The sequence below is a fragment of the Carettochelys insculpta genome, chromosome 6 (genome assembly GCF_033958435.1).
Source record: "Carettochelys insculpta isolate YL-2023 chromosome 6, ASM3395843v1, whole genome shotgun sequence".
In the NCBI taxonomy this organism is placed as follows: domain Eukaryota; kingdom Metazoa; phylum Chordata; order Testudines; family Carettochelyidae; genus Carettochelys; species Carettochelys insculpta.
Window position 1 is genome coordinate 11,388,608 of NC_134142.1, and position 144,179 is coordinate 11,532,786.

At 45.4% G+C, this 144,179-nt stretch overlaps 1 protein-coding gene and 1 long non-coding RNA gene across 8 annotated transcripts; both read left to right on the forward strand.

Annotated features, from left to right (window-relative positions):
- Positions 1–16,113: 16,113 nt before the first annotated feature.
- TMEM260 (transmembrane protein 260) lies at positions 16,114–70,135 on the forward strand. Of its 6 annotated transcripts, none has more exons than XM_074996244.1 (16): positions 16,114–16,274; positions 27,247–27,278; positions 28,032–28,183; positions 43,659–43,836; positions 46,894–47,007; positions 49,593–49,772; positions 54,171–54,211; positions 55,446–55,529; positions 55,927–56,044; positions 56,428–56,600; positions 58,222–58,393; positions 61,089–61,237; positions 63,641–63,817; positions 66,148–66,201; positions 66,651–66,741; positions 69,205–70,135. In XM_074996244.1, the coding sequence occupies exons 1-16, from the start codon at positions 16,157–16,159 to the stop codon at positions 69,457–69,459; spliced, it is 2,088 nt and encodes a 695-aa protein (XP_074852345.1). In that variant the 5' UTR covers positions 16,114–16,156; the 3' UTR covers positions 69,460–70,135. The 6 variants fall into 6 exon arrangements, with proteins under 6 accessions (XP_074852345.1, XP_074852348.1, XP_074852346.1 ...); XM_074996247.1 differs by having other exon boundaries at positions 69,362–70,135; XM_074996245.1 differs by lacking the exon at positions 55,446–55,529.
- Positions 70,136–79,085: 8,950 nt separating this feature from the next.
- Positions 79,086–97,207, forward strand: LOC142015233 (uncharacterized). 2 transcript variants are annotated; one of them, XR_012646106.1, is made up of 4 exons: positions 79,086–79,203; positions 93,829–93,914; positions 95,778–95,927; positions 96,378–97,207. It is a non-coding gene; the product is annotated as an uncharacterized LOC142015233 (long non-coding RNA). The 2 variants fall into 2 exon arrangements; XR_012646105.1 differs by lacking the exon at positions 79,086–79,203 and having other exon boundaries at positions 93,630–93,914.
- The last annotated feature ends 46,972 nt before the right edge of the window (positions 97,208–144,179 follow it).

Consider the following 144,179-nt stretch of genomic DNA (forward strand, 5'->3'; position numbering starts at 1 on the left):
CGGGAGCCCAGGTGGCATCCCATACCCAATAGAGACTCTTCCTTATCTCCTCTGGGACCAGTTTGCATTTCAGAAGAAGGAGGGGTTCTATTCCCACTCTCATGGTGGAGTTACAAACTGCATAATGCACAGTATAGTGACAACCAGGAAGCCCTATGTGGTTGTTGATCTGTTACTGTAAATACAGCTAATTTTAAATAAAACCACCAAATCCTTTAATAGGCCTCCCATCTGTATTCTATGACACTTTTTTCTCTTTCCCAGGTATATTCAGAAACCACAAAAAAGTGAAATTCACTGTATAAGACTGCCTTGAGCAGTTCTTTAAGTTAATTATCACTTCTTTTGGTAGTATGAATGGCTGTTCAATGACACTGTCAGCAAGTGGAATGAACCAAATTACTTTAATTATGGAGTAATTGCACAGAGTGATGGTAATTAAATCTTGATCAGTTTAAGTGAGTGAATTAATTGCTCCAACTTGGAATGCACACCACAGCAAGAAGAGCTGGTTTGTAGTTTAATTAACACTAGCTACTAAATTCTTATCATATTTAAAATGCAGACAATTAATGAGTTTGAGTCCGCTCTCACCTTAATAGGAACTAGGCCAGAATGCATGCTGAGAAAGGTAGCCAAGCTGGGAAAATGATAGAAAACTTAATATTCTTGTCAGTTGTGAAGCTACATTAGACGCATTCTCTGCTTTGCTTCCAGAGAAATGTGCAAATAGACATATTTCCATATAATTAGCTTCTGGCCCCATTTCATTTCAATATTCACTGATCTGCTAAACAGTATACATTTCCAAATTGGTTAATGTTTTAAACTTAACTGCTTGTGCTTTTCATGTGATTTGTATCATTCTTTTTCCCCTGGTCTTTTCTGCTCTTCCCATTTCTGGTAGCACTTCTCTTTGGGCTAAATGAGCATGGGATTGGCTCCACCAGCAAGCATTACATAAATATATTGATACTGATTAGCTTTGCAGTTGTGGTTCCTGGCCCACTCCATCTCTAACCTATGCCATGTATCCATCCATACAGTGCTTATCACCATGACAGCTTAGTGCCTTACCTTAAAAACACCTGAGATAACATATACTTTGCTCACCATCCCTCTGTGGACTTATCTACCCTACCGCAGAAGATCAACCCACACAGGGTCAATCTTCTGGGGTTCAGTTTCACGTGTCTAGTCTGGACATGTGAAATTGAGCTCTTATGGGTCACAGTCGAGCCCTGTACTCCTCGTGAGATGCGAGGAATAAGGGAGGTCAATGATAGAAACTCTCCCATCGACCTTCCCATGTAGACAGCCAAGTTAGCTGAGGGCAAATATGTTGATTTTAGCTATGCAATTGGTGTAGCTAAAATTGCATATTTGTGGTTGACTTTCTTGGGCTAGTAGCCTGTATTTGGTTCTCTCCTCTCGCCTTACCTGTGCAGGGCAAACAGATGGGAATATGCCATTGGCAAAGCTATCCAGGGAGGTGAGGGCTGAAAGCAGCGGGTGTTGTGCTGCCTGTGGAAGGTGAGCTATGGAGTGAGCTCAGAGCCCTGTCCCAGAAGAGAGGGCCTGTGCGAGGTCATGGAACGTGATGACTGGAGAGGTAGCCAAGCTTCATCCCACCAGGCACTCTGAAGCATGGGGCCAGAATTTTGTAGCAGCTCAGGTGTTCCATAGGTACCCAGTGCCATGAGTGGAGCTCTGTGGAGAGGTGCAGGTGAGCATCCTATGCTGTTTAGCAGGTGGGCTACTGTACTGCCCACCGATGGAGGTTTTGAAGCACTGGTGTACCCACACACCTCCTGGATGTAGTGTGCTGTCCCAGCGAGTGGCACTGAGACTGCTCAGACAGCAAGCAATGTGTGTGTCCTACAGCCGAAGCAAAGGAGCTGGTGGCTTTTGGCTCATGCTTTTAGCTCCAGAGGTCTGTGGTTCAGCCCCCATATTTGAACGTTCAAAGAAGAGGACACCCCTGAGAGGGTGTGTATCTGGGTCAGTATTTCCATCTAACATTGCAGTGATGTACTATATATGCGTTAATATTGTATTACATTATGTCTACACACAATGTGATGAGTTGTAGATACTGATCCAGATACACTCCCTCTCAGGGGTATCTTCTCTTTTGAAAGTTCAAATATGGTAACCCTAGCCTTGAACAAGCATGCTACAAAGGTGGTTGTGCGTTGTGCCTGCATCCAACTCTGGCTGACCGGTTGGTGGTCGATTTCAAGAGGAGTGCCCCAAGGGTCCATTCTGGGGCCAGTTTTGTTCAACTTCTTTATTAATTGCCTGGATGAGGGGATGGATTAAACCCTCAGCAAGCTCACAGATGACACTAACATGGGTGGAGAAGGTAGGTGGACTGGAGAGTAGGGATAGGGTCCAAAGTGACCTACACAAATTGGAGGATGAGGCTCAAAGAAATCTGATGAGGTTCATCAAGGGTCGGTGCAGAGTCCTGCACTTGGGACAGAAGAATCCCAAGCATTGTTAAAGACTGGGGACCAACTGGTTAAGCGGCAGTTCTGCAGAAAAGGACCTGGGGATTACAGTGGATGAGAAGCTGGATATGAGCCAACAGTGTGTCCTTGTAGCCAAGAAGGCTAATGATATATTGGGCTGCATTAAGAGGATCATTGCCACCAGGTCTAGTGAAATGATTATTCCCCTTTATTTGGTACTGGTCAGGCTGTATCTGGAGTACTGCATCCAATTCTTGTCTCCCTGGTACAGAGAAGATGTGAAGAGAGTCCAGGAGAGGGCGACAAAAATGAATGAGGGGCTGAAGCACATGGCTGATAAGGAGAGGCTGTGGGATTTGGGCTTATTTACTCAGCAGAAAAGAAGAGTGAGGGAGAATTTGAGAGCATCCTTCATCTTCCTGAAAGGTGGTTCCACAAAGGATGGAGAAAGATTGTTCTTCTTGGTGAGAGGTATGAGGACAAGGAGCCATAGTCTCAAATTGTGGTGGGGAAAGTCTAGGTTGGATATTAGGAAAAAACTTTTTCATTAGGGGGGTAAGGAAGCACTGGAATGGGTTACCTAGGAAGGTGATCCTTAGCGGTTTTTAAGATCAGGCTTGGCAAAGCCCTGGTTGGGATGTTTTAGTTGGGGTTAGTCCTGCTTTTAGTAGGAGGTATTGGACTCAATGTCCTCCTAAGGTCTCTTCCAACCCTAATCTTCTACAAGTCTATGTCCCACTGGCTCCATAGGTGGCTAGCCTGAGCTGCCCTCCCTGCCACATTGTCCACACCCCTGTTTCTAGCACTCTTTCTCGCAGGTAGCCAGCACAAGTCTGTCTTCCTGGGCTGGGAGGCTCGCTCGCAGCTGCAGTGCAGACAAACTTGAGGAGAAAATGAGGCACCAAAAGCAAAAATGACTGTGTGCCAAAGGTTCAGGGGGAGCCTGTGGAGGAGGCAGGACTAGAACCCACTTGTCCTGAGTCCTAGTCCAACGCTTAACAACAGGCACTCCTTTATAGCGATAAAGGCCTTGTCTTTCTTTATAAAGCATCATTTTAGCTTAAATAGCAAATGACCCCTCAGTAAGACGATCTCCATAAATCTACTTATAAGATCTTAGTGCCTTGCACTTTTAACGTCACATAGATTAGACTTCATGTGCAGGCAGGAAACTGAGGCACCGAGAGACTAAGTGACTTGACAGGATCACAAAGGAAGTCAGTGGCAGAGCCAGGGACTTGACTGCTGGCCTCCTAATTGCTAAGACAGTGCTTAACCACTGGACAATTCTGCTTCACTGTCAGTATGAGCCTTAACATAGAAAAGGCCCATGCAGAAAAGCTGATGATAAAAATGATCTCTGATGCATCTAAGCTAAAAAGCGCCTTTATAATGAGAAACATTCCAAGTGTAAGTACGGGGATGGTCTAGTTTTTCCCCTACTGTCCTGCATCTTTCAATCTGAACTCAAATTGTAATGAGCATAGGTGCATTATGCTGATCCTGTGCAGCTGTAGAGCTTCTGCGCGCCCCCTCCACCCTGAATGCGCAAAATCTACCTGCCGTAAATCTTGTTTTGATTGCAGATGCCTCTCTGTGAAGCTTAAAGCACTGGCAGGGGTTGGAAATGGCAGGGCCAATTCCTGCTGGGCACGAACGTGAGCAATTACATCTCCCTTGGCTCACATTGGCCACCGGGTGTCCCTTCTTGTTAGTGATTGCACAGCTATTGAGTCCCCCTGGTGGAGAAGAGAATGGACATAGGTGCTAGAGACACTTCCTCCCTTAGTTAGAAGCAAGTGCTCTAAGCAGAGAGCTCTGCTTTCATGATCCAGGGACTCAGCTTCAGAACCCCCTGCCAGCCTCTGAAGCCCTAGTGAAGCAATTCAGTGACCTGCAAGTGGGGCAGCCAGCTGGCCTGAGCGGACTTCTGATAGCTGTCTGACTTGTCTGTCTCAAGTTTCAGCCAACTTGTAGGACCTGTACAAACTCAGTCCTCTCTGGGTAGCCTGCTAGCTTCAGCGACCTGTTCCCATTTTCCAAAGCACTCTCGCATTTTGGTCTGAAGGACGCGGAAGCAATGAGCTAGTTTTTGGAGACAGCCCAGCCCAGGACGTCTGCATGGGGAATTAGGAGAACGACCAGCTCTGAGAGCATGTTCAGGTTGCCAGGTGCTAGGCTGGCGGAAGCCGAGCAGAGTGGAGAGGGGCAAGTAAGCTCGTCAATCCACTGCCCCAAGGCTGCCTCTACCAGATTGTCCAGGAGAAGAGGCATTTGCTTGGGCAGAAACAAATGCATGGGGTAGGCCCTGTGCAGAGGGAGAATCTCAGCCAAAACCGAAGTGGTAGAAGAGAATTAAAAAAGTTAACTAAGAGGAGAAACAACTCCCATTCAGGAGGGAGGCAAGCATCTGGGGTCTGAGCCCTTCTCCTTTCATCCGTGCATCTTTGAGCGATTTAGGTAGCTTATTTTCTTTTAGTCTTTCCCAACACATTTACCTAAAGCTGCTTTCGGCTGAGTGCTTCTTAGTGTTGGTCTCTGGTCTGTTTAAACATAAATGTTTTAAAGATCCCGGGATAAGTTTTTAAAAGCAAAAATTTATAGAAATTACAGTTCTTTCTGGTTTACTTTGCTGCAGCACACCACATATTAGTCCATTTGACAGATTAACTTCCCCTATTTATGTATAGTAAAAAATGCCCCTCACTTGAAGTACAGCTTCTATTAGTTCACGACCTTATGCTTTAACAGGAAGAAAGTGGCTTCACTCTCCATGAAATGTGTTAATGCATGGATAGAAACCCTCTTATCCTCCTGCTTACATGAGGTCCAATCAGTAGAACGGATTATTTTTTTAATAATCTGACATTAGTATTAAAAGTAATATTTAAAGCATTTAGTCTCTGTAACTGGTACAGAGCATCGGAGGTGGGCTTTCTCTTTTAGTATGTGCATTAGAACATATGTTTATGAAACAATGCATTAGCAGAGACTGTCCAAATATATGGAGATAAACAGGGGCAGGAGATTATAGCTGACATCACTTTTTCAATTAGTGGCAAAGGACAGATTTGATGGCCATTTTAAGTCTGATTATACAAGGAGGGATTAAAGAGGCTGCTTGCGGCTAGTGACATGTGGGTCTTATTTTCCTCCTGCATCGCTGCAACCTTTTGTGCCTGTGTAACTTCAGCGGCATCGCTGCTGAGGTGCAATGGTTCATGAGAAGAAACGCTGCACTTTATGGCACTTTTTCTTTGCTCAAAGGCACAACTGAGGCCGTATTGCTGGGGCGGTGCTTTGCTCCAGCTAATAAGAAATAGAGCCGGTAACTGAGGAGTTACTCTGGGATGCACTGCTCCAAATGTAAATAGGGAAATAGTAAAGTTGTTGCTCTAATTGTTTCAAAACTTATTTCCAAGGAGAATCAGGAGTTTCCCTTCCCTCTGTTGATGTGTCCAGTTTTATCTGTAGATCATGTCACCATGAGTTTGGTCTGCAAGATGAGCTCACCTGGAGCAAATTAAAGTCAGTAACTGCCTGCCTGAAGTCAGTGCAGCCTAGTGAAGCAAGAACTTGTCAGGGATTCAGTATCAGAGGGGTGGCCGAGTTAGTCTGTATCTTCAAAAACAACAAGAAGTCCTGTGGTGTTAGTCCGTAAGGTACCACAGGACTTCTTGTTGTTTCTGGGATTCAGGCTACCTGGGCTGTGTTCAGCTCTGCCGCTGGCTTGGGAAAAGTCTTTGTACCTCTATTTTCTCATCTGAGAAAGGGGATAATGATAGTTCTCATCTTTAGAAAGGCTGACAGGCTAATGCTTCCAAGCTATGTGTGCACTGTTGTTAAATACATATTTAAAAGATTCCTGTTGCACTTTTTCTGATATCGTTGTCAGCTGATGAGCTGTAGTGGAGAGAACCTGCTTGATAACTATGTGAATACGTTCCTGAAAGGATCCTGTAGATTTTAGATGGATGTCCATGGGCGACAGGTGCCTGCCCCCCATCCTGCCCTTCTGCCTGAGGTCCTTGCCCCCTGCTCTCACCATCCAGCCCACTGGCACAGTGTTAAGGCCCAGTCAGCCTGTTGTCACCCGGAGCAGACCCAAACCCCAGCCTGACACGAGAGCTTGGAGCAGTTCAGAGGCGTCCTATGCCTTGGCTAGCCATCAAGGCTAAGCCTTGAGCCTAGGCTGCCACAGAAGCTCTGATCTCCACCGCGGCCTGGCCTCAGGGCTTTTGGCCAGAAGCATTAGCGGAGGTTTGAGGTTGGGGTCAGGGGCTTAGACTCCCCCAGCCTTCGTTACCCACCACTCCTGTGGACAGCCACGTGTGCTTGCTTGGGAAGGTCATGGTATGGGCCTCTCTCTCCACACAAGTTTCGTGAAGCTGATGGATTGGAATGCTGTCAAACGTCATCCCTCCTGGCTGGAGTAGCTCCTGGGTTGTTCTCAGTTACATGGCTGGTGCTTAACTTGATGAATAACGCACAACACCACCATCCTGGGCAGCATCACAGGGATTGCCAGTGTAACAAAGCCACAGAGATCCTGGTGAAAAACCAGGTTGGGGGTTGGGGCTCCCTTCCTCCAGCCTGCTCCTCCTCCGCACCAAGGGCTGGGAATCAGCTCCCCATCTGCCCCCCACAAACCCTTCCCCTGGAACTGCTCAGCTAAACCACAGCTGAACCTGGGCACCCCAGCTCCCAGCCCATCCCCCACAACGCCCGCCTGGTCCTCAGCAAACCTCCACTTACCTAGTCTTCTCATTCCATGGTTCTGGATGAGTTCCTTGCTGTTGAAGTGACAGCTGTGGTGTGAGTCCACAGGGTGGCAGCAGGGCCCACGGATGGGTAGACAGGAGCAGTCTCCAGCTGTTGAGTACCTGCCCTGCAGTAGCCAAGAGTTTGGGGCAGAGAGTCAACCCCTCCCAGCAGTGGGCCACTTCCAGGTTCTCTGCTGGTTGGGCATCTCCTGCAAAGGCCTTGGTTCCTGACTCTCTATTAAAGGTTCTTTTAGCAGCATACTAGTTAACACCTATTTGATGATGGAGATGAGGCATTGTATTGTTATCGTACATAAAAAACACGTGACGAGAATGTTAAGGTCACAACGTCATATACTAAAAGTTAGGAAATGCCAGGATTAAAGTTGCCTGAAATGGTTTTTCATTACATGATCACATACAACTTATTTTTCACAGAGCCCCAGGTTCATTCAACACACAAAGGGATGGTTCTCACTCTCTGGGTAGCGACTCAATATTTAGTTTTGTGTATTTTGTGCTTTAGACACAACAAATCCTATACTGTGGCAGGGGGTTAGAATGGATGACTCATGTGCATGGACGGCGGGCAACAGAGGCAAGGGAGGGCATTGCCTTCCCCAAAAAGACCTGGGTGGCCCCGACCGTCATACTCAGGCTGGCTGGGAATGCTGGCTGTGGTGTGGCTGCCCTGCCAACCTGTGTGCCAGCTACCTTGGAAGGCTGGGGCTGCAGAGCAGCTGTCTGCCTGCTCCCAGGGCCGGGGTCCTGTGGCTGTCCAGCTGCTCCTGGGGCTGGGACTGTGGGCCAGGGCTGTGGGATGCTAGGGCTGCCCTGTGGGAGGCTGGGGCTGTGCGGCTGCCTGGCACTGGGGTGGGAGGAGAATGCAATAGCTTGGGGGAGGGCAGGACCAGCAGCCAGTGGCCTCAATGGGGACTGGTGGGCATGGAAAGAACCCCAAGCACGGCCTTCATCCATTGTCCTTGCCCAGGCAGCTCCTTCAGACTCTGTGATTCTGTGGGAGACTCATGGTTCTTGAAGGCTATTGTCGCTGGATGAAACTCACTCCCTGTGCAGAGTATCAGCACAAGGTTAACATACCACTTAAATCCAACTTCATCCTGTTTTGGCAGCTGAATTTCACCCATAAGGAGCAGACCAACCAACAAAATTGAGGATCTTTTGAAAACAAATGTGTTTATCTGCCCAACATAATATTAAATTTGGTGAGCCAGATCCTCAGCTGGCATTGCTCCACTGAATCTGGCAAGAAAAAGTAGCTCATTATATTGTGATAAATTCTTACTCGGGTGGGTTGTTCCAGCAGCTTCAGTGGATCTACTCATGTGAGTAAAACAAGCAGGATTTGGCTCCTTGATGATTATGGGGATTTTTGGTGTCTGTTTCCAATAATCTTGCTTTGTATGTGATATCAGTGGCTCTCAACCTTTCTAGACAATTGTACCTCTTTCAAGGGTTTTATTCATCTTGCGTAGCCCCAAATTTCACTTCACTTAATTCACTACTTGCTGACAAAATCAGACATAAAAACAAACGTGTGTTACAGTACACTGCTACGAAAAATTGCTGACTTTCTCGTTATTACCATACCCTACAGTAAGGCCCAGTCTTCACTAGGGAACAAAGTCGATCCTGGATACCCAATTCTTCTATGCCATTAGCGTAGCTAGAATCAACGTAACAGAACCGACTTTCTTCCCTAGTGTAGATCAGGGTTGTTCAGGCTCACACTGATGTCCCTTACCCCACTTGATAGTGTGGAGTACCAGGGTCAATGGCTGAGCCCAGAGAGATCAATTTTGCTGTGTCTTCACACACGTGCCAAAATCTAACTCCGGAAGATCGATCATGGTGCATTGAACGCCCGGTAAGTATAGACACACGCTTAATCAATTGAAACATTAACACTGCACTTACATTTCAGTGTATAGGACAGGGGTCCACAACCTTTCTGAGGCGGAATGCTGAAATGTGACCTTTTGACCTCTATGCATGTTCCAAGTGCTGTTGATACTTTTAAAGTCACTAGTAGTCCTACTTGCAACAGCTTCAGTAATAAATAAATGAAGATGCATAACTTTACTGTTTAGGTGGTGGCTGGAAGCATTAGCTGGTCTTTTGTTAACCCACAGATGGTGTGGCTTTGAGCGAGCTCCCAGATGCACAGGGGAGGAGAGGTGGAGCTGAGCTCCCGCCTTGTGTGCTGATGAAAATCGGCTCGTGTGCCACTCTTGGCACCTGTGCTGGAGGTTGCTGACCCAGGTCTAGTATATGAAGCTGTACAAGTAATTCACTACCTGTATGAAATTTTAGTTTGTACTGGCATTATTAACAGTTTTATGTAGCCTGTTGTAAAATCAGACAAATATCCCAAAGTGTTGATATGCTCCCCTGGAAGACCTCTGCATAGCCCTAGTTGAGAACCATTAGATCTCACCTACTGCAGCTGGAAATGATGAGTTCTTTTGCCATCAAAGACCATGATCCTGCATCCTGCTCGTTATGGGCACATCCTTTTGCTCATATGGGCCGTGTCTACATGAGCCCCAAATTTTGACATGGCCATGCAAATGGCCATTTCGAAGTTTACTAATGAAGCGCTGAAATGCATATTCAGCGCTTCATTAGCATGCGGGCGGCCGCGGCGCTTCGAAATTGACGCGGCTCACCGCCGCACGTCTCATCCCAACGGGGCTCCTTTTCGAAAGGACCCTGCCTACCTCGAAGTCCCCTTATTCCCATCAGCTGATGGGACCTCGAAGTAGGGGGGGTACTTTAAAGGAGCCCCGTCGGGACGAGATGCGCAGCGGCGAGCCGCGTCAATTTCGAAGCGCCGCGGCCGCCCGCATGCTAATGAAGCACTGAATATGCATTTCAGCGCTTCATTAGTAAACTTCGAAATGGCCATTTGCGTGGCCATTTCGAAGTTTGGGGCTCGTGTAGACGTGGCCATGGAGTGTCAATTAAATCAATGGGGCTGTCTGGATCAGGACCTACTTTATTTAATGAAGGCATGCAGAAAACAAAATTACACAGGACTACAGGAATCAGGTGTGAAAATTTATGTCCTAATTTTCTGAAATTTTGAGCTTTTAAAATTCTAGCTGACCCAATAAGAAATGTGACTGCTCAACACCTTTGAAACTCAGGCCCATAACTGAGGTACATGTAAAGAGCTGCACACAAGAAGTCATATCTAGTGTACAACAAAAAGATTATGAAACAGATTTTATGAGGTTACAAAATTATGGAAAAAGTCTTTCATGTTTTATAGCAAAAAGTTTAAAATTGTTATTGAAATAGCACAAAAGATATAGAACAAAGTAGGCCCCAACCCTGCAACCACTGTTTTGTATTTGGAGTTTTATATATGCAAGGTTAATGAAGCAGCACACATACGTAAAGAGAAGAAAAAACAGCCCCTTGCAGAGGAGAGGGGGATCAGAGTAAGGCTTGTTGAGATATTTCAACCACACGCACTTGTTCAGTCAATCTGTTGCTTTTGGGTCAGATGCAATTTTCAGCATGTCAAAATAGTTCAGCCAGTCACATGCATTATTTGATCTGCAGAACTGATGCTTATTGAAACAAATTAAACTCAAAGATAATAATCCCTTCAGCTCTTCTGCAAAAGTCCAGTATTTTCAGTATCAGTATCACAGAATGTCAAATGTCTTGTTTAAACAAGCAATGCTTATTTATATTGTTACAATTTTTCACTAGCAGGATGCATTTATTTTATAGGGATGGTGTTAAAAATTAAGAATAGCCTGGCTAGGTAAATTTTGCTACCTAAGGTATCACTCCAATGATGATAGTAATACTGAAGCTTTGTTGAACATGTACGTATGTAAGGTCATTAAATGGATGCTGATTATTACACAAGTACAGCAGTCGAGTGCTTTCCATATTGACACTATCACCTGATAGGCAAAAGAAAAGGTTTAACTAAAGCTTTGGACTAATTGAATAGCATTTCAGCATTTTCTTATGTAAAACTGGTTCTGGTCCATTGTTTTTGTTTATTTCCAATAATTGTGCTCATTCAACTTTGTAATGACACTGCCATGGCTGAACAGAATTTGCGTTAAGTATTACACTCCCCTTTCTATCTCCTGCCTCTTCTAAACTGTTTCTTTCAGAGTAAATCTGCAATAGACCCTGGTAAAAAGAACTAAGTACCTTGCCATTTTTGAGCAATGTTCTCAAGCTGGGCTTTGAATTATTTTTACAAATTTCTTCTTTTCTTTTGCCTTGGGTATTTCCTAATATGCTGAGAGAAAAGTATGAAGGTGCTTTATTTTAAGAGAAGAAATAAAAGGAATATCCTCCTGTTAAACACAGAACACATTCTATTATCAACATAGCATTCAAATTATACGCACGAGACGTATTTACTTTGCTTACCTACCACTAGAGTATGCTCTAGGGCCACATCCAGAATTTTTACTCATGTGTACAGCATAAGGACATATCTGCAAATGTTTTCAGTTGTCTCTGTGCTTTTTATTTCATATTCTTTTTAGCAGAAATGGGTTCATGTTCCAAAGTTTGAATCTAAACGTCCCTAAAATCCAGGGGTTTGGTTTTTGTTGTTCTGGGACACTGACAATGAATTCAAAGGTGTTCAGATGAAATATTTTGGTTCAGGCACATTGTTCTCTGCATGAACAGAATGCATTGGTAAAAACTGCCTAGCTTGTAGCATTGGTAAAAATGAGGAGGGTTCAGTCCTGCGTATCTTGCTCTGGGAAAACTTCTATTGACTGTAGCAGGAGTGATGGCTAAGACTGCACTGACATATTAATGTTCTGCAATTTTCTGGCTCAGGGGTGTGAAGAAGCACTCCCCCCAAGCACTGCAGGTTACAGAGCTGTAAGGTGCCAATGTAAAGCAGGCGACCGTGCTGGGAGTTAGATACTCCCTTCATGGAGACGGTTGACCTAGATTACTGGGAGACCTCTTCTCCCAGTGCTCCTGCCATGGCCACACTGCTACATTAAAGCGCTGCCAAGGCTGTGCTTTTAACTTTCTAGTGCACCCGAAGATATGAAAGGTCAGGCCCAGAGTCAAACCTCATTTCGGTTTTCTGAATCAAACTGCAAGCCTGCTCTTCAAACTGCATGCACCACCGGTGAAGATATGTTTGTGATCTTGGCCTTGAAAATAGAGCATTCATTAAGATAAAGGCTTCGCTGTAGCTTTTGCATGCCAAAGACATAACTTACAGGAAAATTCAAGAACAGTTTGTCCTTACCATGGCCTACCAGTCCCTACTGCACTCTTAGGGCACATCTATACTTATGTGAAGATCAACGCGCCAGAGGTTGATCTTCCAGGGTTCGATTTTGTGTGCCTAGTATGATGTGCTAAATTGAACGTTGAGGGCACTCCTGTCAACTTGGTTACTCCTTGCAGTTGTGAGGAGTAAGGGAAGTTGTTGAGATAGTTTCTTCCATTGACCTCCCGCAGTGGGGCAGTGCCAGAAATTCGACTTAAGTTACTTCGACTCCAACTATGCAATTCTCGGAGCTAGAATTGCCTATCTTAAGTTGAATTTCTTCTGCAGTGTAGTTCTGGTCTAGGACATTAATCGTATGGAGTAATGCAATTGCTCATGATAAACATTGTCTGTTAGTGCCTTTTCCAGGTTAAATACAAAGAAACAAAAATGCTGCAATGAACAATAAACACGTCAGTGAAAGAGCTTCACCACCCGCAGTAGATGTAAGCAGACTGACCATTCACTTTGCTACTAATAGTACATTTTAGCAGCCACAATGTGTGCAAGAACAATGATCCCTCTTATTAGCACAGTGACAATGGTTGGCTGATGACTGCAACTTATGTTTTTCATCTCTCCAATGAGTCTCATCCACTAACATCTGAAACAGGCCAAGGAGTTCAATATGTTGAGGTTCATTTGGTGACCGCAGATCCAAACAGTATTAACACTCGCAGAGGGAAGGCAGCTCTTTGGTCCCATCACCTACTCAGCCAGTGCTTATATCCTGAAAAACTGGTTCATAATAAAATTCTAACTAATTTCTGTTTGAATACTATAAAGCTGCAGCATCTTTTGCAGTCTCTGCATACCAGCTTTGCCGTGTAAAGAAATAGCTTCAAAATTCCCTTAATACCTTTCTTCATTTCAATTCATATCCTGCTTGTTTTTCAGCTGGCTGTGCTCTAAAATGGTCTTGGAGTATCTGTCTTCTTTGGGCCCCTCAGAATTTGATACACAGTATTTCAATCATGTCATTCCTTAATCTCTTTCTTTAATGAATGCAAACCTAATTTTCCCAACGTCTCCACTTAGATTTAATCCATAAGACTGTTTATCATGCTCGTTACCCTCTTCCATACCTTTTTTCATTTGTATTCAAAAGCCTTTCTTTAATCTGCTTCAGTACTCCAGGTATGGCCTCACTCGCCTTTTGTACAATCCCATAATGATTTCTGCAGATATTTTATTCTTCTATCGATACCTCTCAGTATTCTATTTACTTTCCCTAACAACTACCACACCATAAGCTGGTGTTTCTAATATTCTGTACACTGTAACTGAAAATCCTCTCCTTAATCAGCACTTTACAACATATGCCCATATGCCCATCCTTGTTATTTGTTGGGTAAGATGCTCTAAACAAAAAGCATGTGACGGAAGCCTTGCTTAAAGGCCTTGATTCTCTGCCTCCATAGTGCGGTGTGACTATATTGATTTTACTCCTGATTTACACTGGTGTATGTCAGATAAGAGGAGCCTAACTTGTCTGCTTAAATTCATGAACTATACGTATGACAATTGGAGTGGCAGGGGCATTAAGAGATGTAAACATTATGGAGCAGGTGTTTCCAAAAGAGTTTGGAAAGAAAAAGTAATGAGCATGTCCACAGAGTATATTATTTGGGAGTATGTTGTCATAAAAAAGGCATCATAAAAAGTTTGAAACCAGGCTGGAGAAAGAAGACAGAAGTAGGCAGAAAAGGTGGTGGGGACAGGCTGGGGAATGGAAGGGAACTGAGATGTCGAGTAAGCAGAGAGTGCTGAAGCACTTCAGAAATTCAAGAAGAATTTGTAAGATACGCAGAAAACCACAGCAAAGCTGTGCAAAACACTCAGGAGCTGGTTTGGCTGCAGCTGGGCCAGAGACTCCTGCCCCACCAGGGCCATGGTACCTGTGTCACACAGACACCTCTACAATGGGGTAATCCATTGCTTGGAAGCCTAGGTGCTACTGCCATACAAACAACGTTTATGATGTCACTCAAACAGAATTTAGAGGTTTGATACAGCAATTACGAGGTGCAGTTTCACAGGCCATGCGATGCAGGAACTCAGACCAAATGACCTTAATGGCTCCTTCAGCCTTTCTTTTTTCCTGTCCATCAGCTTAACAGCAAAGGAGCAAATAATCTGTTCCTTTCTTTTTTGGGTTTCTATTGTCTAATGTTTGATCACAATTCCTGGGCATGCTCTTGGAAAACCCGGGGTGCCCTTCCTTTGTGCTGCTACCATTAGTTACCTTTGCTAGACTTAACATGCCAACTAAGGCAAGTTGTTGACACTACGGTATGCATGGAGCTGGCCGAAGCCTCAAGTGAGCACTGAGTGAGGCACCAGGACCAACTGCAAACAAACCACTCCCAGACCTCCTGACAGGATAGGGTGGTGCAACTGCTCCAGGACCTCTTGGCCACCACTGCCACAGTGGATGGCCAGAATACTGGGCCCTTTAAATTGTCACCAGAGCCTCATGTGGTGTGCTTCTGGCAGTGCTTCGGGCTGCCTAGGGTAGGCACAGCATGCTCCAGGCAGTGCTGAAAGCTAACCCGTCCTGCCTTGCCCAGGGGCCTGATGAGTGTGTCGGCCCCACTGTCTGTCCCATACGGATGCAACTGTCTACTGTACTGTTCACCTCTCCCTATACATCCCTTCTCCTGCCATGAACAACAATACGTGGGGAAGGAGAGGGAGATGTGGTCAGAGTGGTAGAGGAGGGGGGTGCTCGTGGCAGCAGTGTTTCAGTCTGACTGAAGATGGGAGGAGTGGTCCAGAGGCTTGTGCCAGCAGCAGGGAGAGGGAGCAGTGGGCTCTAACAGCTGCAGGAGTGGGGCTCCTGATGACCCTGCCGCTGTGGATGAGGCCGGTGGCAGGGTCAGCTGGGCACACGGGGGTAGGGTAGTAAAAGCAAAGCCCAGCCCAGCTCAGCTGCTGTGAGAGGCCACATGCATCTCACAGAGCTGGAAAGGACCTCAGGGGGTCATTGAATCCGGTCCCCTGCCCTTCCAACAGGACCAAGCACCCTCCCTTGATTGCTCCCCCTTCTAGTTGCCCCGGATGCCTAATGTCCCCCTCAAGGGTTGAGCTCACAACCCTGGATTTAGCAGGCCAACGCTCAAGCCCCTGAGCTCCAGCTGAAGCCCTATTTGGCACTGGACCACAGCACCCGCCCACGCATCCCTACCCTGCACCATGGCCAGCCCTGAACTCCCCCTCCCCCCCGTGCCCCACCCCTGATCACTCTGTGCCCCTCCCTCACCTCCTTCCCAGTCAGTCCCTTCCCCCACCCACAACCACCTTCTCCCAGCTGCAGCCTCAACCCTCCCCCTCCAGGGTGGTTTCTCCAGGTCCCCCCACTCCCCGCAGTGGTTCCGCCCGTCCGCAGTGCCCCTCGCTGCCAGAGGGGGCGGAAGGCACAGGGAGACAGCCGCCGCTCCCTCCTCCCGGCCCCCTTCCGAACGTACCAACACCGAGGGGGCAGCAGGCGGAGCCAAGGTCGCACTACGGCGCCTGCCCTTGGACGCTCTACGGCTTCCCCCCCCCGCCGTGGTACTGCCCGCCCCGCCCCGCGGCTCTCCCGGAAGGAGCTGCGGCTGCCGACCTGCTGGCAGCACATGGGTCGCCAGCCCGGCAGCCGCCCCGGAGCCGCTGGTTTCGCCGGGGCGCTGGGCGCCGCCGTGGCTGCCGCGTACGCGGCTACGCTGCCGCCGTCCGTGCCCGGGGGAGACTCGGGTAAAGTACCCAGGCCGCCCCGCGACCCCGGCGCAGGCAGCGCCGGCCAGTCCGCAGCGCCTGGGCCGGGAGGCGCTTCGCCCTGCGCGGGAGGCGGGGCGGGGACCCCCGTTCCCCTCCTCCGCTGTGCTGGGGCTGGGCCAGAGACCTCCTGCCCCGCACGGGCCATGGTCCCCGCCTCACCCAGCCGTACCACTGTGGGCGCTCCCGTCGCAGCCGGGCTTCCGCAGTCGGATCCCCACACTCACTGTGCTGCAGTGGCTGTGCACAGCTTTCCCCTTCCCTCCCACGTCTGTTTGGGTTCCGGGACGGGCCAGCGGGAGGCTCGGAAAAACGATGGTGTAGTGGGGGCACCACTGCAGAAACAGGAGAGGGCGCGAAATGGAAGGGTCACAATGAGAATTCTGGAGGGGGTCACCAAAGAGACGACCTCAGGTGCCCTGTTTGGTCCCTGTGTTGTAGGTAGGTGTGCTTTGAAAACTGCCCAGAGAGCAGTTTATTGCTGGTTCGCAATCAAGCTGGAAAGGCATATTGGCTGGGGCCTTGCATGACACAGATCTGGGTCTGATTCTGTTCAGTATTTGTATCAGAGAGGTAGGTAATGGCACAGGGGGTACACTTACGAAGTTTGTGGATGCTGCCACGTGGAATGAGTGCAAGTGTTTGGAGGATAGGATTAATATTCAAAATGATCAGGACCAACTGGAGAAATGGACCAAAGTAAGTGGGGTAAGATTCAACAAGGACAAACACAAGGTACTCTACTCCGGAGGGAACTGTTAGTTGTACATAATGGGAATTGACTACCTAGGTAGGAGTATTGTGGACAGGGACCTGTGGATCCTAATTGATTACAACCTAAATATGAGTCAGCACTGTAAAACTTTTAAAAAAAAAAAAAAAAAAAAAAAGCAAACATCAGTCTGGGATGTATTAGCAAGAGTGTTGTAAGGAGAAGTAATTCTTCTACTCTGCCCTATGCTGATATGGCTTCAACTGGAGTATTGTGCCCAGTTCTGGAAGATGTGGGGAAAAGTCAAGTGCAACAAAAATCATTAACGGTCTAGAGAACATGACCTATGAGGGAAGATTGAAACAATTAAGTTTATTCAATGGGGGAGGAGAGGCAACTGAGGAGTATAACAGTTTTCAAGTACATAAAAAGTTGGTAGTAAGGATGAGGGGGAAGAATTGTCCTCCTTAACCTCTGAGGATACAATGAGAAGGCAGTGGGCTTGTATTGCAGCAAAGGAGGTTTAGGTTGGACATTAGGACAGATTTCCTGTCGTGCAGTTAAGCAGTGAGGTAATTTGCTTAGGGAGCTTGTGGAATCTCCATCATGGTAGATTTTTAAGATCAGTTTAGACAAACACCTGTCAAGGATGTTCTGAAGATTGTGCTTGGTTTTGCCATAAATTTAGGGGACTGCACTTGATGACCTCTTGAGGTCCCTTCCAGTCCTGCCAGTCCATTTATCATCATTTGGGGGTCTAGCTATCAAATTGGAAGGGCCAAAGGAGCAGATGATCAGCCAATTCAAAAGAGAAAACAGACAAAGGGTGCAGGTCCGTGGTTCAAAAATCAGAGTTCTACAGGAAGCCTGAGCAGCTCTTACTACCCGTTTCTTCCAGGAGGGGAGGAACTTGAGGTAGGAATGAATTACCATTAGCTCACTGCAGCAGATGAGAACTGAGGAGCATATATGCCAGTTGTTGCCTTAAGAGGCCCAGGATCCTTCCCATGCCTGTCCCCTATTCTATAGCCAGACAGTAATAAGTACACTCATCCCTCCTTTAACGAGTACTTGACTTATGAGTACTCACTAAAACGAGGGACATAAATATGTATTCTTGTTCACTAAAAGAGTGAACTTCCCCCACTTAAACGAGACAGCTGTGGGGTCACTGGTCAGGGCCCAGGAAAACCTGCAGCCCTGCCCGGCCTGCTTCCATCACCGCTGGCTGGCAACTCCCCACTCATCCCCCAGCCCTGCCTGCTCTCAACACCCAGCCAGGCGTGGAACCCCCCAGCCCACCACATCCCCTATAGGTACTGCACCTTTTCCAACACCCCCCCCCCCCCCCCCCAAAAGATTCACTTGTCTTTCAAGCTGCATGCTGCCACTCCTTCCGCCAATTAGGAGCACTAGGAACCAATCGGAGACTTTTACATGTATTTTAATGGTAATTTAATGTCCCTCTTAGGGGTTTTTGCCTAAGAGCAGAAAGTTGGGAACCAATTGAGCTCATATAGTGACGGGTGAGTCTAGTAACAGAAGTCTAAGGAAAACAGCTGTCCAGGCTCTCTGCTGTCTGCTTCTCTGGCCTCTCTTCCCCTCTACTCCAAGGATGGTACCCCACCGTGGGTGCTATTCACTTCTGCAGTGCTCTGTTGCAGTGGAGGTGGGTCCTGAAACTTGTGGAGATGCTACCTTACTCTCTGAGATTTAATTAGAACCATACCATAAACCATGCTGATTTCATATGGTCTGCATCTGCATCCTGCCTTTCAGTAAGGGACATAGGAGGGAACAGTTTGTATCCAAAGCCAGCTAATGTCACAAGCAAGTTTGGACTGCTTGGATTCTTAATTTTATTAGCATGTGTTTGGCTGCAGTTGACATGGCAGTATATTGCCTTGCAGTAGTATAACTAGTGGAAAATGGGCAACAAACTCTCACTCTCCTTCTGCCAATAGGAAGGGAAAACATTCTTTCCTCCTCCTTCCTTAGAGAATTTGCAAATTTTAAGGCTGGTCTTGCTTAAAATCTGGTTTGCATGATGCTGTTGAGCTGCAGTTTGTCTCTGTGTGTTTAACGGTATGCTAAGTACGGTAGTTACAGACTGAGCTGATTTCTCTTCCCCAGCCCACGACAGAGCTGTGCAGTTTGTTCAGGTCTTTGACTCTTATCTTCTGAATCTAAGATGTTTCTTGTCCTGGTTTAAACTGACATTGCCCCTTGTTGGAAATTGAGATTTAATTAGGGAAAGTAATTTTAGAAGTGAAAACCAATTAGAACTATATTTTAATTTTAAATTATATTTTTCATTTTTTTCTAGATTTGTGGTCAGTCATCTTTGTGCTTGTGTGTGGGGGGGGTTTGATTTTTTTTAAAGGAATAGGTTGATAGTTTCACAGAGTACAATATTTCCTGCTTAATATGCTGATGTTTTATATTGGCAATATGGTGCAAACACATTTAAGGTAATATATACTTAGCACAACTATGTGAACAGTCCTTCAGATTCTGAGTGTGAACAATCCACTTCAGATTCTGCCTTTCCCACAAAAGCTCATTACCTTAGTATATAAAAGTGTTAGTCTTTAAGGTGCTACAGGACTGCATGCTTTGCTGTTTGAAGATACAGACTAACACAGCTATCTCTCTGAGACTGTTTAGCATAAGTATGTACACTAAGAAAGGTACATAGTGTTTCAAGTGATAGGTACTTAATTTAAGGACAGCATGAAAAATTCTGTTTCATTTCTTAAAAAAATCTTCCTAATAAAGTGCACATTTGGTCCCTTGATACATTACATGCCTTGTAAGCAATCTTGTTGCAGGCCTGAATTTATTATTATACCAATATTTAGAGACTGATTAGGACTGGGCCCCTGTAGTGCAGAATGCTGTATAATCGTAAAGTAAAAGATAACGCCCTACCCCAAAAAGTTTAAAAATCGCATTTACATCAAGGTGCAAAAAGTCAAGTCAGCAAACAATGGCATGGTGAAGGGAGAGACAGAACAGGGTAGCAGTGTCATTTCATTGGTTAGCCAGGGTACAACCTGATAACTTATTCTTCAGCTCAACATTTTTATTTGAATTTTAAGCATCTTCGTTTGTCTCTTTCCATTTTAAAACATATTAATTTGGGATGAACAATATATTTACAAGAATTATCTTTTCTGAGCTATTCCTTGCTGGGATACATTCTTGTCTTACTTTAGGGCTTGTTTATACTTACCAGAGGGTTGATGCTCTTGAGGTTGATCTTGCAGGGTTTGTTTTAGCAGCTCTAGTATGGACCCACTAAATCAAATGTTGAGGGCACCCCCATTGATCCTGGTGTACTCCTCAGAGTCACGTGAAGGAGGGGAAGTCCACGGGAGGAAAACTCTCCTATAGACCTTCTGTGGAAATGGGGCAGAAAATTGTTGTAAGATAGGTTGACTCCAGCTATGCAATTCGTGTAGCTGAAGTTGGTTATCTTGCATTGATTTTCTTCTGCAGGGTAGGCCTGGCTTCAGGCAGTGCCTATGGATCGTAGCTATAATGCATTTTTATAATTTGTGGTATTTATGCTATTTTGATAGTGAGCTTGCTCAGTTCTTGTAGCCAGGATTCAAATAGATATAACAAATGTGATATGTGTCTCTCCGTGTCTGCTGAAGCTACAAGAAGCAATGAGCTTAATCTGTGGCGAGGAATATGTAGGTTGAAAATTAGGAAGATCTTTATAAAGATAGTTAACTAGTGGAATAGATTATCTAGGGAAGTTGTGGAATCACTATAATGGGAAGTTTTTAAAAATCAAACACCTGTACTGCGTTGTCTGGTTTTAATTGGTCCAGCCTTTGTGCAAGGGACTCTATGATTCTACAATACTGCCTCTTGATTAGACTACAAATTAAAATGTGCTTAGTCTTTGGGCATTGAATACATCTGATGGGATCGTATATGTCAAAAGCAACAATAGCAGAAACCAAAAAAACAGACGTACTTGCTATTCATCCCCTAGACCTCTTTGGTTGTATGTTGTATTCATTTAATCCACCCCATGTCTTTTTATGTTGGTTATATCTTCATACTGTGAGGTTCTCACAACAGGGCATTGTGGTTTTGTTTAGTGCTTGTCTGGTGCCTGGTAGATGGTCTGCGAAAGGGATCTGTAGGTACTGACACAATTTTGCTAAGAAGAACATAATGTGTTCTCTGCTATATGTCGCCACCGCACTGACCAGTTTAGCATGATCATCTGACTCTGATCACAAGAGGCTCGGAACGTTAAGAAGAAAGATGTTGCTGCCACGGTAGGAAATGTCTGCTTTCAGGTCAGAGGATTGCCTTTGTTACACTACAAGAGAGGTTCCGAATAGGGATGTTAAAGAGCGACTAGTCTGGTCACGAGCAGTCGCCAACATTTCTGTTGATTACTCGGTTAACTGCCTTCCTCACCCCCTGCCGCTCTGCATTGAAAAGGTTGAGCTGGCACACAGGCTGGCTCAGCTTCTGTCCCTCCCATGGGCATCAGGCTCTTCTCCTCTCCCCTGCTCCTCTGCAGTTAGAGGAAATTTGAGTGGAATGGTGAACAGACCATGGGAACCAGGGGAAGTATCTCAAGTGAATAGCTTGCGGAGGATCTGTGTGCATTTGCAGGGTGGCAGGGAAGTAGAGGGTGGGAAGAGCCCAATCCCCACGGTGTGGACAGAAGCTGAGCCTGCCTCTGTGTCAGCTCAGCCTTTTAAATGAAGGCCAATGGGGGTGGGAAGGGAGGGATAGAAACTGAGCCAGCCTGTGTGTGGTTCAGCCTTTTAAATGTAGAGTGGCAGCGGGGAAGAAACTGTCTGATCCTGGTGCAACCAAGGATATGATCTGAGACAGCCACTCCCTATTTACTTGCTGGGGGGAAGCTGTGACTAGCGAAAGCACTAACCTATATGCTTATTGGTTAATCATACAACTGGATACCCTGTTACATCCCTCGTTCCTCCAGGGTGGACTGGAGTAGATTCCACTTAAGGTTGTAAGACAAAGACATAAGTGATGGTCCTTGCGGGCATTGTGGGATTTGAGCAGTTGCAGAGACTCTGAAGCACCCTGTCAGGGACTCTAGATGAGGGGTCGGCAATCTTTCCGAGGCAGGGTGCCGAAATTTGACCTTTTGACCTCTATGTAAAGTGTGAACGCCAGTGACTTTTTAAAGTCACTAATAGTCCCACTTACAAGAGCATCATTAATAAATAAATTAAGCTGCAGAGCTTTAGCATGTGGGTGATGGCTGGTAGCATTAGCTGGTCTTCTGTTAATCCACAGCTGGCCTGGCTTTGAGCAAGCTCCCAGATGTGTGAGGGAGGAGGGACGGGGCTGAGCTCCCACCTCACATGTCAATGAAAATCAGCTCACGTGCCACACTCGGCACCTGTGCCAGGGTTTGCTGACCCCCGATCTAGACTATCGCATAGATATGACAGTCAATGAGGTGCGCCTTTGTATTGTGCCCATCTCATAATCCACCTGACCACTTTTCTTCTTCCATTGTGCTTTCTATTTCATTCAGAGTCATCTACCCATTATATTGCCCATTCCTGTTGGGGCTTTGCTAGTAGATCTTGCAGGGGTCTGGTTCATTTCCAGCAGCTCTCTTTTGTGAGATCAAATTAGAGAGCCAAAAATGTACATGAATGACAATTTTTTTTGGGGGGAGGGGAACCTCTTAATATTATATTCAGGACCTACCATGCTGTCATCTCTTTTTAAAGTCAAGCTCATCTTTATGTCCTACTTATGTATTAGTGTATGTGACACTGATATAAAATAATATTTTATGCTTCGTAAACGCTAATGAATGGCCAGAGCATGGCTGTGGGGTAGGTAATTATTTTAATTTTACAGATAGAGAAACTGAGGAAGAGAGATTAAGTAGATGATGATTTACTCAAGATCACAGAATTAGGCAGGGGGCAGGTTAGCATCCAGGTCTTCCTGGATCATTTTCATGCATGCAGACCTGCAAACCTCATGCCCTGAATGGCTTATCAAACTTATGGCAGCACTTCCTTTGTCTCTTTTGGGAAGGTTGGCGCACAAAAGGTCTTAGAGGTTCTGGTCGGTATTCTGATTAACACTTTTTTTTTATGAGTATCAGAAACAAAGAGAAGTCCTGTGGCACCTTATAGACAGATGCATCTGAGGAAGTGGGTCTTTGCCCATGGAAACGTACGCTCCAAAAAATCTGTTAGTGTCTCAGGGCTTCTCAGACTTTTTTAAGAGGTGTTTTGTAATGCTTGAAAATTAACAATGCCCGAAAGCCTACAACTTTTATCACAGCTTTTCTTGGTAGTTCACATACATATTGTCTTGATGTTGTTGTCCACAGTGTGGATCAATACCATAATGTATCAGCTTAACAGCCCATCTCCTTCTTGTCAGTAATAGTCATTTAAAATAAATATGTTTAACCAACATCCTAGAAAGATTTAGTTGCGTCCCTAGTCATCTCTTAGATAAAGCTCATGATACTGTTTCAGATGCTGCCTTATTTCTGCCTCAGTCCTGTGAGTTGTTGCCTTTAGCTACAACAGGTTCTGCAACCTGCCACTCTGGAGCTGCATATGGCTCTTTAAGGACTTCTCTGTGGCTCCCACCACTACAACTGCAAAGTAAAAAAAAAAAAAAAAAAAAAGAGAGAGAGAGAGAAAAAAACTCTTGATTATTTTCGGCAAATGACAAATGTCTAAAGGCCCAAACATGAATAATTCGTATCTAAATAACAAACGATGTGCAATCTCAGAAGTTGGATAAAGCCCCCTTTAATATGTGCATCTGTCTTTTGATCATGTTGCTAATAAAGTCTAGATTTTGAAAAGGGAAAGGAAGCTTGCGGCATTCCAGCTGTGAAGGGCAACACCTGTTTTAAGAAAAAACTGGAATTAAACGTGAAGTAAAATTGGCATAATTAAAGTGGGGTTGGAATGGCTTGAAAAAAGAGGAAAAACAAAGATGAAAACAGAATTTCTAACGGAATGGACCCAATCCTTCACATTTATATCGCGTTTGTCTGGGCTCCCTTTGTGTCTCGTTTGCAATGAGAAATTCCCCAGGCACAAAAAACTGTCACCTTGAGAGAATATGTTAAAAGTCTGTGAACGTCCTGCAGTAAACATGAATCACATGACAAATCACTGTGCGCACTGTTCTTAACATAGGGGGTCACAAAAAGTGTGGCTTTACATTATTTACAGGAAACTCTGTTTTATCTGGTATTTTTATAACCTGAACTCTCAAATGACCGGCACAAACATGGGAGTGCTCGAGCAATGTTGCCCCTCCGCGGCCAGCCAGCTCACTGTTCTTCCTGCCTCCTTCTGAGCTACCAGATGGGCTTCCAGGGCTGCCGGGGTTCCCCTGTCTGGGTCCCCAGAGCTAGAGCTGCCATCAGAGTTCCACTCCCAGCTGGCTCCTCGTCCTGGGGCTGCTGGCATTCCCCCAGCTCCGGAGCTGGAGCTGCCAGTGGGGCTCTGTGCCCTGCTGGCTCCTGGCTCCAAGGTTTTGCCAGCCCTGGAACTGCCAGGCTTTCTTTGGCTGGGCCCCATGGCGAGAGCTGCTGGCGGAGCTCTGTGCCCTGTCCAGCTCCCAGCACCATGGCTGCTGGAGTTCCCTTAGCCCCAGCAGGCTCCCTGGGGTGGGAGCTATCAGCAGGGCTCCATGCTCCAGCCTGCTCCCAGCCACAGGACTGGCGAGGTTCCCCACTCCCTGCACGGGATCCTGCAGCTGCTCTTGATTATCCGGAATATATGAACCTTCGGTAACCTCCTGGTCCCGGGGTTGCTGGATGTGAAAGAGTGTACCGTATTAAGGATCGTCTTGTATTCACAGGCATTGCAGCTCTTGAGTTACTGATTTTACTGAACTGGATAAAGATGGCTCTTCTTGCTATTTTGTTTGCTGACCTCTGAGCTAGAGGTTAGTGCAAAACTCGGCAACGGCCATCTCTGTTGAGCCTGGTTTTACCTCGTGTTAACCCAACAAGTTGCAGTATGGATAATTTAGCTTCCTTAGCGACTGCGCAGGTATGCAGTTATCACAGCACCTTTAAAGGGTCGGGAAGCCTAATTTAAGGGTTCTGTTATTGGTGTGACCTTTTGCCACATTCACAGCAATTGCTCATTGTGATCCTGGTGACCCTTGCAGGATGCAGTGAGCTCCAGGTGTTCAGGTCTTCCTTTCTGCAAAGGAAAACAAGGAGCATCATAAACGATGGTCTTAATCAAACCCGCGGAACTCTTAGAAAAAATGAGAGGTTTGTTTTGCTGAGGTGCCTTAGGCTGTAGTTACGAAAGCTTATGGCGGATGCAATCTAGACTGTCTGCACTGGGGTTTGTGCTGTGCTTTCTGGAACTCCTGAGTCTTGTTGCTGAGCGTGCACCTAGGAGTAGTTCCTGCCTGGTGGAATCTCTAATTACTTTTATGGAACAATAAAGCCAGTGAACCTAAATGTATGGGCTCACACTTCAGAGCAAGGGGCAGAATCCTGTTGCCATGCAAGTCAATGGAAAAATCCTTTTACATCAGAATTCCACTCTGGATCTCTTTACCCGCTCCAAGTTCCACCTACTAATTTTCTGCAGAAGCAGAGACAATCCTGGGTTAACAAGTTGCAAGTAGAGGTGCATGCTACCGAGTATTCTACAATGCTCAGATCCTTTGAGTTGCTCGTTTTCATGCAGAATCAAGCCCTGCCCGCTTCTTGGGATTTACAGTATCTCAGAAATGCCATAGCTTCTCTGGATTAAATTAAATTTAGGGATGAGCAAATCAAGCTGCATGTTTGTAAATTTTACATTAGGTGGAAACTTCCCTAAAACAGAGTAGTAATAAAATGAACACTTCCTTCATAGCACAACAAAACTAAGGGCTCAGAGGTTTTTATGCTAGGCTATCCAGGGTTTTTTTCAGATGCTGTAAATGAGAGCTGTGATTTTTAAGCGGCATCTAACAGGAAGCATAGCTTCTCTAATAGCTTCTCTAACTTCTTTTTCTCTAATTGTGTGCTGTAACTGTGTTGGTTTTTTTAAACCTCTTGTATAATTTTTGATCTCCGTTATAAAATTATTTGCACCCCAAAAATGCTATTATAAAGTAAATTTAGCTGTTTATAGGGCAAGCAGCAACAGAAATAATAATGACCAGTAATATTCAGTAAAACATTGCAACTCTCTGTGTAAAAAAAGGGAATAAAAGTTCAAGGAAAGGATCACATTTAAGTGCTACACGACTGCTTGTTTTATTTCTACATCGTTAAAGACTAACAAAATAATTTATTATGTGATGAGCTTTAGAGGGACAGACCCACTTCTTCAGATCTGGAGATAGAAATGTCAGATAACAAATTGTCCAAGGAAGCTTAAATCCTTGATGATCCTTTTAGCGACAGGATATTGGCATTAACTTTGAGTTTTGTGACTTCTTGTGTTGGAGCCTTCACATTGTTTCAATGTTTTTTTTGTACATGGAAGGTATTTAATGACTTCATAATGTTTGTAAAGTCCTTTGATAATACAAAGCACTGTAGAAATGTTAAATAGTAGTATGTTAATTCCTTTCCTGACTTGTTTTAAAAAAATCACAGGAAAAACAAACAAAATTTAAAATCTAAGTTATATTATATGATGAAGATGTCAGCTGTCTAATATATTTTAGGAGAAACAAGGGTTACTTTTTAAATACTTAATGTTGAAATTTCAACTTGCATCATCTTACAACTGCTCTCCTGAATAAAGTGACACCGGTATATATGCACAAGGATTATTTTTGCCCTATTTAAAAATAAAAAGCTGTACTTTTTCATGAGAAATAACCAGGTTATGAAGAAACAATGCAGTATGAGTTATCCACGTGCTAATGTTATTTTCCTTGAAAGGTACTGAACTAGCAATCCTGGTTTGTTTGTTTATTTTAAATAATGCCTGTAACTTGGATGTATCAGGCTATTCTTTAACAAAGCCTACCTATACCTCCCTTCATCTGTCCATAAGAGTCTTGTGAAAAACATACTAAAGATATTTTGTGCAATGGCATCAGAGGGAGAAAATATTCTTAGAAAATTTCATGCTGTTAAATCTCTACAGATTTACAGTTTTATCCAGTCAAATTAATGCAAAACCCCAATGCAAGCATTTGGATTTTGAAAACTTTAGAGGAGTGTCATTTCCTAATAGTAATTATTGGTTTTACATTATTTTTTCACAGGGGAGCTGATCACAGCCGCATATGAGCTTGGAGTAAGTATTAGTTTTATTGTTTAATCAATGCTCTCATTAACAGTTTTAGGAATTAAGGAAGTTTAATTAAGCATAGAGTAAAGTAGATTAATTTATTTTCAAACCACAGTTTTTACTAACTTATAAGTACAGCACGCGACAATTTACTTCAAGTTTTAAATCCAATTAAACTAAATTATAAAGCAAAGGCTTTACTGTATATACAGTAGCTGGCTTATTATCAACCCAAATTTTGTATAAGCTGGGGAGAATAAAATAAATCGGGTTAAAAATTTTAATAAATTTTATTATTTAATAAACTTTATTATGGTGCATGATCCCTTTAGGCAAGACCTTAGGACTGTCAGCATGGTGGTAATCCGATAGCAGTGTGGTCTTTCAACCTGCTAACCAATAAAATAGTTCAGAATTTGCTTTTTAAAAACAGCCTATTGAATGACCCTAATGTACTGTGACCCCATACAACAAGAAGTTTAAGAAATCATAATGAAATATGTCACCTCTTCTTTAAGTGAGTCATTATTATGGGTGATGTGTGTAGCCAAATCTATTAGAGAAAATGTTTGCCAAGTTAAAATTGGCACAAAAGGATTGTTACAAAGAAGCTTCTGTTCAAAGAGCGTAGTTATTGGTGATAGACCCAGAAGTACCATACCAGGCTAATAAAGAAGATACTTCTCAACTAGCACGTCATTGCAATTTTCACTTCAGCTGCATGGAAACTTTGTGAACCTGTTATTGGTTTGTTTACAGGTTGCCCATCCTCCTGGTTACCCTTTGTTTACTCTGCTGGCCAGACTGGTAATTGGCCTATTGCCTTTTGGTTCCATTGCCTACCGAGTAAATCTTCTCTGCAGCTTGTTGGGAGCAGCTGCAGCATCGTTGCTTTATTACACGGTTTTCAGGTAAAGTAGTTACAAGTATTCATCTTTTTTTAACCCTCCCAGCTCTCTAACGTCTCGGAACACAGGCTTGATTAACCAGCAATACCTCCTGGTCTTTTTAATCATAATTTTCTCCATTAAGTTTTGAACTGTAATAGTCATCTGAGTAAACGAACAATAATGTAATCTAAATTTGACCTAGGTCCCTTCACAAAAGTTCCTTTGGAAAAAGCCCACCTCTCTTCTTAAAAGGGGTTGACAAGTTTTTCAGTCTCATTGTTACAAATCACTGATCAGTTTAACTAACCAGAACTAATGAAGTTTGTCATTATAGATAAAGATGCAGATGGTCTGTTTAAATTAACGTGCTTCACCTATTGGCAAACTGTAAATTTCATTTAATGGCATGTGTTAGAGGCTATGGGCAGATGCCTGTCTCTGCTACCTGATTTGTCTTCATACCTGTGCTGCTTTCTATTTAAGCCAGTGCAATGGATATTTATTCTAATTCAGACTACTTGCAGGAAGGATAATGTGAACAGCAAAGATCATTATTGGCTGTTTCACCTAGTGCAGTGGTTTACTGCTTTCGCTCACTGTACATGTTGCAGTCTGCAGGAGAATTAGAACCTTCTAACCTCTCCCTTTTCTCTAGACCTCTAACCTTGTAACAAGAATACAACTGGAATTGCATGGGGTTTGGGATTTTGTTAACCCTGGTTGTCTTTGATGTGGTAGTTCCCTGTACTCTTAACCTTAGCCTGACCCATATCAGAGAGGATTATGGCAAAAGATATTTTAAACAAAAATTTAATTCTCTTTTTACAGAGAGAAATAGGGCATATTTCATGACTTGAAAATGTTACCGAAGCATAGCTGAATTTTTAATACATTCTTTAAATGGAAGCACACACTGTAACGTCTATAGAGTGAAACAAATAATGGATTTGAGCCTAAGGGAGCTGGAGTAGCCTGAACTCTGACAAACTTCTGTAGGTGTTGAGAGATCTCAGTGCCACATAGGAATGGACCCCATCATTAAACACACTTTTATTAAAGAAAAATTGATATTTTAAACTAATGTATGTACCTTTAAAACCAAACACAGTCCTTCATACATGATCTCATACTTTATCCAAAGTGCACATTTGTAGATTGAAATGTCTTTAGCTATATTATTTGCTAGATAGTTCTCTATAATAACATAAATAAAATTAAGCTGCAACATTTTTATCCTTAACTAATAATAAATAGTTACTGTCTAATTAAAAGACTCTCAGTTTTTTATAGTCTATTAAAGCTCTCAAGGCAGGAATTGTCATTGTCTCTTTTATGTACAGGCACCAAGCACAGTGTGAGGACAAACAACATCATAAGGCTTGAATTAACGAGCAAGAAAAACACTTTCTTCAACGCTCTAAATTTTTCTGTTTGGTCATTATTGTAGTTGTTAGTATTACTGCTATAATTAGGAGTTGGCGCTGGTTCTTAATTTATAATTCAGACATAATCTAGTATGTATAGAAGCTTGGCCTGTGAAGCCTCGTAATTCCAGCTCCCCCATCCTTTTGCCCTCCCCCCAAAAATGACACTTTAAAAAGTTTTTTCCTGCTGTGGAAGGCAATATTAACATGGCAAACTAGCTTTAGGTGCTTCTTCTCTTAAAGGAAAACTAGGAATTCTAAAATTAATTTTGTTACTTTAGCCATATTTAAAACTTATTTAAAAGAGCAGCAAGAGCCCCTTGAAAAGGCCAAGTCAACAGTCAGTCATAATCTATTAACGTCTTTGAAGCAACTTTTCATAACTCTTAGTATATTGCCGCTATTGGCACTGCCGAGCTTGCATGGTAACTGATAAAGTACATTTTGAGCTCTTGTGCATCAAATGTATTCCTAAAGTATGGTTTGGTATTATTTTATTAAATCAGTTCTTAATGCTTAGACATTATAAAAAAAAGCTGTTGCCAACTGGGTCTGTTCTACAGTGATACGTTTTTTTCTGAAAATGTACTGGCACAATCTCTGTTTTAAAGTCTTCAAAATGTTATGGCTTGTTTCAGTTTTTACCAAATTTTTAGACACCCCAAGCTCTCTGAGGCAGTGAAACACTTTACGCATCTTTGTGCTTTAATTATAATTTAGCTGATCGTTAAATGGCTTCAGAATACCTGTCAGGGTCAAGAGAAAAACAGCCAAGTGTTCGTGCTTTCTGTGGGCGTGCTGCAGGTGTTAATATGAAAATATGTAGATGTTAAGAATACAAATAATTGATGAAGTATGCATCCTTTGGGAACAACGCCGTTCAAGTGGCAAATCTCTCTCCTCAAACAATAGGCACCCTTCAGAAAGGAGCAAGCCATCTCTATGGAAATAGGACTAACAGTGCCCTATTGATTGAGTGGAAGAAGACATTATACAATGTCAGTTGGGTTGTTACAATTTCATTTGTCGTGTGACCTGAACTTAACCTCTAAAAACCTTTCTTCTGTGAACGTAAAACCTCCAGCAGGGCACGTTTGCTTACACACCCACTACTGTGAAGCATTGTTTTTTAAATTTTTGTTGCGTTTTGTTATTTGCCAGCATATGTACTGGAAACGTATTCCTTTAGCAGGGTTATTCCTTTGTCAGGCATTTGTTTGAGATATTTCACGAGTTTATTCATTCACAGGTCAGAACAATTTATTTTCATGTTTAATGAGCGGCTTTTGAGCCACTGAATAGTGGCATTCTTTCTTATTTAAGAGGACATTACAGTACATACAGGATTAGTGTTGAATGGCGTTCAGTACATTTATTCTTTAAACAGATTTATACTTCGACCAGGTAATTGTTCACATGGTGTTCTCCCTACTTACTGCTGGGATAGATGTAAAGAACTCCTGTTCCTTTTTTATCAAAGATTTTGTTTCTTAAAACAAAGGCCACTTGAAATGTGTTGATGTAAAAAGCTGTTTTCAGTAAGCAAGACTTTTACTGAATGAGCAGCTTACTTGTTAGAACTACAATTACAAAATATCGTTTTTCTCTTTAGATTTCTTCACACTTTTTTTAAGGTCCATAAGTTGGCATTTAGAAAGAATTCTCTTAGTTAGACTTGATAGTAGAAGTCAATAATTCATTAATGTTTTTCTTTGTGGTACCGAGAAACTATATTGTAATTTCAACATGAGGAAAATATGAATGATTTCTTTAAATTAATATTTATCCACTTTTCAGAAGACTTCTTTGTGTTCGTCTGATATGATTTCCAAAGTGTAACTTTTTTTGCGTGGAAGATGCATTTTCTGTTGTAGAGAGAAGTTCATTATTATACATTTCATTGCTTTACGTGTATATTTTCTCAGTATTCATTTCATAGTTGGGTATTTTTTACCGATACTGAGTAGCATATTTAGTGTGTGGTAGATTTTAGAGAAGATGATATGCTTGCAGTCACAGAACTGGAATAGGTGTAATTTTTTTTCAAATGTACCTCAATTTTTGGAGCTGCATTCGCAAGTTACATCGCACAACGCAAAGTTCAATTGAGCTATTGACAAGAGAATATCTGCATTAACTCACATGGCAAACTGAACTGTTGTGTTTTTTTTTTTTTTAATTTAAACTAATGCTTTAAAATATATGTCACATGTTAAACTAGTGTGGAATTTTTCCCAAATAGTTCATGTTGTAAGAAACTCTGGCCCTAAATAAAAATCTGAGACTAACACCCCTCCCTAAAAAAGTAACATTTTATTGCTAAATCAGTTCTGTATTATGTTGATGGAGCCCCATATATTAAACACGGAGGTGAGTTGCATCATATTTTAGCTTCTGGAGCTGTGACCTGCAATTGGTAGAATCTTGCAAGTCCTGTATGTTGGAAAGTTAGCAAGATTTGTGATCTTAGTTGTACTCTTTAAAGTGCTTCATCGCAGGAAACAAGCAAAAGTTATCTTGCAGTTTTGTTATTGGAGAGTGTTGTTTCTTTAAAACAAAAATAGTCGTAAGGCCGTCAGCTGCAGGGGAACTCCTGTCTCCCCACCTCCCTCTACGCTGTGGGTGCTTCATGTATCAATTGGCTTCAGCAGAAGTAATCGCTGAGCAGCTGAACCTTTTCGATGGAGCGGAAAAGAGACCTAAGCATAAGAGAAAAGTGTGCCCTTATTGCATGTCAAAGTTAACCCAAAAGCATAGAAACTAAGCAGTCCTATGCAGTAGGGTGGTTTATTTAATACATTAATGCTACAATACAGTGAAATTATATTGTCTTATCAGAGTTCCCCTTACAGGTAGTATAGGGATCTCAGGCGATTTCAAATATTCCACAGCTATAAAGCAGAAATTTAGTTTATTAATCTGGAGTAAACAGGGAGTCCTTTACTGGAATCAGAGAGCTTGTTCTTTTCAATGGTTACACCCTTGACCATCAGCCTACTTAGCAAAGGACAGAATATTAAAATACAGTACCTTAGAGAATGAGGACTCTTCTGACTAAGGTATATTTTGGATTTCCAGATTAGAGATTATATTAGATTTATTACTATTATAGCATAATATGAAGATCTTCACAATTTCAAAAGCAGCTCTGCATAAGTAACAAGTAATTACCAAGTTTTAATAAGGGTAGAAGAATGGAAAGTACTCGAGTATTAATTTCCTTTTAAAAGACTATCTGCCACGACCCTTGGCTAATTGATCGTACATTTTTTTCTCATACTCGATAGAAAATTGTGTTGATTTCAGGCAGTTTAAAGATATTAACAGATCTGTTAATCTGTATTTTATTAGAAAGTAGGCACATTAGGCTCAAATAACTGTGCTTCATTCGGAAGAAAAAAGCAGGGCAAAACTCTCTCCCGCCCCAAAAGACTGAAGTGTCTTTCCTGACAGCTAGTCGGAGTTAGAATTAGTTCAAGGAAATGTTAATAATGCACTGCCTAGCTTAATCCCTTTGATATCACCAGGTATCCTCCTGTTCATGGGTTAATTGCTTTAAAAGCGAAGGCAATATTCTGAGCGGTGGGCCGCTTCACCTTTTCACAGCTGTTACCATTGAGTGACAACTAAATCCCATGTGTAAGATGAGGAAGAGCTCAATCTCCAATTGGGAGAAAATTTATGTAAACCGCAATCCCTTCAGAATGTGCGGAAGTCATAGACTTTCTTGATTTACTCTGCTTTTTCCCAGAAAACTCTATTGTTCACTTTCCTAAGTCCCATCAACCCTTTGTAGCAGAATATCACAGCGGCAGCAGATAGCTTGAAATATATAAATGCTATCATAGCTCTGATTAATAGCAGTGCTTATGAGTCAAGTCTGATAACAGTGCAGCTCTCCAGTCAATTTCAGATACTGCTAATGGAATCTGTCTTCTCCAATTGTAATATGAGAAGGCCTAATTTGCTATGGAGCTTGGAGCTGTCACCAGTAGGGGATTGTGGGGTCAGATGGGAGCTGCCAGGTTTTTGCCCTGCAGCTTGTATCTCTCACTTTGAATAGAGCAGCCCCCTGCCTGCCAGTTAGCTGATAGGCCGCCGTGGGGTTTATGCCACTTCATACAATAGGAAAGGGCTGCATAGGCTGACTTTATAATTGTGAAGCGAGCTCATATTTCCACAGCTACTGTGCTGCATAATTTCTAATAAGTGGTTTTAACAAATGTCAGATTATGAAAAGTTTCTTCAATTACAAAAACTTATAAAACATTTAAATTGCTAAATCTGTTTCCTGCAGAGTTTCTGCCACTGGAACTAGACACCACTTATTATGGCTTCAGTGATAAACGTACATATTTCCTAAAGATTTTTTTAAAAATTATTAATCAAATAGATCAAAACTAATATGCCCTGGCTGTTTACAAAGACACAAAGAGAGCAATTGCCTTCTGAATTTTAGCGACTTGAAATACAGTTGTTATAACTTGTATAATGGAAAGCTCTTAATGGTGACATGTTTTTCTTTATGAAGTCCAGCGTATGTTCAGTTGATTGTACTGTTTAATGCTACTCATTAAGTTGCTCAAGTCTAGTTTGTTTCAAACCATGCATTTTAAGCATTCATCTGTCTTCTTGGAAAGTTTATTGTTGCAATAAGCGGGGTAATTTTGGTATTAATCATTATATACTTCAAAGTCTATAATGTGAAATTAATTCCTTGGGCTGTGAAAAGTTTAATGCAAACTACTCCTTATCTTGTCTCATGCATCTGACGAAGTGGGTCTTTGTCCATGAAAACTTATGCTCCAAAATATCTGCAAGTCTTTAAGGTGCCACAGGACTTCTTGTTGTACTCCTTACTTGTAGGTCTGATCTGCAACCAACTGCAGGATCAGGGCCTATGGTAGTAGGAGTTTGTCTCATCCTCTATGATAGTACTTTGAAGGCCATTGACAAAACTGAAACTAATTCTCTCAAGTTTTCCGTAACAAAGACTTGTCTCCCATGGTATGTCGACCTGTGTGGGTTAAAAACATTGATTACAAAGTGAAAGCACTTCCCGTTGATTATTTATGTTGCAGTATTGACTCAGAGATACTTTCCACCTATCTAGTTCATGCGTATTGTACCAGAACAACCCTGTCAAACATTGTTTGCTAGGGATGAGGATTTGTTTAAGAGGGTCTGTTATGGAAAGTTTGCTAAACCCCTAATCTGCGCATTTATATTGCTCCATCACTTCAGTACGCAAGTGCCTTGCCCATGATACCTGATCCCCATTGTACAATATACCTCCAAAGACTGGCTCTCAGCACTCAAGACTTTAGATTCTAAGAGAGTGGAATAAAATGCCCCAGTCCCAGGGTGTCTGTCAATTTTTTTTAATGAATGTTGAGATTGGTCTGTCTATTTCTAAGTGGAGGTGGGACCAAATATTGAGTTTTTACCCAGGTCGTCTCCATTATTTTAATTCAAAACTATTAGCTGTGTATTTTACAGCAGCATTTTACAGGGGTTAGCCCATTAGGCTAACTAATCAGGTGGCTGAGGAGAGGACAAATTAACTGGCTTGATGCACCAGTTACATGGACACAAGGAGGTTGACTACTTTCTTATCACTCTCAGGCTTGGTGTATATTAGACCTTGAAGTCGATTGCAGGTGCGCAGTTCTAGGTACGGCTATTGCACCGGGAGGGGTTGTGTGGAGAGTTTCTGCTGACCGCAGGCAGATCCATGTCACATGTCTCTGCCAAACAGGTGAAATTGAACTCTGGAAGATTGACCCTGACCAGGTTGATCTTCCTGGAAGTGTGGACATGGCCGTAAAGTCATAAGACAGAGGTGATCGTTTCTGGTGGGGCAATGCCTTTGGGGCGTACGTGTCCATGAGGCTTTGTGGTTGCTTTATAAATAGCTGTGCTTTTCCTTTTGGTGGCCTATAATGGAAATAATCTGAGCTGAATGTTGTTTTTAGGAACCGGATTTCCCTTGGTTCGTGCACAGAAGGTGAAATCTTGACCTTGTTGAAGTCAGTGACAAAAATCACATTGGTTCCTGTGGCTGTTGGTGGCCATCTCCTGTGCATATGGAAGACACTAATCTGCCCCTAAGCTCCTATGTTGTGATTTACCCTCTGAGGCAATGGCTGAAGCTAATGTGTCTCAGGCTGAACACCATCATCATGGTATTTCTATTGCCTGTGTCAGTAGAGGCTAAGGTTTTAGTATGTGTCAGGATTAAACTACTTGTCCATCTGTAGGGATGAGATGGGTCAGGGCAATGCTGAGAAACTTAGAGCATCACTGCCCTTATTTTACCTCTTCTGAATAGAGGTGTTCATTGGCCAGTCCCCTTCCCGCTGTCTATCACTGTTGTACCTTCAGTGAAAATATCAAGAATTGTTCCTGATCTGTGTTTCTGAACTGAATACGGAGGAGTCCTTTCTCTCCCTCTGATAGGCAGCTTTATAAAAATTAAAAAGTAGAAGACAATATAGGTTGCCACCTTCCTCATCCAGTACGCTGGGGACCTGACTGGTCCCAGATGAGGGAATTTGCTGGATGAAGGGAGGTCCCCTGCCTCCAGCCACCCAGTCTGCTGCTCTTCCCTGCTGCCCATTCCACTTTTGCCCTCCCCATCTCGTCTCCAGCCTCCTTACCTCTTGCCCAGACCTCGAGCTGGTACCAGCCAGCCATACTCGGGCTGCTAGCTGTGGAGGCTGGCTCAAGCCCCAGCCAAGCTGCTGGACCTGCCCCCAGAGGGACTGCTTGCCAGCTCCAGCCCTGACCCAACCAGTGCTGGACACAGCCACAGCCCCGCAGGCTCTGACCCTGGCCCCGGCCCCGGCCCCATGGATGCTGGATGCAGCCAGGCTCTGGTCCCGACTGGGCTGCTGACGCAGCCCTAGGCCCGTAGCCGCTGCTGGTGTAGCCCCAGCCCTGCAGAAGCCGACTCCGGCCCTAACCAGGGCACTGGTTTTAGCCCTATCCCAGTCACCGGGACTGGCACTGACCCCAGTCGTGCTGCTGGCACAGCCCTGACCCTGTGGAGGCCAGCTCCAGCAGGGGTCACAAGCCTTGCCAGGCTCTCCTTCCCTGTGGGTGCTGGCTCTGGACCCAGCTGGGCTGTGGGTGTGGGTGCTGGCTAGAGCCCAGCAGGCACCGCCTTGAGCCCCAGCCCTGGCAGTGTGGAGGCCGGCTCCAGTTCAGCTGCAACCCTGCCTGGGCTGCTGGTATGGCCTCAGTCCAGCAGGCACTAGGTTCAGCCCTGGCCAGGCTGCCCATGTGGCCCCAGCCCTGCGGAGACTTGCTCCGGCTGGAAATGCAAACCTTGCCGGGATCCTCTGCCCAGGGTGGCTGGACACCTCTGGCACTGGGCTTTGGCTGACCCTCCCTCTAACAGCTGCCCAACGGTGTCTTTGGTCCAGTAACATCTGTGGTCATGCTGGATCAGAGAATGTCAGTTTTGGGGCTTTGAACCTGTACTGGTATGTGGAGGGCAGCTTGGAAACTGTAGGAAATTGGTTGATCTGATTTGCGGTGTTGATGCGCAGTGCCAGCATTAACTGGTTCTTCTTTCCCCCTTGCTGAATCAAGCATCCTGCCAGGGAGGGAGAAAAGAATTCAGTCCTGTAGAGTGTCTACCACCCATTTTGGTGATGCTCTGTTTTTGACCTGGCTGAAAAACAGTTCTGTGGATTGGACAAGTTTAAGGGTATATTATTTGGACAGTCAAGAAAACAAAAATTATAAGCCACCATCACCCTGCTCCTCCCCTCCACTCATCCACCTCCCCCCGCCCCTCACGGCACTGAATAACTCATAACAGATTCAGCTGGAATTCCTATGATCAGTTGCTCGGAGTAAATTTTAATTTCTGATTTCTCTTAATTTATGGTCATTTTGATTTTTTTTTTTCCAGTGCTAAATTGTATGATGGAAAACCTTTCATTTTAAAACGCGATTATTGTGAAAGTGACGACAAAAGTGCCATTGTGGTTCTCTTTCATTTGGTTTCTATATCAAAAGGCCTTTTTCTTCTGGGTGTCAGGCCTGAAGATTCAACCTGGGATCTGAAACTCAAGCTGTGTTCTTTCTGCCTTTTACTTCTTCCTGAGCAATAGATTCTGCAGTCAAAGACCTGAAGGGGCAATTCAACTAAAGATACTTGAGGAAGAATGCAATCTAATTTAGTATTCCCTATAGTATCTGTTCAGGCTATTCACTGATAAGAACTGTAGAAACTTGCTTTTTTTTTTTTTCCCCAGAAAGTGTGAGTAGAAATGCCACATAGCAGACCCTCAAACAAGAAGGAGCTGGTTTTGTATAAATCACTGTTGTAATTATAAGGAAAGAATTTCTAAACTTGTATTTTACTTTAATTTGCTTTTAAAGTGCTTTTAAAGTACAATTGGAATACATAATATAGTTAATAAGTGTGAGCACTTTTGAGATGTTTCTATTTTTATTAATGATTGGAAAAAGAACACACTTTGTTAAAAGAAGCACTAAAGAGAAAGGTGATGCTTGAAAGAATGATGCTCTATATATTTTAATAGAGAAGAGAAACTGGTTATCTTCTGTTAATATATTCAGGCTGTCAGCTTGCATCTGTTAGAATGAGGGAATCTACCAAAGATAATGTGCTGGGACAGACACCGCCGTGGCATCTCCTGCTGGTCACTCGGAGGATTAGCTCTGTTCAGCTAAGTATGTTGCTTTCTGCGTTGTGTGTCATCTGCTGTCATGCTGCTACTTCCAATAGTTCAGACCCTCATTGCCCCTGGACTGCAGTGTCCTCTTCAAGGCATAGCCCTCCAGCTGTGGTGCGGCTCATTACCTTCCTCCGTCTGTGGGATTGGCAATTCTTCGTCCCGCCACTTGACTTAGTGGCCAACTGCAGCCTCTTTTCTAGCTCCTCAGAGCAACCTGCTATCTGGTTACTGGCCAGTCTCCTCATGCACCAGTGGATTGCAGCCAACTGCCTATTTATCTGGGCCACCTCTCCTGTAACACTAGCACCTTCTCAGTCTTTCCAGCACGTGCTCAGCCGAGATCTCTTGCCATCCTGCCCAGCATTGCTCTATATAAGGTGCTTCTCTAGGCAGCCAGTCTTCCTTTCTTACAGGTCACAGAAAGACTCATCTCTGGGCTGCTCCAGCAAGCCCTTTCCTGATTGGCTCCCAGTAAGCCCTCTTCTCATTGATCAGGGTCTCGCACAGTCTCCCAGACTGTCTTCACCCCTTTTATTCCTTGTGTGGTGCAGCCTCCTCACTATAGGTACATTTATCTGGACATCTTGGGTTATTAGCTACCATGCCAGACAGGAAGATGCCTCAACTATGTGGTGGCAAAAGTTTTGACTTTGAAGACTTCAGGTTCTACTCGATCACCTTATTTTCTCTTTATGCTTTATCGAGCTGCATTGCAGGTGCATGCCTGTGCCCCTTGGTGGCTAAAAGGGAAAATAAAATAACACATTTAGGCCGTGTCTGCACTTACAAAAAACTTTGAAATGGCCACGCTAATGGCCAAATTGGCAAATACTAATGAGGCACTGAAATGACTATTCGGCGCCTCATTAGCATGCCACCAGCCACGGCACTTTGAAAATGCCATGATCCGCTTGCCTGCGGCTTGTCTACACAGGGGTCCTTTTTGAAAGGACCCTGCCAACATCGAAATCTCCTTGTTCCTAACAGCTGAATACGAATAAGGGGATTTCGATATTGGTAGGGTCCTTTCAAAAAAGACCCTTGTGTAGACAAGCCACAGGTGAGTGGACCACGGCCCTTTTGAAGTGACGTAAGTAAGGAACATTTCTTACAGAGAACAACTCAAACACACATCTCCTGCATCTTTCTGTCCTGTCTGTGCTGCTCATTTGAGTCGTAGAATTTAAGGCCAGAAGAAACCACCAGTTCATCTAATTTGGCCTCTTATATATCACCAAACACCTGCCAGTACCCAGCCCACCAACCAGAATTAAACCAAAGTATCAGAGCCGTCAGGAGACTAAACTGTTGTGTGCCACAGAGGGAGAGCAGGCGGGACTAAGGGACATTATCAACCACAGGGAATTTGTCGAATATGATAGTCTAAACGTCTACCTCCAGCAGTCTTGAGCCCATGTCTGTATCTGGCTGCTTGGCTGGGGAGCTGTGAGGAGTACATCTCTTTGGAAAATCAAGCCTTCATCGTCTCCCTTAAAACCCCTGAGGGGATTGCTTTGGTGTCACTCATTTCCCGGTATTGCTGATACATTAGACACTAATGCTTAGCAGCAAGGATGTGAGTCTGTACCTGGGGCTCTGTCATCCAGTGTTTCTAGCCATGTATGTACTCATTTATGTTCTGAACTAAGAACCGTACCCATCTAAGTCTCTGCCAAGCATTTTAAAGCTTGTTTCAGCTTTTTGAAAAAACATATTTACTCCAGATGGGGAATTGTGAACTTCAGAATAGAAGGAAAATAACTGTTATTTTTATTGTAGGAATAGCTAGGGACTCCAGTCAAGGGTCCAGGCCCTATTGTGCTGGGGGCTGTTCAGACAAGTGGTAAAAAGGACAATATTCTGCTCCATACTTTGCAGTCTAGGATAAATCTCTAACATTGGAGTTTAGCAGCCACTGCCTAAGTCTTATTCCATAGGCTAGAATAAGGTTTTCACATTTTTTTTATCAGTCTGGAAACGGAGAGCTGTTTTAATGTGGGTTTTAACATAGCAGTGACATTTCTTTCAAGGAAGGAACTAGTGCTGGTAGGATGGAAACATACCAGTAAATATCTGTGATGCGAAATGTGTTTCAATCTTTGTTTTACATTCAGAACTGTTATCTTATTGTTTGAATTTCCAGAAAAGATTCCATAGTGTGTTGGTTCTTCGGAGCCAGAAGTTAGTAGTTGAACTGAGAATTTCTCGAAGATCCAGCCAATTGTATGCAGAGACACTGGTTAGCAATGTTGCTGGATGACCATCTCCTGCTCTTACAACTTTTTCAACACCATTAAGTTGCGGAGAAGTTGGTTGAGGGGCAAATGCTACCATTGCTTTGTTTCATTTCTGTAATGTGTCCGTCTCCCTACGCCCCTCTTCATCGTTCCTCTTTTGCTCTGGTTGACCTACGTATTTGGGGAGAGAAGCAAAATCATCGAGTCCTCATGGTGGAAACCTTTGCCAGGTCATTCAGCTTATTTGTTGTCCACGTGGTAACAGCCAGTGACCGACCCACTGTTTCCAGACAGGTCTTTCAGAATAGAAAGGTCAAAGTTCATAAAGAAAAGTTCAGCTTTACTTAGTATCATTTCCCTGTCTCTGTCAAATGACTCCTGCAGCTGCATTGTGTTATTGGTGGTAGACTGCCTTTGTTATGAACTAGCAGGCAGACCTGGCGTTGCCTGGCCCTTCAACAGAAGTAATGCTTTGAAAATAAATGAAAAATGCACATGCAGTTTTCAGTGACAGTATTTTTCAAAATGCAAGAAAAATGCAGGCTGGGGTGAGGGTTCAGGGGAGAGCAGGGTGAGCTGCTGTGGGGAGAGCTTATAGTTTAAGAATGGTGAAACTTGTGCATATGCACAACAAATCGGCCACCTGAAAGGTATACAGTAGGCTGGGGAGGTTTAGAACTGCAGTTTCAGAATATCCCATGAAGCTTGCTGCCCTGATCTCTGGTGCTGGGGTTGTAAACTTGGTCAGTGACTGGGACTCCATGGTGCAGCTGTGATACCTGCAGTACAGAAAAGATTTTGACGCATTAGACAGGATCCAGTGGAGGGCAACCAAAATGATTAGGAGGCTGCAGCACATGGCCTATGAGGAGAGGTTGAAGGATTTGGGCTTATTTAGTTTGCAGAAGAGAAGAGTGAGAGGTGATTTGATAGCAGCCTTCAGCTTCCTGAAGGCAGTTTCTGAAGAAGATGGAGAGAGACTGTTCTCCGTAGTGACAGATGACAGAACAAGAATTAATGGTCTCAAGTTAGTGGGGGAGGTCTAGGTTGGGTATTAGGAAAAACTACTTCACCAGGAGGGTGGTGAAGCACTGGAATGCGTTGCCTCTAGCGAGGTGGTGGAATCTCCATCCTGAGAGTTTTTTAAATCCTGGCTTGACAGAGTCCTAGCTGGGATGACATAGTTGGGGTTGATCCTGCTTTGGGCAGGGAGCTGGACTCAATGACTTCCTGAGGTCCCGTCCGCCTCTAGGAGTCTATGATTAGCAGTTTTAACCTGGTTAGCCTGTAAACGATTTTGTTCGTGAAAGGAAGAAAATGCTGAATGTGGCACTTCTTTGTATTGATTAGGCCCCAGGTAAAATCTTTCAGAATGCAAATATGGTAAGGGAAGGTTGATCAAGTCGTTGGGAGCTCAGCGCCATGCCAGCTGGGATGATGCAAGCTTCAGTCTGTTGTGCCACTGTCTCGCCCCTGTACTGCAAAACCTGCTGCTGTTCCCGTGTGCTGTCCAGCCCTGCCAGATTGCACGGCGATGTTGCGGTGGGGCTGTTGGGTCAGATCACATTCACATTCCCCTGCCAGCAACTCCAGGATCTGTATTCAGTGCCCAAAGGGGAGGGGAAGGCATTGTTCCATTGAGGCACCTCTCTCCACTTCCCACCAAATGACAACAGTTGTTCTGATTGCAGACACTTCAGGCGGGAGCCACTGAAAGCAATGGCAAAGCTCCCATCGATTGCAGTGATTCAGCCCCCAGGCCTCGTTGTGCTATCCCTGGAAATCCAAATTAAGTACTTGATTTTATTCGTCGGCCAATTTCAGGAACCATTTACTTGACACGTTCATGGAAGTATCTTCTCCGGGGGAAAAATGCCCCGCCTTGAGCAGGAATTTTGGGACAAAATTTGGATTTTCAAGTTTGACTATGGAGGCCTGTGGTCTGGTAGAAGAGGAGGCAATTGTTAAACTAAACTAAAACAGATCTGGACCTTTCTGTGCTTAGATTGCAGTTTCCACACTGAAGAAAGGAGCTGTGAGGGCCCTTGTTTGTGTGATATTTTTACTGCATGTTAAATAATGAGTCTAAGCAACAGCTTTACTTCTCATTCTACCTCTTGCAATCAATGAGCAGCCAGTAAATGATGATAATGAGCTCTACTAGCACTTTTTATCCAGGGGTTTCAAAGCACTTTGTGAAGGATACAGCTATCATTATCCCCATTTCACAGATTGGGAAACTGAGGCATGGAGCGTCCTATTATGAATTAGCCAGCGTTTGTTGCCTTTCAGCTTGTGGTTCATGCCCATCTCGTTGCCCAGGACTCTGTCCATGAGGGTGGCTGTTGCAGGTTGAACCCCTCTAATCTGGATGTGGGTGCCACAACTCGATCTGGAAGTCATGAAGGCAGTGGTTACTGGAGTTGAGTGTGGGTTTGACAGACAGGGTCGCCAACATCCAAATGCTGAGTGTTTCGTGCATTGCTTGACTTTGCTTCCTCATTGCACATTGACACTTGTTTCCTCACTTCCCTGGCTGTTTTCTCCTAGCTCCAAAGTACACTTCTCATTCCTACTGCCCTGCGTGTTCCTTGTCTCACCCCCACCCGACCAAATTAAAGTTCCCCCCTAGGAAAGTGTATAATGCCAACCCTCATGAATACCTATAAGCCCCTTTTTATCCAATGTCTTGATGAATTTAAAGCTGCACCATTGCTCAGAAGTCTGTCCGCTAAGGATATCTGGTTTGAAAGCACAACTCTTTGGCTTGGTGTGCCTTGATCCACTATGTCCTCTCTCTCAGCAAAGTTTCAAAACTAACTCAAATACTGGATGTCACCCTCTGCGCTTGGAAGAAATAGCGTGTGACGCTCACTAGCCATTTGCCACTGAGGAGGTGCACTCACCACCTTGTATAGCATGCAGCATGGTTAGTAACTGGCCTTCCTAAGTGAACTCTTTTATGCGAAGGAGTTAATAGAAATGACTTATTAACTGTATAATGTTTTGGAAGGGTGCTGAGTGGGAGTCGTAATTTCTGCTGTTACAGTATGTTAAAAAAGGACAATAAAGTAGGCTCTTTTTGTTGGAAAAGAAGATTTCATGTTATCTGTGTTTGCAGGCTTTCTGGCTCCTATGCTGGAGGAATCCTTGCTGCAGGGGTGTTTTCCTTTTCTCGTCTAACATGGCAGTGGTCCATTGCAGCCGAGGTTTTTAGCTTAAACAATCTGTTTGTGGGGCTGCTGATGTTGCTTGCGGTACGTTTTGAGGAGGCAACTACTGCAAAGGAGAGATCAGAGGTAACCTGTAAAGTAAATGATATTTGTTTTAAAATTTATCCTGTTGGTCTGGCTTAAAATTAAGGGTCACGTCTTCGAAAGTGCTTATCCTGAATGGGAGCTGCTGTATGTGGAGTACGTCTGAAATTCTGGCCACGCTACGTATATGCCAAGCTCCTAAAAATACAGCCACTTATTAAGGATCTTAGTCAGAGACATAGGGTGCTGTACAGAAGACAGAGTGGAAAATGATGAAGAAAACAAGCAAAGATGGCTTTCATCAGAAATTTCTGCAGAAAAGTGCACCTTTTTTGAGCTTTCCCGTTCTTATTTTTCTGTTAAATGTCTATATTTTCTATGGAAACCTGGCACTGTACACACAAATATTTGTTTAGCTGAAACCCAGTGGTCTGTCAGAAGTCGGGATGGAAAATTTTGATCAGCTCTAGAGCTTTGAAAATGTGGCCCTTAAATTTCACATTACACTCTCCACTTCCTGCAATGGCGCAGCCAAATAGTGTTTAAAAACTGATAGTGTTTTATCTCCACTCTCCCTAAACTTGGGGATGTCACATCTGTTCTTTTAGAAACTGTTTTTTTATGACCACTGTAAAGTCTTGGAATAAATTTAGTTCAATAAAAATAACAGAATTTTAGAATATCAGCCTAATTCTGTGTTGTTGGAATGGGTTCTTCAAATCATACTTGTTTCCCTGAATGTCTGCAGGTGAGGGTTTTTTTTTTAATTTGGCATTAAACCTCACAAAGAACAATTATAGTATTGGTTACCACCATTTCTGGACTGCTGACTGCTAAATGATGTGGGTGGCATTTTCAGAGATATCTCCAGGTTTCATATACCCAATTTCCAGTGGAAATTATGACTAAGATTTTCCAAAGAGACTAAATATTTTGATTGCCTCAACTTTTGGGGTATCCAGCTATGTTCACCTGAAAGGGGATTAGTGTGTGAGGTCAGGTTTTCAGCAATTTCTGAGAGTAAGGCCCACCCGTTTGTCACATCAGGCTCATCACCCAGAATTACTAGTTCCTTTTGAAAAATGTGGTTTGGGTGCCTGGATCTGTTGAGAGGATTTGACAGTCTCAGATGTACAGGTGGTATCTCTCAAAACCAGGATTCTCTGGTCTGGCAAAATCTATGGTCCAGTAGAACCAGGAGTATTCCTGGACCAGAGAACCCCAGGCTGGATCCCCATGGGAGTGGGCCAGCATCCAGCAGCCTAATTGGGTCTGAAGCCGGTGGCAGTGGTGCTGGGGACAGCATCTGGCCCTGGGGCCAGGGCTGGAGTGTCAGGGCCAGAGCCCTGGTTAGCAGGGCTGGAGCTGCAGCTGGCGGCAGTGGGACCGTGGCGGGTGCTGGAGCTCCTGGCTGCAGGACTGGGGCCAGAGCCAGTGGCAGGGGCTATAGCTGGCAGCATTGAGGCCAGTGCTGGTGGTAGGAGTCTGCCTGGGGCTGGAACCAAGGCAGAGGCAGGGGACCTCCCGTGGTCCAGCAAACCCCACGTTCAGGACAAGTCAAGTCCTGAGGATGCTGGACTAGGGTGGTCCAACTTGTATTAGTATCGCGGTGATGCAAAAAACCCTTTGCTAATGGTGAAATCGTCTTCAAAGGAAAAGGTCAGACTCTTCATAGAAACTCACCTCAGTAGAACCCCACAAATCCATGGGTCTCTGCTGTATAGCCGCACATATCCACATCTGCTAATAGTTTTTGCGGATTGGGTGGGGGTACAAATTTTGTACGCATGCAGGGTGCTCTGCGCATCAGTGTTGATATTATTTCATCACCTAGTGAATTCAAATGTGGATATTACACAGCTCTGTCTTTTTAACTGACTACCAAAGAAACCAGTGCCATGAAGACATTTCCACTGTTAAATGTCTGAGTAGCAAGAGACAACAGAAGAGCATTGTATGGCAGATGATGTAAGACAGATCCTCCACCAGTGAACTGTTGTTGTAGTTCCATTAACTTCAATGAATCGCTGATAGTTTTCACCAGCTGAGGACCTGTTCCAGTGAATAGTCGTAAGCTGATGGCCGGCACGTATTGCAAACAAAATAAGACTGATGAAGAGAGGTAAAAGTGAATTCAATCAAGGCAATATAGGGAGTTTCATGTAGCAGAGATTCAAGGCGGTGATCCAAGGCTTTTTTTTTTCTTTTTAAAATAACATTCATGCTTTAAAGACAGCTCTTAAAGCCACCAGGTGATTTTCCTGGGCCAGGATGGGTAACATGGAGAACACCTGATGCTCTGGAAGAAAGTTTTCTATCAGCTGGAGCTTGGGATGGCTATCTGATAAAGTTGTGAAGGTCTGAGCATCCCCTCCTAAAATCTCGGACACCACTGAAACTATCTGAAGTAGTTCCCCTATCTCTAGTAAAATCCTGCCTTTATAATCTGATTTCTGGGACGAATTCAGTGCTAGAAGCAATTTCCCTCTTCCAGCAGTGGAAAGTTCCCTTTCTAGTCTTCATGGCCTATGAGAGATTGGACCCTAAACCTGTCACTAGTGTGGGAATGAATGTTTCTATCCTGAGCCTCAGGCCAAGGTAATTTTAGGGGAAACTACACATTTGGGAAAGGAAGGCCAGTTGTTAGAAGCTGCTGAGAGACAGGGTGGCAGAAGCACTCCAAATGGACTGTGGCTAGGTAAGGTGATCAGAGGTCCGTGATACATGCAGTTAACCACATGGATAGGCAGTTTATCACTCCGGCATTGCGATTTACCATGTAAGTACTATCATCATGCACATGGTATGACATAAATACCCTCACCACGTTTCTGTGTATACTATCTACCTTCATAGATATCCATATATAACCATTTTTTAAAAACTGAGTCTAAAGTAGTTCTTAAATACATTTCCAGGAAAACATGTGGCCTATACATACGTGATTTTTTTTGTTTTGTTTTGTAAATGTGTATTGAACATTGCATGCTACATAGCTGCTTTTCCATTGTAACACTACCCTGGGTGGCAGCAATGCAGTTTTAGTGTGTGTGTAAATTCTGCACATTTTAAAGAATAATTGTACTTTCTTCCTTTCAGATATCGAAGGTTGGTGCTTTTTGCTGTGGGCTTAGTTTGTGCAATCAGCACACCATAACGCTTTATGTGTTGTGCATTGTACCATGGGTCCTGTTTCAACTTTTCAAAGGGAAGGTAGGTATCTTATCTATAGCTGAGCAGAATATTAAATTGTCATTTTTCCAGTAAGCTTGAAGGGCAGAGTGTAAGTCTTATGTTTGAACACTTATTGCTTTCCCTTCTGACACTGCTTTGATATTGACGTGTATGTGTGTTGTATGGTTGGCAGCAGTTCGTGATATGCCTAAGCTAGTCAGTCGTAGTCCACAGCAGCATAAAGTCGCAGTCCATCAAGCTGACATCACAGCCAAGGATTATGACTTTGAAGGATTTTGAAGCTGTCAGGCATATGTGACTTCTTAGAGCTGTCCATTTCTGTTGTAAACTCCTTGGATCAGGGACCGTCATCAGACCATCTATTACATAGCTACATTGTTAGTACTTTGATGAGGATACTGGCGGAAGTTCCGAGTCTGTGGAAATATGCGCATGCTCCATGTTTACTTTAAAATAACTTTCCACAAACGGAAAAGTAGATGAAATTGATGGTGACTGTAATCCCTTGAGAAGATCAGAGAAGGGTAGGAGTGATCTGGACCTCATGACTCACAGTTCCTGGCAGCTGATGGAGGCATGGAAATTCTTTTAACCCACAGGGTTAGTTTCCAGGTGATGACTTTCTCCTGATAGTGAAAGAGGCCACATCTCAGTACTGCTCAGCCTCTCTGCAGCTTTTGTTAAGGTCAGTCACATACGGCATGCTTGGAGTAGAGAGCACTGCAGTGAAATAGCTGCAGTCATTCTTCTCCAGAAAGACACACCTTCAGCATCAACCTCAAACCGTTTTGGGAGTGGAGAGGTGAGATGCCATAGGCCGTGGTGTCAACAGTATCCCAGCAAGACCGTACTGCATATCTCATTTTCCTTAATCAGCACTATCTCAAGCATGCACCAAGGCCTGCAAAAAATCAGCTTCCAGATGAAAACCACCTGTCTCCAACTCAACCTGGGCAAGACCAAAATGATGCTGGTCTTAAAAACTGTCCTCTCCTGCTAAGTTTTCCTGTTTGCCAAAGTTGCGTAAAATCTCACGGCACTCTTAGACTCCTGGTGAAGTCCAGCTAATTGGGGGGAACATCAGTGGTGGTTTCCCACCTCTGGCTTGCTGGGAAACTTGGCACTGGTCCTCCTAGGTGAGGATCGAGCCAGAGAGGAGACGTTTCTCACTTGCAGACTGAATTTGCTGTAAATCACTGCTTTCGGCTGGATGCAGATGCTTCAGTTTGCACAAAATGAGGTGAGCCGCTGCCACAATCATCATCATAGCTGGCTCTTACATAGTGCTGTTCATCAGTAGATATCAAAGCACAGCAAGAAGCAGCTGTGCTGAGCCCATCACTAAATGTGGTCCAGTCCTTGCACTAGTTACCAGTTGGCTTCCATTGCCAGCTGGACATCATGAGCCTGACCTTCAAAGCTGTCAGCAGGTCAGGACCCAGCTGCTCTTCTCAGGGCCTAGGCAGCATATTAAGTCCACGATGAAACGCATGGCACCTGGGGATGAGACCTTCTGGTTCACAGTGTTCATCTTCCAGAGGAGACGCTGCAGAATCTGACCGTATTCAGCACAGTGTGCAAAGTCCTCTTTGCCGAAATGTTTTCACCATAACTGGTCATTTAATTATATAATCAACATATCTTCCCTAAGCAAAGCCTTTGTTTAAGCAGAGTTGGGTAAAGAGTAGAAAACTCCCTCGGGAGCATGCCATACAGATTTTAATGTACCTTGGAAATGCTTTGGGTACTCTGGTGTTCCATGCTACAGAAAACCCTATTATAGGCAAGTTATTTGAGTTAGTAAAATGTCTTCTGAAATAGCTCTACTTCTGACTTATGAGACTTGAGCCATCAACCGTTAAGCTATTTCCCAGCCTGTGGAAAGGTATTTTTAAGCATAGTCTCTCCCAAATAAACCCAGATAGAAAAGGGAATATTTTTATTTGACTGAAATGTAATTCATGGCCCCTCCCACCCCCCAAATAACAGCATGAAATATCCAAGCATAGGATTTTCAGAAGTGCTTACAGGAGTTAGGCACTGCAGTCCCTTTAAAAGTCTTGCACTCCTAACTCCCTTAGGCGTTTTTCAAAATCCCACCCCAGAAGTTGAATGACACAGGTTAGCCGGTGTGACCATGATAAAGTAAATGGGACAGCCGACTCCTGATGGTGGTGAGGCTGGGAGCAGTTATGTGGGAACTGCACTCCCTCTATCTCTCTCTTTTGCCAGATGGAATACCAGCCAACTCTTAATCACTGGAAAGTGGGTTATCTCAGCCTTGCAGTGCTTCATCCATCTATGCATGTCATGGCATGATTTAAATGTAAAAGATGCAATGCACATGATACTCCTGAGTCCTAGCTAATATTATTTGCTTCACTTAAATTTCACCCTGCCATGCAAAGGAGATCAGCTTGATGCAGTTTCCTAGTAATCCACAAAATCGTAAGGTTTAACATAGCATTTGGTAGGGACTTACTATAAATTGAGAGATCAACTCAGTGTAAATATATTTGATGTTTACTGTATCTGTTCTTGAAGTTCCAGGGTGATTAAACTAAAATAAACGTTGTTGTGCACTATGACCCATTTTGGTGCAGGAATTGTCCCTTGGCTATTTGCTGAAGTTGGGCTTATGCTTCTTGGCTGGTTTGCTGCCTTATCTCTATCTGCCTGCCTCATCCTACCTAAATCAAGCACGCTGGACGTGGGGAGACCAGATGACTTTTCAAGGATTTTTGACCCACTTTCTCAGGGAAGAATACGGAACATTCAGCCTGGTAAATAGTCATTTTCTAAAAGAGAATAGTTGTCTTGAAGTCAGGAGGCAGCAAAGCCTTTGCATTCCTGTAGGTCGGTGTGATTTAAAATGTTAACCTTTCATGCTTTATTCCTAATTTTAACCTCACAGGGGTAGCCTTGTTGATCTGTATCTTCACCAAAACGAAGCAAGCTGTCCTGTCACACTTTAAAGACTAACAACTTTATTTACTAGGTAATGAGCTTTCATGAGTAAGACCCAGTTCACTTCCTCTGAACTAGGCCGTACCCACAGAAGCTCACTGCCTACTACATAAAATTTGTTACTCTTTAAGGCGCTACGGGACTGCTTGCCTATTTTTAACCTGTTAGTCTATGAGCTTGTTCCCTGGGATAATGAAGGTAGCTTGGGAGAGCAGAAAAATAATTTAATCCACCTTCATGCTATTCAGTAGTAGGCATCCTTCGGTCTGCATAGACTATGGATCGCGCTCTTTAAAGTTTCAATTGAGGACTTCATTTACAGCGTCTATTGTGACTATGAAGACCCACACGAGAGTGACAGTCCTTGCCGCATCTCTTGCAGATGTGGTGGGTGTCTGGCAAGTCCTTATTGTGCTTTCTGTGTGCTTGCTTTTCCTCTGCTAGCTGTCTGATCTTCATCTCGCCCTTCTGAAGGCCCTTGTGTAACCCCTGCCTCCATCTGCTGCGGTCATCTGCTAGTTCTTCCCAGTTGTCCAGCTCGATGTCTACCTCTCTGAGGTCTCTCTTGCAGACATCTTTGTAGCGCAACTGGGGGCGTCCGGGAGGTCTTTTGCCAGAGGCTAGCTCACCATACAGGATGTCTTTTGGAATCCTTCCATCATTCATCCTGTGGACGTGGCCAAGCCAGCAGAGTCGACGCTGCCTGAGGAGGGCGTGCATGTTTGGGATTCCAGCTTGCTCGAGGACGGCGGTGTTGGTCACTCTGTCCTTCCATGATATTCCAAGGATGCGCCTGAGGCAGCGCAAGTGGAAGACGTTCAGTCTCTTTTCCTGGCGGGCATACAGGGTCCAAGTCTCGCTGCCATAAAGGAGGGTGCTGAGGATGCAGGCTCTGTAGACTTGCATTTTGGTGTGAGTGTACAGCTTGTTGTTGTTCCACACTCTCTTACTGAGTCTGGACAGAGTTGTGGCTGCTTTTCTGATCCTCCTATTTAGCTTAGTCTCCAAGGACAGGGTGTCAGTGATGGTGGACCCGAGGTAAAGGATGAAGTTGTTTATTGGAAAATGTGCAAGTACATTCAGTCACAGTCTTGTTACCAGTGGGTATTGGCACAAAGCATGAGCAATATTTAAGAAAGGTTGGAAAGTAATTTTTAAATAACTCTGTCTTAAGTCAAATTACCCAGCTTCAATTGTGGTGGATTCTTAATGGTAAAACTTGGGGAAACCTCAGTTGTTTAGAAAATGTCCCAAGCCATTTTCATTGCTTGATTTTGTTTTTTTAAATGTACTTCTCCTGTGATTCTTAGTGTAAATATTCCATAAAATGAAAGGAGATTTTTCATTCCTGAACTGAAACATATTTAACGGTGCCCCTCTTCCTGCAAATACGGGCGCTTGTTCATACTTGTCCACAGAGCTTTGGGGCTTGGCAAGGCCCCTTCCATCCTTGTTTCAGGTTCTCTGCCCCTGGCAGCACAAGGAGAGTGGTTGGTTATCATCTCTGCCTTCCCGCCTTCTTCAAGGAAGTCATTAGAAATGAGCAGGGAACTCAAGTCTCATTTGGCAAACCCTGAAATCCCACTGGGTCTATTTAGAAAAGTCCCTATGTGCATAGAAGCTGTCTGGCAGCTTTTTGGTGCAAGCTCTGTCCTTACTGTAAGGCATACCGCTGCAGCCTTGCTTACGGGGAGTGTGGTTGTAGCATTTTTGGCAAAGGTTGTAATGCCTGCTGAAAGTAGTTAATTCCCCAAAGATCCTGCAGGTAGGAAGAGAGAGGCCATCTTCAGAAGGGATGTGGAAGCTTTGCCTCAGCTTTGGTCTGTCAACATCATCTTCTGGAATCAAAGCCCCTTTAAGTTGTCTCAAGGAGTTGAGCCCCAAGCTGCTTATCCCACAGTCAGCTCCTACAGCTCAGGTTACCTGTGTGTGGCAGCTTGGCCTAACCCGAGGTGAAATCCTCGCCCAGGGTGATATGCACTAAGGTGGTCCTTTAGACCTTCCACCCTTTCAGAGACAGCAAGAGTTCAAACAAGATTCTCTTATTTCAAGTTAGGAACATCAGCCTGGGGAAAACAGTGTTCCAACTCTTCTGGGTTTCTTACGTTTTTCGTGCGATGGCCTAGATTTGAACTTAAGACTCTCCCGTATCTCTGCTTTGTACAATAGTAAAACTGCAAGCGCATCTAAATTTTCTTGTCGTCATCTGCTAGTCCAAGGCTATTTAAGACCCAACGTATCTTTTCCTGACCTGGGACCAGACAACAGTGTTACGAATTCTTGATAAAACTCCTTTTGAACTGATGGCGTCCTTTTTCCTATGTTTTTTCTCCATAAAGATGTGTTCCCTTGTCTTAAACATATTGGCAGAAAGAGTTTCTAGAATCTCTACTCTTTGGAAGCCTGATCCTTACTGCTTATTCCACAAGGATTATGCCATTCTACATGCTCCAGAGTAGGGTGTGTTTTTTTTCTTTTGTTTCATTTTTTGTTTTTAAATTTGGATTAATTCTTCCATAGCTCACAGGAAAGCTTTCTTCCTTCATCCATCCTAAAGTCTCAAGACCCAAAATGTGGTACCTGGTAGCTTAGAAAGAAGCTGCTACCATTTATCTAATTAGAACCAGCTCTTCGCTGGCCATGGCCTAAGCTTCAAGATGTAGGAGTGGAAGAGGCTTACTACTATTGCTTCAGGAGAATGTCGTCATCTTTTTTTTCCCCCCCATCCCAAATGTATAGTCTGAAAACATGTAAATTGGCCATAGCTAGGTGGGTCAAGTGCTGAACGAAATACATGTTCGGCAGCATATAAATTAGTTCTAGAGAGCAGTTTAACCCATTCGGCACATTTTCACTGCATTGTCCAGAGCAGGAGGGCCATCATGCCTCACAGGGAGAGCCTACAAATCCTATCACATGGTCCTAACTCCTTTTATAAAGCATGGGAGGCTAGGCTTGCACTGTTCAGCAGCAGCAGCAGCAGCAGCAGCAGCACCACCCTTTCTCAGGACTCGATTCCAGTCACGATGCCAAAATAAATATTGCTATTTGTGGGAGGAGGAGAACCTTCTTTCTGACTTTTCTTTTCCCGTTAGCTTTTCCTTTACTGCACATGACATCCTGAATTTCTAATATTAGGTGGATAGGGGCTGGGGTCTAGAATGGGAAGTCTTTTAGGTGGTGATGTCCTTTTTTTTTGGGACTGATCACTCCCCCCCTACTAGAGATGAGGTAAGTTCTGTTGGTACGTCTGCAATGGCCTCTGCTCAGGTCCATGCGTCATGTTGATACAACTCAACAAAGTGCTGTTGTGTAGAATTACTTTTTTTTTCAAGCTGCTGCCAGTGTTTTCAGGAAGAGAAGTGTGGCTCACACATCTCAAATTGCGGGAGATGTACTTCCCAGAAAATAAATAACAGACGTTTCCCATGGGGCTGATACTTTTACTGTCTGTGAATGGCTTCAAAGAGTTTTAAGACATGGGACCACACTCATGTATGAGAGATTGTCAGAACGGTTGCAAAGCAGACAGGATACATATGCATGTTAGTGAAGACTCTGCAAGGTACATTCAGGTTGAACCTCTCTGATCCGTCAATATCTGTAATCCGGCATGATTTTAGTTAGCCGGCCAACCACTTACCATGGGTGTGGCCAACTTTCCTGTAGTCCCATAAAGTTAGTTTACAGCCACCAGGCCTGGATCTCAGCGTTCTGTGATGTTTTTTAGCTGTAATTTAGACTTATATGTCTTCTTCTCAGAGCCCAGTAAGCAGTGGAAGAACTGGTAACGTGCTAGAAACTATTGACCTCCTGTTTTCTGGCAAATGTTCTTCCTGTACTGGTCCGGTCCCGTGTGTGCCAGACTAGAGAGGTCCAAACTGTACTGTGTCACTGACAAGGTGGAAGAAGTAGTAATTTTATAGTATATGAAGCGAAGAAAGTTCTCATTTCATATTTTAAGTACAGTGCGATTTATAACTGGCTGTCAAAAAGAATGTGAGCTGCTGGAAAACTGTGTCTCAGTATAGATGCCACTAGAGCTTTGCCTTCATAAAGGCCAGTTCGTGGCTGCTGTTTGTATTATGGCCATGCCCTGAGGCTGTCTTTGGAGCTCTGTTGCTCTAAACACTTCACACCTCTACAACGAAAGAGCAGACTGCACCCCAATTTAACATCTTACAGTCTCTGTTTTTTCTCACTTTTGTGTCTAGGCCAAATCAGAGACGGGATCCAGTATGAAAGAAATGTTGCTGTGAGTAAATGCTTTAACATACCGCAAAGTTTCAGGGTCATCCCTGGTCCTCCAATATGCTTTGTGACTATTGTTCTGTTCCTGTAACTCTGACTTCATAGCTTGTGTGGGGCATGTCTAGATATGTGTCCACGTTGGTATGTGTGTCCAGTCCCAGCCTGAGCCTGGGATGAATGCCCACGACTCCTGCTGACATTAATTCTCTATTAAACAAAAATACCAAACGGGTAGATGCCCACTCAGTGGGACACTCCTGTTTTCCCCCTGTTGTCTAGCAGATACAATGTATGCTGTGTAAACAAGAAAGTGCTGTTCTGGAGCAGGAAGGGCTACATTTTGTTTGCTTTAGGTAGCCCAAGTAAGGGCAGGTGTTCACTGCTCCAGAAGATCAACCTGCTCAGGGTTGATCTTCTGGGGTTCTATGTCGGGCGTCCCATAGAGATGTGCAAAATTGACCTCTCGGGGTCACGGTCGACATTGCCCTGTATAGGCGGCCATGTTAGCTGAGCGCGGATACGTCGATTTTAGCAACGCAATTGCTATAGCTGGAATTGTGTGTCAGTGGTCGACTTTCTTAGCCTGGTGGAGACGTAGCCTAAGTAGGCTGTGCATTGGCGTACCCCTGCAAAGGGGGTACTTTTCCCACCAGCCACTGCATTCATGAGAGAACTATTCTTTGGCAGCTACTTCAGCTTTATGGCTCAAATAACATCCATGATGGCTGCAGGTAAGAAGAATTCATCAGCACTATGCCCAAGTGAAGATTCCACCACTCACCTGTCATTGTTGTCACACACATGGGCAGCTAGTTGAGAGTTAACAGCAGTTTTAGCCCAGCGTAAGTTTTCTGTCAGCCAGCTGTAAAGAACAGAGCTTTGTTCTGACGCTCCTTGCTCTAGTGAGGATATTGTGGTGTGAGAGCTTAAATGCATTCTAGGGAAGCATCCGGACAAATGGCTGTGCACTGCGCTATATAATGAAATGACTAAAATAAGGGCAGGAGAAGATGGCGTTTCTCCTCTTCTCTTTATCCCTCCTCCTCCTTGATTGTTGGATTTAACATCTAAAATGACGTCCATTCCACTTCTTGATGTACAAAACATCTCGATTCCAATTTTTTGTAGGTATGTCACAGTAACAGAGATAAATTGCACTGTGCTTACACTGTACTTTTGTTGACATGGTGTGTAGATTGGGGCTTGGGGGAATGAAATGAACATTGATTTCTCCATAGTTTTCAGGTAACACACATGAAAGCAGATCTTTCCTATGCTGTCCCAGCCCTTGCGATCGTGGCGTGTTTATGTGCAGCAGTGCCGTAAGTCGGGGTGAATACGCTCAATTTTGTCTTTGGTTAGTGACTGAACGATAGCCTTAAGAGACTTTTTTTGCACTGTGCCAATCGCAGTGCACGCTTTCAGGAAACCTGCTGCTTCTCTTGCTGTTTCTCAATTACTTGTTAACGTTACTTGTTTTTGACGGCCTAGTGATGTAAAAATCAACTTAATCTTTAAAGTGTAGCTCTGGAATCCTTCCATTAGATATGCATTTTGAAAAGGGAAAACTTGTCTCATTAGTAGTAAAAAAAAAAAATAAAAAAAAAAAAAAAAAATCAATTCATTGTCTTAAATACTCATATGTTGTTTATTTAAGATAAATGTTATTTTTCTGCCTCCTTTAATCCTTTTTAGTGAAATGTTTTGTGTTTCTTTTAGGGCTAAGCAGGAGAAATCATCACTGATATGGTTATTTACTGCAATGTTCTGCATTTATTCATTATTCTTTGCTTGGAGAGCAAATTTGAATATTACAAAACCACTTTTTATGGGTGTGGTAAGTTTCATAGAATGCTAGGACTGGAAGGGACCTTGAAAGATCAGAGATTCATAGTGTTCTAGTTTTAAAAAGAAGCACCTATCCTGTTCAGAGTGCTACTTTTATCTATCCTTACTTCTTCAGAGGTTGCAGCCCTCGATATTCAGTAAGAAATACAAATAATTAGTGTACTTATAAACTGTGTGAAATATGAACAGGGTTGTTGTCTAGAAACGTGTATCAGAAACGACTTATTTAAAAAAAAAAAAAAAAAAAAAGTTTCATGTTCTTCCTTAATTTCTGTATGTCCAAGCAGAGACAATCCTGTCTTGGGAGCTTGGAAAGTGAAATAACAACATGTCTAACAGCCAGACCTGTTCTCTCTGTGTTTTGTGCCTTAGGTGGAACGATTTTGGATGCAGAGCAATGCAGTGGTTGCTGTTCTAGCGGGGCTAGGACTGGCCTCTCTCATTTCTGTTGGAAATAGAGTGCTTGAGAACAACCCTTTGCTGTACTGCTTGGAGTGGCTTTCTGCTGCTGCTCTTGTTGCTAGCCAAATTTATACCAATTACAGGTAACAAATACCCTAAAGCTGCTTCTCGATGGGGCTTTGGGTGCTTGTTCCACGGTGTAAGATTTGTCATGGCCCTAGCCATCCTTAAATCTGTGAGCTGCTCATAAAATGTTTAAACGGCCGATTTTTGGCAGTGGAGCAGAGGGGTTGGGTTAATTCCTTGAATGGACAGAGGGTGTGTGCAAGTACCTTAGGGCAGTTTTCTCTGCTGGCTTTGGGGAAGGAAGGCTGCAGCTTCAAAGGCCACGTCCAGAAATGGGTTGGAAATGGTGCTGTCCAGAGCCCTGGTGACAGCCTCTGAAAGTCATTTTGAAATCCAAGGGCTGTCTTGTGTCTCGCTTATCCTATAGAAGCACTGGTCTGTCCTGCAGGCCCTTCCCCCACCACCAGAATCCCTGGAGCCACCAACCCAAGTGTCCTCAGGTGATTTCAATAATCAGGTTTTATAGAGGCCATCTCTCATCCATGCGAGGCTGTTCACCCTCACCCCTTTTGGTATCGCCCTTTCCATCCCTTTTTGCTGCCCCACTATCCTATGCTTTGATCTCCTTTTATGGCAAGAAAGCAACTCCCTGCTTCTTGTGTACAACCTGACTGCTGGAGCCATCTGGAATATAATCTGCTCCATGGCCTGCCCTTAGTCCACCTCTGGGGCCAGAGGCTCCACTCTTGGCCAGAGCGCTGAGGCCTCCTTGAGTGAAAGACAAAAAACACAGTGGTGAATTAAATTTTCATACCAACAGCGCAGTATATCTGCATTTTATATCAGAGTTATTGGCCCCACAGGCCTTGTACACCTTCCACTGCTCTACTCTGGTTTCCATGTACATTCCCTGCCTCTCTGGGAGTTAAGAGTTCCATGGTCAAGCCAAAGATTCCCCCATCTTGGATGTGAACTCATTTCTGATGGTTGCACCTGAAGGAGAAAGGTTGCACGAATGAGAAACAGGGAAGTGTAGAATTTGAGTTCCTCACTCACAGGATGCTCCTCAGGTTTCTGCTGACCTGTGAGGCATATTGGTCTACACTCTAGAGTCATTCAGCAGCCTGTCCCAGGGCCAGCACCTTGACTGTGTGGGGTGTATGCAGTTTAGAAGCCGTAGCGGTTTTGTGTTGGAGCTGCTTGTTCATGTGTGTGTTTCTTTTTTTAACCAGCCATACCCTCAGCTGGAGTAAATCTGCTCCTCTCTGTCTGACTTTATAGTCCCATGGTGAGGTTCTCAATACAGTAAAGTATTTCATAAAGCTAGAAAAAATAGTGTTCAGTTAAAAACTTTCACTCACTTCATTGTACTGGCACTTTCAATTAAAACTAATACACGTTTGTTTGGGATATAAGGCCTCGTAAGAATCAGAGGCTACAGTGTATTTATTTACAATTACTTTGGAACAGGCTTATGTTTCTGCCTGTGGTCTGCCGTGTAATCTGAGACAAGTCCTTTAAACTCCTGTGCCTCATTTTCCCGTCTGTAAAATGAGGACTGTGATATTCATAAAAGGCTTTGAGATCTGTGGGTGAAAAATGCTGTTGGATAGTTAGACAGCCTATTAGATAAAATTGTTATAAAAGCCCCATCAGTGTCTCCTCAAAGGTTTTTCTGTTTTGATCTCTTCTGTTAAGCATTTGTGACCAAAGCAGCAATTACGTTGTTGATAAATTTGGAAGGAACCTCCTGTCCTCCATGCCACCTGATGCAATCATCTTGCTGAGAGGAGACTTACCAGGGAATTCTCTTCGTTACCTTCATTATTGTGAGGGAGTGAGGCCTGATGTTACATTAGTGGATCAAGAGGTACGTAAATTATGCAGGGGGCAATCCAAAACTTCACCATAGAAAACAAAGGCAGGTTCAGCTTTTCACTTTTTCCTTATGTTTCCTTTTTTTTCTGGGTTGTAATGTTGTTTTACAAAGGGTCTTCTTTAGCTCAGGGTCTGTTTGACGCTTCCAAGCTCTGTGACCTAAAGCGACTAGCCAGGATTAGACTTAAAAATAGATGCCCATTTTCATTGCTGTAAAGATGCACCTACAGCCCTGCTCTAGGCTGGCACATAATGTCACTTACACTTTATCACTAGAGATTTTGGCTCAGAGAACGTGTGCGCCAACAAGATGGTACCGCAAGAGCCAGTGGGTGCAGCGGAGAAGTGAAGAATACGGCAAATTTGTAAATGTAAAAGAAAAGTGATTTTTTCCTCTATCCCTATGAAGATACCAGTATCAGTGTGTGAGTTTATGCAGTGGCTCTGTAGGGTTTCCACATGGCTAGCCCTGTGACTTTAATTTAATTAAAAAGATACATTTTCTAAAGATAACTAGCTGTCCTGTGGGAGGTCTGCCCTTGGGTCTAGCTGCAAGTAACTTTCATATACAGATCAGGGTTTGTGCAGCTTGTAGAGGAATGACAGAAAATGCCCCGAAGAAAGTAGCCCTGATCCACAACTGTCCGTTGCTTGCTTTTGTGCCTGAGCTGGGGCTGTTCTGAAGAAGCAGGGGAAGTGCTCAGTGAAGTGATTTCGGATGCAGAGCCTTGAAAGCAGCCATGGCAATTCATCCTTTCCCAGAGGGATTCTGGCACAGTACCTGCAATGGAGCACTGCTGCCACAGAGTCATAGGACACGAGAACTGGCAGGGACCCTGGGAGGTCACTGAGTCCAGTCCCCTCCCCTCACTGCAAGACCAAGCACCATCTGACCATCCCTGATAGATGTCTGTCTGACCTGCTCTTAAACTTCTTCCCTGATGGAGATTCTGCAGCCTCCCTAGGCAATTTATTTTAGTGTTTACCCACCCTGACAGGAAGCTTTTCATAATGTCCAACCTAAATCTCCCTTGCTGCAATTTGAGCCCATTGTTTCTTGTCCTATCCTCAGAGGCCAAAGAGAACAATTTTTTTCTCTGTTCCTTGTAACCCTCTTTTAGGTACTTGTAAACCGCTATTATGTCCCTTCTTGGTCTCCTCTTTTCTAAACTTAAACAAGCCCGGTTCTTTCAGTCGTCCTTCATGGCTCATGTTCTAGAGACCTTTCATCATTCTCGTTTCTCTTCTCTGGACCTTCTCCAGCTTCTCCACATCTTTCTTGAAATGCACTATGCAGAACTGGAAGGAATCATATAGGAAGCTTCATCGTTTGTTAGCAGATATTGCTTCCTCCTTTCTCCAAACTTTGTCCCCTCCTGGCGTGAGATCATCTCTCTTACTGCAGACCTCTTTTGCCAGTCTCCTCTGGCCCCTTCTTTGATTCCACATGCCGATTTCCCAGGAGGAGAGCTCCCTTAAGGAGAAGAAGAGGGAGAGCTCAGCCAGGGGTGCCTCAGGCAGAGGCAGGGACCAGGATTCTGATCACTTGACTTCCTGTGCCCTCTTATCAGCAGCATGGACAACTGGAGGTGGAGGGGGGATAGGCTGCCAAGTGATTGATAATTGAAAATAGTCAAATGTCACTTACAGCCAATATTTGTTCTGTTTGAGGAGTTACTGGACTTTGCTGTAAGTGACATCTGACTATCGATTACTTGGCAGCCTGTCCCCCCTCCACCTCCAGTTGTCCATGTTGCTGATAAGAGGGCACAGGAAGTCTGCACCCCATGGCTGACTCTTGGACCCAATGAAGAGAGAGACTTACATGGGGTGCAGAAAGGCACCTGGAAAAAGTTAAAGTGGGGAGTAACTGTCACCTGTCTCCAGAAGCCCTTGCAAGAAGGGAGCACAGTGCTGGCTCCCACCCTAAGCAAGATGCTGACCACAGTGCCCCAGAGATGGGGTTTGGGATTCTGTACAATGTGGTAGCTCTTTCCCTGCTTCCTGTGTCCATGGCAGTCTTGTGGGCGAGATTTCCCATGCTCTGGTTGTACAGTTTGCATGAAGCCTTAACAAGCCCTTTTACACTTATATCTGTGCTGTGTTTGCAGGGTTTATTTCACTTCCCTTGTAGCCTAAGAAGCAGGAAAGAATGATTGAACACGGAAAAGGAGATTGCTTACTTCCCTTTGTCCCAAATGAGCCCTGAAACCTTGAACGTGCTAAATGATCAGTATTGCAAGGCTTTTAGATTTTCCTACAGAACCAAAACACACCGCCTAACGCTTAACCAAGCCATAGCCACTTTGCATCAGCTCGATTCGGTGGATGATGTTACTCTTGCAGGGAGATTATTTTAGCCTCTCATGCCTAAACAGTTGTTGGTTTTTTAATCTGTGTAAACGTACCGCTGCCAAGTGGCATGGAACCCAGGATCTCTGGAGCTTAGTGCATGAGCCTCTACCACATGAGCCCAAAACTAGCTGGTTATTATCTGAGGCTACAGACCAGACTCTCTGCTCTTTCCATCAGAGGCGTCAGTGCCACCAAGTGGGACACTGTGTCGCACCCAGGAGGTGTGTGGGTTTACACAAACTTGTATTTTTTGGTGTACAAGGGTGGAGAATTTTGTGTTAAAGTTAAGATGGGCTTTTTTTTTTTTTTTTTTTTTTAACTCTTTTTGGTAGATGATGACTTACAAGTGGTATTTACCAAAGATGGCTAAGCATCTGCCAGGCATCTCTTTTCCTGGGAGGCAGTGGAATCCTGTGGAAGGAATATTACCTGATGGAACACTCACTTTTAATCTCCATCATTTTCTCAAAGTAAATAAAAAGTAAGCATTTCTTTCATGTAATAGCTTTCCTAAAACCTTTGTGCTTTTTCCTGAAAATGTTTACATAGCAGCTGCTCTTACGTGCTAAAAGACCAGTTGTCTACAGTGACTTTCCCACTGATTTAATTAAAATATCTAGGCTGAAATGTCACTGTCCAGTTATAAACGTCATTGTTTAGGAGGAAAAAATAAAAGGTGATTAACAAAGAACGCATATAAGATCTTGTCACAATTCAGTTAAAAAGCAAAGCTGCTACATACTTGAAATCACCACAGGTGGAAAGAAAGCTGATGTCGTTTCCTCTTCATGAGACTCTGGCTTTTTTAGTAATACAGAGTGTGTGTATTCCATAAATAAACCACCTACAAAAATAGCTCATTAAGAGCAAAGACACATGAATAAGGATAGCATCCGCATTTCGACTAGCCAGGAGAAACATGGGGAGGGCTTCAAAGCCTAAGATGATTGTCAGGTATGGTCAGGAAGAAATGTATCCCTTCCATGGTGTAATGGTTCCCAGGTGGTCATGTGAACTGCCGGGGTCTTCTTACCTTATTCTGAAGCATCTGGTATTGGCCTTTCTGGGGATGTATTACTAGATGGAACATTAGATTAATCCGTAGAAATTCCCCGTCTAAAGCTAAGTGGCCTTGCCTGGCATGTGTGATGCAGCAGCGTTTTCAATGTTCAAAGAACATAAGAATGGCCATACTGGGTCAGACCAAAGGTCCATCCAGCCCAGCATCCCATCTGCCGACGGTGGCCAATGCCAGGTGCCCCAGAGAAGGAGAACAGAAGACAATGATCAAGTGATTTATCTCCTGCCATCCATCTCCTGCCCTTGTTCTGAAGGCTAGGGCACCATACTTTACCCCTGGCTAATAGCCATTTATGGACCTAACCTGCAAAAATTTATCAAGCTCTTTTTTAAACCCTAATGTGCTGCATGCTACATTATGCCAATAACAGTGTGCAACTGGGGTACTCCTGGAGCCAGCTAGAAGTTTTGTCCCAAGACAGAGGGAAGTGGAGGAGACTTGATGACCTATGCTCCGTGTGGCGTACAAGGGTTAAGCAATAGTAGTCGTGAATTAACAACGTGACACGAGTGACAGATGGGTAGTCGAGTGCTGAGTGTGCAACCACCATGTCTTCTACCTGCTGTTCTTGAGGACTCTGGTCTGGGCGTGGAGCTGGGACCGGGAGCTCCTGAGTGCTAACTCTAGCCTGAGAGAGGCTCCATCTGCAAGTCGGAGCATGTCATGTAATGGTATCCCATAGCCCCGAAGTTCTAATACTGCTGTTCTGCATTAACGGACAGGGACACGAAGCCTTTCCCAAGATATTGCTGTGGTTATTTTCCCATGGTGGATCTGTGGAAGAACTATTTGGGTGTGAGAGAGCGTTTTCAGAGTTCAATAAACTCCTTTGAAAGTGGCAGGTTTAGCTATAGAACTCGGATCGCGAGATGACTTCGGTTTTCTAGCTGGTGCACGGTGGTGGGGATGCTAGAAATGCCTTAATAGATTGAGTGGACTGGGAGGAGGGGTGACGGCTGAGACGGCACTGGCAAGTACACCTACAAGTGGATGTGTGGGGAGAAGGCAGAGTCATTGCTTACACTTGGGCGCAGAAAGGGGTAGCCTGGGCAGCCCTATCTCTGAGTGCACCCTTGCCGTAACCTCTGTGGATGATGTGAGTTGAGCTCCCTTCTGCCCCACATCAGTGCTTCAGGGACTGGGAGGACTCTCTCCTTCATGAGACCCCAGCAACACATTAGGAGGGGACAGGCCAAGCTATAGTTACATTGAGTGGATGTCCTAAAGCTACTGCAACCTGTGTCTCTGTGCCAATGTCCACCTGGCTGGCCCCAGCCTGGAGCAGAACAATGAGGCACCTTGACTAGCACACGCTAGGGGTACAGGCCCCACTCTCCTTACTCCCCCACCCCTGTTAGTCAAGCCTTGCCCATTTCAGGATGGTCAAGGAGACTCTTTTTCCCCATCTGATCACTCAGCCCGCCACCGGCAAGGACCATTCTCCCACCCTGGAGGTCTGTGGGCTGTTTGTCATCACTGCAGCCAACACAAGCCTCAGGGCAAAACCACCCACTGCCAGCCTCTTGGCCACTGCAGAGGCGAATGACCACCGGGCAGGGGCACTGTGATCTGCTCGGATGTCACAACAATTACCCCTTCTTCTGAGGCCCAAGTAGCCCATGTTCCTTGAATGCTGGGTTCAGCTCTTCTCTCATTTCTTGGCCTGCCCCTTGCCCCAGGTACATGCTTTGTACTGGGCGATGCTCAAGAGGAGCTGTTTTCCATGACAGCGGGGAGTGACGCAGTGAAAGCTAGCGCATTGAAAGGGTTTACAAATAATGTCATCGTTCTGGTTTTTGACAGCAGGGAAGCCTTTGCTTGCATAGGACTTAACGAAGGGGACTCAACTTGGAGAAAAAGCTATTCGCTTTGGCCATGGGGTTCCTGTGACAAATTGGTTCCTTCAGGAATTGTTTTTAACCCAGGAGAGTGGATCGGTCTTACCAGACACATCTATAACTGGACCGAAGACTATGGAAGGTATGAAGCATTGCTGTTTCCATTCTGATTTCTTGGTCTCCTAAATCAAGGGCTCCACAGAGGCTGCAGGTTAGTCTTCTGCTACTAGCAGAAACAGTTGGGAGCTCTGGACTGCAGTGTGTATTACTTAGCTGTCCACCTTCAGAGAAGTATGAGAGAGGTAGCGGTGTTAGTCTGTATCCTCAAGAACAACAAGAAGTCCTGTGGCACCTTGTAGACTAACAGATATTTTGGAGCATAAGCTTTTGTGGGCAAAGACCTGCTTCGTCAGATGCATGGGGGAGGGGCAGGGTTCTCAGAGGTGTATTTAAAGAGAGGGGTCCCAGTAAAAGGGAGGGCCAGAGTTGACCAGGTCTATTCAGTCAGGGTGGAAATGGCCCATTATCAGTAGTATGCATCAAGAGAGGAGAAAAAACAAGTCAGACTAGTCAGGGGGGATGTGGCCCATTGTCAGATTCTAATGTGGAGGTGTGAACTTCCCTTGCAGAGAAACTGCTTTTGTAAGGGGCCAGCCACTCCCAGTCTCTGTTTAATCCTTGGTTGATGGAGTCAGATTTGCAAAATGGGCCATTTCCACCCTGACTGAATAGACCTTGTCAGCTCTGGCCCTCCCTTTTACTGGGACCCCCTCTTTTAAATACACCTCTGAGACCTCTGCTCCCTCATGCATCTGACGAAGTAGGTCTTTGCCTTCGAAAGCTTATGCTCCAAAATATCTATTAGTCTATAAAGTGCCACAGGACTTCTTGTTCATCTTCAGAGAGCGAGGCTTAGAAAGTGATGAGGTCACGTGTGCGAATTGGCCTAGAAGTACCATCTTTGTGTTTGTTCAGCATGGTATGGCCCCACTTACCAGGATTAATGGTGTCTATATGAGAGAGGCTTGGGAATGGGTCTGTAGCACTGGTGAGGTACTTCACAACTCTAGATTTGTTAGCCTCGTAAGTGTCATTTGAGGGATTGCAACACAGCTGGAGAGGGAAGGGGCTCCGATAAAGAGCCTTTCCACACCTTTCCTGCTTGTAGTTAGCGTTATGGTCCCTTGTCTTCAGGAGCACAAGGGACCTTATTCAGTGGAGCACTCAAGAACGTGTTATGAAGTCCTTCTTCTCTGTTCAGTGGGCCACTTACAACAGCGAAGGACAATAGGCTAGTGAGTGGGCCATATGAATGGCCTTCCTTCATCTCAGTGGGCCATAAGATTTTTGTAACCAAGATGATCTCCCAGGATTGGGTAGTTCTGCTAACTGCTCCTGCGTACCTACAAATTTTGCGGGGTATGCCGACTGAACTGTAACGGCACTTTGCTCCAGTGCAGAGGGAGTACCCAGCTCTCACAACGTTGTGTGCGATCAGTACGCACCTCAGTTCATATGTCCCTGTGTTAAGTCTGTGTCACGGAAACCAGTGGAGTCTGGCAACTCTGCACATGGTCAGCGGTAAACAAAATGTCTCGCAGGCCACACACAGAACCCTGAAGGGCTGCCAGTCGTACACCACTGACTTAATCCCATGCTTAAATCCCAGTGAAGACAGTGGCAATTAAGCACAGGTTTATTGTGCCTTGCTGAATAAGAATAAAAATTTAAGTGTTTTGCTGAATCACAAATTTTAATCCCCATTTTAATAACAAAATGACTGATTTTCATTAAAGCGTAAGATTGCGATCTCAGTAGTTTCTGCTTCAAAGAAAGATGTTTATATTACTATTTCATGCCCTTCACATTAAAAATATGAGGCATAGGCCAGTTTGGTGGTCCCTGGGCTCAGATCTTAGAAGTGGTCTCTTTTTGCTGTTCACAGCAGCCAAAAGCACAAAGAACATGATTTTAAAACTCCCAGCGTATCACACACACAGCAGAGAATGGTGCTTAACTCAGGCGACTCAGCTTTGAGGATAGCTAGGGCTCTGGGAGACATGTAGAAAAGGAGCCACAGGAGACTATATCTAGAGAGGGAGAGAGAGAAAAATCATGTTTTCCCGATCTGAAGAATTGGGTCTGTCCCATGAAAGCTCCTCACCTAATACATTATTTTGTTAGTCTTTAGCTACAGGACTGGCTTTTTGTTTTGTGAAGATACAGACTAACACGACTACCTCTCTGTGGCTATTCAAGAGCAAGTTCATTCTGGATTCCTTGTTGCCTGTGCCCCAGACTTCATGGCCATGTTCCTTCTGCCTGGGTGATGTATAACGTGAGGCATTGTGGGGGGGGAAAGGGTTTCTCATGGAGTGCAAGATGATCGTGCCAGGGATGATGCGCATGGAGTCCAATGGATGAAGTCCAGTGCTGTAGTTGGTTGAATTTTACTTTTACTTATTGTTTTAGGTTTGATCCAACTTCATGGGACGCTGTAGCAGATGAAGAAATGTGGCAGGCCAGGTGAGGTTCTCTTCCTGGCATCCGTGGCTATTGGCTTCAGATTCATTGGACTGGAGTGCAGGTCACAGTGGGTGTTGCAGTAGTGCATGTTGCTTCCAGGAAGGGATGTATTTCCCCCTCCCCAGGGAAAAAACAAAGGTCTAGAGGAAGATTTGGCTGCGTGGAAAACTCCTGCATCTTCTGCACTGAACATCAGCTTGATGCACTGAGTAGAGCTGAGTGAATTCTGTTGACTAGATCCTGCAGAAAGGTGGATTTTTCTGCAGATGTCTTCACGGAGAGGTTAGTTTAGAGAAAGAGAATGAGAAAATACATTTGTGTCAAATGTAATCCATGGTAAACTTCCCAGGAGAGGAGAGATGAGTTTTTATGCACAGTCATAAGGGGCTTTTCTGGATTCATCCTCCATGAGACACTATTGTTAATGTGAAGTTTATTCTCTCTTCTAGGATGAAAACAGCCTTCTTTATCTTTGACCTTGCAGAAACTGCTACTGTGTCTGCAGATATAAAATCCCAACTGTATACATTTGCATATGATGTAGGTAATTTTTTTTTTTTTTGTGGCGGTGAAGTACCTCTTAATGCTCTGAGACCAGAGCAGTGCCTAAGGCACAGATACATAACAAGGTGGTGTAAGTGCAGAATGTATTCTTATATCTCAGAGAGGTAGCCGTGTTAGTTTGTATCCACAAAAACAATAAGAAGTGCTGCGGCACCTTAGACTAACAGATTTATTGGAACATAAGTTTTTGTGGGCAAAGGCCCACTTCGCCAGATCTAATGAAGTGGGTCTTTGCCCACGAACTCTGATGCTCCAATGAATCTGTTCATCTGTAAGATGCCACAGAACATGTTCTTATCCATCCAGTCCAAGTCCATAGCAAATTAAAATGGGACTGTTTAGGAAATACACCCTTTCCCATATCTCCCTTTAACAGCCTGCCCCAAATCTTTGCAGAAATATGGCTGGATGGTCATTCAGTTCATAAGTTAAGGTGATACTTAAAATTTACCTAGCTGGCACCTTGTTGTCTAGAATTATATCCTCCCAACCTATGCTAATAGCGCAGGGTGTACACTAGGCCTCATTGCTTTCCAGAGCTGTGCCACATCCCCAAGCCAGCGAATAGAAAATTAGAAGAAATGAATTCAAAAAGACCTCTAGAGGTCATCAAGTCCAGTCCCCTGCACTTCTGGCAGGACCAAGTATCATCTAGACCAGTAGATATTTTGGAGCATAAGCTTCTATGGGCAAAGACCCACCTCATTGGATGGATCTTGCATCTGATGAAGCAGGTCTTTGTCCATGAAAGCTCATGCTCCAAAATATCTGTTAGTCTATAAAGTGCCACAGGACTTCTTGTTGTTCTTGAAGATACAGGCTAACACGGGTACCTCTGATACTCATCTAGACCAGTGTTTCCCAAATGGTGTTCCATGGAACCCCAGAGTTCTGCAAAATGAATATAAGGGTTCCATGAGGAAATGATCAGGGGTTGGTAGTTCTAAGGAGTCATATGTGGCTCCAGATGCTGCCATCACTGACTCCTCTGTGGCTCCCTGCCTTGCTGCTGCTGAAACAGTAGAAATAATTTAATTGAATTTAAATGTAACTGCAGGGCAGTGGGAGGGATCTGGCTGTTAAACCAGCTGAATTTAGTTCCATTATTTCAGCAGCAGCAAGGCAGGGAGCTGCGGAGAGCCCCTCACTTGCAAAATAACTGGCCTGTGCGCAGTGGGGGCAGGACAAGGGGAGCCAATGGCTATCCTTTATGGGAGCTAGATGTGTCCTGTAGTTTCTGAATCATCCTCACCTTTCATTGGCTGTGACTGTTGCTCACGTTGCCATAGGGCGGCCAATGAAATCGGGCCCTCGGTACTAGAGTTGGAGGAGCAGCGGTGACTAAGGTAGGTTTGTCGGCCATGTTGGGTGAGGTAATGGCAGGCGTTAACTCAGGCGCAGAGTTTGTTCAGGTGGGGTTAGGCTGGGGCCTCTTTGGGTGGATGGGTTAGTCCTGGTGGCTGGTTTGGGGCTGAGAGGGATTAAGCCTGGGGATGGGGGCGGTGGGGTTGGGGCTGAGAAGGGTTAAGCCAAAGATTGTTTTTAGGGGTTCTGTAAATTCTTTTGAGTTTTAAAGGGTTCTGTGGGCAAATAAAGTTGGGAAACGCTGATCTAGACCATCCCGGATACGTGTTTGTCTGACCTGCTCTTAGAAATCTCCAGTGATGGAGATTGCACAACCTCCCTAGGCAATTCATCCAGTGTTTAACCACCCTGACAGTTAGGAAGATTTTCCTAATGCTCAGCCTAAACCTCCCCTGCAGCAATTTAAGCCCCTTGCTTCTTGTTCTACCTTCAGGAGTTAAGGAGAACATTTTTTCTCTCTCCTTGTAACAACTGTTAGAGTTTTCAAGTTATGACCCCTCTCAGTCATCTTTTTCCAGATTCTAAAATTTGTGCTGCACATCACACCACTAGAAATAATATCTGGGACCTCAACAGCGGCTCATTGGTAGTATCTTCCTGGTAAAGGCATTAACTAACGATCTGCTTATTAGAGATGAGGCTTGTCTTAACCCAACAAACAAAAAAACAATAGCTTTCTTTAAATTGTTCTCTGTTGTGCAACATTTTAGAGTTTGTCATCCCATCTCAGGCAGATTCTTAAGTATGTGCCTAACTTTTGAGCATGTGAACGGCCTCATTGAAGTCAGTGGATGCTTAAGCCCTGTTTGAGATATCCTGAATCTCCGAACTATTGAATGTCTTTCCATGCCTATAGTTAAATCTGTTTTCCATGGTGGAAGAGCTCTCTCAAGGAAGTGGATTATGTCACAAAATGGGGTGGTGTCACTCCGATTTGTAAGATTCTAAAATAAAAAAAAAAGTCTAGATTTTGGCCCTCAAAACAATGGTTCTGTTATCTGTTTTCTTAACTCTATGCAGTTTTGAAAAAGCCACTAAAGAGGACAATTGTGTGTGTTTTATACATTGTTTTAGTCATACAAGGAAATCATCCATTCGCATAAAAACCATCCAGTCAACTGGCATAAGAACTACGCGATAGCTTGTGAAAGGATGCTGCGTCTCCATAAGGCCGATGTGGACCCTGAAGTGTTGTTGTCTGAAACTGTTAAACATTTCCTCCTCTATACAGAGAAGGCAGAGGATGATCCACAACGAGCAGATATTCTGCAGGCTGTAAAACATCTGAATAGAGAGCTGCAGGGGCTAAGAAAAGTGAAACAGATGTGAAGTGGCTAGCTGGATAGAACCCATTTGTGGACCCTCTTTCTGAAGTGTTAAAGTTCTGAAGTCGGAAGGTAAAACTGAATTGGTCATTAGCATGCTAATGTTCTGGAACGGTGACAGAAGTGAGAGCAGAAGGAAGTCACGTGGTCTCCTGGATGAAAATGTAGCACTCTCCTTTCTTTTGAGGTCGCCAGATGAAGAGTTCTGGTAGCCAGCGTGCATTTCACGTTGATTTGTGTAGGAAAAAAAATTGTTACCAAATGAAGCACTGTGTTCAAAAAAATAACTGTGGGGAAAGTCCAAAATACTGTGCATGCAAATACGTCCACTGAGTTGATTTGATATGTATAATTACTTCATAAATATATCAAGTTGATTTCCCACTAAAGGTTCTTTTCTTTGTCAAGTTCTAGCTGTGTAAAATAATTTTGTATGTCTTGGTGTGCAGTATTACACACTGCCATTAGAGAGAGAGTGTGTGTGTGGGTGTGTAACACCTTTAAATCTCATGACACTCACACATCCTGTGAGATGTCCTAGATGTTGAATGTTTTAGGAATATTTTAGAGCATTTTAGCTGAACTGTTTTTCTTTCTTGTAGAGTCAAGCAAGTTGGTTACTGTGAATCTGTGTCAGGCTCAACAGACCAATAAAATTATCTTAAAAAAATGACCTAAAATAGCTGTTTTATATTTTGTCACTGATTTTTAATCCTTTTACTTTGGTCCATCGAGGACTCAAACTAAATGCTTGTCCTCCATTGGCAAGGCAGGAATTTTATCTTCCCAGTGTAAAGTCCCTGTGTCTAGTCCTGCAGGCCCATGAGATACTTTTAGAGAAGTTGTCACTGGCCCAAGGTGGAATCTTGGTGGAGGTGATTTTCTGGAAAATGGATATGCAGTAGGATTTTTTTTTGTTTTTTTAATTACAGCTGAGCAAAGCTCTCTTGGCATTTTGGAACATTAGAGTAAGTGGAGATTGTATAGAGAGCAGAGTGCAGGAGAAGTGATCAAAGGTGTGCCATAAATTTACCACAAGGCTCCGCAATTTACTGTATGAATTCCATCCCTGCATATATATCGCTGCATTCCATACCCCCCTCACTCATGCATCTGATGAAGCAGGTCTTTGCCCACGAAAGCTTGTGCTCCAAAATATCTGTTAGTCTATCAGGTGCCACAAGACTTCTTGTTGTTCTCGAAGCTACAGACTAACACTGCTACCTAAGTGGTACCTGCATACATAGTGTATGCATGTTTCTATTTACCATCTCAAATATATTTGATATTCCTTATGAATATTCTTCTGTTTTAAAATGTCATCACTTAAATCCATTCCATAAAGGCTTAAATGGACACTGAGTACTTAAAAATCCTGCTTATATCTGCAAATTTCTGCTCTCTGGTTGTTACAGGTTATGATATTGATGAAAAATATTTTCCTCTTTCCTTTCATGTTGGTTACTGTGTACATAGGGCAGCATATTTTGAATCATCAGCCTATCAGGACAGGTCTGTACAGCAAAGTTATTTTGAAATAACATCTGCTATTTTGAAATAACTTTGCAAGCATCCATCCAATGCAACCACTATTTCAATAGTATTTTAAAATAGCATACACCTTATTTCAAATTAGGCAAACCTCATTGTACAAGGAATAGCTCCTATTTTGAAATAGGGACTGTGTAGACAGGGAATAGAGCCTATTTTGAAATAAGCCATAGGCTCTATTGTGTGTAGACACACTATTTTGGAATAGTTGGCTTATTCCAGTGCTTTCTTGTAGTGTAGATGCATTATTCTGGAATAGTAACTCCAGAATAAGCTATTCTGGAATAACTTTGCTGTGTAGCCATACCCTCAGTGTTTGTTGTGAGGGATGTGCATACACTGAAAGAGGGGGGCGTGGTTATAAAACCACCAAAATTGCAGCGTGATTCAAAGCTTGAAAACACTAAACCTTACACATGAGCAGGTTGTGTGCAAAATGTGCCAAGTGCATGTGCTGTGTGTCCATGTGGACCCTGTGGCCACTCGCTACAAGTTTCGTGTGGTCTGTGTTTGTTCCTTTTGTTCTGCTTTGATCCACCTCACTTAGAAATGGGAAGGAGCTTTTAGCGTATGGCAGACACTGAGTGCATGATGGCAAAGTGTGATGTTGATTTACACCCCAGCTTCCTGTGAGTGGACTTCTTATGTGGATAAGTCATCAGGTGTGCTTTAATTCAGTGATTTGTAATTGACTAGATTTCTGGCTGGCCATATCCTTTAAATAACTTCCCTTTTGTCAATTACCGTGTAAAGTGTTCATATAAAACTACAGTATGTCATACGTTCCTATGTACCAGCCTTTCAAAATAAGTATTCTTCTCCCTTCTCATCAGTCCTTCAGCACAGTGGGTGACATTAGGAATGGGTTTTTTTAAAAAACGCTTTTGTTCCCTATATTATTCACAATCCATGCACGCAAATATAAAACAAAAAAAAAAGGAGTTCTGTAGCACCTTAAAAACTAAAAATATTATTTATTAGGTGATGAGCTTTTGTGAGAAAGATCCACTTCACATCTGGGGAGTAGCTGATCAAATATAGCTGGGTAATTTCTATCTGGATTAGATGCCCTCTCCTAGCTGTATAGTCCTGAAATAATTTGAAGTCCTTGTGGATTCTAATACTTAAATGAGAGAAAGAAGAAACCCACAAAGGCATTTAAACTGTAATCTGATGAAGTGAATATGGGGTGATTATATATTTTAGTAAGTAGCAGTACAAATCAGAGAATTCTTCCACAGAAAAATAATTTCTTGTCTGGAAAATTGTTGGAAACATAGGGCTAGTGAACAGCTAATTAAAGGGGTGGAAAGGGAATTTTCTTGTAGTGTCTCTTACCCAGGACAGAGACAGATTTACGCATACAGAGATGCCTGTGCATATGTAGGTAGATAGAAATAGTGTATCTACGGTTATAAATCACGGATATCATGAAGGTAAAACTTTGGAAGCGGCAGAAGTTTCAAGATTCTGTTTAGTGAAGCCATTTGGATTAGGTCTGCTGCTACTTTTATCCAAAGGGATTGTTCTGTGAATGTTGCCAAGCCTTCGTGCTGAATGGCAGTGCTGAGAGATGCTGGCAGAAGTTTAATTTTATCGGTTCCTCCTAGGTGACACCCTTCAGTTTATCAAACAAGCAAAGCTGATTTAGTCTTCGTTAGTCTCAGTTGCATGAATCGGTTGCCAAATAAACAGGATTTTGCATTTTCCTAATTACGTTCGTATGTGTGTTTTACCTCTGCTTGTTCTCTTGCAGAACTGGTCCTAATAATGAGTCAGACTCCTGCTGCCTAAATGTAAGAAAAGGAGACTTCTGAGGGTTTCTCTTATAAATTCATTTCTGTTACAAGCATCTTTTATACATATTACTAAAGGGAGCACACTAAGAAATTCAAATAATAGTTCTTTATTTTATTATGACAGTTAATTAATAGCAACCTGTTTTAATGAATAAAGTCACTCAGAGTCCTTCAGCACTTCCTAAGAAGGGGCCAGAATCCGTAGGGATTCTTTTCCCCCCAATTGTATAGCTCCTAGACTCCAAGCACTATATAGGCCTCTGTATAGAAATGCTCACTAATGAAGAGGGAGGGCTAGAAGCTTGTCTGCATTCAAAGATCACTGGTGAGTCATTCAGCAAGAAAAGGCCCCTTACTAGGAATAGTCACAGTTCCGTGGCATTGTGCTAGCGAAAGGGTCTGATCAAAGGTCTCCTGTGGAGCTTGCATGGTTCCTTTTCAGACCACGACCATAATTAAAACCCCTAATTCTCTTTTAAAATGCTGCAGGATGCCATGTAGGCATCTGTCTGGAGTGTCCTTTGTGATGTCATAAGCTGTGAAGGACCAGTGCCGAGGGCTTTTGAGTGAAATGCCAGTCATGAAGGTGCTTCAAGACAAGGGTGCCTCTGAAGGCTTGACAGGGCCTTGACTACACAATTCGAGCTGCCTTGGCCCCTTGTCAGCTGCCAGTAAATAAATCTCAAAGGGGGAAAAGCTGAAGTTTCATTACCTGATCCGTGGGGCTTTGTTGGTTTTGGCATCACACAGGGGAAGCTCTTGCCCCTCCATTCTCCGGGTTTGAAGATGTCCATTGGAGCCTGCCGAGCCTGGGGAGGGTTCAGAGCGGAACCTTTTGAAGAGTGTCAATAGTTGTAACAGTTCAGCTGTTAGGAAGACAAATAAATGGAGGAGCTCATTAATCCCCTTTTGGCTCTCGGTGCCTTTTGCCCTTTTATCACAGCCTTATTAGGCTCCTGCTCATCTTGAACTGGGAAAAATGAATGGAAGTTGTTGAGTCCTAATTGGCAAAGACTTTTAATCATGGGCCAAGAAATTTCACTGACTTGAAAGTAACTTTTCTGCAGGGAGGGACAAAAAAAAGTCTTGCTTTACCTTAAAACAAAACAAAGCGAAATCTCTCTGGGTTCAATGCAGTGTAAAATTTTAAGGAAGCAATTGATAAGCGGGCAGGCAGGTGTGTGCTTACGTTATGTAGATTCACTGCTTAAAAATAAGTGGGGAGCCTGAATTCCAACAGAAGGAGAGTCTTTCCTGAAACTGAATTACATTTTGGGCATCTGCGTTACCATTAAATACTCGTGTGTGCAGCATAAACACCTACCTGCTTGAAACAACCCACTTCCATGGAAGCTATTATGACAACAGGGAGTTATGTTTTATGTGGCAGAAAAGTTCATATTCATCATTTGCAACCATCTATACAGTACATGAAGTATAATGATACTGTGTGAGTTTTCATTGGCCCAGTGATGGAGGTTGGGTTATGTCGCCATATCTAAAATCGCAGTAAGTTATTAAGTCAGTGGTTCTGAATCTGCTGTGCCCCTTTCAAGAGTGTCATTTGTCCTGCGTACCTCGCATATCACCTCACTTTAGTGACTTGCTTACAAAATCAGATGTCAAAATACAGAATTGGGGCGACGCTATTACTGTACATCTGCTTCCTTTCTGATTTGTATATATAATTATATAATCAATTATTATAAAATCAATTGGAATACAAATATAGTACAGGTTGAACCTCTCTCGTCCAGCACACACTCCTCCAGCAACATCTGCAATCCGGCATGATTTTAGTCAGCCAAACAACCACTTATTTATGGGTGTGGCCAAGTTTTCCGTGGTCACATAAATCAGAGAATCATAGGCTGCTAGGACTGGAAGGGACCTTGAGAGGCCATCGAGTCCAGCCCCCTGTCCTCATGGCAGGACCAAGTACTGTCTAGACCGACCCTGATAGACATTTATCTAACCTGCTCTTAAACATCTCCAGAGATGGAGATTCCACAACCTCCCTAGGAAATTTCAGTGTTTGGGAAAAAGTTCCTAACTCTCAGGATGGTCAATGTCCAACCTAAACCTCCCTTGCTGCAGTTTAAGCCCGTTGCTTCGTGTTCTATCCTCAGAGGCCAAGAAGAACAAGTTTTCTCCCTCCGTCTTATGACACCCTTTTAGATACCTGAAAAACTGCTATCATGTCCCCCCCCTTAATCTTCTTTTTTCCAAACTAAACAAGCCCAGTGCTTTCAGCCTATCTTCATAGGTCATGTTCTTTAAACCTTTGATCATTCTTGCTACTCTTTTATTGACCCTTTCCAACTTCCCCACGTCTTTCTTGAAAAAGTTTGTTTGCAGCCACCAGTCCTGGCTCTCAGTTTTCTGTGCTGTTCTTTTGCTGTAATTTACCCCTAAATGTCTTCTAAGAGTCCACAGAGCAGTGGAAGTGTTGGTAATGAGCTAGACAATATTGTCTTCCTGTGGTCTGGAAAATTCTGTTGTTCAGAACCAGTCAGGTCCTGAGAATGCCGGACTAAAGAGGTTCAACCTGTACTTACGTTTCTGTGTATAGAACAATATGAACAAGCCATTGACGTTTGATGAAATTTTAGTTTGTGCTGACTTTGCTAGTGCTTTTTATATAGCTTGTTGTAAAACTAGGCAAATATCTGAAGGGAGTTGATGTGCACCCATGAAACCTCTTCATAGTCTTTAAGAACTACTGCGGTCAATTGAGTTTGAATCGACTAATCCATAATTGTAGGTACTAAGGCGTTATATTGTAAACCAAATTTTTATTTCAACAGAAATGGTGTTAGATACAGACTTTCTCCCTCTTCATGTTAAACAAAAAATAACTGTTTCCGTGTCTCACAGTGCTTTTATGCGTATACGAAAAATGTGATGGCCCAGCACAGCCTGAAAAAGGTCAGGGTCATGCATTATAGCACAAAAGCCTTTCTCTGGTTTGCACTGCCCAACGTGTGTGTTTTGGAAATTTACCAGCCTGGGCTTCAGCCTTAAGGACGGTGTTTACAAGCTTAGATCAGAACAAAAAAAGTCCTGATGAGTTTCTGGCTTGCTTTAAGTCATCTGGGTCTCGGCAGCACCCACTCAGAGAGGTTGGGGGAGGATTGTGCGTCTTGCTTATCCTGACGCTTGTCACAAATGCAAAACAGCTCAAAAGCCTGGACTCTCAAATGAATGAGTCATGTTTCTAGGGAATTCTGGGAACATTTAAAGGACAAGCTCTTGGCACATCATTACATGAGCAAACATGCAGCGAAAGCGTCTGCAGTGATCATGATATCAAATGAAGACATCATTGTCAGTACCCTCTAGAAGTCTGTTGGACTTGGGATCTGCATGACGATCCTAATCTGAGCACCAGTCTTAGAGCAAAGCTCCTACCTGGAGGTAGCCTGAGGTGTGTGTACAAGTGAAGTGTTTTCTGCACAAAATGGGACTTTGCAATGTTGTGAGCAGATTTTTTTTTTTTTTTAATTTCTAATCACTTTCCAATAAAGCATCCTGCAATCTTGGGACAAGATTTATATTTGAGGTAAAAGAATTACTGCATGCTGGTCTCAAAATAGTGACCTATTTCCAAATTTCAGATGCCCCCCACCACCTCCTGTGAACGTGGGCGTGGAAGGTTTACCACTTTGAAAGCTCCGTATTAAGGGCAAGTCAGGGTGGCTAGAGACTTTTAAAGTTGGCATCCAGTCTAGCTGGTGTCATTAAATGTCAAATGATTTAAAACAACACTAGTATAAAAAGGATGTGGATTTCCTGGAGCAGGTTCAGGGGAGGGCAACAAAAATGATTAAGGGTCTGAAGCACAAGACCTGTGAGGAGAGGCTGAGGGATTTGGGCTTGTTTAGTTTACAGAAGAGAAGACTTAGGGGTGATTTAATAGCAGCCTTCAGCTTCCTGAAGGGGAGCTCTAAAGAGGAGGGTGAGAAACTGTTCTCAGTGGTGTCAGATGGCAGAACAAGGAGTAATGGTCTGAAGTTGAAGAGGGAGAGTGTAGGTTAGATATTAGGAAAAACTACTTCACCAGGAGGGTGGTGAAGCATTGGAACGCGTTGCCTAGAGACGTGGTGTATTCTCCATCGCTCGAGGTTTTTAATCCCGGATGGACAAGGTCCTGGCTGGGGTGACTTAGTGGGGGTTGATCCTGCTTGAAGCAGGGGGCTGGACTAGATGACCTCCTGAGGTCCCTTCCAGCCCTGTGATTCTGTAGTTGGAATTGCAGGGCCTAATTTTTGTCATGCAATTCAGATCAGGTTAAAGTTGAGTTGCTGAGATTGAAAGAGAAGGGAAAACAATACTCACATCTGAACAACCTCCTCACAATGTGGTCTCTCTTGATAAAGCCTCTGAATGCTCTTAAATATGCCAAAGGATATGTAAGGGTGAATCATGAAAATGGACAGACTGGATGTGTGAAGGAGCTGCTAAACATTGAGAACCTTGCAAACAAATGAATAAGATGGGCAACGCCTACCACCACCTCTACACCTGAAACCTTATTGAGTTTTTTTTTTTTTGTATTTTTAATTTAAGTTTGTATTTGGATTCAGGAGCCCGCACAGCACATGCCTTCATTTAAATCCCCTGTGCAAGTGATGCCTGAGGGAAAGGTGGCCCCTTTGCTGTCCACCTTGATTACTAGGTTTGGTTCTCTGTGCCTTAAATATTGAGTCTGTTCTGGTGTGGCTATGATCTGAAGAAGTGGGTCTGTCCCACGAAAGCTCACCACTTAATAAATTTTGTTAGTCTTTAAAGTGCTACTGGACTGCTTTTTTGTTTTCATAGTATACAGACAAGCACGGCCATCTCTCTGTTACTACTCTGAAAGTGTGTCTTAGCGAGCCTCGGCTTTTTTGTTGTGAACAAAATAAACATTTCAGTAAAAACTTGTTTAAAAATGAGTAAGATCAAAAATGAAAAAAAGACGTAGTGTTCTGTCGATGGTTTCCAATGCCAAATTATCTTGTTTCCTAATATAACACAGGGCTTACCTGGCAGCTTTGCTTTTTGTCTTCCTGCAAACTTGTCTGATCTAGTGATGTGGCTATGGTGAACATCAGTAAATCTGTGATTCATGACTCTGCTTCATCCACTCTACTGTTTCACCCACATGGATTTTTTGCATGGGTTGGAATCAAGTCGTTGGTGGCATTAAGAAATACATAGGTCATCCCAGATATTATAGTGAAGACATATGATGTCATTGCATTGTAAAATGCAGGAGAAATAAGGTCATTCATATTACATTTTTGGATGGAACTATTTCTTGCCAATGTGAACCCAAGCACTTTGCAGACAGACTTCAAGATGTGGTTCAGCAGCAGGGAAAACGTATTTTAAAAAAAGTACATTCATCAACTGATTTTTGGAAACTGATCAGTTGCATTAACATGATTAGTCAATTCCACACTTAATCCCTCTTGAAGAATTCAGTTCTGTTTGTTTTAGGAAAAGCCCATTTTTTCAGTTGAAAACATTTGAAACACTCGTAAGTCTGGTTTTAACTTAAGCAATTGTTTCAGAAAATATGTGCATGCCTTTCTCTCTTTTGTGAGAGATTTTAGAACGTGAATCCTCTGGCTGGAACGGTGCATTGCGGTGGTGTGTAAGGATGATCTGAATTGTTCAGGGTTTTTCCTTTTCTCTAAGATTTGCTTTGAAACTTTGCAGTAGGCATTTGCATGTTCTTTTCTCCAGTTGTCATTACTTACCCGTATTTCTGTTTAGACTTCCTATTATGTACAAATCAACTGGTTAAAGTTTTACTTCAGTTGTTGTTTGTTTTCTCTGCCTGGAAAACTAGAGTACAATAACCTCCATGCCTATTTTGACAAGTTTGTATAGCAAATTTGAGTCTGTAACAATACAACACTTCAGAATATTTTACTTGAAAAGCTAAAAACTAAAGTAGTATCCAGTGTCTAGCGAGATTATTACATCAGGGCAAGTAATAGCCATCAAAAAGTGTATTTTAATTGAGATTCTTCTTTACTTCACTCCTAATGTATGCTGTCTGTGTACTAATAATGGGCAAGCACCTACGATTTTTCCAAACTACTAGATGATTCATTACCTAACGTTACCAGTATAGATATTTCTTCTACTAGCATAGAAAACAAACTGCCTCATACTACTCCTGTTTACTATCTAAATACTGTTTACAGTGTACGTGGTTCTCTCTTCCATTCTGTTAGGCCTGATGTTGTCACCATAGTAATGACCCTTTCTGTTGTAGGATTCTGCTACTCTTAACCGTTTTTTGGTCCTCCCGTTCTCATCCTCTGCCGCATGCTAGGGCGTGAGCTACTGTAATGCTCCCATCCTAGAAACACGGATGCACGCCATTCACATTACTCAAACAAGTAAGTGCTATTAGCTTCAAGGAACTACTTACATGAGTAAAGTTAAATATCTGCATAAGTGTTTCCCCATCAGAGTATTTGTTTTTGATAAGGTATGGAGACGAAACTTGCTTTTTAGAAACACCAGAATTCTGGGGCTCTTACTGTAACCTTGAAATTTTCAGCTTTTAAAAAAAATTACAGTTCCCTTGATTAATTCATTTTAATTTTTCCTGCAGTTATGGGCTGTTGAGTGGGTGACCCTTAAATACCATAATTCTTTCCAAAGATGGTTCTGGATTTTGCAGTTTCATTAGCATTTGTGGCTAGAAACAGATTTATATTGGCATTATGTTAAGTGATTATTCTTACAGGATGTGAAATTACATAAATTTTGCACAGCATGAAATTATTCCTGCCACGTACTGAGTATGGTGGCAGAGCTTTTGGTTTGGATGGGGAACAGCACCGCATGGCAAAGAAACAAAAACAGGATGGGGGGAAAACCCTACCAAAGGTAAGCCCTTGTAGCAAAAAATATTTTTGGCTGGATCAAATATTAAACCTGCTACTATAGATTTCACGCTTTGCATTCAGAAAAGCAGATGCAGAGTGGTGATGCCAAAAATTAATAAGAAATAATATTACGTGCCTTGTGTACTGTGTCCAGTAGAGGGCACAACAGATAAGTGTTGTGTGTGTTTCTGACTTCGTAGAGACCGATAAGGCTTGTTTGTAATTGCTTCTGTAAAAATATGTAGCTGCATGCTTGGGTGCTTATTTACATTTTGGAATGTGATTCAGAATGCAGGGTTTAGATTTATAACTTCGTTTTGATCTATCAATGCATAGGAGACTTTCATTTGTTTCAAGCTTTATGTTTACAAATCCACCACGTTAAATTGTCGGATTTAATTGTTAAAGTGCAGTGAATTGTTGCCGTTTCTGTTGGCTATTTTTTAAATATAAATTCAAACTTGCCAAGCCTAAGTTGGAGAAAGCTCCTACCATCTTTTTTTTTAAAGAACTTTTTGGAAAGTGTAAATGAAAAATTCAATAAATATTAAAATATTAGGACAGAGGGAAGATGCAGAAATATGAATGTGTTTATATTTTATTTAGGAAAAAGGGAGCTATATATATTATATCATTATGTATGTTGTGTGTATATACAAAATAATAAAATGTTCAACAAATATTGGGGGGAAAAGTAAACATTTGCCATTCAAAAATCAAAGATTATCTTCTAAATAATGGCTTATGAATTATATTTAAACTAGAAAAGAAATGAGAAAATGATTTAAGGACAAAATAATTTTATGGTTTAAAAATCACGTTTGTAGGAATATTACATTAAAACTGCAATGAACATGGAAAGAAAATATTTTGGGGATATTTAAATATTTGGTGTCCCTACTGAAAGAACTACATTTAAGGCATAAGGTAAACAATATTAACTAAGGAGAGTGTAGATTTCTGAATAACTAAACTTGGTATCTTGTATGTTTTCAGTACATTAATTGCCTAATGCAGTATATGGTAAACATGTACTCTATAATAATATAGTAACATGTAATTTGGAGATCCTTATTCTGAAAAATATTAACAATGACTTCAGTTGCGCATAACTCTCAATTGTAGAAGTGATGAAAAGGGGGAAAATATATGAAAACAGTGACCTCTAACCAGCCAAATTTGTATAAGCGAAGTCCCTTTTGTAAGTGCAAAACTTGCAGGGATTTTCCTAAAGATAAAGTTCGCCTTAGCAATTGTTTCAAAAAGACTCAGAAAAATACATACTCCTTACCGGTTCCTCGGTATGTAAATGAGCGAATTTTTGGAACAAATGAACATTCCATGTAAATAAGCTTAGCAGTTAACTGGCATAGCCACCAAAAAAAAAATCTGTTTTAATCTCTCAGTTGTATTGTTTTGATCAATGCTTTGCCATTTTGTGAGGTGATGGGATAGGTATTTCTGGTGGGTGGATTGTCATTTTCCAAAGTCTGAGGTGAATAAGACTTTTAAAGTGATCTCTTCAGCGTGGTTTAAAGCAGGAGAATCTGAGAGATTGTAAATCTGTGTTTTAAAAACAACCTCCCTCTGCCACCCCAGAAAACCACGAAAGCAGGTTATAGCGGCAAATGCCGAGCTGATTAAGAGAAAGAGTTATATAAAGATGAGAGGTAGCTGAGTTAGTCTGTATCTTCAAAAACAGTGAGAAGTCCTGTGGCACCTTATAGACTAACAGATATTTTGGAGCATAAGCTTTCATGGGCAAAGACCCGCTTCATCAGATGTCATCAGTCCTCTACCTGTCAGTGGCTAGCTCTGACCCCAGTTGGCTGCATACACTGGGATTTGTGGAAGTTCAGGTTGTTCTTTTCCTCCCCTACAGTGTGTAGGAGCAGCAGGGCAGTGGTGAGCCTGCAGGGCCTTGCTGGTGTCTCCACATGGGAACAGAACCCAGACGATCTTGCTTTGAAGACCTTTTGCCTACATCCCAAATAGGATCGCTCTTGGCTGTCTGGCTGATGTACTACGTGGAGTGTCGGAGAAAGAAGAGGCGCATCTGATGAAGCGGGTCTTTGCTCATGAAAGCTTATGCCTCAAAATATCTGTTGGTCTATTAGATGCCACAGGAGTTCTTGTTGTAGTTATATAAAGAGTAGTTGGAGCCCATCTTGTAAGTAGGTTTTATTGCATCCAGGAGAAACACAGGTCTAAAACTGATGGGTTGGTGTGGTTTACTGTTGTTTTAGCCAATGCTGATGGGAGGTGGTGTATAGCTGGCATTGAGCACTCGTTTCCTGTGTTTTAGCTCCAGAACCTGCCCATGCACCAGAACAATGCTTTGTACACATGTCACCAAGGCCAGTGGAACTGTCTGTACTGGTGCCATCCTAGATCACAGATACTGGATTGAGTCTAGGGTAGGGGCTCAGGAGAAGAGCCCCCACCTGACAACTGATGAAGTTTGAGAGGGAACTTATGTGGATACGAGAATCACGAGATAAAATTAATTTAGGAGTAGTGATGGTTTTTACTGACCTCTCTGCTAGAGAGTAGGAATCCTACTTGGAGTTGGAAACCCTTTGTGCTGGCTGACTCAAGGGTCCATGGAACGGGTGATTGTTGTGTGTTGACTTGGGGGTGGAATGGGTTTCATGAATACATTGGGATAGACTGAGTTGTTTCTGTCTCAGAGGTGGGTGCATGCTGAGGGTCGGCTTCAGTGTGTGAAATTGGATAGGCTGCCTGCTGGAACACTGCGGTTATCTTCTGTTCAGAACCTTCTTCTTTGGTAGTGCTTGGAGGTCACTGTGAAAGGTAGAGAGTTGGTGACACTTAAACAAAAGTAAAGGCTACAGGACACGTGCCAGTGACTAGTTCTGGCTCTGATTGGCTGCATACTCTGGATTTGTGGAAGCTGGGGGTATTCTTTTCCTCCCCTAGAGTGTGTAGGAGCTGCAGGGCAGTGGTGAGCCTGCAGGGCTTTGCTGGTGTCTCCATATGGGAACAGAACCCAGCCAATCTTGCTTTGAAAACCTTTTGCCTACATCCCAAATAGGATCACTCTCGGCTGTCTGGCTAACGTGCTATGTGGAGCGTTGGAGAAGGAAGAGGTGCCATCATTCTCCTTTGGTTTGGCTGAGCTTCATTTAACACATCAGGAGTTTCCAGAGGCAGGCTGTGGATAAGCATCCCTCAGCTCCTACATGATGTCTTCCTTTGCTTTCTGGGGAATGCTTGAACTCAGTGGAAAGAAGCATTGTTGATGCATCCCTTCATAAGGACAAGCTCAAGGGCAGGCATAACCCCCCAGTCCAGGTTTCTCCAAAATTTTCCTGACCCATCTTGCTCTTACGCAATGTATGCCATCTGGCTTTCATTCAGAACTATGACTTCTTCCCAGTACTGGGCCAGATGACCCTAGAATCCAGGCGGAGGTGCAACTTGTCAGCATTGATATCAGGATATTTAGCTATCGACACCAAACTCATCACCGTGCTATCCGAGCCTACTTGGCAACTTCAACCCCAAGTAACTCTCAGCCTCCTACTGCGGCTTGACGTACACATCGAACAGACAGTGTGGCAGGATGGAGCACTGCAAGTGAGTGTCTTAGGGGGTTGGCAGCAATTGCTCAATGCACCTCTGCCAGTCCTGCCTAAAAAGAAAGAATGGTATGGCTGTAGACCCAGTCCATTCATCCCTGCTAGGTCCCATGCATGAATAAAGCATAAGTGCTTCATAATCAAATAGGGCTACATCTACACTACGAAATTAAAGTGGAATTTATTAAAGTCGACTTTGGAACACTAGAGTCTACAAAGTCGAAGCCGAGTGTCTGCACCTGCTCAGAAAGTCGACTTAAATCGCCAAAGTTTGACTGCTGCAGCAGTGCATTGTGGGCACCTATCCCACAGTTCCTTCAGCCCCATTGAATTCTGGGGTTTTTTTGCCCGTGAGTTATGGGGGAAAAATGCCCCGCAAGTGGTTGTGAGTGTGTGATGTCATCTTCCCAGGCTGCTTTGCCCTCATTCCCCTCCCATTGCAAACAAATAGCCATTTTTCAGAAGTCTCTTTCCTTGATGAGAGAAATTGAGCCATCTGCACTACGGGAAGAGGCAGCTTTCTTTTTTATGGAAAATCATCTTTATGGAAAGAGGCAGCATGGTCCACGCTGCCCAGCCGCCTCTTGGTGTGGTGGTGTGAGAGCTAGCCTAATGGTGCCAGAGGAGGGCTAGCCTGCCAGACACATGGCGAAAGGTGGGGTGGGTGGCTGGCCCATGTGAAATGTGAAGCTGAGAAAACACGTTTCTCTTAGGGAAGAAGCCTTCACCCCGCAAGCTCTTTATGATTTCGTTGCTTTCCTGTGGGAAGTGCACTTTTTCAATTACACAGCTGATTCTCTGCACCACTCCATAAAGGGTGTGGAGTAATTAACACCCAGGAGGAGGATGTATGGGTCCGCAAAAGGGAGGAAGAGTCGGCCACCCACTTTCCTTTGGCTTTCCTGCTGAATCCTGTGCAGGGCAAACGCTCTCTGTAGCACTGTAACCCTGCACAGGGCAGGACATGCCACTCTGTGCAGGCGTGGTCCGCAGTGCCCAGTTGTCATGTGGTGTGGTGGCAAGGAGCTAGCCCCCGGGCACATGGTGTGTTGGGGGAGAGGATAGCCCTGTAAAATGTTTGTGGGTGGCCATTGTCAATTCCAGATGTTGAAGTTTGTAAGATGAGTTGCAAACTCTTCATGATTATGTTGCCTTCTCCAGCACTGAAACCCTGCACGGGGCAGGACATGCCACTGTCTGGAAGCGTGGTCTGCACTGCCTGGCAGCCACATGCGGGGTGTGTGTGGGGAGGGACTAGCCACACGGTGGGGGGGAGGAGGCTAGCCTGCCAGCCGCCTGGTGCCTGGGTGGAGGTGCAGCTCCATAACAACATGAAGTGCAGAGAACAAGTTTCTTGGCCTCTCCTGCTAAATCCTGTGCAGGGGAGAAGCCCTCTCAAGCACTGAAACCCCAGCAGGACAGGGTATGCTGCTGTCTGCAGACATGGTCCTCACAGCCTGGCAGCCATGGGGTAGTGGTAGAGGCAGTTTGATTTTTACCCGGCACTGCTGAGTTTCCCTGGCATTTACTCATCACAGATGCATCCACCCACACAGAAATGAGACCCTGGATCTCCTGATGGCTCCAAGCTGGGGCTCTTTTGCGACTGTAAGAAATCATGGCTAGAGGTGATCGCCACACTGGCCTGAAAGAAAATGAATTCAAAAGGCCGAGCTTCCTGTTTCCTCCTACTTGCACGTCTGGCGAGCAGCGGAGGGGAAAACAGTGAGACACGTATGGGATACCTCTGGAGGTAGATTAAAATTGATTTAAAGTAATACTGTTTCCACACTAACATTAATGCGACCTTGTTAATTCAAACTTGATGTTACCCCATGTTGGAGGGGCAGGGGAAGAAAGTCGATGTTAAGGCCCCTTAAAATCAACCTAATGGTATTTGAAATGAAAACAGTCCCATTGTAAAATCAAGTTAAGTGCCTTTATGCTGTAGTTTAGACATAACCTATGTCATATGACACAGAAAGTCCTAATAGTATGAACAAGGAGGCCTGAACTTTGTTCATCACCACGAAAAGTCCTGCAACCCAAGAAATAAATATATTGTCCACAAGGAGCCCAGGTCCAATGCTACATCTTCCCCACCAGTCTGCTACAGAAATGGGAGATCTGAGACACAGGGATGTTGGCGAGATTACCAGAGAAGTTTTCCCGTACACAAGAATTTCTCAACCACTTGGCTGAGGAGGGTAAATTTACCACTTGCTGCCTCCTCCCAGTTTGGAGCCTCTAGCGGGGGGATCATCCAGAATTTTTGGAGGCTTTCTCTGGCCTTCAGACTCACCTCCCTTTGATAAGGCTGACAGTAGAACTGAACCTGGGACCTCTGGAGCTTAGGGCAGGAGTCTCCGCTGCTTGAGCTAAAAGCCAGCTGCTGCTCAGCTAAGGCTGTGGAGGAGACTTATCTTTTTCTCCCTCTAAGTTGTCTAAGTGTCACTACACAGGACAGTGAACCAGACCCAGCAGGTGTGTGGGTTACACTTTCTTACAGCTGAAGGGTGGTGGAATTTAGGGTGCAGTTCAGGTGGGATTTTTCCCCTTCAAATGTTGGCTTGTATTGAAGTTTTACCATAGGCTTTTATTCACTCCGGCTTTTCCTTAATTGGGGTTCTGTTGCGAAGAGCTTTCAGCCCCTCAAACCCGAGTGGAGGAGATAGAAGCTGGGAGTGGGTGGAGCTGAATGCACTGTTATCAACAGTAACTGGTTGTGTAGTCTCTAATGCACCCAGAGATCACTGGGATGAACCCAATATAAACGAATGGCTTGTGCAAGATGGGTGGCAGTTGTGTAACTTGCACCACACTTCCCCATAACCTGCTGCTTGGAATGTGACCATATCCAGGGGCTGAGAGGTCTCTGTGCCTGCACAGTAATTGGTTTCTCTAATCACTCTGCTGACGGTAGGGCAAGGCTGTGATGGTTTTCCTGGCTTGGTGGGAAATGGACTCTGAACGCAAACTCGTTGCAGGTAGTTCCCCATGTGTTGGCAACTATGTTCAGTCACTGCTCAACACAGCTGCATTTGAACCTGTAAGGCAGGGGCAAAACGCTACATTTCCATTATTAATCCCTTCCCGTGAGGTTGCATTTGACTGTTTGTTTCCCATGGTGTCAGTTCTGTTGACTCAACATGGAGAAGCGTAGAGTCTTGCACTTGGGGCGGAAGAATTCCAAGCACTGTTATAGGCTGGGGACCGACTGGCTAAGCAGCAGTACAATGGAAAGGGACCTTGGGGTTATGGTGGATGAAAGGCTGGATATGAGTAAAGTGTTCCCTTGTAGCCAAGAAGGCTAACGGCGTATTAAGGTGCACTAGGAGGAGCATTGCAAGCAGATCGAGAAAAGTGGTTGTCTCCTCTATTCAGCACTGGTGAGGCCACATCTGGAATATTGTGTCCAGTTTTGGGCTCCTCAGTATAAAAAGGATGTGGATGTACTGAAGCAGTTTCAGAGGAGGACAGCAAAAATGATTAAGGGGCTGGAGCACATGACCTATGAGGAGAGGCTGAGGGATTTGGGCTTATTTAGTTTGCAGAAGAGAAGACTTGAGGTGATTTACTAGCAGCCTTCAACTTCCTGAAGGGGAGCTCTAAAAGGAATGGACAGAAACTGTTCTCAGTGGTGACAGATGGCAGAACAAGGGGTAATGGTCTGAGGTTACAGAAGGAGAAGAGTAGGTTGGATATTAGGAAAAACTACTTCACCAGGAGGGTGGTGAAGCACTGGAATGCGTTACCTAGAGAGGTGGTGGATTCTCCATCCCTAGACGTTTTTAAGTCCGGCTTTACATAGTCCTGGGTGGGATGACTTACTTGGGGTTGATCCTGCTTGGGGTAGGGGGCTGGACTTGATGACCTCTTGAGGTCCCTTCCAGCTCTGTGATTCTATGAGGCTTACGAATAATTTACATCTCAGTCTGGGTTTAGTAAGACTTGAATGGTGTGTTGTGTTTCTGCTGGTCCATGATACCTGAGGCGAATTTCCCCCGCAGCTTGTGGGTGGCGAAAAAGTAGATGGTGGAGACTTAGAGGCATGACACCTGAGGCTAGCATGCAGTAACCATGTTGGAGAAGCCCTGTATCTCCCAGGTGTTTGCAGGGGTAGAGAAATGCATAAGCAGTCTGAGAGAGAGTGCTGCTTCTTGCTTAGGGGTGCATTTCTCTCTTTTCCGCTTGGCCATCACCTTCCCGCTCCCCAGCTTGCGGCCCGTGCAGCATCTGGCCAGTTGTCTTCGATGTGAGCATTTTGTGCGGCAGTTCTTCTATGGTGCACAGTGCCCTGGGTCTGCTCATGCTGCATGGTGACCAGTTATTTCCGTGACTTAGCCCTAAAAGCTGTAGTGACGAAGGGATGCATGTAGCCGCCCTCATTGTGGTGTTGCTGAGATGGGGAAATCCCACTCTTGTCTTTAGCAGCCAGCCAAACGTTAAGGGCTGCTGCATCTCCTGCGAAGGCTGGGGTGAAATCTCCTGCTGGGTTTCAAATGGGAACAGGCTCAAACCCAGACTGCCCAGGCCTGGATGCCAGCACCGCTGCTGACGGTTGCCTTCTGAAGACTGGCATCTGGCAAGGGTGGCACTGAGTGGTGATAACAGAATCGAGGCCACAACCCATCCTGTTGTTTTGTGGAATATCCAGCACTATGAGCTGGCAGCCCGTGCACTTTGTACCAGCTCTGAAGGTGCACAGGCATTGCAGTCACCTCGGGTCAGTGGATGCACTGAGGATCAAGGCAGCAGCACGTAGGGGAGACCTCTGAGACAGGGAGTGCAGATGGCCGTGAATTTTACACGGAGGAAGCTCTGAGGGCCAGCACGGGCTCTCGCTGGAAAGGCAGACGACTCGGGAAGATGAGAAAGACGGGGACATTGCTGGCCATTGTTCTCCTGCTCCCACGTGTAAATTGCTGAAATAGAATCTTGTTCCTGATTCTGGTCCTCGTCTTGTTTGTCTTTTGTAAGTTGCTCCCGGAACCTTTCCTCTGTGGAGCAGGGGGCTCATGTTACCCCAGACAGTCGTGCATGCCAGGTGGCAGAGGGTGCTCTTGCCTAGCATATCTGGCTCTGCCCCCCCACCCTCCCAGAGAGACTAAATTGTGTTGCTGCTGTCTGCTTACACCTGCGTGGGCCCAGGGATTCCCCGTGTGGCACATCAAAATGCTGCTGCTGTTCCACAAGACCGGCCCAATGCTTCTACGCAAGATCGTAGAATCCACTTCATAAATCTTCCCGCTGCTTCGGGCATTTCACCTACTTTATTCAAATAGGAAATAGGTATGGACATGCCTGTGTGGAAGAGAAAGAAATGCTCTGCCATAATTCCCGATTTAATTGGAAATTTAGTAAATCTGCTAAAATATTTAGTGGTTTCAATTTTTCCTCTTCTGCAAGAAACAAAGGATCCTGGTTTATTGTGTGTCTTTCAGCAACTTTAATTTCATTTGTAGATTACGGATGGAAGTAACATTTCCACTCGATTGCATGCTGGGCATTAAGAGGACAAAAACGTTCCTTGTTTGAAGTACTCGGATTTTTTTTTTGTCCAGACATTAAGCTGTAGGTGGCATTCTTTATACCTGACATCAGAGCACTTTTGTCAGGTGTTTAGCTGATGGGACTTTCTGCAAACCCATCTTAGGTGTGTGAAGTAGTGAAAACAACAAGCAGTTTCTGTGGCGGGGGTGTGGTAATGAAGGACCTGGGCTGGTCAGCACCGTTAGGGTAACTGCTGCATTTCGACCCGTGAAAGATTTGTGCAGTGCTTGGAAGGAAATTAATTAGCAGAGAAGGGTTTGGTTTACACTTTCTTCATCAATATAATCAGAAGCTAGCCTTGCGAGAGGGAGCAAGCTGGCCTGAGATTTCCTCACACTCCAAAATCCTTCACACTTAATGTCCCTGCTGACTTATTGCATCCTCTTCTCCACTTTTATTTCTATTGTTGCTGCTGCTGGGGTAGCCAGAGGGCTGGTCTTGTGATTACAACATTGGTTTGGTTTTGGACTCAGGGGTTGTCTCCATTGGAAAGTTGTATTGTTTTAGCTATCCTGTGAAAGTAGTAATAGCAGCCTGCCACCCCGGCAAAGCACTTCTCATGTGGGAGCAGCTCGGCAGGGCGTCGTACAGCTGTCTGCCCACCCCAGCCCCTGAACAAGGTTATCGACAGTGAGGAAAGCACCGTTTTGCTGCTGTTACTGCGCCTCCGCTAAGGGCGTCTGCTGGATCACAACTATTCGCACCCCTGGCTGATGCCATGTCTACGTTACCGCCTATGCTGGCAAAGCTCAAGGGTGTGAAAACTCACCCCCACAATGCAAGGCCATCCTGAAGAGAGGGCAAGGCCAGAGGCAACCCCCCCCCCCGCCAGTTCCCCAAGCATGGGGCTCCAGGCCCCCCCCCACACACACACCACACTGCAGGTCCTGTCTCTCCCACGCTCTGTTCCCACCCTGCCCCCTTTCCTGCTCCCCAGTAAACTGGGCCAGGGATTACCGGGGACGGGGGTGGCGGCAACAGCAGGAGGTCCCCTCCCCTCAAACCCTCGTCCCCCCACCCGCCCGCACTCACCGTAGGCTGTGAGCTGCAGCCTGCTCCACCCCAGTGCGCGCTCCCAGCCTGCTGAGCCCTGCCACTCTGTGGGCGGCTGGGAGCAGAGGCCACTGCCCCAGCGGGAGGGGCTCCACAGGCTGGGAGGGTGCAGTGAATGGAGCAGAGCCGTCAGCTGCTGGTGCTGCCCACACGGTGAGTTGGGGAGGGCGCTGGAGGGGAGGCAGTCCCTTGCTGCTGCCGCTGTCAGCCTCCTCCACCGCACCTGGGCCCAGGTAGCCCTCCCTCCCGCATCCATAGGTCAGCTGGAGGGGCCGTTGCAAGACTCCAAACGCGCAGGGCGTGGGCGGTCGCCCTACCTCGTCCTATGGACGAGCCGGGTCTGCCCACGAGCACTAGAAGTTTTGCCAGCTGAAAGGGTGGTGTGCACGGCCCTGTGTGGGCAGGGGGACTTCTCCCCCCGGGCAGAGTTCCCGCTGCTCATCGGGGGTGGTTTAATGGTGGCGACAGGAGAGAGCTCTCGCCTCTCCGCACGGAGCAGCTCCCTGACAGCTCTCGCTGCAGCAGCACAGCTGTGCCCCCGCGGACACAGCCTGAGGCAGCTCTGGCAGCAGAAGCCTCGGCTGTTGAGCCAGACACATTGGCAAAACTGGGCTTTTACCAGTCCTGCTGGCTTGCCAGGGCCGTATCTGTATAAACGTGCTTGCAATGGGCCCTTTCGCTCCTGTGGTGGGGGGGGGAGAGGCCTCTTCACCTCACTTCATCAGGCAGCAGCAGTCGGGCGTGGTCCCAGAAGTGGGACCCAGCAGTCTATGGCTTGTTGTCCCCTTGTGGGGGCTCTCTAGCTCGCTCAGGCAAAGCCGAGCGTAGGTAGTCAGTAGCCTAAGACCCTGGGCTAAAGCAGCCAGCAAATGGAGCGCTGGGCAGGGGGCAAACTTTTGCCTAAGCTTCCTGGGCAAAGTGGCTCATTGTCTGGCACCCACAGGCTGACGGCTGGGGTGAGCTACAAGCAGTGCACGCCTTTGGAGTGGGGCTGGCAGCAGGAAGGAGGGGGAGCCAGGCCCAACCTACTCCACTGAGTCCCAGTGCACGGCCTAACCACAGCAAATGGTTCCACGACTGGATCAGTGGGGATCCCACCGAAACATGCTGAGCCCTGCGCCAGCAGCAAAACTGGACAATGTCAGGCTTCCTGGGGCTACTTCCTACCACAGCCTGTGCAAGAGACTCTCTTGTCCAGGATCCGCTGTCTCTTCGGGGTACGATGTGGATGTCAGTCCTTAGTACTCCACTCCAGCGTAGGTCACCGAGAGCACAGCTGTATACAGTGTAGGTTCAGCTCCGGAGTTCTGCAGCAGGCTGGAGATGTCTGTTTCCTCCTTTGGCTTCTGCTCCGCTGAGCTGCTGAATCCTCCTTTTATACTTCCTGTCCCACCTCGATACTTCCTCCAAGAGCAGCAGCGCAAATTTGGCTCCGTCCCCGGGAAGAGCGCCGTGGGCCCTCACCGTGAAGTCTGAAGGTGGGGGCCACTCCCACCTCTGCGCAGTGTTTTATGCTGGTCCAGCTAGGTGTTGAGCATGAGGCCAAGTTGGTGGTAGGCCTCGGAGAAAGCTGGGGCTGGTCGTATTCTTAGAATGGCAGAAAATTGACTCCCAAAGCTGGTCCTCTTCTCCCAAACAAGCCCTGGCCAACAGCTGACAGGCAGGCAAATCAAGCACTTCAAAGCCACCCCTGAAAGCCAAGGAGAAGTTTAATAGGGACAGAAACTAACGGGAGACCCAAGCCCTCGACTGACCAAAATGAAGAGACCTTGTAGCAAGAATCCAGTATTTCGAGATCCAACAGAGACGGTAGGAAACAGAGAACTGGGAAAGAACGTGCCACAGCATGACTCCGGGATACAGTGACACCTTTCACTGGGAGTTGTCTGTCAATTGTGACACAGGTTGTGGATCCTGGATTGGATCGATCCCATTAGCCACCTGGCGATCCACCAGAGATAACCAGCTGCCATTCTATAGAAGACAGACATCCTCAAGCTGAGGGATCACTAATGGCACATATATACAGCACACCCCTGAGGTAAGCCAATTCGACTTGCACGTTTCTCATTTTAATCTGAGTTGAGGCAGAGACCAGTGGCAGCTCCATCCACAGCAAGCAGCCGGGGCTGGGGAATCCCCAGGTGTTAAGGGGGAAGGGAGCTGGCAGAGTGTGGAGCTTCGCCAGCTCCAGGGAGCTGCCACCTGGGCCAGGAAGTACCTGAATTACGGGGAGAGGGAACTATACCGCTTCAGTCCCAGTGAACTGCTGGCTGGGGGAATGCCCAGCAGCAACCAGGCTGTGCTTGGCTGGCTCTCAGCAGTTCCCTGGGAGCTGGAGCTGGTGCACCCGGCTTTCCCCAGCTAGGAGAGCTGGGGGCGAACCAGCACAGTGGCGCAGTTTCCCCAGCTGGGGTAGACCGATGCTGGACCTGGCGCCGGAGCGGACCTGCACCGCCCAGCTGGCTCACAGCCACTTTGCTGCCAGGGATTCCCCTGGTCATGGCAACTCCCTGCAGATGGAGTTGAAGGGGCGCAGCTCCCATTCCTCTTAACCCATGGGTTCGTCAGCCCCACTGGCTCCATGGGGGTGGAACAGGCCACCTTGCCACCACCTTAACTTGCATGAAATTCAAACTACACCTGGTTCCACAGGAACATAATTTCTGTGCAAGTCAGGGGTCTACTGTAGAGAACCGGGAGTAACTATACTGGTATAAGGCACCTTTATACCACTGTAACTGTGTCCACACCAGAGAGTTTTACCAATATAACTCTGACAGTTAGAATACCACACTTATATCTGAAATAACTACCAATAAGCAGGCCTTTGCTAGTGCAACTATTGGGATGTGAGGGCTTGTCTACATGGCACGTCCAGGAAAATTAATGCTAATTAACTAAAGGCGTGAATCTGAAATGGACGAGTTAAACTGCATATAACCCTTGTGAATACCCACATTCAGAATTAAAGTGGCCTTTCTTCAGTTTGTCTTAATTCACTTCCAAGTGTGGTTTGAGCATTGAGCTACTAAACCCAGGGTTGTGAGTTCAATCCTTGAGGGGGGCCATTTAGGGATCTGGGGCAAATAGATTTTGGAAAAAAAAATGGGATGGTGATCGGTCCTGCCAAGAGAGCAGGGGGCTGGACTCAATGACCTCCTGAGGTCTCTCCTAGTTCTATGAGATGTGTATTTCCAAGTGAACTAAACTAAGGTGAATTAAGGCCACGTTAATTCTGAATGCTGGTGTTCGTGTCCATACAGGGATTTAATGTGGTTCAACTATCCCACTTCAAGTTTACACCTTTAGTTAATTTGGATTCACTTTCCTGGATGTCCCTTTTTAAAAAAGCCCAAAGTATGACCTCAGATATCTGGAACGCTGCTGAGCCTGTGGTGGTCATCTACCTACCTGACTGGAACAGCAGACAGGCTACATCACTGCCTTGGGATGGCATTTTTTTCCAAAGCCTGAACTCTGCTCCTGTTGAAATCAGCATCCCACATTGAAGCCAATGGCAGTTTTACTATTAACTCCAATGGGAGCAGCCTTAGGTTTTTTGGGTCAATCCTTTGTTTATTTTTTTCCCTTGAAAACTGAGCTCTGCTTGTTTGGAAATCCTTTGGCTCTAATTCTCTTAGGTGCTGTAATGCCAAATGGCCACAAATGCTTCTAAAGAAATGAAACCTAGTGTGAGTACCAGAAGAAAGTAAGAAAATTCTCACCTTACCCCCAAGTTGCATGCTGTTTTCAGACAAGCAAAGGGGAAAAATGTTTTAATCCATGGCAGAGAAACCAGATTTATTAACTTGCCCTGATTTGAGGGAGACGAGGGCATACCTTTTTTCTTTGGACTTCAGATAGTTCATCCTCTTGTCATTAAACTGAATTTCAACCCACCCTTTAATTTTTTTTCTAGGCTGTTTTTGGCATCTATTATTTATCCTGAAATTGGAAGCCGCCGTGGATAAAAGTTCTGTGTAACTTGCTTCCTGAACAAATAAGGTACAGCGGATAATTTTAGTGTTAGATTTCAGGACTGGGGGAGGGGGTCTGGGGTGGAAACAGACAACTTTTCCTTTATAACTTTAGCCAGCCTTCATCTACAAGAGCAAAAATTCCCAAGTTGAGATCTAGCACATGAAGAGAAGGTTCATTTTCAAAACTGACACTGCCTGAACTTAGGTGATATTAGAAGACACCATGACAGTAAAGTAGTTTTATGCATAGCAGCTTAGCTAGCATGTTGAGAACTAGTTTAGTGAAGCTATCAAGTTTAAATATACCAAGCCCCAAAGTTTTAATGAAACTATGCGTGGATCAGAGTATCATAGAGAACATCCAAGAAATGCTTAAGAGATCCTTGAGTGGAAATTAGAATGGATCTTCGGGATTTATTCTGTAAAGCCTGTCTGTTTTGACCTTTTTCAGTCTCATATTAAGGCTGCTGAAAGCGTGTTTTGTTTGACTAATGCTTGAGGCTTGCTGTAGCTATTAGGTCTATTAAACTGATGCTGCCACTGAAGTTTTAGTATGCATTAATTGACTGATAAGGACTTGGGAATCAAATGGATGAAGGAAGGGGCTATCCTAGATCTTTTTTTTTCCTTGCTTTATTTCTCTTTGCACTTCATTTACATCTCAAGCCCTATTGGCGATCCAGATTTGAATAAAGCCAGAGCTTAAGTAGTGATTAGATCTCAATAGCTTGGATTTTCAATGAAACTGCAGCTCCCCCCGCAACCAGATGTATTTAGAAATAGCAACGAAAACTGACACCTAGGGTAACTTAATCATTTAAAACGAAGCTTGCATGTGTGTATATCTAAAAAAGCCCTGCTGAAACGCAGGCCGCACTTGGTGGGCCTTTGACTGTCAACATCAGGGGTTAGCAGAAAACAAAACCCAGGCTAAACAAGGCTTCCACCCGAATGAAAGCAGATAAGAAAACCTTCCTCCTCTTTCTCAGGCTAGCTCTTTAACCATGCCATCCAAAAATATGCATTCACAGCAATGATTCTGTAAACTCTAGAATAGGAATTAAACCATCAGGAATAGCTAATGCAACAAGGAGCTGGCTTTTTGTTTTTTTTTTGTTTTGTTTTTTTTTAATTCTGATTTATTGTTATTATTGGGAAGCAATATTTTTATAACTCCAAATTCACCTTCTAATCCTTAAGCTGGTGATATGACAGTGTCAAATATGATGGGATTTAGTGATTCTCATTATTGTTATGTATTGTTCTTGACTTGTATTCCATATTAATATTTATAAATGCCATAAAATAGTTTTTTATGGAGATTGGAGTCCCCAACCCCTATTTTTATATTTTTAACCTCCACATGTTACATCCAATATAGTTGATTACATTTTAGAACAAAAATGATTTTGCAAACAATCCACTGGATGTTGGTTATGGTTGCGCTTTGTGTGTGCACACAGAATGAAAAGCTGCAGATAGACTCTTTTTTTACTAGTGTTTGCACAAATGGGCCTTCAAATTATAAAGAATAAAGGAATATTGATTGCAATGCAAGAGTGATATCAGGCAGACCTGCACATGTAATCAGGAAGGAAAGTATGTTTGAATTCCAAAAAGTATTCCTAAAATAGCAACCAGAGAAATAAAGTCAACAATCAAATGGAGTTTGGTAATTAACCATTGTTGTCTTCTGAGTAACTTGAATAGCTGCCGACCTCCCGGTGATTCTTTTCCATGAAAGAGAGACATTGGGAATTGGCTGCATGAGAAAAGATACATTATTAGTAGACAATAGAAGTGTTTGTATGAGGTGGAAGGATGGCCCAGTGGTTAAGGCTCTAGGGTATGTCTTGAGTGCAGCTCACATCATCCCCTTTTCCTTCAGAGACCTCCTGTGAGGCCTTGGCAACATTGCTTAGCCATTGAGTGGTTCACCTCCCTGTACGAGTCCTGCCCTACCTGCTCAAAGGAGAGCTGTGAAGAGAGAGGTCGTAAAGACTGTGAAGTGCTCAGATATTGCCGGGATGGGAGGCAGGTAAGAAACATCAATAACATGAGAACAACAAGAAGTCTTGTGGCACCTTATAGACGAACAGATATTTTGGAGCATAAGCTTTTGTGGGTGAAGACCTGCTTCATCAGATGCATGAGTGGGGGGATGGTGTCAGAGGGGTATTTAGAGAGTGGGGTCCCGGTAAGAGGGAGGGCCAGAGCTGATAAGGTCTATTCAGCAAGGTGGAAATGGCCCAGTATCAACAGTACTTTTCAAAAGAGGAGAAAACAAGTCAGATCAGATGGGGGATGTGAGCCATTGTCAGCGTCTAATGGGGAGATATTAACACCCAGAGCAGAGGAACTGCCTTTGTAAGCTGCGAGCCACTCCCAGTCTCTGTTTAGTCCGTGGTTAGTGGAGTCAAATTTGCAAATAAATTGCAGCTCAGAGATTTCTCTCTCCATTTGGTTTTTGAAAATTTTTATGTTTCAGAACCGTCACCCATAAATCTGCCACTGAGTGTCCAGGGAGATCGAAGTGTTCCCCCACAGGCTTCTGTATATTACCGTTATCATTACATTACATTATCAATAACATGGAAGAAAGTCAAATGTGGGAAACAAAGTCACCTGTTCTCCTGGAACAGAGGTCTGCAACGTGTAGCTCTGAAGCCACATGTGGCTCTGTTAGGACTTCTTTGTGGCTCCCAATGCTATAATTGCAAAGTTTAAAAAAAAAAAATTGATTATTTTCGATAAATGGTGAATGTCTAAAAGCGTCAAAATGAACAACTCATGTAAACAGCAAACAGTATACAATCTCAAAACACTGGATAACTCCCCCTTTAATATGTGCAGTGCATTGTGGGATATGATACTGTATCTGTGTTTTGATTGTGTTGCTAATAAAGTCTTGATTTTGAAAAGGAAAAGGAAGCTTGCGGCATTCCTGCTGTGAAGGGCAACACGCATTTTAAGAAAACAAACTGAAATTAAACATGAAATAAAATTGGCATAATTAAAGTGGAGTTGGAATGGCTTCAAAAAAGAGGAGAAACAAAGATGAAAACAGAGCATTTGAAATTGAATGGATCCAATCCTTCACATTTATATCAAGTTTGTCTGAGCTCCTTTATGTCTCATTTGCAAAGAGAAATTTGCTGGAAAAAAAAGAGAAGCAACCTTGAGAGAATATGCAAAAAGTCTGCGAGCGTCCTGCAGTAAACATGTATCACATTACAAATCATTGTGTTTGCTGTTCTTAAAGCAGGGGTTACAAAACGTCTGGCTTGATGTTATTTATTAAAGACTGCCTTGCGTTCACATGCATTTCAGCTCTTGAATTACTGAGTTTTTTTAATGAATTTAAAAAAGATGGCTCTTCTCGCTATTTTGGTTGCTGCCCCCTGTGCTGGAACAATAGCGTTGATCCCTTTGTTGGAGGTAGAAAAGCCAGAGTGATGTTTTTCTTTAATAAGACAGCCTCGAGAGTGGGAAACATTCCCTTCCACTTTCCCCTTCAGCAAATAAACCCTGGGAGGATGGAATCTGAAATCAGATTTGGTGAAGCTACCTTAGCTCTCCGCTGCATGTGCTCACTGGACAGGTGCTGAGGATTGTCATGACGGAGTACGCTGGATTGGCAATGTAGCATTGTTCTGAGCATGCAGATTTTGGTGTCGTGACCACAGGGCTGAGCGGGTTAGTTTGGTGTCATAAGGTTATTCTGTGCACACTGGCTTAGGGCTGCAGTGTTGGACCAAGCATGCCGTGGTGGGACTGCTGGGTTGCTTGTGAGCTGCTGTGTCATTCAGTTGTTTCAACAGGGCTGCTCATGCATGTGTGTGAACAAGCGCGTCAGATGATACATGCACACAGAGGATGATAAAAGAGTGAAACTGGGACTCTTCCCAACCCTCATCACTGGTCAAAACAAAAAGCAGTCAAGTAGCACTTTAAAGACTAGCAAAATAGTTTATTAGGTGAGCTTCCGTGGGACAGACCCACTTCTTCAGGTCTGAAGAAGTGGGTCTGTTCCACGAAAACTCACCTAATAAACTATTTTGCTAGTCTTTAAAGTGCTGCTTGGCTGCTTTTTGTTTTGATAGTGTATAGACCAGCACGGCTTCCTCTGTTACTATTCATCACTTGTGTGCTTGAGAAATTGTCTCGAGCTCAAAGGACATGGACGCCTTGGCTACCATCAAAACCAAACTGCAACCCACCTCCAGAGAAACACAGGTGTAGAAAGACTGCGGTGATGACATTGATCATGTGGCCCCAAGTTGTGACGATTTTCAGAAAACAGCTGCCTTTTGCAAAGCAAAGGCCCCTTTATTAGTGAGAGGTCCACTTCAGAAAATGCAGGTGTTCCCCAGAGCGTATGGCGACTCCCATCTCCCTGACCTCATCCTTCCTAGCACAGGACTCTGTATTTTCCTCCAGCTCCCTCTGCCTTTTGTGGTGGATCTTCAGAGAAACCCCCCTTCCAGTCCCAGCGTGGTGGGAGAACTGTTGCCTCTGTGGTTATGAAGGTGGGGTGTGCTGGCTCCTCCTAGCCCAGTGGTATCCACCACCACTTGCTGAGTCCCGCAGCTCCTCTGCTGAAATGTAAGGGCTCGGTGGGGTTTCCCTGCAGGCAGTGTGTATCTCGTGTGTGCGTGTACACAATCTGAAAGCTTCTTCTCCCAGGACGGCCTTTAGTTTCACAGGGATCAAAGCTAGGGGATGTTCTGAAATACGAGCGAGCGGTGTGTTCTGTGGGGTACACAATGAAGGAAACCTCAAATTGTCGTAAGGCACTAGTGTATGTGTGCGGGGGGGTCCCCTCTCTGCCCAATCCATAGGGAATATAAGCTTGTTACACCCTTGTCTATGGGTGGTTGGCTCTGTAGCTGACACTGAAGGTCACCAGTGTTCCTTGTAAGCTGAGGGGGTGGGCAGCCACTCAGGGGAGGTTGCAATGCCGCCCAGCTAATAAGCAGAGTGTTCGCAGCTCCCCACAGTGGGCAGCTTGTGTTTCTACTGGTGGTGCACGTCCACACGTGCCTTGGTACACATAACAAAATTTATTCTGCGCTGGGATGGAAAAAATTAGAGGGAAAACTGATGGCCACTCATGCTTTCGGCTCTGGAAGGGTCCACTTCAACCCTCAGTTTATCTGCCTGCTGTCATTTCTTTACACTTTTAAAGCTGGGAATAGGACACATGGGTTTGTACCCAAACCCCTAAATATCCGCGTCCATTGGGAAAGGAGCTTTGTGGTGCCAAAGGGATGGAAATCTCACCTGAACTTGGAGGAGACAGCAGGAGTGTCAAGCTTCTCCCTAAAGGGGAAAGACCCTGCAGCAGAGCACGAAACCAGGCCAGCTCACCTCAATCTGAGAGGCTCTGCCACTGCAGGGTAAGTAGCTGGAAGAGGAGGAGGTTGCACTGAGTACGTCTGACAGTGCTGGGTAAATTTTGCTCGTTTACAGAATGGGAAGAAGCAAAATCCCCAAATCCTTCAATGGGGGAGGGGTTGGATTTTGTGCAAATTGTTTTGCAGATCGGTGGTGGTAAATAAATAAACAAACCTGAATGGTTTCCTTGCAACAGGGCCGAGCGTGTTCCAAAAGTGCACATGGGTTGAATCCCAACAACCACCGTTAATTAGCCAAATCTGTACTCAGACTCTGGGGCAGCCATGATGGGATGAATGTCCTGCTGGAATAGTCCCATGCTGGGGGAGAGTTACACGGCTCTGTCAAGAAATCAGTGAGATTTGGGTAACTGATCCAAATCTGCTATCATGTGCAGGCTCCTTGCTACCTTCACATCTCCATACAGCTCTGGCCCTCCCCCCATTGTCCCACGCTGAGCCTGGGATCATGGGTCCACTCCACTCTGTTTCCTTTTCTCTCTGCCATCACCTCTGTGCATTTCTACCCACAGCCCCATGTGCCTGGTACCATCTCCCTGTGCTCATCATGAAGGCCCCAGCCATGTCTGCATTCATCCTTCTTCTCTAGTGCTGCCTAGAGTGATGACAGCTGACATATAAAAATCCCCTCTTGATGGTTTTCCTGCCCTTCACTTGTCTCGCTATCAGTGTGTTCTTAGACTATGAGCTGCTGAAGACAGGGACTGTCCCTTTTATGTTAGCATCTCGTGGGCACAAGCATAACTATTTAGCTGTGGTTGTAAATCAGCGCCAGGCCCCTTAGAGATGCCCAGCAGGATGATATTGCCTGAGCCTGAGAAAAATTTGCATAGTAACAGTTTACAAGACGTGAAAGTGAAATATAATGTCAGCCGGAATGGCTGGGGGAACCGATCTCTTGAATAGCAACAAGAAGTCCTGTGGCACCTTACAGACTAACAGATATTTTGGGGCATAAGCTTTCATGGGCAAAGACCCACTTCCTCAGATGCATGAGTCACGCATCTGATGTTGCGGGTCTTTGCTCACAAAAGCTTATGCTCCAAAATATTTGTTAATCTTTAAAGTGCCACAGGACGACTTGTTGTTTTTGAAGATACAGACTAACTTGGCTATCCCTCTGCTACTGATCTCTCGAATGATGTTCTGTGTTCTGTGGAAACAAAATAGAACTGTCTGTATGCCTCCTCACACAAATACATCACAAAGAACAATGCAGTCTTCTTGCAAACTTCTTTAAGAACCTTTCCTGTTTAAAAAAAAAATTACCGTATTAAAAAGTTATTGCTTGTATTTAAAATCTTTCTTTCTTTCTCACATGCATGCACGTGCCTTATACAGGTACAATTTAACCTGCCAGATCAGAAAATTGAGCCCATCTTGATCGTGATTCTGCCTCGGGGCAGTGGCCAATACCTGATATGTCGGGAAAAGACAGACATTCCCTCCCCAGTAATGTGTGCAGCAGTGCCATCTGTGGAAGATCTGTTTACACCCTGAAGCAGGAGCTTTGATGACCTTTATTTTATCTTACCTTCCATAATGGCAAATGTTTTTGGTCACCAGTGAATCCCAATCTTATTTCCATCTATTCAGAGCATCCGGGCGCTTCTGAAAGGCAAGTGAGGGAACTAACTCACGAGAGGGAAGGTCGGAATGCATTTCCATCACTAGTAACTGCCCCAGCCGTGCAATGAAAGCTTGTCTCATAGCATGGCTTGCTGAGTTAGGGGTGAATAAAACCCCTCACAGCCCGTTCCCTCTGATGCTATTTAATCTTTCTGGTGTGCCCCATCCCATATGTTACGAGTCATTCACATGCACCTGAAATGATCTTCAGACCTGTTGTGTGCCTTTTTCTCTCAATAGATGCTGCTAACGCTGCACTGCTAATGAATTGACTTTTGAAGCTTGCCCAACTGGAGTATAGTTAGTTCCCAGTAGCCTGAGGTAACCTCGTTGAACCAGAAGGTGAGAAAAGCCAGCATGAGCATACGCAGGGGAGTCTTTGAGAGTTGGGTCTCCATATCCTACAGGCAGGTTTGAAAAGCTAAGCTTAATATTGAATTGCTAGGGTGCGTCCATTGTCATGGTCCTAACAGTGTATGGTGGTCTGGCAGTGTTAGGCAGGGCCTGAAAAGTACAAGTACGGGTTTGAAAAGCCTTTCCCTGAGGAAAACTGATGTCTGGTTTTGGCCGACTTTCCTTCCTGCCTCCTCTGCTTGTCATTCATTCCACCTATTCACAAAAGGGACTGAAGCAAATCAGAGGCCTTTGTGTTACTTGCTGGCTGCCTTAATGAGAGGGGAGTTTCAGAATTGGGAAGTGGGTGTGTGTGCTTACATACCATGGCACAAATGCCTCGATAGATGAGTGAGGGGGAGGGGGATAACAGCTGGGAAACTGAAGAAGAAAAGCAAAAGGGAACTTTGCGACCAACCTGTCTCCTGCAAGAAAAAAATGTAGGTGCAGCTCTGAGCACCATCTATAGCTAAGAGTTTCTAATACTTTCCATTCTAAGACCCTGTTATCAGCTGCTTTTTACTTTCCCAAACTTCCATGTTTAGTGTCTGCCTCCAGCTATATTCTATTCTATTATATTCTAGTGTTTCTTAAACTTTTTGAGAACACAGAGCACCAAAAAATAATATTTTTATGCGGAACACGTATGAAAATTTTCTTCAAAAAAATCGGTGTCAGATTGAAAAAAAGAAACCAGCAACATATACAGCAAAAAGAAAATGAAGTAATTTAATCCGATATCACAGCAATGAAGGAGTAACATTGTATCTGGTTTTAATAACAGAAAATATAGACCAGTAGTGTATTTTTCCAAACACTTGCGGAACACCTGCGAATGGTTCATGGAACACCAGTGTTCTGTGGAATGTAGTTTAAAAAAATCTGTTCTCTTCTACTCTATATTTTTATTGGTATTTAAGTTTCAGCTACCAGAGTTGAGCTTTTGCCAAGGGAAAATATGTTAAAAAATTTGTGCTACTCTTGCTCTTTGCCAGCTCCATTTTCTGCAGATTGTGTCTATGTTGAGAGTGTTCCCCTTCTCCCTGCCTGCTCCCTCCCTGAGAAGGACTTTTCTCACACTGCATCTCCTGGCAGCCAGGTGCTACTGTGCTGTCAGGAACTGAGAGCAGAGTCTATGGCTCCATCCCCCACACTCAAATCTCCCGGGGCAGGCAGCGGAGACCTAGGGAGCTCACAGAGTGGAATGCAGAGTGGTGAGGACTGGAGATGGGGAGAGACAGACTGCAAAGAGGGAGAGAAAGAAGCAGTCTGTGCAATGGGTGCAGACAGAGCATGCTCAGCATGGGTACACTCTGCCCTACACAAGGGGTACTTGTTAGGGGAGAGGGGTAGACAGGGGCAAGCGTAGGGAACAGGGAAACAACTGTCTCTGTAAGCAGTGGAGCACACTCCACAACAGAACCCAGAGTAAAACACAGGACTCCTGAGTCTTGAGGTTCCTCTGCTGTGACACCCACTAGAAACGGGTCTTGTCACCAGCTAGTAGCAGATCCCCATAGAAGGTAACAGCCTACTTTTGCTACCAACCATTTCATTAGCTCAAATGCTCTAGGCTGGTGAGGTGGGTCTCCAGGTTCCAACCCTTCTGATGACATTTTGGGGTTCAGTATCATCCTGCATGATGGAATTTCTGGTTTTTTGCTTTTTAGTCAACTTAAGAAATTACACTTAAAAAAAAAAAAAACCTTCAAAGACAGCTAGGGTTGCAAAGGCAAGCTCTCAACTTCAGATGTGTCAGTCATCAGATTTCCTGTGCAATCTTAATTTGACCTCCCTGTGCATATACATTATGATACAGTCTTTAATTATGTGATCACAGACAATTTTTTTCCACAGGGTCTCTGCTTCATTCAGCATCCTGGATGGATGGAGCTCCCTGAATAGGTAGCTAGCCAATATTTCTTTATCTCTTTAGTGTGTGACCGTAGGCCCTACTTACTGAACTCTACTGAAATGCTGCACTGAATAGGAATGATTGATTAAGGACTACATGGTTTCTATCAAACGAGTTTTATTTATAGCCTACACTAGGCTGGGCCAGCACTCCCAGCGGGGTGGAAAGTGGCTTGTAAAGTTAAAGCACTGGATTTGGGGTTATTTCTGCCTTTGATTTCCTGTGTGATCTTGGATATGTCACTTAATTTCGATGTCAAGGGAAAATGGCAAGTCCCATCAGATATAGGCATGTGAGGATAAATTCTTTAATGTTGGTGAGGTGCTCAAATATTGCAGGAAAGTGGGGTCATCAACAAAACTAGTTTGGGAAAGACAGAAGGGGTCTCTGCCCAAAGCCCACTTCTGCAGGTGATGCATTCCTCACACACTTAAATAATATGTGAAAAATGTTTGCATTTCATACTCTAAGTAACAGAGGAAGTCCAGGCTGCTGCAGTGGAAAGCTTAGAATTTGAAAGCAATATTATCCTTTGCCTGCAGTACAGTGATTGAAAATGACATCTTCTGCATACCCAATTAAAATTCATACCTTTTAACCTGCCCGACCATCTGAGATCTGTATCATTAAGACAGATTCAACAAGATGCCTTGATATTCTAAATTATTTGTATGCGTGGTATTCCAAATAAATATTTGTGAAATTCATTTCAAAAGATGTTAACACTCGTGAAACCCATGTGCCCCAAAGGGATTATACAAATTTCCATGTCAAATATTTGAAGCAAAGCACTTGTACAGAAACAGTGTTTTTTTGTGTTTTGATGCCTTTCATTTCCATAAACTAGATTACTTTCTGAAATTACTTTCACACAGAGAGCAATTTCTATTGAATTCCAGTCAGTGAGCTCCTCAGAGTGTGATGTGAATGAAATATCGATGGGCTATGTAGCAGCTAGTATGCGTATGCATGTGTGTTGTATGAGGACACAAGCCGAGTTTAGATTTTATCTGTACGAGGGTTCATAGACTGAGATTTACTGTCTTAGAGTAATTGCTAAACAACTACTTCATTTCTAGCCTAACAAGAAAGCTCTCTGGATTTCTGCCTCCATCTCTTACCTGGCTAACAATGAGCTGATTTGGCTTGTTAAGCACTGATTTGCTGGCATGCAGTGATTTCTGGCTGTCAGTGGTTCTTCAACAGCAAAGTTTTATCTACTTCTTGCAAAGCCTGATTCTGCCAAAAAAAAGAAGTCACAAACACACACAAAAGTTGATCTGAGCCAACATTATCTCTATTGTCCTCCTTTTGCCAAACCTGTGAAATGGTCAAATGCCCAGGGTTTCTGAAGGAGACAAGAAATACATGAAAAAGAAATTTTCAGTTTTAAGATTAAACGTTTGACATAAACTACTCCTAAAGCCTCAGGTTAATATTGTATCATCTATTAAAATGTTCTAGATTTCTGCAGGATTGGCTTCTGAATTTGTTTGCAAGAGAAGGGACAGTAGTAACATCTCTGATGAACATGGGCTCTAGGATTCAGCCCAAATCATGAGCTATTGGGCTCCCCCATATCCCTTGTAAAGGACACATGTCAAGTTCTCTGGCACCAAAAGAAGCCAAATTTTCAGAACGCTGTCTCTCCTGTCAGAATGGTTTCAGAAGTTTAAAAAAATCAACCCCCCGCCCCCAAAGGTACCGTCAATCAAGGATGATGCATTTGCTGTTTCTAGGTATTGTTTTGAGCATGTGAGAACACAAGAACTGGAAGGGATCTCGAGAGGTTATCAAGTCCAGTCGTCTGCCTTCATGGCAGGGCCAAGCACCATCTAGACCAGGGGTTGGCAACAGAGTAGCAAGAAGAGCCATTTTTTTTCCAAATTCAGCAGAAAGCTTAATAATTCAAGAGCCGCAATGCATGTGAATACAGGACAGTGCTTAATAAATAATGTCAAACCGTGCTTTCCCCTATTTTAAGAACAGTGAACACACAACGATTTGTAACTTGATACATGTTTACCGCAGGACATTCACAAACTCTTGAGGTTGCATTTTCTGTGCGTGGTGAATTTCTCATTGCAAATGAGACGTAAAGGGAGCGAGATATAAGCGTGAAGGATTGGGTCCATTCAGTTAGAAATTCTCTGTTTTCACCTTCATTTTCCTCTCTTTTTGAAACCATTCCTACCCCACGTTAATTAAGCCAATTTTACTTAACGTTTAATTGCTTAAACCGCGTATTACCTTTCACAGCAGGAATGCTGCAAGCTTACTCTTGCCTTTTCAACAATGAAGACTTTATTAGCAACACAATCAAAACACGGTTACAGTATCGTATCCCACAATGCACTGCACATATTAAAGGGGAATTATCCAGCATTTTGAGAACACATCGTTTGCTGTTTAGATATGAGTTGTTCATTGTTGGGCTTTTAGACATTCACCATTTATTGAAAACAATTGGAAGGTTTTGTGGTTTTTTGCTTTGTTTTGTTTTTACTTTGCAATTATAGCTTTGGGAGTCACAAAGTCCTTAAATAGCCACGTGAGGCTCCAGAGCTGCAGGTTGCAGTCCCCTAGTCTAGATCATCTCTGACAGATGTCTGTCTAACCTGCTCTTAAATATCTTGAGTGATGGAGATTCCACAACCTCCCCAGGCAATTTATTCCAGTGTTTAAATCTATTTATTACCTATTTCTAGTTAATGGGCAAAATTCTCGCTGAAAATCAGTGGGAGCCTCTTCTCCACAAGGAGGGGGTTATCCTATAGTTTGTACTTGTTCAATGGTCAGTGCTCTCATTGATACCAGTGGAAATCCCACCTGCAGAATCTGTCTGATAAAACCAACCTTGCATGCCTGCTGTAGTTGTGGCTGACTGCTCCCCACAACCCCTAAAAGTAGGCAAGCAACCACCATGCAGTGTGCCAAGATTCACTTGCATGCTTAATTGAAAGAGCATCCAGTCACCTGATTGCTGCTTACAAATGTGAGCAGTGCGTGCACACACATGCACAGGCTGAAGATGTCAGGTGGCTCCTTTGGGTTTAGACAGCTGTGTGCACTAAGTGAAGTCAAGCTGAATTGCCCCCTAACTCTTGCTCTTGGTCAGTGTCCTACCGTATTGGGGTTCTGCTGGGGTGAGAGACAAGGAGCCTGCATTGCTGTTCTCCTTGGGGTTCCAGCCACACCATTGTAGCGGGATATGCTGGTCACTGAGCAAGAGTGGACTAAAAGGTTTGCTGGAGGCAAGGTGGATCTGAACTCTGTGGATCTTTTGCTTTAGAGCTTAGCAGCTGCAGTTGTCGCAGAACTTCTCGGCTGTTGCTGTTGCTCATCAGCTAGACGGGGGAGGTTCTGCCCCCACCTGCGAAGCACCCTTTGTACTTTGAGATGTATAAAACAACAAGAGGTGTCTGTCTGAACACTGGGCGTTGCTGGCAAATACTAAACATACCCTATGGGGGCATCTCAGGGTAATTCACTCTGGTTTTGACAGTCTCATGTCTTCCTTCTTTTTTCCCTTTTCTTTTCATCTCATCTCGCCCCGATGGAGGCCCCCAACACACATCAAATGGTGGCCTCATTGCACAGCAAATAACAGAAGCCGGTGAATACTCATTTTGTGTCAGTTAAGAAAGGGCGTCAGCTTGCACTTGTTTTTGGTGAAACAGAGAAGGAAAGTGGCTAAGTCAAAGATGAGACCTTTGATGTCACTTTTGGGGTGTAATTTTTTGTTTGTTTGTATTTTTTTTTAAAAAAGCAAATGAAATTGCAGTGTTAGGCTCTAAATGCCTGTCAGAGAAGTTCATGCAAGAAAAGAAATGAAGTGGAGAGGAGTGAGACAGAGGCTGAATCTGGACAAGTGAACAAGCCAACAGAAAACCACTTTTCATGGACAAAAAAATGTGTGCCTGATTCTAATCTTCCCTAAAACTGCTGTAAATCAGGAATAACTCATCCAAAAGCAACACAAGCCCAGTGTTTTACCTGGCATACGAGATAGTCCTCAAGTCACCAGCTACAAACATTCATAAACAGATGCCAGAGGTACATCCTTCACATCAAATGGCAAGACTTGGTCACAAATGAGGAGTTTTGAAACAGAGCAGAACAAGAATCACTTGACGTTCAAATCAAGAGAAGAGAGTGTGGATGGGCAGGCCACACTCTCAGAAAACCACCATCCAGCACAGTCTGTCAAGCTCCCAAATGGAACCCACAAGGAAAATGAAAAAGAGGAAGTCCTCAGATCTGGAGAAGATCTAGTGAGATTGGAGAACAACTGGGGTACTCCTGGGGTCAGTTAAAAGTTTTGTCCAGAGACAGGATGAAGTGGAGGAGTCTTGTAGATGCCCTATGCTTCCCCCAGCATACGAGGGTGTAAGTCAAGTGTTATATCATCATCAGATCCTTGGGAGGATCTGTATGTTAACTGCTCTGGGTACTAGAGTCAGGAATTGTACAGGGTCCAGCTCAAATGCACATCTAAGTGACTTTGGAAGATCCTAACACAAGTGAAGTCAATGGGAACATTTGGAGAAGCCACCCTGGTGAAATGCAATTAAATATTGTGCCAAAGAAAAAGGCCCTTTGCGCAAGTTATGGTTCTCCTATGAATGGAGACAGTCGCACTTCATCACAGCAGACTGCCAACGCTGTGCCCTTCTTCGGCCGAGTGATTTCCCAAGATCCTTGAACTTGTATTTGCTGTGTCACCGGCAAGGATCCATGACTTGGAACTGGGTGCAAAGTTCACTCCTGCTGAAACTTTGAGCAAGCAAGCTCCTGGTTGGCCATTTACTGGTGACGGTACAGGGTGTTGTGGGAGAGGGTGGTCATTTTGTGGAAGGAGTGAATGCACAGAGGACAAACCACCCACCGCAATGAACCATGCCTAACTATTCAGCATAGGATTCTCAAAAACTCCCTGCAAGGGTGGAACTCTGCTCCCAGTGGTGTCCATGGTAAAATGCCCATTGGCCTCACTCTGCCCCACTGGCCGCCTCCCCCTAAAAGATCCCTAGTCATTCAGCATGTTAAGTGGTGAGAGAAAGATAAAAGGCTGGTCCCCTGCCACTGCTAATGTAACGTCAGAATGTCAAGGAACTGCTCAAATCTGGGCTGCAAGACATTTTCTCTCTCTTCCATGTATTTGTTTAATCTGGTTAGTGCCGGTCTTCAGGGGCAGGCTTTGCAAATCCCCAATTATTTTAGGTGGTTAATCTGGTCCGATCCAGGCTGGTGGCCCAGCCTGGGTGCCCCCACCCTATCCAAGTTAGTTAATCAGATCAGTGCCAGGCTAGTCCATAGGCAGACTGTCCACAGGCTATTTTTATTGGCTAAGATGGTCACTTGACAGGCTGTTGGGCAAGCTGGGTAAATCTGTACGTTATGTGAGTTAATGTTGTTTGTGCTACCCAGGCTGTCGGGTGGTCTGATTAACATACAGGTTATTTTTATGAGTTAATCAAGTCTGGGCCCATTCTTGTCCATGTGAAACTGCTATACTATTGCAGTTAGGTCAGCATGTAGGTCACCTTCCAAGTTCTCTGTAAGCTGAGCACAGGAGTCACCATTCAGGTGCCTCGAGCTGCTCAGCAGAGTGCCTTCAGCTGCCCAGAGTGGGCAGTGTGTATTTCCACACATGTACATAACATTTATTCTCACTGGTCGTCTTCAGGGTCGTCATGTTTGAAGTTGGACAGCAGAGTTGCAGATGAGTTATGACTCAGTCTATCACTTTTCCTTGAGAGTATTATTTATTTCATAGTGCCTAGGGTTTATTATTTCAGTGGTTAGTGTTCTATGTCATTCTTCTTACTTGTTTCTGTAAGTATTTTGGCCAGTTATGCTTCCTCTATGTTATGGATTCAAGTCTACAACCAACAAAACTAATTACAAAATACATGAGGGCTGTGTCTACACTAGCTGCCTACTTCAAAGGGAGCATGGTAAGGAGGGTGTCGGGAGATTATTAATGAAGTGCTGTGGTGCATATACAGCACTTCCTTAAGCTCGTTTTCCCCCGTGGCAACTTCGAAGTGTTAAACTTCAAATGCTGGCTCACGTGTAGCCGCGGCTAACCCGCCGGTACTTCTAAGTGCCTGGGCAACTTCGAAGTCCCTTTGCTCCTCAAAATTTTGAGGTGTAATCTCCCAATGCCCTACTTACCATGCTCCCTTCAAAGTAGGGAGCTAGTGTAGACACAACCATTGAGTTCTAAGAGGGCAGAGTTGGGTAGCCTTATCCATAGTTATGGGTTACTTCAACTAACTATCCACGCCCCCTGGGGAAAGTTTGCACCCATCATAATCTGTGAGAATTCAATCCCAAGCCTGACTACAGTGGAGAGGCTATCGATAGAAGGTAAGGTTGCCAGTTTTGGCTGGACACATTCCTGGAGGTTGCATCACATGACCTCATCTTTTAATTAACGATTAACCTTTAAGTCCTAGAGACTCCAGGACAAGTCTGAAGGGTTGGCAACCCTAATAGAAGGGGGAGCCGTTGGTCCACAATAGGGACAGCACATTGTTCTTTTATTAATACCGCACGTACTACCCAACCAAACAATATTTTGCACCCTGTAATCTGGTAAAGGAGGGGGAGACCGCCACAGAACATGCATTGTTTGTATGACTCACATCAGGCCTTTCAGAAAAACCCAAGTGTTAATCTTCAGCACTGTGGTCACTAACAGTGGTCATCGTCTAAGTGTCCATCCCTGCTACCTAGGCACATGGGTCAGGATAGTGTCTCTAGAATGTGCTATGCCGATCCCACTGGTTTATAGATATTTTTGAAGGCTTTAACCCCTTTTCCTTATTGAAATTTCCACACACCACAACTATTGAGGAGCACAATTGTATAGCCACTAACCCATCCGTTCTCCTTATTACATGTTAGCCTTTACGTCACCTTATCACCATAGTGACAGGCATTTACCTTAAGAGAGTTGCTAACATTTCACCCTGGCTACCAATGGTCATCTTGTGCCATCTACTGCTCTCTCCTGGACATTATCATCTATACTCAGCTATGAATTTTAAAACATCAGCGTACCACAAACAGACTCAAGCTCAGCAGATTTATTACGCAGTTACTTATGCTAATTTATCCAAAGTCTAATCTGACTAACCAAAGTACTCTACCAGCCTGAGGCTTTAATACCGTGCCACTAATTCAATTTCATATTTCACCTCTGTTGTCTAAATATACCTAATGTCTTTTGCCCTTGGCTAAAGTTGAGATTACTTTCTTCGTCCTATTGTTTGTATTGTAGTGCCACCTAGAAGCTGTGAGAGGGCCCCATTATCCCAGGTGCTGTACAAACCCATAGCAAGAGTCGGTTCCTGCCTTCAAGAGCTTGTCATCTAAATGGACACGACAAAGAAAATGTAGGCGAAAGGGCTTGTTGTTACCATCTTTTCATAGGGTGAGAAATGGGCCATAGAAAGAGAGTGACCAACTCACTCAAGGTCACAGATAAGGCCACATCTTCAGCCACTAGGTTAACCCTACCATTTCGTTCTCTGATTACAGAGCACACCCCTTTTCTGACAAGTACTATGGCTCCTTGTTGAGCTGCAACATCCAGCGAATCAGAGCCATGCTTCTGTAACAAGATTTGTCTCTTTGTTTTGCATTTTTCAATCCAGAGAGTATTTTTATCTTAAGAATTTCACAGAGCAAAGAAGAGGGGATCATGTAAAATCCGCCAGGCTTTTGTGCAGACTATTTTTAGAGGACAACAGTTTATTGGTTGTTGCAAAGGGGTAAGTAAAAATATACGTAATACCACCAGGGAAAATAGATGACAAATATATGAAGATACGCATCTCATAGAGCAGGAAGGAACCTTGGAAGGTTGAGTCTAGTCCTCTGCCCACTTGGCAGGGCCAAGCACCATCCCCTTCTGGTTTTTTCCCCCCAAGATCCCTAAATGACCCCCTCAAGGATTGGGCTCACAACACTGGGGTTAGCAGGCCAACGCTCAAACCACTGAGCTACCCTACCAACAAGCAATGCAATGACAGTGACAATAAACCAACATAAAGGTAAAATGACAAAATCCATCTAACATCCACGTTTACCACTAAAATAGTTCCACTCTAGAGGGAAAGGTGACACAAGGGTGAGGAAAAGATGGTTTGGGGAGTAACATTCTGGATTGAGAATCGAGAATTGAGTTTTGTACAGGGATCTGCCAAATATTTCCTGTGAGATGGGACTTGTACTTCAGCTTCCTCATCGGTAAAATGAGGTGTTCGAGGCTAGGGATCCTAGGCAGTGCTATGGTGTATAATTTAATAGTAGTAATATTTTTGTCATCTCCCAGACAGGGTGTTGTGAGGCTGTCAATGAAGTGCATTGAGATCCATGGGTGTGGGGAGGGATAGCTCAGTGGTTTGAGCATTGGCCTTGTAAACCCAGGCTTGTGAACCCAATCCCTGATGGGGTCCCTTAGGGATCTGGGCAAATACATTTAAAAAAAACAAACAAAAAAAAACAACCAAGGATGTTGCTTGTCCTTGCCAAGAGGGCAGGGGACTGGACTCAATGACCTCTCAAAAGTCATTTCCAGCCCCATGAGTTGTGTATCTCCATATGTTATAAGGTAAAGTGAAAGAGCAAAGCATTACTGTTCCTTCATAAAGCTGGGTTTAGAAAAGAAAAAGGAATAAAAGACATGATGCTGTGATAAGCAACATAACTGCTCCTTTGCATGATACCAAGCAGGATGACAGGGCAGTGGGAGCATGAATTGGTCAATGGAAAGCCAGAAATCCCTTCAAGAAATCCACATGCAGTCAGGACCCAGGTGTGCGAATTAACTGTGAATTTGCTGGCCTCCTCCTCAGGGGTGGGTATGGAATGGTGCAGCCAGGGTCAGAGCTCTTTGGTGAGGTTGCTTTCTCAGTGTATTCCCTCAGGCTGTGTTGCTAGGGAGCCCTGTTCTCTTCCCTCTGCATACGCCTTAGTGCAGGACGACTTCATTGGTGTGCACAATAGTCTAACACCTTAACAGGCCCCATCTGTTCCCCAAACAGGTTACAGCTAAAAAAACAGAGTAGACCAGTAGCACTTTAAAGACTAGCAGAATAATTTCTTAGGTGATGAGCTGTCATGGGACAGCTAAAGGCTACCAGGGTGCCAAAATGCAGCTTCGGGACAGTCCTTGCCTTATGTATTGAAGTAGTTGGCATCAGAGCAGTTCCCCCATACCCAGAGGAGGGAAGCCCTGAGGTAAATGCGAGTAGACACGACGCTAGAAAAGAACAAACAGTCAGGGCAGCTCAGGGTCACCAGGTCTCCCAGCAGGGCCAGGTGCATACCACTCACTTCTGGCTGGCCGCCAAAGCCTGAGCTGTGGGACTTGCGCCAGCCACGCATGAAGAACAGACACAAGACTGTGTCTGGTGTGACCCCACCACCAGAGTTTATTCTTCCCCTCCTCCTGCCAAGGCAGCCACTCGCTGACTGGCTGACGTCCGGGTTGATGTGCAGTAATTCTGAGACTGGCTGTGCGAGCATCAAGGACTCCTGCAGTCAGCCACGACAGCGGGCAATACTGTTATATCCCCGAGACTCTCTTATCTCTTCTCCTGCAGGTGGGGGCGGGAGGGGTAGCGGGGCGAACCGAAGGCAGATTTGCATTCACGACTCAGGTGGCTGCACGTACAAACTGCTGTTTGCACACTCAGTTGCTTGAGATGCACAAACAAATGCAGGCACCTGCCTATTTCATGGGCTTTTGACAGTGTTTGGGGAAAATTTGGCCGTTGCAGGCAGTTAACGCATTGAGTTCTTGCTGTTGAAAAGGTTAGAATCTAGCTGTCAGAGCTGTGTAATATATATATTAAAAACATGGTGTTTTGTACTTCCTCCCTCCCCACCCCACTCCTCCTTATTCTTGACAGTGGCTTTCTGATGAAGTGGGTCTTTGCCCACGAAAGCTTATGCTCCAAAATATCTGTTAGTCTATAAGGTGCCACAGGACTTCTTGTGTCTGCAGATACAGACTAACAAGGCTACCTCTCTGGTACTTATCAGATAGAGGACTTGTTGTTTTTGAGGCTACGTCTACACGTGAACGCTACATCGAAATAGCTTATTTCGATGAATAACATCTACACGTCCTCCAGGGCTGGTGCTGTCGACGTTCAACGTCGACGTTGGGCAGCACCACATCGAAGTAGGCGCTGCAGGGGAACATCTACACGCCAAAGTAGCACACATTGAAATAAGGGTGCCAGGAACAGCTGCAGACAAGGTCACAGGGCGGACTAGCACTTCTGGGGCAACAGCTAGCCACTCCCTTAAAGGGCCCCTCCCAGGCACACGCGGTCTGCAGAGCCATAGGCACGCACACCCCGAGCGATGCAGTCATGGACCCCCAGCAGCAGCAGCAGCCAGAGGTCCACCCAGCTGCCCCTGTAGGAGCAGTGCTCGCCCTGTTCCATGCCATGCAGGAGGCAGCTGATCACATCCTAGCCACAGAGGAGGAGCTGCCCGCAGGGGAGGAGGAAGCAACCCCAAACCCTCCAGCCCCCCGCCCCCCTCCTGCCGCACACGCCGCCGGCTGTGGAGTTACCCCACAAACACCAACTGGTGGGGGCAGCTGGTGCTTGAGGAGTGGGATGACGACCGCTGGCTCAGGAACTTTCGGATGAGCCGGCAGACATTTCTGGAGCTATGCAGTGGCTCACCCCAGCACTCAGGCACCAGGACACCGCCATGCGGCGTGCCCTCAGTGTGGAGAAATGGGTCGGCATCGCTGTCTGCAAGCTGGCCACTCCAGGCAGCTACCGATCCGTGGGCCAGCAGTTTGGCGTTGGCAAGGCCACCATCGGGGCTGTCCTCATGGAGGTAAGAGGACCCACGGGGGGAGGGGGAGGCAGCCCTGGCAGGGGAGGGGAGGGGAGGGGAGTGGAGCCCTGGCAGGGGAGGGCCACACACAACCTGCACACCCCTCACTGGTGGTCTCCCATGTGCTTCCCCTGCAGGTCGTCCGCGCCATCAACACCCTGCTCCTCCACAGGCTCGTGAGGCTTGGGGACCCGGGTGCCGCCATCGCGGGGTTTGCCACCCTAGGCTTTCCCAGTTGCTTCAGGGCTCTGGATGGGACCCACAGAGCACAGTGGAGGACACTACTTAAACAGGAAAGGCTACCACTCAGTGGTCCTCCAGGCCTTGGTGGACAGCCGGGGCCACTTCCTGGACATATATGTTGGCTGGCCTGGCAGCACCCATGACGCCTGGGTATTCTGGAACTCGGGCCTGTGCCGCTGGCTGGAGGCAGACACCTACATCCCCCAGCGGGAGATCCCTGTGGGGGACACCATGATGCCCCTCTGCATCATCGCAGACGCGGCTTACCCCCTCCAGCCCTGGCTCATGCACCCTTACACAGGCCACCTGTCAGCCAGCCAGGAGCACTTCAACCAGCGCCTGAACCACGCGCGCCAGGTGGTGGAGGGCACATTTGGCCACCTCAAAGGGCGCTGGAGGTGTCTCCTCACCCACCTTGATGTGGGCCCCATCAACATCCCGCAGATTTTGGGCGCGTGCAGCACCCTCCACAACCTCGTTGAGAGCAAGGGGGAGGCCTTCTTTCAGGGCTGGGCTGTGGAGGCTGGCAGGGCCGATGTGCAGCCACCCGCTGCCCCCAGTCGCCAGGTGGACCCCGAAGGGACCCGGGTCCGGGAGGACCTGCGGGCCCAGTTCGATGAGGCCGCGGGGTGAATGCTGGCAGGCCCCCCAACTCCATCCCCCCCATCCCCCTCCATCCCCCCCAACTCCCTGCCCCTACGCCCACACCACAGAGCACCCAAGAGCGCCCCCCACCACTTTTCTTGTAAATAAAAACAGACGTTTGTTCATCAAACCAGAATATACGTTGAACTCTTATTATTATTATCATAACTAACTATTTACAGGCAAAATAAATATATATATATATATATGTATTATAAATAAGATGACAGGAAAAAAAAGGGGAAGACAAGGAAGGGAAGAACTATTTACATGGGGGGGGCAGGTATCAGCATAACAACATAACGGGTCTAATACAAACTATTTACAAAAGATGATACGTGAGGGGGATATATACAAAGTGGGGGGGCCACGTCCTGGGCCCCACACCCCCTAATGTCCAACGCTGGGGGTGGGTGGCTGCAACCCGCACCTTCGCCTCAGCCCTGGCCGGGGCTGCCTGGGGGCCGGGCGGACCGGGAGATAAGGCCAGCGGGTGTCAGCTGGCCCCAGGTCCCCCTTGGCGGAGGGGCCCTCGGTGGCGGACGGTGGTGCGACGGCGGGTGGAGCAGGCAGGGCGGGCAGAGTGGCGGCCGGTGCGGTATGGGGGGCCAGGTAGTCCGTGACACGTTCGAACGTGTGCATAAAGGCCCCCCATGCCTCCTGGTGCCAGGCCAGCGCCCGCTCCTGAAGTTCGAGATGCCGCTCCTCCACCCACAGGCGCTGCTCACAGACCTCCAGCTGCCGACGGAGGATTGCCAGCAGCTGGGAGTCCATCACCATCCGTGGGTGGTGCTGGCTCCACCATCGTCCCCGCCCTGGGGCCGGTCGGTGCTCCGCCGAGGGGCTGGCCTGGACTGATGGCCCCGGTGGGCTCTCCAGGACCACTGACACCTCGCCGGTGCTCTCCGGTCCTTCTGATGGTGCAGCTGCGGAACCAGCCCCCAACCAGGGGCCCTGCTGCTGCTTCCCAGCCTGGCTGCTGGGGTGGGAGCCCTAGCTCCCCTTGTGGGGGTGCCCTGGGGGCACTTGGGGGGCTGGGGGGCGGCCATTGCAGCGCTGGGGAGGGGGTGTGGCTGCAGGGAGGTGTGCAGCCTGGCCGCGTGGCTGGGCTGCCGCCTGCATGCGCTCTCAGCTTCCTGCACAGGAAGGCAGGGGGCGGGGACCTTTAAGGGGCCACTGCACGCGGCAACCATCGAGCTCAGAGGCTGGAGAGAGCATCTCTGAACCCCTCAGCTGATGGCCGCCATGGCGGACCCCACTATTTCGATGTTGCGGGACGTGCAACGGCTACACGTTCCCTACTTCGACGTTCAACGTCAAAGTAGGGCGCTATTCCCATCTCCTGATGGGGATAGCGACTTCGACATCTCGCCGCCTTACGTCAATGTCAACTTCGAAATAGCGCCTGCCACGTGTAGCTGTGACGGGCGCTATTTCGAAGTTGGCGCGGCTACTTCGAAGTAGCCGGCACGTGTAGACGCGGCTTGAGACTGTTATACATATGCCAGTACTTAGAGAAATCACTGTTTCACAGTATGCACTATCCAGGTATTCGCCGCATAAACAGGGACCATCTAACCAATCACCCTGCCTCGTATGCCACAAGTCTTTTCCAGCCAGAGGAGATGCACCTCAGTTTAAGTCAGTCAGGGAAAGTAAATTGGAAATAGTGGGTGTGTTATTTCAACCCTGTAAGCCTCACAAACAGATCTTTATCATTGGAAGTTAGGAAAAGAGTGCTGTGATGTGATGGAGAACCAGTGCTCATGTATGGATGCAAATCATGGACTATCAGTAACCAGGTTGAGAAGCACGGCAAAGCCACAGAAATGTGGTTTTTAAGAAGGATGTTGTGCATCTCATGGATGACCAAAAGGACAAATGAGTCTGTCTTAAATGAAGCCAACAGCAAAAGAACACTGTTAAATAGGATAAGAACATGGCAGGCAAAATTTACAGGCCATATAATTAGAAAGCCTGCACTTGAACATTTAGTGACAGCAGGAAAGTACAATGGAAAGCGAGGATGAGGTAGACAACATGAGAAAATATTGGATAGCATCACTTCCTGGGTGCATTGCCACAGTACTGTGGAGATGGTCCAGAGTACTCATAATAGACAGGGTTGGAGGGCCATGATTGCAGGCACTAATCAGCATAGCATGAATGAATGAATGAAGCCTGATTCTCTGAGGAATAATACCTGTTTTGAAATAGGCCATAATGGGCTCCAGCGGCTCTATTTCAAAATAGCACTATGAGAGCAGGGGGTCAGAGTTCTCCCCCAAGTCCCTGGCCCACAACAATGGTCAGACTGTGTATTTTACTGCTGAGCATTCACATACATGGAAATACACATCTCATAGAGCTGGAAGGGACCTCTGGAGGTTGAGTCCAGTCTCTTGCCCAGACCAAGCACTACCCTTTGTTTTTTGCCCCGGATACTTAAATGGCCCCCTCAGGGATTGAACCCGCACCCTTTGGCTTAGCATGTTAATGCTCAAACACCAAACTATCTGGGACCACCCAATTGCTTGTGACAATAGCGGTGGTGATGGTGGAAAATGTTGACTCGTAGCGTGCAACAGTGCACTTGGCATAGGAAATGATGATGAGATGGAAGAGGGACAGCACTTCCTTTGGACCGCTGCCCAGAAGCACTTGAACAACTAACTGACCAAGAGGCAGCATTCTGTAGAGTATGGATTCAGGGTGCCCGCGTCCTCTCGATTACTAGTTTGTTGGTGATAGGCGGTAACAAGAGGAGAACAGTTAAGAAAGCGGAGGTTGCAAAACTCAATGGCGGATCTGTGAAATACGGCTCTGCAGTGGATAGAATGCAACAGAGCCATAAGACAGTGTTCCTGAAACCACAGGCCAGAGACCACGTGTAGTGCTTGGTAACGGTATGTGACTGCACCCTTCACAAATAGCTCTGCATCTGTGCACTGAATTAATGGCTGTGAAGGGCTGGTGCTATTAACACCTACGTGAGAGGCCAATGGATACAATCTTGGCAGAGGTACAAACTCGTGTGTGCTTAAACTGAGAGCTGCCGGGTGGGGAAATGCATAGCAGCTCCCCAAATGCCTTGCTACAGCAATAATAACCTGATAAGGATCTGGATACAACCTGTATAACTCAGATATGTAATTGCTGGGTGGGCATGTTGTGAGAGAATCTTGAATATTAACACCATCATTCAGCCGTTACAGCATCTGGCTTATAGTTTGCTCTTTTTCCACAGTGAGGAGGAACTCAATTATTTTAAATGGGAGATGCTCCCTATGTTTCTAGGTTGATTTCTCTTTCTGTTGAGAAGATTTCATAATTTTCTGAAAGCAGGCCCGCTTATCTCTTGCTGTCTATGTGTCCGTCATGAATGATTGCCTCTAAAGGGTTAAACCCAGAAATAGTGGGTTCTCTGTTGACAAGCAGCCAAGCGAGCCAATGGGAAAAGAGAGGGGGATTTTTGAATTGAAGCAGTTCCCTTCTGAGAGTGTCTTTCTATTGTGTGGCTGGAGGAGAGAGACATAGAAATGGTTTACATCTAAACCAGGATTGGAGGATACAGTAAATATCCAGGCCTCAGAAGAAATCTGGGCATACAGATATGTAAGTGAAAAGGAAATGTTTAGTCAGACATAAGAACATAAGAACATAAGAATGGCCATACTGGGTCAGACCAAAGGACATGATCAGGTTATTTTTTATTTTTGGGTTTGGGTGTGGGACTTCTCAGGCTGGCTGAGGTACCTGCACTGTAACTTTTAAATTGAACCCTATGGTTGTAAATCTCTGTGCTTTAATCTACTCTTATTTTTAGTTGCTCTGTAACACCTAGCTACCAAGTATGCTGTATCAGGTATAACTTTTTGTTTTATTAATAAATCACCTTTTTTGATTCCTGTGTCCTTGAGAAGGGTCTGTGCGTATGCAGGCCTAGGACTGAAAGGTCAGCCGTTTAATTTCTTCCCCGTTGTTTTCAAGCTCTCTCTTAAGGGAGGGCTAAGAGTTTGGGTGTTACCCCAGAGGGAGACATCCCAAGTGCATCTTCCTGGCTTCTAAAGAGGGCCTTTCTCACATCGGTGGTCACAGCTGCCTCCCAAGGTCAGGAAATCTGTGGCCTTGGGAAGCTTCTAAACAGAAGCCTATTGAGGCAAAGTGACTTTAAGGTCTCTTGTGGGTCAGAGTGTCAAAGTGTGCAACAGCCTTGACAGTGTTCCTCAAGTCCTCCTTCCCCAGCCCATTCTCTAGGAGATAAATCAGATTTTAAGCCCCAGATCATCCAACGGGGAGGTGGGAACAATCCCATGCTTCACTAGAAAATAGGTACCAGCAAGGGACAGTCTCTAAGGTACAATATGTTTGCACTCACCCAGGCTTTTCATGTAGAGAACAATCTTTAGTTGCTATCACCTAATTTACAAACAGAAAAGGTGGGGAGGGGGCTATATTTTCAAGGGCAAAACTTTGGGGGGGCATCAGCTGTGTATACTGGGACATCGTTTGCTCTTCTTCCCATTCCCCTGACTGTCAGGAAGTGAGGGGAAAGTACATGGACTGCACGCCTCTCACTCCTGGCTGGTGAGGGGAGGGGCTGAGGAGTAATTTGCAAGCTGTGTACTTTCCCCTCACTCCCTGGCCGTGTCTACACTAGCCCCAAACTTCGAAATGGCCATGCAAATGGCCATTTTCGAAGCTTACTAATGAAGCGCTGAAATACATATTCAGCGCTTCATTAGCATGCGGGCAGCCGCGGTGCTTCGAAATTGACACAGCTCACCACCGCGCGGCTCGTCCCGACAGGGCTCCTCTTTGAAAGGACCCCGCCTACTCGAAGTCCCCTTATTCCCATGAGCAGATGCGGCTGCCCGCATGCAATTTCGAAGTGCTGCGGCTGCCCGCATGCTAATGAGGCGCTGAATATGCATTTCAGCGCTTCATTAGTAAACTTCGAAATGGCCATTCACGTGGCCATTTCGAAGTTTGGGGCTAGTGTAGACATAGCCCCTGAGAGGCAAACAGGAAGAAGAACGAGAGGTGTCCTGGAACACAGGGCTGCCCTCCAGAAGTGGTGCCCCTGTATATTTTCCAATGTGTTAAGCCCGTTATCCAGCGGATTCATGTGGCCCTACTAAAACGAAAAATGCTGGGCTCCAAAATTAGTCCAATCCACCATTCCTAGCCAATGGAAGCTGTTCGGAGCAGAGTGTTGTGTCTGCAGAACTGGTGAGGGCCAGGAATTGTTGCCCACTGAAGATTCTAAAAGAGCAAATGAAGCCTGCAAACGATTTAACCCTCTCATAACCATAATCCTCAAAAGACTAAGGGCCTGGATCCTGGCATCCTTATTTGCATGGGCAATCCTCTTACTTACTTACTTACTACTACTTACCTATTTAAACCAGTGGGACAACTCCCATGGAGAAATGAAACTGTTATGGGCAAAAATGACAAGCTCAAGCTCTACAGCTGGAGTAAAAATACATTGTGTGGCACTAAGCAAAATATGGGTTGTGTGTCTGAAATCCAATGGGTTTATTATTAGTTTGCACCTTCAGTGCAAAGTCTTCTTTGTAATCATTGTAAATGCGTTTTTATAGGTAAAATCTTGCCAGCCATAGGCGTGCGACTTTTGAGATCTAGATGACTTCCTTCCAGAAAAGTTAGTTAATTCTTTATGAAGACAGTTGGGCCAAAACTTCAACTGGTGTAAACTGGTGTACCGCCATAGAACCTGTGGAATTATTCTACTGTACGGCTGGTCAGGTTGAGGCCCAAATGTCTGGAGAAAGGCAAAGTTTTCATGAATAATTATAGAACTTCGGTGGTTGTAATGTTTTGATCCGAAAAGTCTAGACCCTGCTGTGGTTGTGAATGACTTTATTACATGTGTAAGCCTTAAGAAATTAGGTCACACCGAAAATCAACATGAACGTTTTTAATCCCGAACTTTGTGACATGAGGACAAATGTGGAAATCTCAGAGCCAAATTACGTATAATTGCTGTTCAACAGGAGTCACACCAGTAAATTGGCAATTTGCAAATGGAGGAAGGAGACATGCTGCATTGTTTTAAACAAGTTTACCAAACGTATAATTAACTAAAAGCTACCAGCCACCTTTTTAATCTGAATAAGAGCTCCATTCAGTGTATGGAACATGCCTTTTGCATCCTCATACACAGAGGCTACATCTACACTAGACAGTTTTTGAAAAAGCTGGGCCTTTTTTTAAAAAAAAAAAAAAAAAAACCCAGGGAGGGTCTACACACACAATGCGTTCTTTCGCTATTAAATCGAAAAGCCACGGCATTTCATCCAGCAGCTCTCTTCTTTTGAAACAAAGCATGTGTAGACACTCCAGGGGCCCTTTTTTTCAGAGGAGGAGTCCTCCATGGCACTGGCCTGCTGGAGCTGGGAAATGCCCTGGCCAGTGCTATAGGACCTGTTTGCTCTCTGCATCTGTCTGCTTTTAAAGGCACAGGAATCTGAGAGCATGGAGACAGCAAGGAGCTGGGCTGCTCACCAACACACCCTCTGGAGCGGATATTCTGACAATGGCCAAAAGCCAGCAGCCCTGGGGCTCCCCACAGAGCAGGCTGAGGGGTCCCTGAAGCCTGCCCAGCCACCAAATGTCAGGTCCCCTGAGGGATGGAGCCTGAGCTCTGGGACCTCCTGGGACTCTGATCCTGATCCTGGAGACCACCAGCAAGAGGCAGAATGCCCCCGCCTATGCCCTGCTTGCCATTGGCTTGGTGGCCCATGGCTGCCGCATCTGGACTCTGGAGCAGATGCGCTCCAAAGCAAAGGAGCAGGGGTGTGCCAGGGCTAGGAATATGAACCCTTGTGATCACCGTGGCCTCGGCATCCTCCAGCCAGGCCACACCAAGCAGGCCCTCCCAATCCCTCTGAGGCCACACTGAGCAGGCCCCCCTAGCCCCTCTGAGGACTAAGACCCCCTTCCCCTGTCCCAAGCCCCTTTCCAAGTTCACATGTCCCCAACCCCTGTCCCAAGCCCCCTCAATGTATATAGTTACCCCTGGTCCAACACTGTAAATAATTGTTAGCACAACTGTTGTTTTGCACAAGGTTTTGTATGTTTCAGTAAACTTTATTTTTCACCACTCACATGTCCCTCATTATTGGGGGGGCAGCGAGGGGTGAATGGGTTGGAGGGGTCTTGGTGAGGATGGGTGGGGCTGAGAGCCAGAGGATTCTGCAGGGAGTGTCATGAACAGAGTCACTGGGTTCCATGGGTGAAGCTGTCCCAGAAGGCCCCCCTGCATCTGTACCCCATCACTGTGGGCTTGGCCGTCAGGGGCCATGCCCATCTGTTTGTACCTGGGGCTGCCATCAGCCATTCACCCCAGGAGAAAGGCCTTCTCCTTTCCATCCACAATGTTGTGGAGGGCACAGCATGCCCCCATAACCTGGGGGACATTGTGCACCCTGACATCCAGATGAGTGAGGAGACACCTGAACTGAGCCTTCAGGCGGCTGAAGGCACACTCCAGGGGGCAGCAAGCCTTACCAAAGCAGCCATTCAACACCTCCTACGTGGGGTCCGGGCGGCCTTGTGTGTGGTCGCATGAGCCAGGGCTGCAGTGGGTAGAGCAGCAACCCAGCAGAGCCCACTCTGCTCCCCCAGCTTCCAGCCACCTTGCTGTGCTTCCCTCAATGGGTGAGTGTAGGGACAGTTCCACCTGTTCCTGCACAATCCTCCCCGCAAGTGAGGCAGCTGTGAGCCAGAGGACTAGAGTGGGCTGTGGCTGGGTTGCTCTACGTCCCCCTGCCATTGAGTGCAGGGGTGGTTCTGACTCCTACTACCAGTGCCAGGCACTCGGGGAGGCCTGTTAAAGCCTGGGGCCTGGGGCAATTGCCCCAAACTGTCCTATGGATAGGATTGCTCTGATTTATGGCCCCTTGCCCCTTCCCCATGGCACTGGAGGGGCACGTGACCCTTTGTGCCCCCCCCCCATGGCATTGTACCCGGCTGCTGCTATAAAAGCTCTGCTCTAAGGATTATTTTCAGGAAGTTCTACATCCTACACTATACAGGAAGCCAGGTGGGGTTATCACAATGGTACTTTCTGACCTTAGAACAGGTGACTCGTAATTGTTGTTGACTGTCTCTCTTCAGGCCATAAATGCTGCATGCCAAGGATTGTCTATTTGTTTTCACAATTACTTCCCTTCCCAAAATCTCACAGAGGCATCGTGACCTAGTGGGTAGCACCGTGGCCTCACACTCAAGAGATCCCCCAGCACCATGGCTGGCTTGCTGTGCACCCTTGAGCTCTCTGTGCCCAATTTTCTCCAGCTGCAAAATGGTAGCTGATGATACTTACCTCCTTTAAAAAGTGCTCTGAGATCTATGGAGGACACACCGTGTCTGAGAGCTGGGTGTTTGCAAGTGTGGGAAGCAGGGGACATGGGATGTGTTGCACTTGGCTTCTCTGCACCCAGGGACCAGCCCTGCCACTCCCCCCCACTCCCCAGCCCCCAGGGTCCTGTTGATCCCAGCAAGGGCCCCATTTTGGGATGGTGGCCGTGGGGCTGCTGCAGGTGCACGTACTGGGATGTTGCTTGTTCTTCTTCCCATTCCCCTAACTTTTGAGGAGGGAGAGGAAAGCGCCCAGCTCATGGGTCTTCCTGTCACTCCAGGCTGGAGAGGGGAGGAAGAGCGGAGGAATTCATTCAAGCTGTGCCCTTTTCCCTCATTCCCTGATTGGGATGGGAATGGGAGAAGACCAGGCAGCATCCAGATAGATGTGGCTGCAGTCCCCCACGCTCGCTGTCACAAAATGGCTCCCTCATCCCATTGGGCTCTGCCAATGCTCAGGGCCCTACCGCCATCCAGGGCCTCTCCAGCCACCTCCAGCTGTAGCTAGTCTTGCTAACACTCCTGAACCAGACACCATTTTTGGCAGTGGCAGCCAGTCCACATAGTCTGGGAGAGTTGGCAACACACCACGTGACCCCAGCCTGGAACCCTGTTTGAACAGGGGTCTGGGGAGCAAGGCACAGCTCAGCACCCCCACCTTAAAAATAGTCCGAGCACCACTATAGCTACGTCTACACTAGAGCGCGTTTTCCAAAGGGCTCCTTCCGAAAAAGAGGAACTGAAAGCTGCCCTTTCGAAACGGAGCGTCTCCGCATGGACCAGAGCTGGTGCCGTCGATTCGCGCCATTGAAACGGCCGGCCGCCCTTTCGAAAGGGGCCATGGAGCCCTTCAAAAGAGAGTGTCTGCACACACCCACGCTCTCTTACAAAAGAAGGGGCCAGGAAACACCGTGGCTGAGGCCACATGGCAGACAAGCCCTTCCGGAGCTGCAGCCGGCTTCCCCTTTAAAGGGAACCTCCCCAGCACCCTCTGCCCATGCTGCACGAGGCCTGCAGAGTTGCTGCCAGCCCTGCAGACAGTGCTCACAGGATAGAGGATGGACCAGCAGCAGGTGGAAACCCGGCTTGCTGCCACCAGCGGAGTGGTCGCTCTGCTGGCCACAGCCGTGGTGCCTGTCCTGCAGCTCTTGTTGGGGAAGGGCCGAGGGCAGATGGGGATGCCCCAGACCCTTGGATCCTCTGGTGCTACCTCCCCCCTCCCCCATCGGGTTCTCTGCTGGCTCTGGAGCTACCCCACCAGCTCAGAGTGGTGGGAGCAACTGGCCATGGGGAAGCGGGACAATGACTGGTGGCTCTAGAATTTCCGGATGTGGGGGCAGATCTTCCTCGAGCTCTGCCAGTGGCTATCCCTGGCAGTGAGACATCAGAACACCTGGATGAGCCACGCGCTCCCCATGGAGAAGGGGGTCACGATAGCTATCTGGGAGCTGGCCACTCCAGACAGCGGCCACTCGGTGGGACACCATTTTGGTGTGGGCAAGGCCACAGTCTGGACCATTGTGATGGAGGTAATGTGGCCCAGGCCACACATCCACCAGGGGGCTGGTGGGGCCAGGATTGGGGGCCCCGGGGGGGGGCCAGGGCAGGGCCTGGCATGCCTCTCACACCCTCACAGGTGCACGTCTCCATGCCCCCCACCCAGGTGGTGTGTGTCCTCAACCTGATGCGCCTTCAGAGGATGGGTCGCAATGGGGACCTGGATGCGGACATTGTGGGCTTCACTGCCCTTGGGTTTCCCAAGTGCTTTGGGGCCCTTGATGGGACCCATATACCCATATGTGCCTCGGAGTACAGAGGACAATATAAAAACAGGATAGGCTACCACTCCATGGTTCTGCAGGCCATGGTGGACAGCTGGGGCCGGTTCCAGGACATCTATATGAGCTGGCCTGGCTGCACCCACGGTGTGCAGGTTTTCCACAATTCCGACCTGTGCTGCCAGCCAGAGGCTGAGACCTACATCCCCCAGAGACACATCTGCAGGGGGACACCACGGTGCCCCTCTGCCTGGTGGCTGATGCGGCATATCCACTCTGCCCGGGCTCATGCCACCCTATATGGGCCACCCCACCCCCAGCCAGGAGCGCTTAAACATCCAGCTCAACCATGCCTGCAATGTGGTTGAGCGAACCTTCAGCCATCTCAAGGGCTGGTGGTGTTGCCTGCTGGCATGCCTGGAGGTGGGCTTCCTCAGTGTCCCCCAGGTGGTGGCCGCCTGCTGCACACTCCATAACATTGTGGAAAGCAAGGGGGAGGCCTTCAAATGGTGGTGGGTAGCAGAGTCTGGCAAGCGCTATCACCAGCTCCTCACCACCCCCAGCTGCCAGGCCCACCAGGACGGAGTCTGAGACCGGGAGGCCTTGTGCAGATACTTCAACCGGGGCCTGCCACGTCGGCCACCCCCAGCGTGTCCACCACACATGCCCGTCCACCCTGTGCACCTCCCGTCGTCACCTCCTGCACGTAGTTCCCCACCCCTTGCACATCGCCCTCCCCAACGGGCACACAGCTCACAAGGAAATGGGTGAAATAAACTGTTATTATTGCACACAACAAAGCTTCCTTCTAAATATGCAAAACGTTATCATTCAACCAGGCGGGGTGAACTATTTACCGGTGAGAGGAGGACATGAGTGGTCTGCATGGGGAACCCTTACTGCATGGCAGGGGTAGAGGGCCTTGACCCATGCCTGGGGTCCCTGACATGGCTGGAGGGGGTGCAGGGAGGAGGGGGAGGTAGGGCTGTGGGTCTGCCCCAGTTGGTCAATTGGTCCCATCAGGGTCCTCTTGAGGGGGGCTGGTGAGAGGGGGCATCTGGGCAGGAGCTGTGTGAAGGTGCCTAATACATCTCTCAGTGAACACATCAGTTCCGCCCAGGGCCAGGTGGCCCTGCCCTCCTCCAGGTGGGGGCACTGGTCCACCACCTCCACCTGCTGGCGGACAGAGGCAGCGAGGTGGAGGTCCTCTGCCTCCTGCCTTTGCCCTCTCCAGGAGCAGGGTCACCCTAGGTCTGCCAGTGGCACCACCTGGTCCTCCTCTTTCACATCTGGGGGGCTGTCCAGCACCACCAGGGGTGCGAGGCTGTTCCGGCTGTTAGATGGCACAGCTGCAAGAACAGGAGGGAAGAGAAGGACAGGCTGTGAATAGTGACCCCTGCCCTGTGGCCCACACCCCTGTTCCCCCCCATGGGGAGCGGGTCCCCGTCCAATGGCAGGGCAGCTCTGGAGCCTCATGGTGGTGTTGTGGGTCCCTGTCACCCCCTAGACAGTGGACCACTTGTGCGGTCCGGCCAAGGCCATCCTTCCCCCCCGGGAGTAGGCTATAGCGTTATCCATGGGAGTGGGTGCTGAAGGCCACTGGCAGCCGTACCGCCATTTCCAGGGTCCTCTGAGGTGTGGGGGGCCCCTCTGGTGAGCATGCAGCCCCCCACCCTGTGATCCGGGGCATGTGCCCTCTCGGGTACATACCTGACAGTCCACCGCCAAAGTGTGGGGGGGGGAATGCCTGGCTGGCCAATGTATGGCTGGAGGTGCGGGAGGGGAAATCTATGGCTAGGTTCCCCCTTTTGCTGGACCAGTCTGCTTGTGCTGCTGGCTCCGGCCCTGCTGGCACTGGGCTAGCCGATGGTCCCGGCTTGTCAGACTCTTCTATGGATGTATTGAGGACAGAGGGTGGGGAGGTGGTGTCCCGTGGGTCCAGGAGGCTTCAGAGCTCCCAGTAAAATGGGCAGAAAGATGGGGCAGGCCTCGACTGGCTGGTCGAGTCCCGAACCTGGACATATGCCTGCCACAACTCCTTGCCCTTGCTGTGACCCTGGTCCGGAGTGCAGGTAGGGTGGCCATGGGTAGTCAGGCCCTCAGCCAGCTGGGTAAAAGTGGCTGCATTCAGCCGCTTCCTGCCCATCTCACGCAGGACCTCCGTGTCCTGCCATAGGCCCAGCAGGTCCCGGCGCTTGTGCTCCATCCAGGAGGGGGGGTCTCTTTTTCCTCCCCCCCGGCTGGCCCCCAGGGAGTCCTGGGCACACTCAGACAGGGGGGCCCGGGGGCTTCTCACCTCACTGTCTGCTGGCCATGCTGCGCCGGTAGCTGCTGCGGGTGTTGCTGAGGTGTTCATTGGCACCACGTGCAATGGCTGCTGCCTGCACGCTCTCTGCTTCCTGCAAAGGGCTTTCTGGGCGCATGTGGCGTTAAGGACTGCTGCACACACCAGACCATAGACCTCCCCCAAGGCACTGGGCTGCATGTCTCCACCTAACAGCTGATTGCCGCCATGGCGGACGCCGCTCCTTTGAAAGGACAGGTCGTGGAGCATCTATACACACCTTCTTTCAAAGTCAGCTTTCGAAAGGGGAGTCTTTTCCTATTTTGTATTTGGAAGAGTGATTTCAGAAGCTGGGCTCCATGCCTTCAATTGTGTTTTCGAAAGAGCACGTGACGTGTGTAGGCGCTCAGCACACTCTTTTGAAAGAGGGTCTGGACTTTCGAAAATAATGGCTAGTGTAGACGCAGCTTATGGGTTTTCTTACAGGTGCTACTCTACTACAATGGATATTGATGCCATTAGTGGCTAGCACTCAAATGTCGTGACTAGTTTTGGATTTGCTTTATTGTTTCTTTTCAGGCAGACATGAAATTAAATAAATCAGTGACAACTGTACACATGGTGAGGAGATATTCAGGCATGGAACAAGGGCTTTGTGAAATTCTAGGAGAGCATTTCCTTAGCTCTGTGCTCCTGTTGTCTGAATGGGAGGCAGTTACATCTCGGCAGTTTTGTTCATTTTCAGTTGAAAGTAAATACGAGAGCTGTGAGTCCTTTGGGAAGCTTACATATGCTAATGATTTATAGTTGAATAATTTTTTTACATTAAAGAATAATATTACTATTTTCAAACTTTGCATTCCAAACACTGAAATTGAATTAAGTATTGTTTAAAATAACAATAATATAAATTTGTTTTAAATTAATTTGGTGTAATTCCACTATTTGGAATCCAATGTGTGAAAATATTACTGCTGAGGCAAGAGTAAATATTCAACTCTATTAATTTTATTGAAGCAGCGGATAGATCCACATGAACTATTTCTGTGTGTGTTTGGTTAATATTTTACTGAAAATTGGTGTCAGCTCTGACTAATGAAAATCCAAACTTGCTTCACATATGAAGGTGTAAAATGCATCCAACAACTTAATAACGTGGTAACATCTAGGGCTGTTCTTAGTGTTAAAATTATTATTATTTATTCATTTATTTTAAAAAACCACGCCTAGAGATATGCAAGTGTGGATACACAATGTAGGAAAGAAAAAGCAGAAATTCCATCAAATGTAGTTGCATCTACCCTAAGATATAGAGTAGAAAACCAACAGCTGGATAGATGGCTGTCGACCTAGGGATTGTCAAACCCCTAGGTTCCTCTAGTCCAGTAGCCTGTCTTAGAAGAGTCCAGCCTCAGATCCTTCAAATGAATATGCAAGAAGCCTTTCTGTAGGTAGTTAGACCCCTAGTTCATATTAGTACTAATATTTAATACTAATACTACAACTAATATTATACTAAGGATACATCTAGACTACACAGAAGATAGACCTGGTCAGAGTCAATCTTCCAGAGTCCAATTCTGCAGTCCTTGTAGAGATGCGTGAAATCGAACTATGTGGGGTTGACAGTCAACCCCTGTACTTCTTGATATCACAAGGGGTAAGGGAGATTTACCCTCTGTGAAGATAGCCAGGTAAGTCAATTGCAGATAGGTTGTTTCTAGCTATGCCATTGCCATAGCTAAAATTGCATGTCGACAATTGACTTACCTGCCTAGTGTGTAGAACAGGCCTAAGACATTTACTCCTCCTTCAGCAGTAAGATCCTGTGTGTGATTCTCTATTCTGTGACCCTTATTGTTAACTTCTTACACAGCACTTTTCATCCATAGATCTCCAAGCACTTTTAAAGAGAAGTCAATATTTTTAGCACCATTTGATAAATAGGCAGATTGAGGCACTGCAAAGAGGAAGCAACATTGTAGGCCAATAGTAGAGCTGGGAATTGACTACAAGCGTCCTGAATCCCAGGCCAGTAAGTGACTTATGCCACAAGCCACGCTACCTCCTGGTTCAGGAAAACGCTCCTAGTCAGCTGTGAAAATAACAATAATAATAATTAATATTAATTTCTGAATAGAAACCTACCCTCCTTTGAATTGTGAAATATGAGTTAAATGTCTCTAGAAAAAATAACTATTGATCTTGAGCCTCTTCAGATGGGTAGCCAACAGTGCATGGCCTGAGCGTAGATGCCTTTGAATGGATTGAGCTAATGCACTGAGCCAAAGGGAAATTTTCATGTTCAGGAATTAATCTTTCAGGGATAAGTGTTTCACTCTTCCTAGTGTGTTTCAATGCCATAGATCAGTGAGTGTTATACATGTATATATACATACATATATATATGTATGCACATACTATATATATATATATATATATATATATATATATGGTATATTGTTTTTCTATTTTGGACAGGTATGATATTGACAAAATAATTAATTTTAATACCATTCCTCTAATAATGGACCTAAATTTAATCATGTCCATGCATTCCATGCACTGACTGCTCAAGATAAAAATGCTATTCCTTGGGGGGCTTTGGGTGCAAACTTGCTTACTTAACTTAAATCCTTGTACTCTGTGTGGAGCATAGGCCATCTACAAGTCTCTTCTACTTCATTCTGTCTCCGGACAAAATTTCTAGATGACTCCAGGGTACCCCAGTAGATCTTCTCCACATTGTCCGAGGTCTTCCTCTTTTATGTTTCCCTTGTGGGTTCCATCTGAGATCTTGACGGACTATGTTGGTTTTCTGTGAGTGTGGCCTAGCCATCCCTCTTGATTTGAATGTCAAGTGGTTCTTGCCCTTCTCTGTTCCAAATCTCCTCATTTGTGACCATATCTTGCCAAAATCTAATCCTAAAATTCCCATTTCACCTCATGTAAAATGAACTACCATCACAGCTTTTGTGCTGGATGAGATTTGTAAATTTATTCAATGGAGGGTCAGAATCAAGCCATGAAGTATCCGTCCCACGCTTCTCCATTAAAATCCTATAGAAGGTTGATTTTTCTTCTCCCAGCCCCACTAGCTCTTAGAAACGAAAACCCTCATATGACTACATGATGCTTTAGCTGTGTCTAGTCTATGCTGTAGTGTTCTGTGATCAATGACAAACACTGCATTTACATAAGGTAAAGATAATCCAATGAAAACAGCTGAAGGTCAAAGAGCTGGAACATAAGGCCATCCAGGGATCTCAGGGTTCATGTCACCTGGTGGGAAAATAATGATGAGTGTGTTTTTGTAATGTTTATGTTTAATTTGACAATGAACATAGGCCTCACCTATTGATCTGAAAGCAAATATTAAACATGGTACATCATGACATTGTAGTTATCAATTTGGAATTGTACCAGTGGTGGTGTCAATGGGAAAGAACTTTAAAAATGCCAACTGAAGCAGGTCTTGAAAACGTGGTTGAGGAAAAGTGTCTCAACGATTTGCAAGGTGAGTCCTTGCCTGTGCAATAGATGCAACGCTTAGGAGCTGTTATTTAATACCAGCAAAATGCATTGAGGTCTTTGAATAAAAGGAGATATAGGAAGTTCAGTGTATTCTTGTGTAATCCACACACCTAGGTGTGGGTCGCTGTCCCATGTAGTGGCACATAGATGTCTTACAGAGAGAAAAAGAATGCATCTCCTCTGCAGCCTTAGCTGAGAGCCAGCTGGCTTTTAGCTCAAACTGTAGGGCAGTGATTCCCAACCTTTTCGAGATGGCGACTCATCGTACAACTCAGCAAGAGTTTGTGACCCAAGACAATTCAAAACCGGGGAGGAGGAGGTTCTCCCCGGAGGAAAAAAATTATAAATCTTGATTCACTCCGCCATCCAGGCTTAAACCCCTGGTGGCCCCAAACTGTTGCTTCTGCCCCCAGGCTTAAATGCCTCACAGCCTCACACTGGGCTCCTACCCCATTCTTAAACCCCTCACAGCACCAAATGGCCCCCCAGACCCCAGGCTTAGACCCATGTCAGCCCCAAAATGCCCCCACCTAACTAACATGAGTGCCACCACTGCTCCTTCACTGGGCCACCACCACCTCCTCTTTCAAGTGGCTGCCCCCAACCCTTGTACTCCCTACCCCCCACCTGCAGCGCGGGCAACTCCCTGCCCTGCCGCACTGAAATGGGACTCAATTTAGTTGGTTTAATGGCCAGGTCCCTCCTGCCGGCCATTAAACCAATTCAGGTGAGTTCCATTTCACCATGGCTGGGCAGGGACTGGGACCCAGAGGAGTGAGCAGCAGTAGTGGCAGGAGCTGCAAATGGCTCCTTAAAGAGCCACATGCAGCTCAGAGCTGTGCAGCTGGTGACCCTTAGAAAATCTAATGGCAACCTATGTTTGGGTCCCAACCCATAGGTTGGGAATCCCCCCCAGAGGCTCCTGCACTAAACTCCAGAGGTCCCAGGTTCAGTTCAGCCCATGGGTACTTACAGTTGCTGGTATCATGCAATATTATGGACAGAAGCACTAGGTAAGTGAGCAGTGTTCTTAAGACTGCCCTAGGCACAGGCCCTGCAGAAGAAATAAGCCAGACAAAAGGTGTGTGTGGGGGGAGAACCGAACCACAGCATGGGGAAGTGGCTTGTCTAGGGTCACACAAAATGTCAATGGCAGAGCCACAGCCAGGAAGCAAACTGGATCCTAGTTGTAGAGCCCCATTTATTAGCTTACACTGACTCCTAACTGTACTCCACTAGCATTGTACCCTTGAAACACCTGCAATTTGAGAAGTGAATCACTGGTTGTACCTATTACGTGACCTATTAGCCATGGAAGCTCATGACCTAATAAATTTGTTGGTGTCCAAGGCAGTGGCTTCCAACCTTTTCAGTAACATGGTACACTTCAATGAGACAAACACCCACTTTATTCAGCTGAATTGATTGCTCACAAACATCACATTTACTTACATTTACTCTGGTTATGGTCTTACTGGAGAGGTTTCCAACAAAGCCGTGCATACAGCAAGCTAAACAAGGATCAAAGGGGTGTTGAATAATCGAGTAACTACTCATGGGGTGGAGGGAGATGGCTCCAGGGAGCAGGCTCCCTTCCATGCCAGCCCATCAGAGCTGTGACATGGCATTTAAACCACATCCCAGCTCCAACAGGCTGCAGCCTTCCCTCCTTCCCCCTTTCCACAGCAGGGAGTTGGGAGGGGGGACTCCCCACCAACCTGTTCCGTCCAGGAAGCAGCATTTGAGCTGCCTCTTGGCACGAGTCGGCTCCTGCAGGATTGGCAGATTGGCAAGTCCTGTTGCAGCAACTCTGCAAAGAGCCACCCGGGGAGGGGGAGTGGGGGGAATTGACCAACCTTACACAAGCTGGGACTCAGGCAGCCTTGCTGCTTGAGCCACAGCTGGCGTTAGTGGTCAGTTTCCACGCACACACCCCCTCCCATATGGTGGCTCTGGGGAATTGAAGAAATTTTGTGGCACACTTGGACAGTTTTCATAACACCACAGGGTTGAAAACCACTGGGCTAAGGTGCCACATGACTGCTTGTTATCTATTCTGCCTTTGTAAATACAATTTATAAATTGGCTGTTCTGCACATGGAGGAAATGTGCCTCAGATCCTTTGAGGGGGGAATTAGAAGGTGCTTGAATGTAGCCAGTGAAATGATGGAAGTGGGGGGCGAGGGGACATGGGTATTTTTCACAGACCAGCATGGGAAGAGGTGAGGAAAGGAAGCTGGGGATGGGAAGAGTACTGTAACCCAGGTGAGACATGATCAAGGTGGAGATCAGGGTTCCCTCTTTGCTGTGCACTTTAGTGGCTGCTCAGGAGAGATTCAGCGGCTGCCCAGCCACTTAGCAGAGCACCCACCGCTAGGTTTGTTGTTTCTCCTGGTGGCACACGTTGCCACGTGCCTCAGTGCGTATAACAAAATGTATTTCGCACGTGGATGGAAAACATCAGCGGGAACACTGGTGGAGCTAAACGTTTTAGCAATGGAATTGGTGAGGAAAGGTTTGGTTTTGAAAGGCTTCTCCAAAGACTTTCTAACCTATTCTTAAACCCTTCCCCTGGCCCCTTCTCCTGGCGTCCTCAATTATGTTGAGGCAAATTATTTTCCCTCGTTTTATTATCTTACATACCTCCATGTAAAATATATACACGTGTGTAAGCTGCTTATTCCTAGTCTGTTTGTGTCATTCTGAGGTTGCCTCCTCTATATTATTGATTAACATCCAGTTTTGCATCTCCGACAATTTCTATTCCCTTATTGCATATTCTTTCCTCTAGGTCATGGAGGTCATACAGCAAACAGCATTCTATTTAACACAATCCTTGCAGCATTGTACGGGTCCCCATCCCCAAATGATCTGACATATTTGTGCTCTTTTTCTCTTGTCTCCAAGTCAGTTCTTTAGCTGTTTATGTGGCTAGCCCCCCTTTCTGCCCCCCACCATATCTACTGACCTTGCGGATTAATCTGTAGCAGGGTACTATAAGCTTTCTTGAAGTCTGGGTGAATTATGTCCTCGGCTTCCCATCTGTCAGCTCTTTATCTCCTTGCCTTCTGCATGACAATGCCAACAGAGCTGGAAACTTTGTACGGAATAGAAACAAATGATTTGCTCATGTTTCTTTTCCAGCTTCTTGCTGGTTGTGCTTTCTCCTTGCAGAACCCACATTTAATCAGGAGGCTGCTGGGTATGAACGTTGACGGGGTTTACTTAAAATGGGTTACAAGTGGGATCTGTCTGTCTGCTTACAGTTCCCTAAGGAAGAGAGCCAGGTTTAACCGGAGGCTGCTGGTAGGTTTGTTTGCCTGGCTTTAGGAGCCATGGGCTGCATATTTTGGTCTGTTGAAGAGCACAGGGGAGACTACAGTGCAAATCCTCTTGTAGGAAACGAGCAGCTGGATCTTATAATCTTGGCACCTGATCCAAAGCCTAATGAAGTCAAAGGAGCCTTTCCACTGTGTTCCACAGGCTCATTGAGTTCCATGCATGTTGGCTAAGGCCCCTACCTGGCAGTGAGGTACACCCACGTTCATTATTCTTGTAATGAAACATACAACAGTGGTTCCTACAACATACAACAGAGGCTCGCATCCCCCTGTCTGATCTGACTTGTTTTTTCCTCTTTTGATAAGTACTGTTGATACTGGGCCATTTCCACCTTGCTGAATAGACCTTGTCAGCTCTGGCCCTCCCTTTTACTGGGACCCCACTCTTTAAATACCCCTCTGAAACCACCCCCCACTCATGCATCTGATGAAGCGGGTCTTTGCCCACGAAAGCTCATGCTCCAAAATATCTGTTGGTCTATAAGGTGCCACAAGACTTCTTGTTGTTCTAACAGTGGTTCCTAATCTTTTTCACTAGTGTGCCCCACCTCAATCACCCTCCCAAACCATTCACGGCTGCCCGTTAAAGTTAGTTCTAGCTGCTAGTTCACTTCGTTCAATGAAAAAAGAAAGGTCGATAAGTAACATTCAGAGGTTCCACTTGTGGATGCCTCACTCTACTCATTCAGCTCCTTTCTCTTCTGCCAGCTTGATTTCAGCCCCAGATCCGTGTTGGACGTATGGCCAATGTTTGTGCACAGCTAATTGTCACACACAGGTGCCACAACGCAGGTTTTCTGATAGCAATTCATAACATTATTGGCAGATATTTGATTTAATAATTGCTTGTAACCTTGCAATTTATTTATAGCTTATTTTCTATGATCCTTTTTACTTATCTTTAATTTTTTTTCTGGGTCACCCCACCATACCCTCACCGCTCCCAGGTTGGGAACTACTGACATACAAGCCTTGGGAATGTCAGGACCAGCAAGGAGCATCTCCTGTAGGCAAGGATGTGGAAGATTCCCAGAATGGCCATGGACTCACATTGCTAAGCGCAACAAAAAGGAGCAGGTGTCACAATGCAGTACAGCTGACACGAAAACAGTTTGTGAGGGAGAAACACAAGTTCAAAGTCAATAGGATTAGGGTTTGTTTCATATGCTGGGTGAGAGATTTTTTTGTTTGTTTCTGTTGTTTCATGCTTCCTTTATTGTGAAATGGTGGGTCTCTGTGGAGCACTTGCTAGGGTCCACAAAGAGCTGGCATGCCCCCTGGTTAAACTTCATTAAAAAGAATAAAAAGCTGCATGTAAAATGCCTTACATACATGGACAAGTAACACTGGAAACGTAAGAATTTATTGGGGTTGCCATGGAGTGGATTTGTTTATTACAATGGAAAAAAGGTGCACCATTACGAGTGGGTGGCGTGGTGAGCCACATGACTGTATATGGGGAGGAGAGTACAGAATAATAGGCCAGAGTCTCAGCTGGTGTAAGTCAGGATAGCTTCAATGAAATCAAAGGAACTACGCCAATTTATGCCAGCTGGGAACATGCCACTTATGGTTCTATTGAGGTCTGATTCTTGCCATGAAAAAGGTAGGGACCCCTTCCTTGGCAATAAAAAGGAGTTGTCACAATGTGCCCATTATTGCTGAGGGAACAATGGAATTTCTGCCCTGTGGAAAATTTCATTATTTCAACCTTTGTTTTTCTCCCAAATGAGGACACAAAGTTGAAGTACAGAAACTTTGCACGGAGCAACACATTCTGGGGAAAAAAAATTGGAAATGTCTGAATGTTTTATTTGCAACTGAAAAAGGAGAGGTTTCATTTTGAGTCAGGTCAATCTCCAGCTCTTCATCTGCTTGGGCAGCCCCTTTGCCTTGTGGGAATTTTATTCTGCGTCCTCGATCTCTTTTCCAGTCCTAGCTCCTTGGTTGGACTACATCTCCCAACAGCCGCCACCATCTCCTCCTTAGGGAGTCACATGATGCAAGGGTTCTCAACCTTTTCCATTCTGAGCCCCCCTTCTCACACCAATGTGCTATAACAACTCCACGAACCACCTGTGCCACAATAACTGGCTTGTTCTGCATTTAAAAGCCTGATCCAACCTTTGGTGGCAGCAAGGAGAGCAAATGTCCAGGGAACCCTAACACACGGGGGCCCCACAAAGCTGAGCTGCTCAGAGTTCAACTTCAGTTCTGGGTGGCAGGATTTAGAGCCCTGGGCCTCAGCCCCATCCATTGGGGTTTCAACTTTCTGTCCCAGGCCTCAGTGAGTCTAAGGCTGGCCGTGACTGGCAGAGTCCCTGAAACCTGCATACAGCCCTGGGCCCCTCATTGAGAACTCCTGCCATAATGTTCCATAGCAGCTCAAGCAGATGCAGAATTTATGAGTGATCAAAAGTATTCATTTTAATTCCCCTGAATTATTTTCCAATAGAAATTTTTTATTTCTGTGAAAGCCCATTTGTCAGTGGGACACTTTTTTTGCTTGTAAATGTTCAACAAGCCCTCTCTATACCCATACCTACGTATTTGTCCTCTACCTGGGATTGTCATTGTTCATCTCAATACTGGGCATAATGGAACAAATTCTGTTGTCAGTTCCAGCAGGATGAGGCTCAGCGCCATCTCACTTGGCTTCAATGGAGTAATGTCATTATTACCTGTTGCAACTGGGAACAGGAGTTGATCAAAGAATAGGTCATTGTTAGAAGAGAAAATCAAGGAACAGTAGACACCAGGGGCTAGATCTTCAGCTGGTGTAAACCAGTTAAATCAACTGAGTTACACTATTTACACCATCTGAGTACATGAATATCACTGTTATAGTTACAAATGTCTTTCTAGTCTTTGTACTATGTATTGGTGTTGAGAAACACAAAATAATGCGCAGTGGAGAGTATAATCCCAACTATGTCTATCAAAGGACATGGTGTTAATTGGCTGTTAATATTTAAGAAAGAGATCTTGAGGTCATCGTGGATAGTTCTTTGAAAACATCCGCTATATGTGCAGCAGCAGCCAACAAAGCTAACAGAGTGTTGGGAATCATTAGGACTGATACATAAGAAAATAGAAACTATTATATTGCCTCTATACAGCCATGGTGCACCCACATCATGAATACTGCATGCAGATGTGGTCACCTCAGCAATACAAGAGGTCCTTGATATATGTTGCTCCAATATGCGTACTTTGCACTTATGCCATTGAAACTTTGAAGAACAAGACGTAAAAATGCCTTACATGTCATTTAGAAAACAAAAAATTCATATACTGTGCCTGCACAGCCATTTTAGCATCCTCTCGCAGCATCCTCTGTGACTCTCTTCTGTATTATTTGATGATCTGGCATTGTGTGTAGCTAGTGCTTAGCGTGCATGTTGACCACTTCATCATTTTATATTAGATTATATCTTTTGCATCTGTACATTATTTCTTATGGGGAAAATTCCTCATTATACATTGGTTCCCTTTACATCGCAAGTTTCAGTCATTACCACGATGTTGATCGATAACCCCCCTGTATAGGAATTGGAAAAGGTTCATGAAAGGGAAACAAAAATTACTATCAGGTTCTATGTGAATTAAGGTTAATAAGACTAGACCTTTTTACTGGGGGTCGGAAAGACAACTAAAGGGCTGGCAATATGATAGAAGACTACAAAATCATAACTGGTATGGAGAAAGTAAATAAGGAAGTGTTACTTACTCCTCATAACACAAGAACTAGGGGCACCAAATTAAATTAATAGGTAGCAGGTCTAAAATTTAAAAAAAGGAAGTATTTCTTCAAACAATATACAGGTAACCTGTGGAACTCCCTCCCAGAGGATATTACAAGGACCAAGACTATGGCAGCTTTCAAAAAAGAGCTGGACTCATGGAAGTTAGGTCCATCAGCGTGTATTAGACAGGATGGACAGGCATATAAAGTGTTCCTAGCCTTTCTTTGCTAGAAGCTGGGAATTGGACCACTGCTGGCGAACACCAGACGGATCACTTCATCAAGTGATTCCCTGTTCTGTTCTTTCTCCTTCTCTGAAGCACCTGGCATTGGGCACTGTCAGAAGACAGGATACTGGGCTAGATAGGCCTGGATCTGACCCAGTATGACCATTCTTATGCTGTCTTGTAGCTTTGGCTATAGGAGTGAAGGCAGCAGCGTGCAATCCTGCTCGCTCAGATTTGCAGGGAAGGGGTCTCAGATTTTGTGCTCAGTTTCTGGCATGCCCACAAGCCCTTGTCTCTTGGTTCTTTCCTCACAGTCTGTCCAAGGCTGGTTGCTAAAGGCCCCCATCAGTTCATAGCATCTTCTCATTAAGGACTTCATGGTGGTCTTTGGTTTGTATCCTCAGGTATCCTTTAATCCTGTGCTTCAACACAGTGCTGTGCTGCACCTACATATTTTCATCTGAAGAAACAATTTAGACTCAAAATTAGTAGTGCCTTAGGAACGTGCTAATTGCCTGGGGTGACTTCCAGCTGATAACTATGCCCTCGTTCCTGTTTAGAACTATATCTTCTGAATGTGTCAATGACTGGCTTGATTGCCTCACACTGGCCAGGTCTGCACTAGACCTGAAAGTCGATCCTAGACGCACAATTTCAGCTACAACAATTGCACAGCTGGAATCACAGTATCTAGGATTAAGTTATCTGGCCCCTCAGGGAGGTCGACTGTCGAGCACCGATGGATCGATTTCATGTGTTCCCACAAGGTGTGCAAAATCAATCCATGGCAGATCGACTGGATGGGGCCGATCCCCCAGTAAGTATAGACATACCCTTTATTAACAGCAGCACTATTCCACACTGCCTTGAGTTTGACTTGGGTATTTTCTTTGACAACTAATTAAGACTAGGGTAGCCATCTGTCCCAGGGACAGTCCCTTATTTAAGCTGTATCACAGGCGTCCTGACTTCTTTAAGAAAATGGGCAGATGGTCCTGTATTTTGCTGGGATCCTGTTCCCGGCGCACAGTGTCTGGAGGTGGCCTCCACTGGAAGGCTGCCCCATTCCCTGACACCCCACGGAGGAAGCTCCCGCCTCTGGTGAGCTCTGACGTGGGGCGGCTGCCTCATTCCCTGGTGCTTCCCCTGCTGTGGGGTTGCAGAGCTCCCATCCTCCACTTCCTCTTATCAGAAGGCCGCGCAGTCCCCATCCCTGGGGCCTCACTATGGATCAGCTGCCCCCATCGCTGAGGACGCCTGACACGGAACAACAGCCCACCATCTCCGGAGGCCGGTGTCTGTATCTGCCATAGGGCAATGTGGTCACCCTAATTCAGTCAAAAATGCTGCATCAGATGCTCTTTGCCTGTTTCGCGGACATAGTCAAGATCATTTCCTAGACAGTTTTGCCAGAGATGTTGTTTCCTCCTCTGCTTCCACGGTGTCCAGCTTGTCCCTGTGATGACAAATTCTCAGAAGAGTGCACCTAAGTTATGCCCTCAGAATGTTCTCTCCTATCGATTGTGCCTAGATTTGCATGCCTCGGTGATCATTCCTAAATGCAGCTCAGCTGACTGCATGTGCAAATGTTTGCCTGTGCCGAAATCTGCATGTCAGTCAAGTGCAAATATCAGTTTGCCCGTGCCAACCAAGGATCTGAGAGCAGTTGCTGCATTAGAAAACAATTAGATCACTGCCGTTTTTCCAACGCAGGATTAAGATTTCCTCAAAAATTCATGCGGGAGGGCTGAAATGGTCCCTGTGAGGTTTAAGGCCTGGCCTCACTGGTATGAAACTGTATTAGAACCAGTTCTAAATGTGGTTCTCTACACTGGTAGTAGTAGTATTCAAACCTCACTGCAGACTCATCAAAAGATATCCATTGCCCACGTTTATGCTGGCACTTTACTAGCCAGGCGTTTCATGGAATCAAGCAACATAGCGTACGGCAAATATGCTGTGTCCTAAAGCTGCCTAAATACAGAGGAGGGGGACCGGGAGAGAGGCAAGATGAACGATTGCGTAGACGCCTTCTGAACTGGTCAGATGGCATTTGCGAGTGAGCGAGAAGAAGCAGACGACGTGAAATATGCACAGGGTTTTGCTTGCAAAAGGTTATAAAAAAAAATCTCTGGGAAGATCCGCCATAAATTTATGTTAGAATAATTTGGAAGAGGGGAAATGGGGTGTGGCAGCCTTCTCAACATCAGGTGTGAGACAAACAATGGTCTTGGAACCACACATCTCACCGGGCCACCCTTTCCAGCTCTCTCCCCCTGTCAGATAAGACCTCTATGCTGTGTGTGGACACGTTCCCCAGATTGGGCCAGTCTTGTGAGGAACAAGGTCATAGGTGTTCTGGCCTAGTGATAAGAGGCAGGAGTCAAGTAAAGGGTTACAGCTGAGATTAGTAGCTGATAGGAGTAGTTCCAAGGAGCAAGAATCAGAGAAAAGAACATGGGGCAGGAGCAGAGCACAACCCAGGAACAGAGTTGGATGCAGATCTCAGAAGATCTCAGTCACCCCGTATCACTTCCTGGCTTATTTAGTGGGTGGGAGCCAGCCAGGCAATACCAACCCTTGGATGACTCTAGAGGGCTTTCTGTGGAGACCTGACCTTCTAGGATCAGTAAGGTGCTGCTTCATCTGTCTTCCCTGGTGGCAAGGAGGAAGCGCTCAAGGCCCCAACAGCCCCAGTTAAACCCTTGCAACTGATCCAATGCGCAGCCCCCGACTATGAAAAGCTGCAATTAAATCCAGTGAGTTGCAAGGTCTTGCAGAAAAAGTGCAGCAAGTCTGGTAGTTGTGGGATCATCTGCCCTGCTCAAATCTTCTTTCTAGCCCCCATTAGTTAGTGGTTGTCTTAGGATGTGGCGCAGAAAGCCTTATATCCCTTCACAGACCTACACTGACTTTTACGTACTTTTCAAAACAGGACTTGTTTTGTTTTGTTAGAATACAGACTAACAAGGCTCCCTCTCTGTTTCTTTTACCTACCTTGTTCCTTGTCAGAGAAGATGGAGCTCCCCAAGGTATGGAGTCTAATTTTTGAACCCCTTTCCTCCATTGTGCAGCCTAGCTGTTCCCCTTCTCCAGAGGTAGATGTCTTTCCCAGGAGTCATAATTTCCAATGCACATGGGCACGGAAGACCCCACAGACAAATCCTATCATTTGGAATAACTGTTTTATTGCCATTTACAGTGGGTCCATTGTTCTGAAGTGTGTCCAGTTCTGCTTAAAAGTATAATATGATATAAATATTTTGGCCACTGTATAATCAGGTCCAGGAATTTGATTAGCAACAAGGACAGCAGTTCACAGAAACCTCGGCGAGGTGGGGACAGATTGTGCGTATGACTTTGAAAAAGTCATGCTTCCAGTGCCATGAAATAACCATCAGAAGCTTGAAAAAGGAACATAATTCCCATCTATGCTCAATTCTCCCAAAGGGCAGTCCTGCAGCAGTCAGCTGTGTGAGTATTTATTTTGTTAATGTATAAATATGCTATTGTTATGAACAGATGTCATTTCCAGTGGGGAAAGTGTAGAGGGGATTTTATTGTTTCTTGCTGCTGCCACGTAACTGGGCCTTGGATAGTGAGCAGCTCCTGCTTAGGAAAAGCTGCAATTAAATTTTAAAGCAATAAAGCACAAGTTAAGCGTTCTCCTAGTTACTGCTTCCTGGAAAGTGCCAGAGTTTAACCTGAAGCAGTGTTAAGGTCACCTCTGGGTCAGGTCTACCTTATTTTTAGTCCCCATACACACCTGCAGATGGGGACATGAGGGGTGTTTGTGTGTATTTAAAAGCCATTTTTTCCCTTTCAGACTTGGTCCAGATTGGAAGCCAAGACCTGCACTGTGTCCAAGCTGTAACTCGTGTTTCAATTGCAGCATTTGTTGTAACAGGTAGGTAGAATGGCTCTCCCAGACTGGGTTTGTTTGGCGTATAGTATTTTTTTAAAGGAACAACCTTATTTCAGTGCAAAACCATTTCCCTTCCCCTCAGAAGTGACATGATCAAAAGCTGTTTCTTCTTCAGAGTGATTTCCAGTAACCTCTGGAGCAGTTTTTTTTAATTAAATAAACCTCATCTTGTCTAGCTTTCTGGTCAGCATTTTGAACCCCCTGCAGATGGGTCTGAAGGATTAGCAGCAAATCCTTCTCGACCTAGCTCTAGCAGATGGGCGGCACGTGTCTGATAAATACTAGGACAAGGTCTGTTTTCTCCTGTTTCCAACAGACAGAGAGTATACCCTGTAAATTAAATGTAAAATGGTGGCCCTTTCAACCCATAGAGTAGCAGAGGAAACAGGATACAAATGATATGACTTTCCTATTTCAAGCACATTCTCATCTTGCAACAACTAAGTCATACATCACCTGTTGGGTGACTATTGACCTCCTGGATCGTTAATGTGCTGAACTTGTAGAGTGCACAATGGATGTGCGTGTAAGTATTTCATTGCTAAGGGCTTTATTTGCATATCAGTTTACAGAACATCCTCTTTGTTATTAAATGTTTTATTGAGTTTATAGGTGCTGTAGGTGGACCAAATTCCCTACATGGGCAAAGGGACAAAACACCATTGTAATTAATGGAGCTGCGCTCATTTAGGGCAGATCTACACAATGGGGCAATGTTGACCTGAGGTACACAGCTCCAGCTACATAAACGGCAGAGCTGGAGGTGACATACCTTAGATCAAGTTGCCACAGATCTCCATTCCAGATGTCAATGGAAGAAACTCTCCCATTGGTTTCTCTTATGCTTCTTGTTCTGCTGGAGAACCAGAGTCAACAAGACCACCATCAGTAGTTGATTTAGCAGGTCTTTAGCAGACCTGCTAAATCAACTCCCGAGGGATCAATTGCTGCAGCTCCAATCTCCCGGTAAGTGTAGACCTGCCCTTACATTAGCAGAGAATCGATTCTCAATGTCTATATCCCTTCCGGGGTGGTGGGTCTCAGTTATGTTCAGATATCAAATAACATCAAATTATTATGGGAATGATTAAAAAGGAGGTGACCAATGGGAAATGTAATGAGCATGCCAGGCCAGGCCGTATCCTGTATGGCAAGCCCCAGCTGGTTTTCCCATGGATTTGCCACCCTTTTAATTGAGGACCTGTAAAAAGTTGTGCTAATCTTTTCATTGCAGGAGAGACATATACAGAAATGTTTGGGCATGTTGCGCTAGCAGAATGGTTCTTTTGGGATTGTTCATCCCCATCACACAGAAGAATTTCACCACACTTAGCCATTGCATGACACCACATTAGTCACAATGGTCTGCCCTCACTGACTTTGCTGGTGAGCTGGAGACTTCCAGGGACCCTCATCTGCTATGAGGTTCTTGGTGAAACTGAAATTAATTACCACTGGTAGATCACTGTACAACATAGTGGATTGGCTTCTGAGACAGATTGCTACTAATATCTATGGCAAACATGGAGGTGAATAGCTTGATTTTCAGTGGTGGTGAGCACACCCACACCCAAATGAAGTTGATAAGAAATTGGGTATTCAACATGTATGTAAGGCCCCACATTTTTGTTCCTAGCTATATATAGTTAAATTTGCATATAATAAAACGTCTGTTGTTTGCTTATGACTAATTTAGGAAGTAATGCAGATTGTTCTGTCAGAGTGAGAAGTCCTCGTTATTATTTACCACTCTCCCAATCTTCCTATCATCTGCAAATATTCTTGGTGATGACTTTTTTCCAGGACACTCGTAATACTGTTGAAGTATAAAGAGCTTCATTCTTGTTCCTTCTAACAGGCTATGTCTACACTAGCACACTACGTCGAAGTAGCCTCTTTCAACGTAAGAACATTGCAATAGGCTACTTCGATGTGTATCATCTACACA

What these genes read in the sequence shown, in the direction of transcription:
- TMEM260 (XM_074996244.1), top strand. Translation starts at nt 16,157, where the DNA reads ATGGGTCGCCAGCCCGGCAGCCGCCCCGGAGCCGCTGGTTTCGCCGGG. An exon ending in CGTGCCCGGGGGAGACTCGG is followed by an intron (nt 16,275 to 27,246) that starts GTAAAGTACCCA and finishes ATTTTTTCACAG; the next exon opens with GGGAGCTGATCACAGCCGCA. An exon ending in CAAATTTATACCAATTACAG is followed by an intron (nt 56,601 to 58,221) that starts GTAACAAATACC and finishes TCTTCTGTTAAG; the next exon opens with CATTTGTGACCAAAGCAGCA.